This window comes from Phasianus colchicus, chromosome 39, assembly GCF_987193195.1.
Source record: "Phasianus colchicus chromosome 39, bPhaCol1.hap1.1, whole genome shotgun sequence".
NCBI classification, from domain to species: domain Eukaryota; kingdom Metazoa; phylum Chordata; class Aves; order Galliformes; family Phasianidae; genus Phasianus; species Phasianus colchicus.
The window spans coordinates 2,041,377-2,158,921 of NC_143474.1; the positions used below are offsets into that span (position 1 = coordinate 2,041,377).

Genomic DNA, 117,545 nt, shown 5'->3' on the forward strand with positions numbered 1-117,545 from the left:
TCCACGTGGCTCCGGATTGCCCAGCGGGACACGTGGCGGCATTGCCCCTTTAAGAGCGGCATTGCCCCCTTAAGAAGACGTGGCGTTTTCCGGCAGCATCGCCCCTTTAAGAAATTTTCGGTGGCCCCACCGCCTGGCGGCATCGCCCCTTTAAGAAGGCGGAGCGTCGCCCGTTTTAAGAGCGGGCCCCACCTGAGAGCGGCCTTAAAAGGGCAACGAGACGCAACGCCGCCATTTTGGTCTTTTCTGTCTTTTTTATTATTATTATTATTCCGATTCCGATAAAGAAAACGAAAAAAAAAAAAAAGGGGGAAAAACAACAACAAAAAAAAACAAAAAGAAAAAAAGAACAAAAAACCCCCCTCCCCAAAATTTCCCCCTCCCCCCTCCCCCACCCAACCCCTCCCCCAACTCCCCCCCCCCCCATAAAAAAAAAAAAAAGTAATAATAACGAAACGAAAACAAAAAAACCCCGAAATTTCTCGTCGTCCAATGGCGTTGTCCCAACCCAGAGGCGGAGATTGGTGATTGGTGGAGAAGGGCGGGAGGGGGCGGGGCTTGGAGGGAGGGGCGGAGCCACGTTACCTGCAAAGAAGGGGGGGGGCGTTTAAGCCACGCCCGCAGCGCAAACCACGCCCCCTTTGGGTCACGTGACAGCATTCAGGCCACGCTCTTGGCTGACCACGCCCCCTCCGTTAGGCCACGCCCCTCGTCGAGGCCACGCCCCCTTGCAAGCACAACAATTCGCCCCTCCCCCCCCTCCCCGCGTCACTTCCGGTTCCGCCCTCAGCCAAACTCTGCCCCACTTCCGGACAACCCCAACCCCGCTGCCACTTCCGGTCACGTTCTTAATCTGACCACGCGCAACTTCCGGCGGTCTCGCCACCGGAAGTTAACCCGCCTTAACTTCCGGTCCCGATCCCGCCCCACTTCCACACCCCCCCCTTCGTTTAGCTTCCGCCCCAAACCCCGCCCTCCTCCCTCACTTCCGCCATAAACCCCTCCCCCTCCTCCACTTCCGCCCCAATCCCCGCCCCCCTCTACCACTTCCGGCCCAAACCCATCCATCCTCCCCCACTTCCACCCCAAACCGCACCCCTGCCACCCACTTCCGGCCCAAAGCCCGCCCCTTCCGGCCCCACTTCCGGCCCCGCCCACTCACATGGTCTGAGGGCTGAAGAGGCCGGACAGCGTCAGGCACTGCGACGCCAGATTGAGCGCTGGGGACAGGGCTGGGGGGGGGGACAGACGGACGGACGGACGGACGGACAGACGGACGCGTTGGGATCCCAGATGGGACACAGGGGCACAGAGGGACCCCGCAGATCCCATAGGAACCCCATAGATCCCATAGGGACCCCATAAATCCCATAGGAACCCACAGATCCCATAAGGACCCCATAGACCCCATAGGGACCCCGCAGATCCCATAGGAACCCCACAGATCCCATAGGGACCCCACAGATCCCATAAGGACCCCATAGATCCCATAGGGACCCCACAGATCCCATAAGGACCCCATAGACCCCATAGGGACCCCGCAGATCCCATAGGGACCCCATAGATCCCATAGGGACCCCGCAGATCCCAGAAGGACCCCACAGATCCTATAGGGACCCCACAGATCCCATAAGGACCCCATAGATCCCATAGGGACCCCATAGACCCCATAGGGACCCCACAGATCCCATGGGGACCCCGCAGATCCCATAGAGACCCCCTAGATCCCATTGGGACACATAGGGACCCACAGATCCCATAGGGACCCCATAGATCCTATAGGGACCACCCCATAACCACCCCATATCCCCCCACAACCACCCCATATCCCCCCACACCCTCCCATAACGACCCCATATCCCCCCATGTCCCCCATACCCACCCCACATCCCCCCATCTCCCCCCATAACCACCCCATATCTGCCCACATCCCCCCCATATCCCCCCCCATCCCCCCATTTCCCCCCACAACCACCCCATATCCCCCCATATCACCCCATAACCACCCCATATCTGCCCACATCCCCCACATCCCCCCATACCCCCCCATATCCCCCATAACCACCCCACACCCGCCCATAACGACCCCATATCCCCCCATATCACCCCATACCCACCCCATATCCCCCCACACCCCCCATAAGGACCCCATAACGACCCCATATCCCCCATAACCACCCCCCCCCCCCATAAGGACCCCATAACCACCCCACATCCCCCCATAACGACCCCATATCCCCCATAACCACCCCCCCCCCATAAGGACCCCATATCCCCCATAACCACCCCACACCCCCCATAAGGACCCCATATCCCCCCACACCCCCCCATGACGACCCCATATCCCCCCATATCCCCCATATCCCCCCACACCCCCCCATAACGACCCCATAACCCCCCATATCACCCCATACCCACCCCATATCCCCCCACACCCCCCATAAGGACCCCATAACGACTCCATATCCCCCATAACCACCCCACCCCCCCCATAAGGACCCCATAACGACCCCATATCCCCCATAACCACCCCACACCCCCCATAAGGACCCCATATCCCCCATAACCACCCCACCCCCCCCCATAAGGACCCCATAAGGACCCCATATCCCCCATAACCACCCCACACCCCCCATAAGGACCCCACACCCCCCATAAGGACCCCATAACGACTCCATATCCCCCATACCCACCCCACACCCCCCCACATCCCCCCATAACGACCCCATATCCCCCATAACCACCCCACACCCCCCCATAAGGACCCCATATCCCCCATAACCACCCCACACCCCCCATAAGGACCCCATAACCACCCCACACCCCCCCATAACGACCCCATATCCCCCCATATCACCCCACATCCCCCCACATCCCCCCATAACGACCCCATATCCCCCATAACCACCCCACACCCCCCATAACGACCCCATATCCCCCATAACCACCCCACACCCCCCCATAACGACCCCATATCCCCCCATATCCCCCATAACCACCCCACACCCCCCATAAGGACCCCATAACCACCCCACACCCCCCCATAACGACCCCATATCCCCCCATATCCCCCCACACCCCCCATAAGGACCCCATAACGACTCCATATCCCCCATAACCACCCCACACCCCCCATAAGGACCCCATAACCACCCCACACCCCCCCATAACGACCCCATATCCCCCCATATCCCCCATAACCACCCCACACCCCCCATAAGGACCCCATAACCACCCCACACCCCCCCATAACGACCCCATATCCCCCCATATCCCCCCACACCCCCCATAAGGACCCCATAACCCCCCATATCACCCCATACCCACCCCATATCCCCCCACACCCCCCATAAGGACCCCATAACGACTCCATATCCCCCATAACCACCCCACACCCCCCCACATCCCCCCATAACGACCCCATATCCCCCATAACCACCCCACACCCCCCCATAACGACCCCATATCCCCCATAACCACCCCACACCCCCCATAAGGACCCCAAAACCCCTATATCCCCCCACACCCCCCATAAGGACCCCATATCCCCCCATACCCCCCCATATCCCCCATATCCCCCCACACCCCCCATAAGGACCCCATAACCACCCCACACCCCCCATAAGGACCCCACAACCCCCCCACCTGTGAGGGCGGCAGGGTTGAGCGCCCCCAGTGGCAGCGCCCCGTTCAGCTGCAGGGCTGTGGGCGCAGCGCCGGGCAGCTGCAGCCCCGAACCTGGGGACGGGAGAGGGAAGTGTGGGGCGCTGCGCCCCATGGCTGCCCCATAGCGACCCCATGGCTGCCCCATAGCGACCCCATAGCTGCCCCATAGCCGCCCCATAGTGACCCCATGGCTGCCCCATAGAGACCCCATAGCGACCCCATGGCTGCCCCATAGCTGCCCCATGGCTGCCCCATAGCCGCCCCATGGCTGCCCCATAGCTGCCCCATAGCCGCCCCATGGCTGCCCCATAGCGACCCCATGACTGCCCCATAGCTGCCCCATGGCTGCCCCATAGCGACCCCATGGCTGCCCCATAGCGACCCCGTGGCAGCCCCATAGCGACCCCATGGCTGCCCCATAGCCGCCCCATGGCTGCCCCATAGAGACCCCATGGCTGCCCCATAGCGACCCCATGGCTGCCCCATAGCGACCCCGTGGCAGCCCCATAGCGACCCCATGACTGCCCCATAGCTGCCCCATGGCTGCCCCATAGCCGCCCCATGGCTGCCCCATAGAGACCCCATGGCTGCCCCATAGAGATCCCATAGCTGCCCCATAGCGACCCCATGGCTGCCCCATAGAGACCCCATGGCTGCCCCATAGAGACCCCATAGCCACCCCATAGCCGCCCCATGGCTGCCCCATGGCTGCCCCATAGTGACCCCATGGCTGCCCCACAGCGACCCCATAGCTGCCCCATAGAGACCCCATAGTGACCCCATGGCTTCCCTATAGAGACCCCATAGCGACCCCATAGCTGCCCCATAGCCGCCCCATGGCTGCCCCATAGCTGCCCCATGGCTGCCCCATAGCTGCCCCATAGAGACCCCATAGCTGCCCCATGGCCGCCCCATGGCTGCCCCATAGCTGCCCCATGGCCGCCCCATGGCTGCCCCATAGAGACCCCATAGTGACCCCATGGCTTCCCCATAGAGACCCCATAGCGACCCCATAGCTGCCCCATAGCCGCCCCATGGCTGCCCCATAGCTGCCCCATGGCTGCCCCATAGAGACCCCATAGCTGCCCCATGGCCGCCCCATGGCTGCCCCATAGCTGCCCCATGGCCGCCCCATGGCTGCCCCATAGCTGCCCCATGGCTGCCCCATAGAGACCCCATAGCTGCCCCATAGCTGCCCCATAGCGACCCCATGGCTGCCCCATAGCTGCCCCATGGCTGCCCCATAGAGACCCCATAGCTGCCCCATGGCTGCCCCATAGCGACCCCATGACTGCCCCATAGCTGCCCCATAGCTGCCCCATAGCCACCCCATAGCAACCCCATAGCTGCCCCATAGAGACCCCATAGCGACCCCATGGCTGCCCCATAGAGACCCCATGGCTGCCCCATAGCTGCCCCATGGCTGCCTCATAGCTGCCCCATAGCGACCCCATGGCTGCCCCATAGAGACCCCACAGAGACCCCATGGCTGCCCTATAGTGACCCCATGGCTGCCCCATAGAGACCCCATGGTGGCCCCATAGAGACCCCATAGCGACCCCATGGCTGCCCCATAGCTGCCCCATAGAAACCCAAAGACCCCATGGCTGCCCCATGGAGACCCCATAGCTGCCCCATAGCGACCCATAGCGACCCCATAGCTGCCCCACACCCCCCCGACCCCATATCCCCCGATACCCACCCCACACCGACCCCATACCCACCCCATACCCCCCCCTGCCCCCATATGCCCCCATATCCCCCCATACCGACCCCATACTCCCCCCTGCCCCCATACCCCCCCCGACCCCATATCCCCCATACTGACCCCATATCCCCCCATACCCACCCCATACCCCCCCCTGCCCCCATATCCCCCCATATCCACCCTCACCAACCCCATACCCACCCCATACCAACCCCCTGCCCCCATATCCCCCCATATCCCCCCATATCCCCCCATACCCACCCCATACCCACCTGCCCCCATATCCCCCCATATCCCCCCATATGCCCCCATACCGACCCCATATCCCCCCCCCCGACCCCACAACCCCCCATATCCCCCCATACCGACCCCATACCGACCCCATACCCCCCCCTCCCCCATAAGCCCCCATATGCCCCCATACTGACCCCATACTGACCCCATACCCACCCCATACCCCCTGTGACCCCATATGCCCCCATACCGACCCCATACCCACCCCATATCCCCCCCCCTGCCCCCATATCCCCCCATACCGACCCCATACTGACCCCATACCCACCCCCTGCCCCCTTATCCCCCCATACCCACCCCATACCCACCCCATACCCACCCCATACCCCCCCCTCCCCCATAAGCCCCCATATCCCCCCATACTGACCCCATACCCACCCCATACCCACCCCCTGCCCCCATATCCCCCCATACTGACCCCATATCCCCCCATACCCACCCCATACCCACCCCCTGACCCCATACTGACCCCATACCCACCCCACAGCCCCTCCTGACCCCATATTCCTCCCCCAACCCCATACCCCCCCCCACCAACCCCATACCCACCCCATATGCCCCCCCCTGCCCCCATATCCACCCATATCCCTCCATACCCACCCCATACCCACCCCCTGCCCCCATAACCCCCCATAGCCCCCCATAACCCCCCCCCCGACCCCATATAACTCCACACTGACCCCACAACCCCCCATATCCCCCCATACCGACCCCATATAACCCCCCACTGACCCCACAGTCCCCGCCCACCCCCCCGTACCCCATATAACCCCATACTGCGCCATACTGACCCCATATCTCCCCATACCCCCCCCCCTGACCCCATATGCCCCCATACCCACCCCATACCCACCCCCTGCCCCCATAGCCCCCCATACCGATCCCATACCCACCCCATACCCATCCCATACCCACCCCCTGCCCCCATATCCCCCCATACCGACCCCATGTAACCCCACACTGACCCCATACCCCCCCCCTGCCCCCATAACCCCCCATATCCCCCCATACCGACCCCATACCCACCCCATACCCCCCCTGCCCCCATATCCCCCCATATCCCCCCACACCGACCCCATACTGACCCCATACCGACCTGATACCGACCCCATACCCCCCCCTCCCCCATAAGCCCCCATATCCCCCCATACCGACCCCATACTGACCCCATACCCACCCCACACCCCCCTTGACCCCACAACCCCCCATATCCCCCCATACTGACCCCATACCCACCCCCTGCCCCCATAACCCCCCATAACCCCCCATACCCACCCCATACCCCCCCCTCCCCCATAAGCCCCCAAAGGCCCCCATAACCCCTCCCCGACCCCATATAACCCCCCCCAACCCCATACCCACCCCCTGCCCCCATAGCCCCCCATACTGACCCCATAACCCCCCATAACACCCCACACCCCACACTGACCCCACACCCCCCCCACCCCGCCGTACCCCAAACCCTGGCGCTGCCGCCGTCGTCGCCGTCGCCGCCCTCGGGGAAGCTGACGTCCGTGCTTCCGTCCGCCCGCTCCGACACCTGGCCCACCCGCATGGGCCGCCCGGCCAGCTCGAAGCCGTGCAGCTGCTCCAGGGCGCGACGCGCGCACTCGGCCTCTGCGAACTGAGCCGGGTATTATGGGATGGAGGGCGTTATGGGGTCATATGGGGGGCTATGGGGTGGGTATGGGGTGCCTATGGGGCTCTATGTGGCTCTATGGGGCTCTATGGGTGGCTATGGGTGGCTATGGGGCTCTATGGGTGGCTATGGGGCTCTATGGGTGGCTATAGGGCTCTATGGGGCTCTATGGGTGGCTATGGGGCTCTATGGGTGGCTATGGGGCTCTATGGGTGGCTATGGGGCTCTATGGGGCTCTATGGGTGGCTATGGGGCTCTATGGGTGGCTATGGGGCTCTATGGGGCTCTATGGGGCTCTATGGGGCTCTATGGGTGGCTATGGGGCTCTATGGGGCTCTATGGGTGGCTATGGGGCTCTATGGGTGGCTATGGGGCTCTATGGGGCTCTATGGGTGGCTATGGGGCTCTATGGGGCTCTATGGGTGGCTATGGGGCTCTATGGGTGGCTATGGGGCTCTATGGGGCTCTATGGGTGGCTATGGGGCGCCCCACAGCTCGAAGCCGTGCAGCTGCTCCAGGGCGCGACGCGCGCACTCGGCCTCTGCGAACTGAGCGGGGTATTATGGGATGGAGGGCGTTATGGGGTCATATGGGGGGGTATGGGGCTCTATGGGTGGCTATGGGGCTCTATGGGTGGCTATGGGGCTCTATGGGGCTCTATGGGGCTCTATGGGTGGCTATGGGGCTCTATGGGTGGCTATGGGTGGCTATGGGTGGCTATGGGTCTCTATGGGGCTCTATGGGTGGCTATGGGGCTCTATGGGTGGCTATGGGGCTCTATGGGGCTCTATGGGTGGCTATGGGGCTCTATGGGGCTCTATGGGTGGCTATGGGGCTCTATGGGTGGCTATGGGGCTCTATGGGGCTCTATGGGTGGCTATGGGGCGCCCCACAGCTCGAAGCCGTGCAGCTGCTCCAGGGCGCGACGCGCGCACTCGGCCTCTGCGAACTGAGCGGGGTATTATGGGATGGAGGGCGTTATGGGGTCATATGGGGGGGTATGGGGCTCTATGGGTGGCTATGGGGCTCTATGGGTGGCTATGGGGCTCTATGGGGCTCTATGGGGCTCTATGGGTGGCTATGGGGCTCTATGGGTGGCTATGGGTGGCTATGGGTGGCTATGGGTCTCTATGGGGCTCTATGGGTGGCTATGGGGCTCTATGGGTGGCTATGGGGCTCTATGGGGCTCTATGGGTGGCTATGGGGCTCTATGGGGCTCTATGGGTGGCTATGGGGCTCTATGGGTGGCTATGGGGCTCTATGGGGCTCTATGGGTGGCTATGGGGCTCTATGGGTGGCTATGGGTGGCTATGGGTGGCTATGGGTCTCTATGGGGCTCTATGGGTGGCTATGGGGCTCTATGGGTGGCTATGGGGCTCTATGGGGCTCTATGGGTGGCTATGGGGCTCTATGGGGCTCTATGGGTGGCTATGGGGCTCTATGGGTGGCTATGGGGCTCTATGGGGCTCTATGGGTGGCTATGGGGCGCCCCACAGCTCGAAGCCGTGCAGCTGCTCCAGGGCGCGACGCGCGCACTCGGCCTCTGCGAACTGAGCGGGGTATTATGGGATGGAGGGCGTTATGGGGTCATATGGGGGGGTATGGGGCTCTATGGGTGGCTATGGGGCTCTATGGGTGGCTATGGGGCTCTATGGGGCTCTATGGGGCTCTATGGGTGGCTATGGGGCTCTATGGGTGGCTATGGGTGGCTATGGGTGGCTATGGGTCTCTATGGGGCTCTATGGGTGGCTATGGGGCTCTATGGGTGGCTATGGGGCTCTATGGGGCTCTATGGGTGGCTATGGGGCTCTATGGGGCTCTATGGGTGGCTATGGGGCGCCCCACAGCTCGAAGCCGTGCAGCTGCTCCAGGGCGCGACGCGCGCACTCGGCCTCTGCGAACTGAGCCGGGTATTATGGGATGGAGGGCGTTATGGGGTCATATGGGGGGCTATGGGGGGATATGGGTGGCTATGTGGCTCTATGGGGCTCTATGGGGCTCTATGGGTGGCTATGGGGCTCTATGGGTGGCTATGGGGCTCTATGGGGCTCTATGGGGCTCTATGGGGCTCTATGGGTGGCTATGGGGCTCTATGGGTGGCTATGGGGCTCTATGGGGCTCTATGGGTGGCTATGGGGCGCCCCACAGCTCGAAGCCGTGCAGCTGCTCCAGGGCGCGCCGCGCGCACTCGGCCTCTGCGAACTGAGCGGGGTATTATGGGATGGAGGGCGTTATGGGGTCATATGGGGGGCTATGGGGGGATATGGGTGGCTATGGGGCTCTATGGGGCTCTATGGGGCTCTATGGGTGGCTATGGGGCTCTATGGGGCTCTATGGGTGGCTATGGGGCTCTATGGGTGGCTATGGGGCTCTATGGGTGGCTATGGGGCTCTATGGGTGGCTATGGGGCGCCCCACAGCTCGAAGCCGTGCAGCTGCTCCAGGGCGCGACGCGCGCACTCGGCCTCTGCGAACTGAGCCGGGTATTATGGGATGGAGGGCGTTATGGGGTCATATGGGGGGCTATGGGGGGATATGGGGGGGTTATGGGGTGATATGAGGTGATATGGGACGTCTATGAGGCTCTATGAGGGGATATGGGGGGATATGAGGGGCTATGGGGGCATATGGGGGGATATGGGGTGGTTATGGGGCTCTATGGGGCTCTATGGGTGGCTATGGGGCTCTATGGGTGGCTATGGGGCTCTATGGGTGGCTATGGGGCTCTATGGGGCTCTATGGGGCTCTATGGGGCTCTATGGGTGGCTATGAGGCTCTATGGGGCTCTATGGGTGGCTATGGGGCTCTATGGGGCTCTATGGGTGGCTATGGGGCTCTATGGGGCTCTATGGGTGGCTATGGGTGGCTATGGGGCTCTATGGGGCTCTATGGGTGGCTATGGGGCTCTATGGGGCTCTATGGGTGGCTATGGGGCGCCCCACAGCTCGAAGCCGTGCAGCTGCTCCAGGGCGCGACGCGCGCACTCGGCCTCTGCGAACTGAGCCGGGTATTATGGGATGGAGGGCGTTATGGGGTCATATGGGGGGCTATGGGGCTCTATGGGGCTCTATGGGGCTCTATGGGTGGCTATGGGGCTCTATGGGTGGCTATGGGGCTCTATGGGGCTCTATGGGTGGCTATGGGGCTCTATGGGTGGCTATGGGGCTCTATGGGGCTCTATGGGTGGCTATGGAGCTCTATGGGGCTCTATGGGTGGCTATGGGGCTCTATGGGGCTCTATGGGTGGCTATGGGGCTCTATGGGTGGCTATGGGGCTCTATGGGGCTCTATGGGTGGCTATGGGGCGCCCCACAGCTCGAAGCCGTGCAGCTGCTCCAGGGCGCGACGCGCGCACTCGGCCTCTGCGAACTGAGCCGGGTATTATGGGATGGAGGGCGTTATGGGGTCATATGGGGGGCTATGGGGCTCTATGGGGCTCTATGGGGCTCTATGGGTGGCTATGGGGCTCTATGGGTGGCTATGGGGCTCTATGGGGCTCTATGGGTGGCTATGGGGCTCTATGGGTGGCTATGGGGCTCTATGGGGCTCTATGGGTGGCTATGGAGCTCTATGGGGCTCTATGGGTGGCTATGGGGCTCTATGGGGCTCTATGGGTGGCTATGAGGCTCTATGGGGCTCTATGGGGCTCTATGGGGCTCTATGGGGCTCTATGGGGCTCTATGGGTGGCTATGGGGCTCTATGGGTGGCTATGGGGCGCCCCACAGCTCGAAGCCGTGCAGCTGCTCCAGGGCGCGACGCGCGCACTCGGCCTCTGCGAACTGAGCGGGGTATTATGGGATGGAGGGGCTTATGGGGTCATATGGGGGGGTATGGGGGGATATGGGGTGGCCATAAGGACCTATTGGGGGATATGGGGTGGCTATGGGGTGATATGAGGCTCTATGGGGGGATATGGGGTGGGCAAGGGGGGATATGGGGAGATATGGGGGCATATGGGGGGATATGAGAAGATATGGGGTGGTTATGGGGGGATATGGGGGGATATGGGGTGGTTATGGGCGGATATGGGGGGATATGGGGGGATATGGGGTGCCTATGAGGCTCAATGGGGGGATATGGGGTGGCTATGAGGCTCTATGGGTGGTTATGGGGCTCTATGGGGCTCTATGAGTGGCTATGGGGCTGCCATGGGGCAGCTATGGGGTTCTCTATAGGGCAGCTATGGGGTCTCTATGGGGCGGCTATGGGGCAGCTGTGGGTTGCTGTGGGGCAGCTATGGGGCCGCTATGGGGCAGCCATGGGGCAGCTATGGGATCTCTATGGGGCAGCCATGGGGCAGCCATGGGGCAGCTATGGGGCAGCTATGGGTCGCTATGGGGCAGCTATGGGGCGGCTATGGGGCAGCTGTGGGGCAGCTGAGGGGTCTCTATGGGGTGGCTATGGGGCGCTATGGGGCGGCTATGGGATCTGTATGGGGCAGCTATGGGGTCTCTATGGGGCAGCTATGGGGTCTCTATGGGGCAGCCATGGGGCAGCTATGGGTCGCTATGGGTCGCTATGGGTCGCTATGGGTCGCTATGGGGCGCTGTGGGGCGCTGTGGGGCAGCTATGGGTCGCTATGGGGCTATGGGGCGCTGTGGGGCACGCACGGTGATGAAGCCGTATCCCTTGGACTGCCCGGTGTCGGGGTCGTGCATCAGCACGATGTTGTCGATCTGTGGGGACAAACGCCGCTGCCCCACACGTCCCGCCCCACACCTCAGCCCCACATCCAGCCCCACACCTCAGCCCCACATCCCAGCCCCACATCCCAGCCCCACACGTCCTGCCCCACACCTCAGCCCCACATCCAGCCCCACATCCCAGCCCCACATCTCAGCCCCACATCCAGCCCCACATCCCAGCCCCACATCCCAGCCCCACATCCCAGCCCCACATGTCCCAGCCCCACATCTCAGCCCCACATCCCAGCCCCACATCTCAGCCCCACATGTCCCAGCTCCACACGTCCCACCCCACATCTCAGCCCCACATCCCGCCCCACATCCAGCCCCACATCCCAGCCCCACACGTCCCGCCCCACATCTCAGCCCCACATCCCAGCCCCACATGTCCCAGCCCCACATCCAGCCCCACATCCCAGCCCCACATCTCAGCCCCACATCCAGCCCCACATCCCAGCCCCACATCTCAGCCCCACATCCCAGCCCCACATCTCAGCCCCACATCCCGCCCCACATCCCAGCCCCACATGTCCCAGCCCCACATCCAGCCCCATATCCCCCCATTCCCCCCCATAATCACCCCATACCCCCCCATATCCCCCATTCCCACCCCATATCCCCCCATATCCCCCCATACCCACCCCACCCCCACCCCACCCCACACCCCCCAGCCCCCACCTTCCCAAAGGGCTCAAAGATGCCCCTGAGCCCCCCCACATCCCCCCATACCCCCCCATAATCACCCCATATCCCCCCATATCCACCCCATATCCCTCCCTACCCACCCCATATCCCCCCATATCCCCCCATTACCACCCCAAATCCCACCCCATACCCCCCCATTCCACCCCATACCCACCCCATATCCCACCCCATACCCCCCCATACCCACCCCAAACCCCCCCAAATCCCACCCCATATTCCCCCATACCCCCCCATATCCCTCCACACCCACCCCATATCCCCCATATCCCCCCATACCTCCCCACATCCCCCCATATCCACCCCATACCCCCCCATTCCCACCCCATACCCACCCCACCCCCACCCCACACCCCCAGCCCCACCCCACAGCCCCCACCTTCCCGAAGGGCTCAAAGATGCCCCTGAGCCCCCCCACATCCCCCCATTCCCACCCCACATCCCCCATATCCCCCCATAATCACCCCATATCCACCCCATTCCCACCCCATATCCCCCCATATCCCACCCCACATCCCCCATATCCCCCCATTCCCACCCCATATCCCCCCATACCCCCCCATATCCCCCCATAGCCACCCCATATCCCCCCATATCCACCCCATATCCCCCCATTCCCACCCCATACCCACCCCATATCCCACCCCATATCCCCCCATATTCCCCCATACCCCCCCATATCCCCCCATATCCACCCCATACCCACCCCATACCCCCCCAAATCCCACCCCACACCCACCCCCCACCCCCCAGCCCCCACCTTCCCGAAGGGCTCAAAGATGCCCCTGAGCCCCCCCACATCCCCCCATACCCACCCCATACCTCCCCACATCCCCCCATAATCACCCCATATCCCCCCATATCCCACCCCACATCCCCCATATCCCCCCATACCCCCCCATAATCACCCCATATCCACCCCATATCCCCCCATTCCCACCCCACATCCCCCATATCCCCCCATTCCCACCCCATATGCCCCCATACCCCCCCATAATCACCCCATATCCCTCCCTACCCACCCCATACCCACCCCATACCCCCCCAAATCCCACCCCATATCCCCCCCTACCCCCCCCACCCACCCCATACCCCCCCATTCCCACCCCATACCCCCCCATATCCCCCCATACCCACCCCATACCCCCCCAAATCCCACCCCATATCCCCCCCTACCCCCCCCACCCACCCCATACCCCCCCATTCCCACCCCACATCCCCCATATCCCCCCATATCCCCCCATTCCACCCCATACCCACCCCATTCCCACCCCATATCCCCCCACATCCCCCCATTTCCACCCCATATCCACCCCATACCCCCCCAAAATCCCACCCCACACCCCCCAGCCCCCACCTTCCCGAAGGGCTCAAAGATGCCCCTGAGCCCCCCCACATCCCCCCATTCCCACCCCATATCCCCCCATATCCCCCCATATCCACCCCATAACCACCCCATATCCCCCATATCCCCCCATACCTCCCCACATCCCCCCATAATCACCCCATAACCCCCCATACCCACCCCATACCCACCCCATATCCCCCATATCCCACCCCATACCCCCCCATATCCCCCCATACCCACCCCATACCCCCCAAATCCCACCCCCCACCCCCCAGCCCCCACCTTCCCGAAGGGCTCAAAGATGCCCCTGAGCATCTCGGTGGTGATGTTGCAGTGCAGGGCCCCAACGTAGAGCCGCATGGGGCCGCCGCCCCCCTTCTGCAGGGAGTTGGCCATGGCTGCCAGCCGGTTCTTCTCCGCCTGTAGGGGAAGTGGGGACCCCATAAATCCCATACAGATCCCATAAATCCCATATATAGCCATAGGGAGCCATAGGGAGCCATTGGGAGCCATTGGGAGCCATAGGGACACATAGGGACCCATAGGGACCCCATAGAGTTGGCCATGGCTGCCAGCCGGTTCTTCTCCGCCTGTAGGGGAAGTGGGGACCCCATAAATCCCATACAGATCCCATAAATCCCATATATAGCCATAGGGAGCCATAGGGAGCCATTGGGAGCCATTGGGAGCCATAGGGACACATAGGGACCCATAGGGACCCCATAGAGTTGGCCATGGCTGCCAGCCGGTTCTTCTCCGCCTGTAGGGGAAGTGGGGACCCCATAAATCCCATACAGATCCCATAAATCCCATATATAGCCATAGGGAGCCATAGGGAGCCATTGGGAGCCATTGGGAGCCATAGGGACACATAGGGACCCATAGGGACCCCATAGAGTTGGCCATGGCTGCCAGCCGGTTCTTCTCCGCCTGCCGGGGAAGTGGGGACCCCATAAATCCCATACAGATCCCAGAAATCCCATATACAGCCATAGGGAGCCATAGGGAGCCATAGGGAGCCATAGGGACCCATAGGAACACATAGGGACACATAGGGACCCCATAGAGTTGGCCATGGCTGCCAGCCGGTTCTTCTCCGCCTGCCGGGGAAGCGGGGACCCCATAAATCCCATACAGATCCCATAAATCCCATATGTAGTCATAGGGAGCCATTGGGACCCATAGGGAGCCATTGGGAGCCATAGGGACCCATAGGGACACATAGGGACACATAGGGACACATTGGGACCCATAGGGACCCCATAGAGTTGGCCATGGCTGCCAGCCGGTTCTTCTCCGCCTGCCGGGGAAGTGGGGACCCCATAAATCCCATACAGATCCCAGAAATCCCATATATAGTCATAGGGAGCCATAGGGAGCCATTGGGACACATAGGGACACATAGGGACCCATAGGGACCCCATAGAGTTGGCCATGGCTGCCAGCCGGTTCTTCTCCGCCTGCCGGGGAAGTGGGGACCCCATAAATCCCATACAGATCCCAGAAATCCCATATATAGTCATAGGGAGCCATAGGGAGCCATTGGGACACATAGGGACACATAGGGACCCATAGGGACCCCATAGAGTTGGCCATGGCTGCCAGCCGGTTCTTCTCCGCCTGCCGGGGAAGTGGGGACCCCATAAATCCCATACAGATCCCACTAATCCCATATATAGTCATAGGGAGCCATAGGGAGCCATAGGGAGCCATAGGGACACATAGGGACACATAGGGACCCACAGGGAGCCATAGGGACACATTGGGACACATAGGGACACATAGGGACCCCATAGAGTTGGCCATGGCTGCCAGCCGGTTCTTCTCCGCCTGCCGGGGAAGTGGGGACCCCATAAATCCCATACAGATCCCACTAATCCCATATATAGCCATAGGGAGCCATAGGGAGCCATTGGGAGCCATTGGGAGCCATAGGGACACAAAGGGACCCATAGGGACCCCATAGAGTTGGCCATGGCTGCCAGCCGGTTCTTCTCCGCCTGCCGGGGAAGTGGGGACCCCATAAATCCCATACAGATCCCAGAAATCCCATATACAGCCATAGGGAGCCATTGGGAGCCATAGGGACCCATAGGGACACATAGGGACACATAGGGACACATTGGGACCCATAGGGACCCCATAGAGTTGGCCATGGCTGCCAGCCGGTTCTTCTCCGCCTGCCGGGGAAGCGGGGACCCCATAAATCCCATACAGATCCCATAAATCCCATATATAGCCATAGGGAGCCATTGGGAGCCATAGGGACACATAGGGACACATAGGGACACATGGGGACACATAGGGACCCATAGGGACACATAGGGACCCATAGGGACACATGGGGACACATAGGGACACATGGGGACCCCATAGAGTTCTTCTCTGCCTGCGGGGGAAGTGGGGACTCCAGAAATCCCATAGGGACCCCACAAATCCCATAAATCCCATAGAGATACACAGGAAGCCATAGGGACACATGGGAACACATAGAGGCACACAGGGAGCCATAGGGACCCCATATCCCCCATAGCCACCCCATAGCCACCCCATATCCCCCCATAACCACCCCATATCCCCCCATAACCACCCCATAACCACCCCATATCCCCCCATATCCCCCCCTAGGACCCCATAGCACCCTATGGAGCCCCACAGCGCCCCCTACCTGCGATGCCTGGACGATGATGGGGACGCCCAGCAGGCGCTGCCCGCTCAGCCCCAAATCCCCCCATAACCACCCCATATCCCCCATAACCGCCCCATATCCCCCCCTAGGACCCCATAGAGCCCCATAGCCACCCCATATCACCCCACCTGCGATGCCTGTACGATGATGGGGACGCCCAGCAGGCGCTGCCCGCTCAGCCCGATGGCCACCCCATAACCACCCCATATCCCCCCCTAGGACCCCATATCACCCCATAGCCACCCCATATCCCCCATAACCACCCCATATCCCCCCCTAGGACCCCATAGCACCCTATGGAGCCCCACAGCGCCCCCTACCTGCGATGCCTGTATGATGATGGGGACGCCCAGCAGGCGCTGCCCGCTCAGCCCGATGGCCACCCCATAACCACCCCATATCCCCCCAAATCCCCCCATAACCACCCCATATCCCCCCCTAGGACCCCATAGCACCCTATGGAGCCCCATAGCGCCCCCTACCTGTGACGCCTGCACGATGATGGGGACGCCCAGCAGGCGCTGCCCGCTCAGCCCGATGGCCAGCGGCACGGCGTGCATCTCGCAGAACTCCACGTAGGCGATGCCCTTGGAGCGCCGCGAGTTGCGGTCCGAGATGATGCGCACGTCCCGCACCTGGGGGGCAGATCGGTGTGGGGTGCTGCGCCCCATAGGGACAGCGTCTGCCCCATAGAGAGATGATCTGCCCCATAGAGAGACAATCCGCCCCATAGGGACAGCGTCTGCCCCATAGAGAGATGATCTGCCCCATAGGGACAGCGTCTGCCCCATAGCAAAGTCATCTGCCTCATAACAAAGTCATCTGCCCCATAGAGAGCTCATCTGCCCCATAGATTCCGAGATGATGCGCACGTCCCGCACCTGGGGGGCAGATCGGTATGGGGGTGCTGTGCCCCATAGATGGGTGCTGTGCCCCATAGAGAGACAATCTGCCCCATAGATTCCGAGATGATGCGCACGTCCCGCACCTGGGGGGCAGATCGGTATGGGGGTGCTGTGCCCCATAGATGGGTGCTGTGCCCCATAGGTGGGTGCTGTGCCCCATAGAGAGATGACCTGCCCCATAGGGACAGCGTCTGCCCCATAGAGAGACAATCTGCCCCATAGATTCCGAGATGATGCGCACGTCACGCACCTGGGGGGCAGATGGGCTGCGTGTGGGGTGCTGCGCCCCATAGATGGGTGCTGTGCCCCATAGATGGGTGCTGTGCCCCATAGAGAGATGATCTGCCCCATAGGGACAGCATCTGCCCCATAGCAAAGTCATCTGCCCCATAGATTCCGAGATGATGCGCACGTCACGCACCTGGGGGGCAGATGGGCTGCGTGTGGGGTGCTGCGCCCCATAGCTGGGTGCTGCGCCCCATAGAGAGATGATCTGCCCCATAGGGACAGCATCTGCCCCATAGCAAAGTCATCTGCCCCATAGATTCCGAGATGATGCGCACGTCCCGCACCTGGGGGCACAGCTGTGTGTGGGGTGCTGCACCCCATAGGTGGGTGCTGTGCCCCATAAGGACAGCGTCTGCCCCATAGAGAGATGATCTGCCCCATAGGGACAGCGTCTGCCCCATAGAGGGACAATCTGCCCCATAGATTCTGAGATGATGCGCACGTCCCACACCTGGGGGGCAGATCGGTATGGGGGTGCTGTGCCCCATAGATGGGTGCTGTGCCCCATAGAGAGATGATCTGCCCCATAGGGAGACAATCTGCCCCATAGCAAAGTCATCTGCCCCATAGATTCCGAGATGATGCGCACGACCCGCACCTGGGGGCACAGCTGTGTGTGGGGTGCTGCGCCCCATAGAGAGACAATCTGCCCCATAGAGAGATGATCTGCCCCATAGAGAGACAATCTTGACCCTGTGACCTCTGACCCCACCATGACCTGTGACCCCACCGCGACCCCCCACAATCTCTGCCGCCCCCATGACCCCACAACCACCCACGACCCCTCTGTGACCCCTCCTGACCTTCGACCCCATTTGACCCCGTGACCTCTGACCTCACCGTGACCTCTGACCCCACTGTGACCCCTGACCCCGCTGCAACCCCACCCTGACCCCAAACACCCCCACGACCCTACAACCCACCCACGCCCCCGAGACCTTTGACCCCACATGACCCTTGACCCCATGTGTCCTTTGACCCCTGCATGACCTTTGACCCCCGTGTGACCCCCCCGACTTCCGACCCCACCGTGACCTCCGACCCTGCCGCGACCCCAGCCTGACCCCAACCCCCCGTGACCCCATAATCCCCATGACCCCTCCGTGACCTTTGACCCCTGCATGACCTTTGACCCCCATGTGACCCCCAACTTCCGACCCCGCCGTGACCCCACCTTGACCCCAACCCCCCCACAGCCCCCGTGACCCCAGAACCCCCCACGACCCCTCCGTGACCTTTGACCCCCGCGTGACCTCTGACCCCCCCGGCGTGCCCTTTGACCCCTGACCTTTCCGACGGCGGAGAAGAAATCCTCCAGGTCCCTGGGCCGGATCCTGGCTGCCAGCTGCATGCAGAACACCGTGCGGGCGTCGCGCTCCTCCGGGCTCAGCGCTCCCACCGCCTCCCTGCCCCACAAGTGACCCACAGCTGACCCACAAGTGACCCACAAGTGGCCCCAGAGCTGCCCCACAAGTGACCCACAAGTGGCCCCATAAGTGGCCCCACAACTGACCCCAAAAGGGACCCCAAAAGGGACCTGTAAGTGACCCACAAGTGGCCGCACAAGTGACCCCAGAGCTGCCCCACAAGTGGCCTCAGAGCTGCCCCACAAGTGACCCACAGCTGACCCACAAGTGACCCACAAGTGGCCCCAGAGCTGCCCCACAAGTGACCCCAGAAGGGACCCGCAAGGGACCCCACAAGTGACCCCATAGCTGCCCCATAAGTGACCCACAAGTGACCCACAAGTGACCCCAGAGCTGCCCCACAAGTGACCCACAGCTGACCCACAAGTGACCCACAAGTGGCCCCAGAGCTGCCCCACAAGTGACCCACAGCTGACCCACAAGTGGCCCCATAAGTGGCCCCATAAGTGGCCCCACAACTGACCCCAAAAGGGACCCCAGAGCTGCCCCACAAGTGACCTCAGAGCTGCCCCACAAGTGACCCACAAGTGGCCCCACAAGTGGCCCCAGAGCTGCCCCACAAGTGACCCACAGCTGACCCACAGCTGACCCCAGAAGTGGCCCCATAAGTGGCCCCACAACTGACCCCAAAAGGGACCCCAGAGCTGCCCCACAAGTGACCCACAGCTGCCCCACAAGCGACCTCAGAGCTGCCCCACAACTGACCCATATCTGACCCCATAAGTGGCCCCATAGCTGCCCCACAAGTGACCCACAGCTGCCCCACAAGTGGCCCCACAAGTGACCTCAGAGCTGCCCCACAAGTGACCCCAGAAGGGACCTGCAAGGGACCCCACAAGTGACCCCATAGCTGCCCCATAAGTGACCCACAAGTGACCCACAAGTGGCCCCAGAGCTGCCCCATAAGTGACCCGTAAGTGACCCACAAGTGACCCACAAGTGGCCCCAGAGCTGCCCCACAAGTGGCCCCACAAGCGACCTCAGAGCTGCCCCACAAGTGACCCACAAGTGGCCCCACAAGCGACCTCAGAGCTGCCCCACAACTGACCCACAGCTGACCCACAAGTGGCCCCAGAGCTGCCCCACAAGTGACCCACAAGTGACCCACAAGTGGCCCCAGAGCTGCCCCACAAGTGACCCACAGCTGACCCACAAGTGGCCCCACAAGTGGCCCCAGAGCTGCCCCACAAGTGACCCCAAAACGGACCCCTAAAGGGACCCATAGCTGCCCCACAAATGACCCACAAGTGACCCCATAAGAGACCCCACAAGTGGCCCCAGAGCTGCCCCACAAGTGACTCCAAAAGGGACCCCGCAAGTGACCCATAGCTGCCCCACAACTGCCCAAGTTACCCCAAAAGGGACCCATAAGTCGCCCCACAGCTGCCCCAAAAGTGGCCCCACAAGTGACCCCATAAAAGACCCCAAAAGTGACCCCATAAGTGACCCCAAAAAGGGACCCACAGCTGCCCCATACGTCACCCCATAGCTGCCCCACAAGTGACCCCGCAAGTGACCCCGTAAGTGACCCCAAAAGGGACCCATAGCTGCCCCATAGCTGCCCCACAAGTGACCCAGAGCTGCCCCATAAGTGACCACATAGAGCCCCACAGCCACCCCATATCCGCCCCATAGCACCCCATAACCACCCCATATCCCCCCATATTTCCCCATAACCGCCCCACATCTCCCTATAACTGCCCCATATCCCCCCCCAGCACCCCATATCCCCCCATAGCACCCCCCCCACCCCATAGCCACCCCATAACCAACCCATAGCACCCCCCCCACCCCATAGCACCCCATAGCACCCCATAACCGCCCCATAACCGCCCCATAGCCACCCCATAACCACCCCATAGCCACCCCATAGCACCCCATAACCGCCCCATAGCACCCGTCCCCACCCCATAGCACCCCATAGCACCCCCCCCACCCCATAACCACCCCATAACCACCCCATAGCACCCCATAGTACCCGTCCCCACCCCATAGCCACCCCATAGCAGCCCCCCCCCCACCCCATAGCCACCCCATAGCACCCCACATACCCCCATAGCTCCCCATAGCACCCGTCCCCACCCCATAACCACCCCATAGCACCCGTCCCCACCCCATAGCACCCCATAGCCACCCCATAACCACCCCATAGCACCGCATAGCACCCCATAGCCCCCCATAGCCACCCCATAGCACCCCCCCCACCCCATAACCACCCCATAGCACCCGTCCCCACCCCATAGCACCCCATAGCCCCCCATAGCCACCCCATAGCACCCCCCCACCCCATAGCCACCCCATAGCACCCCATAGCACCCCCCCCCACCCCATAGCAGCCCATAACCACCCCATATCCCCCATAACCGCCCCATAGCGCCCCATAACCGCCCCATATCCCCCACCCAGCACCCCATATCCCCCCATAGCTCCCTATAGCACCCGTCCCCACCCCATAACCACCCCATAGCACCCCATAACCACCCCATAGCACCCCCCCACACCCCATAGCACCCCATAGCACCCCCCCCACCCCATATCCCCCCATAGCTCCCCATAGCACCCGTCCCCACCCCATAGCACCCCATAGCACCCGTCCCCACCCCATAACCACCCCATAGCACCCCATAACCACCCCATAGCACCCCATAGCACCCCATAGCACCCCACAGCCCCCTCACCTGACGGGACTCTTCTCTCTGTACAGAGGACTTTTGCTGTGCCCGAAGCGCCGCCTGCCCCACAAAAAAACCCCAAATCAGTGGGGCGGCCCCATACACAGACCCCATAGGGCCGCCCCGGCCCCACAGCCCCCAACAGCACCCAGTAGGACCCCCCAAAGACCCCATATTCCCCCATAGGGCCCCATATCTCCCCATAGGAGCCCATAAGACCCCAGAACTCCCCATAGGACCTGATAAGACCCCATAGGACCCCATAAGACCCCATAGGACCTGATATGACCCCATAGGATCCCATGAGACCCCATAGAACCCTGTAGGACCTGATATGACCCCATAGGACCCCATAAGACTCCATAGGACCCCATAGGACCTGATATGACCCTATAGGATCCCATGAGACCCCATAGAACCCCACAGGACCTGATAAGACCCCATAGGACCCCATAAGACCCCATAGAACCCCATAGGACCTGATATGACCCCACAGGACCCCATAGAACCTGATATGACCCCATAGGACCCCATGGGACCTGATAGGACCCCATAGGACCCTGTAAGACCCCATAGAACCCCACAGAACCTGATATGACCCCATAGGACCCCATAGGACCCCATAAGACCCCATAGGACCTGATATGACCCCATAGGACCCGATATGACCCCATAGGACCCCATAGGACCTGATAAGACCCCATAAGACCCCATATGACCTGATATGACCCCATAAGACCCCATAGGACCCCACAGAACCTGATATGACCCCATAGGACCTGATATGACCCCATAAGACCCCACAAGACCCCACAGGACCTGATATGACCCCATAGGACCCCATAAGACCCCATAGAACCCATAGGACCTGATATGACCCCATAGGACCCTGTAAGACCCCATAGGACCCCACAGAACCTGATATGACCCCATAGGACCCCATAAAACCCCACAAGACCCCATAGGACCCCATAAGGACCCCATAGGACCCCATAGGACCCCATAAGGACCCCATAAGGACCCCATAGGACCCCACATCCCCCATAGGACCCCATAAGGACCCCATAAGACCCCATAGGACCCCATAGGACCCCACATCCCCCATAGGACCCCACAGGACCTCCTGTCGTTGCGCCGCCGGTCGTGGCTGCGGGATCGGCGCCCCACATCCCCCATAGGACCCCCATATCCCCCCATAGGACCCCATGCGACCCCATAGGACCCCATAAGGACCCCATAGGACCCCACAAGACCCCATAGGACCCCATAGGACCTCCTGTCGTCGCGCCGCCAGTCGCGGCTGCGGGATCGGCGCCCCACATCCCCCATAACTCCCCATAGGACCCCATAAGGACCCCATAGGACCCCATAAGGACCCCATAAGACCCCATAGGACCCCATAGGACCTCCTGTCGTCGCGCCGCCGGTCGCGGCTGCGGGATCGGCGCCCCACATCCCCCATAGGACCCCATAGGACCCCCATATCTCCCCATAGGACCCCATAGGACCGGATATGACCCCATAGGACCCTGTAAGACCCCATAGGACCTGATATGACCCCATAGGACCCCATAGGACCCTGTAAGACCCCATAGGACCTGATATGACCCCATAGGACCCCATAAGACCCCATAGGACCCCACAAGACTCCACAGGACCCCATAGGACCCCATAGGACCCCACAAGACCCCATAGGGCCCCATAAGGACCCCATAAGGACCCCACAGGACCCCATAGGACCCCACAGGACCCCCCAGGACCTCCTGTCGTCGCGCCGCCGGTCGCGGCTGCGGGATCGGCGCCCCACATCCCCCATAGGACCCCATAAGGACCCCATAAGACCCCACAAGACCCCATAAGACCCCATAGGACCCCATAAGGACCCCATAGGACCCCACAGGACCCCCCAGGACCTCCTGTCGTCGCGCCGCTGGTCGCGGCTGCGGGATCGGCGCCCCACATCCCCCATAGGACCCCAAAAGGACCCCATAGGACCGCATAGGACCCCATAGGACCCCACAGGACCCCATAAGACCCCACAAGACCCCATAGGACCCCATAGGACCCCACAAGACCCCATAGGACCCCATAGGACCCCATAAGACCCCACAAGACCCCATAAGGACCCTATAAGGACCCCGTAAGGACCCCATAGGACCCCACAAGACCCCATAGGACACCCCAGGACCCCCCAGGACCTCCTGTCGTCGCGCCGCCGGTCGCGGCTGCGGGATCGGCGCCCCACATCCCCCATAACTCCCCATAGGACCCCATAAGGACCCCACAAGACCCCACACGCCCCCATAAGGACCCCATAGGACCCCACAGGACCCCCCAGGACCTCCTGTCGTCGCGCCGCCGGTCGCGGCTGCGGGATCGGCGCCCCACATCCCCCATAACTCCCCATAGGACCCCATAAGGACCCCACAAGACCCCACACGCCCCCATAAGGACCCCATAGGACCCCCCAGGACCTCCTGTCGTCGCGCCGCCGGTCGCGGCTGCGGGATCGGCGCCCCACATCCCCCATAACTCCCCATAGGACCCCATAAGGACCCCATAGGACCCCATAGGACCCCACAAGACCCCATAGGACCCCACAAGACCCCACAGGACCCCACAGGACCCCCCAGGACCTCCTGTCGTCGCGCCGCCGGTCGCGGCTGCGGGATCGGCGCCGTTCCCGGCTGCGGTGGCGGCTGCGGTGGCGGCTGCGGGACCGGCGGCGGCGCTCCCGGCTGCGGCTGCGGGGCGTTTGGGGTCAGAACGGGGGTGTGGGGGCAGGAAGGGGGGATTTGGGGGCAGGAAGGGGGTTTGGGGTCAGAACGGGGGTGTGGGGGCAGGAAGGGGGGATTTGGGGGCAGGAAGGGGGTTTGGGGTCAGAACGGGGGTGTGGGGGCAGGAAGGGGGTTTGGGGTCAGAACGGGGGATGTGGGGTCAGAACAGGGGGTGTGGGGGCAGAGAGGGGGGAGTTGGGGGTCAGGAAAGGGGATTATAGGGTCAGAGTGAGGAATTATGGGGTCAGAGAGGGGGGTGTGGGGTCAGAGAGGGGGGTGTGGGGGCAGGAAGGGGGATTATAGGGTCAGAGTGGGGAATTATGGGGTCAGAGAGGGGGGTGTGGGGGCAGGAAGGGGGTTTGGGGTCAGAGAGGGGGACGTGGGGTCAGAGAGGGGGGGGTTGGGGGTAAGAATGGGGCGTTTGGGGTCAGAATGGGGGGTGTGGGGGCAGGAAGGGGGGTTTGGGGTCAGAGTGGGGGATATGGGGTCAGAGAGGGGGGAGCTGGGGGCAGAACGGGGGGTGTGGGGGCAGAATGGGGGGTGTGGGGGCAGGAAGGGGGGAGTTGGGGGCAGGAAGGGGGAGTTTGGGGTCAGAACGGGGGGTGTGGGGTCAGAGAGGGGGGATTTGGGGGCAGGAAGGGGGATTATAGGGTCAGAGTGGGGAATTATGGGGTCAGAGAGGGGGGTGTGGGGGCAGAATGGGGGGTGTCGGGGCAGGAAGGGGGTTTGGGGTCAGAGAGGGGGGGGTTGGGGGTAAGAATGGGGCGTTTGGGGTCAGAATGGGAGGTGTGGGGGCAGAAAGGGGGTTTGGGGTCAGAGAGGGGGATATGGGGTCAGAGAGGGGGATTATGGGGGCAGGAAGGGGGGGGTTGGGGGTAAGAATGGGGCGTTTGGGGTCAGAACGGGGGGTGTGGGGTCAGAGAGGGGGGATTTGGGGGCAGGAAGGGGGATTATAGGGTCAGAGTGGGGAATTATGGGGTCAGAGTGGGGAATTATGGGGTCAGAGAGGGGGGTGTGGGGGCAGGAAGGGGGGTGTGGGGTCAGAGTGGGGGAGTTTGGGGTCAGAGAGGGGGGTTTGGGGTCAGAGAGGGGGCAGTTGGGGGCAGGAAGGGGGGTGTGGGGGCAGGAAGGGGGCGTTTGGGGTCAGAACGAGGGATTTGGGGTCAGGAAGGGGGGAGTTGGGGGCAGGAAGGGGGGTTTGGGGGCAGGAAGGGGGTTTGGGGTCAGAGAGGGGGATTATGGGGGCAGGAAGGGGGGGGTTGGGGGCAGGAAGGGGGAGTTTGGGGTCAGGAAGGGGGGTTTGGGGGCAGAGTGGGGAATTATGGGGTCAGAGAAGGGGGTGTGGGGTCAGAGAGGGGGGTGTGGGGGCAGGAAAGGGGGTTTGGGGTCAGAGTGGGGGATATGGGGTCAGAGAGGGGGGGTTGGGGGTAAGAATGGGGCGTTTGGGGTCAGAATGGGGGGTTTGGGGTCAGGAAGGGGGGAGTTGGGGGCAGGAAGGGGGAGTTTGGGGGCAGGAAGGGGGGATTTGGGGTCAGAGTGGGGGAGTTTGGGGTCAGAGTGGGGGTGTGGGGTCCAAGAGGGGGATTTGGGGGCAGGAAGGAGGGATTTGGGGTCAGAGAGGGGGATATGGGGTCAGAAAGGGGGGTTTGGGGTCAGAAAGGGGGCATTCGGGGTCAGAGAGGGGGGAGTTGGGGGCAGGAAGGGGGATTATGGGGTCAGAGGGGGGGGTGTGGGGTCAGAGTGGGGGGAGTTTGGGGTCAGGAAGGGGAACATGGGGTCAGAGAGGGGGATTTGGGGTCTGGAGACAGGATTTTGGGTCCAGAAATGGGGATTTTGGGGTCGGGAAATGAGGATTTGGGGGCCAAAAATGAGGATTTTGGGGCCAGAAGTGGGGATCTGGGGTGAGAAGGGAGGATTTTGGGGTCTGCAAAGGGGGATTTGGGGTGAGAAGGGAGGATTTTGGGGCCAGAAATGGGGATTTGGGGCCAGAAGTGGGGATTTTGGGGTCTGCAAAGGGGGATTTGGGGTGAGAAGGGAGGATTTTGGGGCCAGAAGTGGGGATTTGGGGGCCAGAAATGGGGATTTTGGGGCCAGAAGTGGGGATCTGGGGTGAGAAGTGGGGATTTTGGGGTCTGCAAAGGGGGATTTGGGGTGAGAAGGGAGGATTTTGGGGCCAGAAGTGGGGATTTTGGGGCCAAAAATGGGGATTTTGGGGCCAGAAAGGAGGATTTTGGGGCCAGAAATGGGGATTTTGGGGCCAGAAGGGAGGATTTTGGGGTCTGCAAAGGGGGATTTGGGGTGAGAAGGGAGGATTTTGGGGCCAGAAGTGGGGATTTTGGGGCCAGAAATGGGGATTTTGGGGCCAGAAGTGGGGATCTGGGGTAAGAAGGGAGGATTTTGGGGTCTGCAAAGGGGGATTTGGGGTGAGAAGGGAGGATTTTGGGGCCAGAAGGGAGGATTTTGGGGCCAGAAGTGGGGATTTTGGGGTCGGCCCCACCTGTGTCTGTGCTCACGGCTGCGGCTGCGGCTCCGCTTCCGGCGGCTGCTGCTAAAATTGGGGGATTTCACCCCAAAATCAGCCCCCAAAATCCCATCAAATCGCCCCCCAAACCCACAAAAAAACCCAAATCCCCTTCGTTTGCCCCAAAACCCCACAATTTTGTCCCCAGATCCCACGAATCTGACACAAAATCCCACAAGTCTGACACAGGTCTCACCAAAAAGAGCCAGAAATCCCAAAAGTTTGCACCCAAATCCCATCAAATCCCCCAAATCCCACAAAATAACCCCAAAATCCCATCAGGTTGCCCCAGAGCCCCATAAGTTTGCCCCTAAATCCCCCAAAATAACCCCCAAAATCCTTTAATTTGCTGCAAAATAGCACAAAATAACCCCAAAATCCCATTAATTCACCCCAAATCCTATAAATCTGCTCCCAAATCCCATAAAATCCCAAAACCCCACAAAGCAACACCAAAATCCCATTAATTCACCCCAAATCCCCCACTTTTCCCCCCTAAATTGCTTATTTTCCCCACAAATCCTCCATTTCCTCCCCCCAAAATCCTTTTTTCCCCCAAACTTCTCCTTTTTCTCCCCATTTCTCCCTCAAAAACCCCATTTTTCCCAAATCTCCACCCCAAAATCCCCATTTTTCCCCCATTTCCCCCCCAAAAATCCCCACTTTTCCCCCAAACCCCCATTTTTTCCCCCATTTCCCCCCCCAGAATCCCCATTTTTCCCCCAAACTCCCCATTTTTACCCCAAATCCCCACCTTTTCCCCCCAAAATCCCCCCCCAAAATCCCCACTTTTCCTCAATTTCCACCCCAAACCCCCCACTTTTACCCCAAATCCCCTTTTTTCCCCCATTTCCCCCCAAAATCCCCATTTTCCCCCCCAAATCCTCCTCAAAATCCTCATTTTCCCCCATTTTTCCCCCCAATCTCCCATTTTCCCCTAAAATACACCCCAAAATCCCCATTTTTCCCCCAATCCCCCCTTTTCCCCCCAAAATCCCCATTTTCCCCCATTTTTCCCCCAAATCCCCATTTTTTCACCCATTTTCACCCCAAATCCCCAATTTTTGCCCCAAGTCCCCCCCAAATCCCCATTTTTCCACCCAAAATCCCCCCAAAATGCCCATTTTTCCCCAAAAATCTCCCCCAAATCCCCATTTTTTTCCCCCAATCCCCCACTTCCCTCCCAACCCCCCATTTTTACCCCAAATCCCCCTTTTTCACCCCAAAATCCCCACTTTTCCCCCCTTTTACCCAAAATCCCCATTTTTCCCACCAAAAATCCCAATTTTCCTCACATTATTCCCCAAAATCCCCATTTTTCCCCCCAAATCCCCCATTTTTCCCCCCAAAAAACCCCAATTTCCCCCCATTTTCCCCCCAAATCCCACTTTTTTCCAAAATCGCCCTTTTTTCCCCCATTTTCCCCCAAAATCCCCATTTTTCTCCCCCAAAATCCCCATTTTTCCCCCACTTCCCTCCCAAACACCCGTTTTCCCCCCAAAAATCCCCATTTTCCCCAATTTTTCCCCCCAAAACCCCCATTTTTCCCCCAAAAAACCCCAATTTCCCCCCATTTTCCCCCAATATTCCATTTTTTCCCAAAATCGCCCTTTTTTCCCCCATTTTTCCCCCAAAATCTCCATTTTTCTCCCCCAAAATGCCCATTTCCCCCCATTGTTCCCCCAACCCCTCATTTTTCCCCCATTTTTCCCCCAAAATCCCATTTTTTCCCAAAATCGCCCTTTTTTGCCCCATTTTCCCCCCAAATCTCCCTTTTTTCCCCAAAACCCCCATTTTTCCCCCACTTCCCTCCCAACCCCCCCTTTTCCCCCCCAAAATCCCCATTTTTCCCCATTTTTCCCCCAAAAAAACCCCAATTTCCCCCCATTTCCCCCCAAAACCCCACTTTTTCCCAAAATCGCCCTTTTTTGCCCCGTTTTTCCCCAAAATCGCCCACTTTCCCCCCAATCCCCACCTGCTGCTCCCCCCGCTCTCCTTTTTGGGCTCCTTGCTCTGCTCCTCCGGCGGCGGCTGCGGGGTCAAAGGTCACAGGTCAAAGGTCAGCCCCCCCCCCTCCCCAAAATCGCCTTTTTTTACCCCAAAAAACTTCCGGCCCCAAAACAGCCTTTTTTAGCCCCAAAACGGCACCTGAGGGGGCGGAGCTTCCGTTGGTGGCTTCGAAGGTCCGGGCTGCGCCTGCGGGGGACCCAAAATCCCACAGATTCACCCCAAAACCCCTCAGATCACAAAAGGACCCCAAAACGGCCCCAAAATCCCACAAATTCACCCCAAAATCTCTCGGATCACAAAATGGCCCCAAATGACCCCAAAATGGCACAAAACGGCCCCAAAATCCCATAAATTCACCCCGAAATCTCTCAGATCCCAAAATGGCCCCAAATGACCCCAAAATGGCCCCAAATGACCCCAAAATCCCACAGATTCACCCCAAAATCCCTCGGATCACAAAAGGACCCCAAAACGACCCCAAAATCCCACAAATTCACCCCAAAATCTCCCGGATCACAAAATGGCCCCAAATGACCCCAAAATGGCACAAAACGGCCCCAAAATCCCATAAATTCACCCCAAAATCTCCCGGATCCCAAAATGGCCCCAAATGACCCCAAAATGACCCCAAAATAAACCCAAAATCCCACAGATTCACCCCAAAATCCCTCGGATCCCAAACTGGCCCCAAATGACCCCAAAATGTCCCCAAATGACCCCAAATGGCCCCAAAATCCCACAAATTCACCCCAGAATCCCTCGGATCCCAAAATGGCCCCAAAATCTCCTGGATCCCATAATGGTCCCCAAAGGCCCCAAAACGACACAAAACATCCCCAAAATCCCATAAATTCAACCCAAAATCTCTCGGATCCCAAAATGACCCCAAACGACCCCAAAATCCCACAAATTCACCCCAAAATCTCTCGGATCCCAAAATGGCCCCAAATGACCCCAAAATGGCCCCAAAATGACACAAAACGGCCCCAAAATCCCACAGATTCACCCCAAAATGGTCCCAAATGACCCCCCAGCCCCACAGAAGAACATCTCCTGTCCCACAGAGGAACATCTCTAGCCCCATAACCCCCCCACACACCCCATAACCCCCCCCCGACCCCATAGAGACCCCCCTGACCCCATAGAGACCCCCACCCGCCCCATAGGGATGCCCCCCACCCCATAGAGACCCCCAGCCCCATAAAGACCCCCCCCCACCCCATAGGGACCCCCAACCCCACACAGGGACCCCCCGACCCCATAAAGATCCTCCAACCCTCACCCCACAGACACCCCCAGCCCCATAGGAACCCTCCCCCCACCCCATAGGGACGCCCCCCACCCCATAGAGACCCCCACCACCCCACAGGGACCCCCCAGCCCCATAAAGACTCCCCTACACCCCATAGGGACCCCCCCGACCCTATAGAGACCCCCACCACCCCATAGGGACCCCCCCGACCCCATAGGGACCCCCAACCCCCCAAGAGGACGCCCCCCCACCCCATAGGGACCCCCCAGCCCCATAGAACCCCCATAGGGACCCCCCAGCCCCATAGAACCCCCCTTGACCCTATAAAGCCCTCCCCACCCCATAGGAACCCCCCCGACCCCATAGAGACCCCCACCACCCCACAGGGACCCCCCAGCCCCATAAAGACTCCCCAACCCCCCCATAGGACGCCCCCCGACCCCATAGGGACCCCCCAGCCCCATAGAACCCCCTTGACCCCATAAACCCCCCCGGACCCCGCAGCTCACCTCCTCCTTCTTGTAGGGCGCCTCCAGCATGGCCTCGATCACGATATCGAAATCGTCCGACGTCATGGCGTCCGTCTGCGGGGACAGACACACGGACACCGTGCAGACCCCACAGCCGCCCCATAACCACCCCATAGCCACCCCATAGGGATCCCATACAGATCCTACAGAGAACCCATAGCCACCCCATAGAGTCCCCATACAGACCCCATAGGGATCCTATAGATACCCCATAGAGACCCCATAAAGACCCCATAGGGAGCCCAAAGACCCCACAGAGTCCCCATAGGGACCCCATAAGGATCCCATGCAGATCCTATAAAGACCCCACAGCCACCCCATAAATTCCCCATAGAGACCCCATAAGAATCCTACAGAGACCCCATAGAGACCCCATAGGGAACCCAAAGACCACACAGAGTCCCCATAAGGACACCATAAGGATCCCATACAGATCCTATAGAGACCCCATAGCCACCCCATAGAATCCCCATACAAACCCCATAGCCACCCCATAGGGAACCCATAAGAATCCCATAGAGACCCCACAGACACCCCATACAGACCCCATAGCCACCCCATAGAAAGCCATAGGGAGCCCATAGGAATCCTATAGAAACCCCGCAGAGACCCCATAGGGATCCTATAGGGACCCCACAAAGACCCCATAACCACCCCATACAGACCCCATAGCCACCCCATAGCGAGCCCAAAGACCCCACAGAGTCCCCACAGAGACCCCATAAGGATCCCATACAGATCCTATAGAGACCCCACAGCCACCCCATAAAGTCCCCATACAAACCCCATAGGAATCCTATAGAGACCCCACAGAGACCCCATAGCCACCCCATAGGGAGCCCAAAGACCCCACAGAGTCCCCATAGGGACCCCATAGGGATCCCACACAGATCCCATAGAGACCCCACAGCCACCCCATAAATTCCCCATACAGACCCCATAAGAATCCTACAAAGACCCCATAGAGACCCCATAGAGACCCCATAGCCACCCCATAGGGACCCCATAAGAATCCTATAGAGATCCTATAGAGACCCCATACAGACTCCATAGTCACCCCATAGGGAGCCCAAAGACCCCACAGAGTCCCCATAGGGACCCCATAAGGATCCCATACAGATCCTATAAAGAACCCATAGCCACCCCATAGAGTCCCCATACACACCCCACAAGGAGCCTATAGAGACCCCATAGTGACCCCACAGAGACCTCATACAGATCCTATAGAGACCCCACAGCCACCCCATAGAATCCCCATACAGACCCCATAAGAATCCTATAGGGATCCCATAGAGACCCCATAGCCACCCCATAGCGAGCCCAAAGACCCCACAGAGTCCCCATAGGGACCCCATAAGGATCCCATGCAGATCCTATAGAGACCCCACAGCCACCCCATAAAGTCCCCATACACACCCCATAGGGAACCTATAGAGACCCCACAAAAAATACAGACCCCACAGCCACCCCATAGGGATCCTATAGAAACCCCACAGAGAACCCATACAGACCCCATAACCACCCCATAGCCACCCCACAGCCACCCCATACAGACCCCATACGGACCCCATAGGGGTCCTACAGGGATCCCACAGAAACCCCACAGAGACCCCATAGGGATCCCATAGAAACCCCACACAAACCCCATACAGACCCTATAAAGGCCCCATAGAGACCCCATAGAGACCCCATAGCCACCCCAAAGCCATCCCATACAGACCCCATAGGAATCCCATACAGATCCTATAGAAACCCCACACAGACCCCATAGAGACCCCACACAGACCCCATAGCAATCCCATACAAATCCTATAGAGACCCCACACAGACCCCATAGCCACCCCCACATAGAGACCCCCACCACCCCATAACCCCCATTAAACCCCATTAAAAACCCCATAAGCCCCCATTAAAACCCATTAAAACCCCCACAAACCCCATTAAAAACCCCATAAACCCCCATTAAACCCCATAAGTCCCCATTAAACCCCATAAGCCCCAATTAAACCCCATTAAAACCCCATAAGCCCCATTAAAAACCCCATTAAACCCCCATAAGCCCCCATCAAACCCCATTAAACCCCCATAAACCCCCATCAAACCCCATAAGCCCCATTAAAACCCCATATGGACCCCATAAGCCCCCATTACAAACCCCATAAGACCCCATTAAACCCCCATAAGACCCCATTAAACCCTATTAAAACCCCCATAAACCCCCATTAAACCCCATGAAAAACCCCATAAGCCCCCATCAAACCCCATAAGCCCCCATTAAACCCCATTAACGCCCATAAGCCCCCCTAAAACCCCATAAGACCCCATTAAACCCCCATAAGCCCCCATTAAACCCCATATGGACCCCATAAACCCCCATTAAACCCTATTAAACCCCATAAGCCCCCATAAAACCCCATAAGCCCCCATTAAACCCCATAAAACCCTATAAAACCGCATAAAAACCCCCATAAGCCCCCATCAAACCCCATAAGCCCCCATTAAACCCCATATGAACCCCATAAGCCCCCATTACAAACCCCATAAGCCCCCATTAAACCCCATAAAACCTTATAAAACCCCATTAAACCCCATAAAAACCCCCATAAGCCCCCATTAAACCCCATTAAACCCCCATAAGCCCCCATTACAAACCCCATAAGCCCCCATTAAACCCCCATAAGACCCCATTAAACCCCATAAGACCCCATAGAAACCCCATAAGCCCCCATCAAACCCTATTAAACCCCATAAGCCCCCATTAAACCCCATTAAACCCCATAAAACCCCCCATAAGCCCCCATTAAACTCCATTAAACCCTATAAAACCCCATAAAACCCCATTAAAACCCCCATAAGCCCCCATTAAACCCCATAAGCCCCCCTAAAACCCCATAAGCCCCCCTAAAACCCCATATGGACCCCATAAGCCCCCATTACAAACCCCATAAGACCCCATTAAACCCCCATAAGACCCTATTAAACCCGATAAGACCCCATAAAAACCCCCATAAGCCCCCATCAAACCCCATAAGCCCCCCTAAAACCCCATATGGACCCCATAAGCCCCCATTACAAACCCCATAAGCCCCCATTATAACCCCATAAGCCCCCATAAGCCACCATTACAAACCCCATAAGCCCCCATCAAACCCCATAAACCCCCATTAAACCCTATTAAACCCCATAAAACCCCATATAAACCCCCATAAGCCCCCATCAAACCCCATAAGCCCCCCTAAAACCCCATAACCCCCCATAAGCCCCCATTAAACCCCATAAGCCCCATTAAAAGCCCCATAAGCCCCCATTAAAAGCCCATTAAACCCCATAAGCCCCCATTAAACCCCATTAAACCCCATAAAAACCCCATAAGCCAACATCAAACCCCATAAGCCCCCATTACAACCCCATATGGACCCCATTACAACCCCCATAAGACCCCATTAAACCCCCATAAGACCCCATTAAACCCCGTAGAACCCTATAAAGCCCCATAAAAACCCATTAAGCCCCCATTAAAAGCCCCATAAGCCCCCATTAAACCCCATGAAAAACCCCATAAGCCCCCATTAAAACCCCCATAAGCCCCCATTAAACCCCATAAGCCCCCCTAAAACCCCATAAGCCCCCATGAAAAACCCCATAAGCCCCCATTAAACCCCCATAAGCCCCCATTAAGCCCCCATAAGACCCGATAAAACCCCATAAAACCCCATAAAAACCCCATAAGCCCCCATCAAACCCCATAAGCCCCCATTACAAACCCCATAAGCCCCCATTAAACCCCATTAAATCCCATAAAACCCCCTAGAAACCCCATAAGCCCCCATCAAACCCCATAAGCCCCCATTACAAACCCCATTAAACCCCATAAGCCCCCCTAAAACCCCATTAAACCCCCATAAGCCCCAATTAAACCCCATATGGATCCCATAAACCCCCATTAAACCCTATTAAACCCCATAAGCCCCCCTAAAACCCCATAAGCCCCCATTACAAACCCCATAAGCCCCCATTAAACCCCCATAAGCCCCCATTAAGCCCCCATAAGACCCGATAAAACCCCATAAAACCCCATAAAAACCCCATAAGCCCCCATCAAACCCCCTAAGCCCCCATTACAAACCCCATAAGCCCCCATTACAAACCCCATAAGACCCCATTAAACCCCATAAGCCCCCATCAAACCCCATATGGACCCCATAAGCCCCCCTAAAACCCCATAAGCCCCCATAAGCCCCCATTAAACCCCCATAAGCCCCCATTAAACCCCATAAAACCCCATAAAAACCCCATTATAACCCCATAAGCCCCCATTAAACCCCATTAAACCCTATAAAACCCCATAAAAACCCCATAAACCCCGTTGCTGCCGCCCCTCACCTCGCTCCCCGCCTTCCCCCCCGCCTCCATCTCCACCGGGGGGGCGGCAGCCGCGGGCTCTGCTCCTATGGGGACGAACCGCCAATTAACCCCTCATTAATTAACCCCTCATTAATCCCCCCCCCCCCCCCCCCCCAATTAATTCATTCGCAGCCCCCCCCACTTTTAGCCCCGCCCCCTCCGTGACGTCACGGCGCCCGCAACCCCTCCGCGACCCCGCTAAGCCACGCCCCCTCGCTAAGCCACGCCCACGAGGCCACGCCCCTCTCCTCCCTCCTGGCCCCGCCCCTTAACCCCGCTCCCCTCCCCCCCGCCGCCGCCGCGCATGCGCGCTACCCCCGAGCCCCCAAACTCCCATTTTCCCCCCTTTTCTCGCCTTTTTTCCGCCCCGATCCCCACCCGGCCCTCCCCCGGTGACGTCACGCCCCTCTCGGTGACGTCACTCCGCCCCTCCAACCTCACCGGGGCCCTCTCCGGCGGCGGCGGAGTCGGCGGCGGCGGCGGCGGTGGACGCGGCCCTCCAAGATGGCGGCGGCCCCACCGGAAGCAGTGCGCCTGCGCGACGCTCGCCCCGCCTCCCGAGCCTTGCCGTTGGTCGGCGCGCCGCACGGAGCCCTTCGATTGGTCGGCGCGGAGCGGAGCGCTGATTGGGCGCAGGGAGAGGCGTGGCCCCATTGGCCGCCCGCCCGCCGTCGCCGTGACGACGCGGTCCCGCCTCTTCCGGGAGAGGCGTTGCCATGGAAACGCGGCCTACTTGCGGGGGGTGAAGCCTCAGGGAGCGGAAAGCGGGGGAATGGGCCAAAAAAAACGGGACGAAGCGGCACGAAATGGGAAAATCCAATAAAAGGCGTGGGGAAATGGGCGCGAGCGTGGAAAATTTTCCTTAAAAGCGGGAAAACTGTGGCAAAAAGGGGTTTACTGAGTAAACGTGCGCACCGCAGGGACGTTGGGGGCAAACGGGGAGAAAACTGGGAGAAAGGAGTTGAAAAATGGCACCGCGGGGGCAAAATACCCCCACAATGGCTGCCCCCAATCTGAGATGGCCGCCCCAACCAAAGATGGCCGCACCCAAAAGAAGAGGACGCCCTTTAACACAAGATGGCCACCCCCAGCCCACCCAGGAAGTCCGCCCCCAACCCAGCGTGACCCCGCCCTGAGATGGCCTTTAACCCAAGATGACGGCCCCCAACCCACCGTGACCCCAACCCAAGATGTCTGCCCCCAACCCAAGATGGCCACCCCCAATCCAAGATGGCTGCCCCCATCCCTGCCTCAAATCGAAGATGGCTGCCCCCAATCCAAATGGCTGCCCTCAGTCCAAGATGGCCACCCCCAATTCAGTGTGACCCCAACCCAAGATGGCTGCCCCCCCATCCCACACTGACTCAAATCCAAGATGGCTGCTCCCCACCCAAGATGTCCGCCCCCAACCCAAGATGGCCACCCCCAATTCGGTGTGACCCCAACCCAAGATGGCCACCCCCAACCCAAGATGGCTGCCCCCATCCCACACTGACTCAAATCCAAGATGTCTGACCCAAATCCAAGATGGCCACCCCCAACCCAGTGTGACCCCGACCCAAGGTGGCGGCCCTCAATCCAAGATGGCTGCCCCCATCCGATTCTCACTCAAATCCAACATGGCTGCACCCCGTTCAGTGTGACCCCAACCCAAGATGCCCGCCTCCAATCCAAGATGGCTGCCCTCAATCCAAGATGGCCGCCCCAATTCAGTGTGACCCCAACCCAAGATGTCCCCCCCCCCCCCAACCCAAGATGGCCGCCCCCATCCCACCCTGCCTCAAATCCAAGATGGCTGCCCCCACCCAAGATCTCCGCCCCCCCAATCCAACGAATCCTCCCGGAAGCCAAGATGTCCGCCACCGGAAGCGCCATTGCTGAGTCTTTATTGCTCACAGTCCGATGGTGTAGGAGCGGCCGGCGGGGTTGTGCAGGGCGGAGCAGGCCGGCTCGGTCACGGCCCACTCGTACCAAACCTTCTGCGGCGCCGCACGGCGCCAGAACGACAGCACCACCGTCTGCCCTGCCTGCACCGCCATTGGCTGCTGCAAGGAGAGGGGGCGGGGCTCAGCGACCAGGCGGCCAATCGGGGAGGGTGTCCCAAGACTCCATCAATGGGTGGTTCCAAGATGGCTGCCCACCCAACCACCAATGATGGATCCGAGATGGCTGCCCGCGGCCAAGATGCATCCAAGATGGCTGCCCACAGCCAAGATGGCTGCCCACCCACTCACCAATGGATAGAACCAAGATGCTGCCACAACCAAGATGGCCGCCCACCCAACCACTAATGGATGGATCCAAGATGGCTGCCCACCCACCAATGATGGATCCGAGATGGCTGCCCGCAATTAACATGGCTGTCCACCCGCCAATGATGGATCCAAGATGGCTGCCCACAGCCAAGATGGCCACCCACCCACCCACCAATGGATGAATCCAAGATGGCTGCCCACAGTTAAGATGGCTGCCAGCCAGCAATGGATGGATCCAAGATGGCTGCCACCAACAGAACACATGGGATCCAAGATGGCTGCCACCAATGGGACACAAGCGGGCCCAAGATGGCTGCCTCACACCAAGATGGCCACCCGACCGAAACCAATGGATGGATTCAAGATGGCCGCCCCCATTGAACCCAATGGACGGATCCAAGATGGCTGCCCCAATTGAACCCAATGGATGAATCCAAGATGGCCACCCCCATTGAACCCAATGGATGGATCCAAGATGGCCACCCCCATTGAACCCAATGGACGGATCCAAGATGGCTGCCCCATTGAACCCAATGGACGGATCCAAGATGGCCGCCCCCAGGCATACCTTTAAAGGGAAGAAGATGGGGAACCAGGAGAACATCCCAGGCGAATGCGTCTCTGGGCGGATACCTGCGGGGCCACGCCCACCGTTAGCCCCGCCCCTTCCTCTCACTCTCATTGGCTGCCGCCAAGCCACGCCCATCAATCCCAAGCCCCACCCCTAAATCCCTACCCACACCCTTATTGCCCATACTGGAAGCCCCGCCCCCTCCTCCCCACCTCTGCCCTCCCATTGGCTAAAACCACCCCAAACCACGCCTCCTTACCCATCAAGCCACGCCCCCAATCCCAAGCCCCACCCCTTAACCCCTCACACCCCATAATTGACTGCATCTAAAGCCCCGCCCCCTTCTTCGACTTCCGCTTTCCCATTGGCTGCGACCACCTCAAGCCCCACCCCTTAACCCCTACTCCCCTTCATTGACCACACCGGAAGCCCCGCCCCCTTCCTCCCCCTCCCCCCACCCATTGGTGGCCACCTCAAGCCCCGCCCCCTCATCCTCCAAGCCACACCCCCTTCAACCCCATTTACTGAGCAAACCGGAAGCCCCGCCCCTCACCCCCCCTCCGCCCTCCAATTGGCTGCAACCACACCAAACCACGCCCCCTCCCCCTCCAAGCCCCGCCTCCCCTCCTAAACCCCTCTTACTGCCCACACCGGAAGCCCCGCCCCTCCTCCCTGCCCCGCCCCCAATTGGCTGCAACTACCCCAAACCACGCCCCCTGACCCTCCAAGCCCCGCCTTCCCTCCTTAACCCCTCTTACTGCCCACACCAGAAGCCCCGCCCCCTCCTCCCCCCTCCGCCCTCCCATTGGCTGCAACCACCCCAAACCACGCCCCCACACCCTACAAGCCCCGCCCCCTCCCCCTCCACGCTCTCATTGGCTGCAACCACCCCAAACCACGCCCCCTCACCCTCCAAGCCCCGCCTTCCCTCCTTAACCCCTCTTACTGCCCACACCGGAAGCCCTGCCCCCTTCCACCCCCTCCCCCCTCCCATTGGCTGCAACCACCCCAAACCACGCCCCCATACCCCCCAAGCCCCGCCTCCACTCCTAAACCCCTCTTACTGCCCACACCGGAAGCCCCGCCCCCTCCTCCCCTCGCCGCCCTCCGATTGGCCGGCCGCCCCCCAGCCCTGCCCGGCGATTGGCGGCGGCGCCGTACTGAGGGTGACGTCGCCATAGAGGGTTGTCTCGAAGTAGCCGGCGAAGCCGTGCAGCGCCGTGGTGACGCCGACCGGGAACAACAGCATCCGGTACCGGCTGTTGTCCTCCGACGGGTCTGACACCGGAAGGGGAGGGGCTACGCTTAGGCCACGCCCCCCCCCAAGAACCCACAACCCCCCTCAAAGCCATGGTGACGTCATCGTGGGGGAGGAGCCAACGGGAGGCCACGCCCACGGCGCGATGGGATTGGGCGGGGGGTGTTAGGGGGAGGGGCTTAAAGAAAGCCACGCCTACCGCGGCATCATAAGGGGGAGGGGCTTAAATGAAGCCACGCCCACCGTGAAGTCATAATGGGGGTTTGAAGCGAAGCCCCGCCCACTGTGACGTCACCACAAGGGGGCGGGGCTTAAACGAAGCCACGCCCGCTGCGGTGTCATAATAAGGGGGGGGGCTGATGTGAGGCCACGCCCATCATGGCGCCATCAAAGGGGGAGGGGATAACGTGAAGCCACGCCCACTGTGACGTCACCAAATGGGAGGGGCTACCACGATGCCCCGCCCACTGTGACGTCATCTTTTGGGGGGGAAAAGGGGGGCTGTGGGATTTTCGCCTCCGCCCCTTTAAGAGCTCGGCTCCTTTTGCCCCGCCCACCGGAAGTCCCCCCCAGGAAGCCCCTCCCACCGGAAGCGCCACCCGGAAGTCCCTCCCCCCCAAACCGGAAGTCCCGCCTCCCCCACCTGGCTTGGGGTGCCGGAAGGTGAAGCAGGGCTGCGGCGCCGCCAGCTGGTGGAAGTTGTGCAGCCGCACCACGTAGGGCGTCTCGAACTGCGCCTGTGGGGCCGCCCCATAAGTGCCCCATAGCTGCCCCATAAGTGCCCCATAGCCGCCCCATAGATACCCCATAGCTGCCCCATAAGTGCCCCATAGCCGCCCCGTAAGTGCCCCATAGCTGCCCCATAAGTGCCCCATAGCTGCCCCATAAGTGCCCCATAGCTGCCCCATAAGTGCCCCATAGCCGCCCCATAGATACCCCATAGCCGCCCCATAAGTGCCCCATAGATACCCTGTAGCTGCCCCATAGCTGCCACTTAGCCGCCCCATAAGTGTCCCATAGCTGCCCCATAAGTGCCCCATAGCTGCCCCATAGCCGCCCCATAGCTGCCCCATAAGTGCCCCACAGCTGCCCCATAGATACCCCATAGCCGCCCCATAAGTGTCCCATAGCTGCCCCATAGCTGCCCCATAAGTGCCCCATAGCTGCCCCATAGCCGCCCCATAGCTGCCCCATAAGTGCCCCACAGCTGCCCCATAGATACCCCATAGCCGCCCCATAAGTGCCCCATAGCTGCCCCATAGCTGCCCCATAAGTGCCCCATAGCCACCCCATAAGTGCCCCACAGCTGCCCCATAGCCGCCCCATAAGTGCCCCATAGCCACCCCATAGATACCCCATGGCTGCCCCATAAGTGCCCCATAGATACCCCATAGCTGCCCCATAGCCGCCCCATAGCTGCCCCATAAGTGCCCCATAGCCGCCCCATAGCTGCCCCATAAGTGCCCCATAGCCGCCCCATAGCTGCCCCATAGCCGCCCCATAAGTGCCCCATAGCCGCCCCATAGCTGCCCCACAAGTGCCTCCAACCCCACACCCAGCCCCACAAGTCCCCCTAGCCCCACAAGTGCCCTGACCCACACCCAGCCCCACAAGCTCCCACCAACCCCACAAGTTCCCCCAGCCCCACAAGCGCCCCCCAGCCCCACAAGCTCCCCCAGCCCCACAAGTTCCCCCAGCCCCACAAGCGCCCCCCAGCCCCACAAGTGCCCCCAGCCCCACAAGTGCCTCCAACCCCACAAGCTCCCCCCAGCCCCACAAGCAGCCCCACAAGTGCCTCAACCCCACAAGTGCCTCCAGCCCCACAAGCTCCCCCAGCCCCACAAGCTCCCCCAGCCCCACAAGTGCCCCCAGCCCCACAATTGCCTCCAACCCCACAAGTGCCCCCAAGCCCCACAAATTCCCCCAGCTCCACACCCAGCCCCACAAGTGCCTCCAACCCCATAAGCGCCCAGCCCAACAAGCGCCCCCCAGCCCCACAAGCTCCCCCAGCCCCACAAGTGCCCCCCAGCCCCATAAAGTGCCCCATAGCCCCATAAAGTGCCCCCCAGCCCCACAAGCAGCCCCACAAGTGCCTCCAACCCCACAAGTCCCCCCAGCCCCACAAGTGCCCCCCAGCCCCACAACTGCCTCCAGCCCCATAAGTGGCCCCCACCCGCACAAGTGCCCCCAGCCCCAGAAGTGCCTCCAACCCCACACCCAGCCCCACAAGCTCCCCCAGCCCCACAAGCTCCCCCAGCCCCACAAGTGCCTCCAACCCCACAAGCAGCCCCATAAGTGCCTCCAACCCCACACCCAGCCCCACAAGTTCCCCCAGCCCCACAAGCGCCCCCAGCCCCACAAGCGCCCCCAGCCCCACAAGCGCCCCCAGCCCCACAAGTTCCCCCAGCCCCACAAGCGCCCCCCAGCCCCACAAGCGCCCCCAGCCCCACAAGCGCCCCCAGCCCCACAAGTTCCCCCAGCCCCACAGGCGCCCCCAGCCCCACAGGCGGTACCTCGGGATGCCGGTCCCTCTCCCTGCAGCCCCGCACCTCGTTGTACAGCTTGGAGGAGGAGAGCGGGGCCAGGAACGACGTGTAGGAGCAGGGGATGCTCACCCCCCCATCTGTGGGGCAGCCCCATAAGTCACCCCATAAGTCACCCCATAAGTCGCCCCATAAGTCACACCATAACTGCCCCAGAAGTCACCCCATAACTGCCCCACAAAAGACCCCAAAAGTGATCCCATAATTGACCCCATAACCGACCCACACATTTGTAGGGGATGCTCACCCCCCCATCTGTGGGGCAGCCCCATAGCTCACCCCATAATTCACCCCATAAGTCACCCCATAACTCACCCCATAACTGCCCCAGAAGTGACCCCAAAAGTGCCCCATAAAAGACCCCAAAAGCGATCCCATAATTGACCCCATAACCGACCCACACATTTGTAGGGGATGCACAGCCCCCCATCTGTGGGGCGGCCCCATAAGTACCCCCAGCCTCACCCCTATGGGTCCCCACCTCCCTCATCCCCCAAACCCCAAACCCCAGACCCCAACCCCAAACCCCTACGACTCCCCCACCCCAAAATCCCACCCCCCAAAACCCCAAACCCCACCCATATGAGTTCCCCCACCCCAAACCCCAGACCCCAAACCCCAAATCCCACCCCTATGGGTCCCCCACCCCCCTCATCCCCCAAATCCCAACCCCCAAACCCCAAAGGCTTCCCACCCCCAAATCCCACCCCCCAAAACCCCCCAAACCCCAAACCCCAACCCCAATCCCCACCCCTACGGGTCCCCCACCCCCAAATCCCACCCCCAACCCCCAGACCCCAAACCCCTATGGCTTCCCACCCCCAAATCCCACCCCCCACCCCAAACCCCAGACCCCAAACCCGACCCTATGGGTCTCCATCACCTCCCACCTCAAAACCCCAAACCCCAGACCCCAACCCCCATCCCTATGGGTCCCCCACCCCCAAACCCCCCAAACCCCCCAAACCCCAAACCCCTATGGCTTCCCACTCCCAGACCCCAAAACCCTATGGCTTCCCATCCCCAAATCCCACCCCCAGACCCCAAACCCCAGACCCCCATCCTATAGGTCCCCATCCCCTCCCACCCCCAGACCCCAAACCCCTATGGCTTCCCACCCCCAAATCCCACCGCCCAGACCCCCAAACCCCTCCATATCCCCCAAACCCCCCAAACCCCAAACCCCTACGGCTTCCCACCCCCAAACCCCACCCCACAGACCCCCCAAACACCCCCAGACCCCAAACCCCTATGGCTTCCCACCCCCAAATCCCACCGCCCAGACCCCCAAACCCCTCCATATCCCCCAAACCCCCCAAACCCCAAACCCCTACGGCTTCCCACCCCCAAACCCCACCCCACAGACCCCCCAAACACCCCCAGACCCCAAACCCCTATGGCTTCCCACCCCCCACCCCAAATCCCACCCCTATGGGTCCCCATCTCCTCCCACCTCAAAACCCCAAACCCCAGACCCCAACCCCCACCCCTACGGGTCCCCCACCCCCAAATCCCACCCCCAGACCCCAAGCCCCAGACCCCCATCCTATAGGTCCCCATCCCCTCCCACCCCCAGACCCCAAACCCCTATGGCTTCCCACCCCAAATCCCACCCCCCAAACCCCAAACCCCTCCATATCCCTTAAACCCCAAACCCCTATGGCTTCCCACCCCCAGACCCCAAACCCCAGACCCCCATGCTATAGGTCCCCATCCCCTCCCACCCCCAAACCCCAAACCCCTATGGCTTCCCACCCCCAAAACCCACCCCCCACCCCAAACCCCAGACCCCAAACCCCACCCTATGGGTCCCCATCCCCTCCCACCCCCAGACCCCAAACCCCTACAGCTTCCCAACCCCAAACCCCAAACCCCTATGGCTTCCCACCCCCAAAACCCACCCCCCACCCCAAACCCCAGCCCCCATCCTATAGGTCCCCATCCCCTCCCACCCCCAAACCCAAAACCCCTATGGCTTCCCAACCCCAAATCCCACCCCCTACTCCAAACCCCAAATCCCACCCCCCAGACCCCAGACCCCAGACCCCAAATCCCACCCCTATGGGTCCCCATCCCCTCCCACGCTGCAACCCCAAACCCCAGACCCCCATCCTATAGGTCCCCATCCCCTTCCACCCCCAGACCCCAGACCCCAAATCCCACCCTATGGGTCCCCATCCCCTCCCACCCCCAGACCCCAAACCCCTATGGCTTCCCACCCCCAAATCCCACTCCCTACCCCAAACCCCAAACCCCAGACCCCAAACCCCACCCTATGGGTCCCCATCCCCTCCCACCCCCAAACCCCAAACCCCTATGGCTTCCCAACCCCAAAGCCCAACCCCCAACCCCCAAACCCCTATGGCTTCCCACCCCCAAATCCCACCCCCCAGACCCCCAAAACCCCCCAAACCCCAAACCCCTATGGCTCCCCAAACCCCCACCCCCAAACCCCTACGGCTTCCCTCCCCCAAACCCCAAACCCCTATGGCTTCCCACCCCCAAATCCCATCCCCAGACCCCAAACCCCAGACCCCAAATCCCACCCCCACCCCAAAGCCCGACCCCAAATCCCACCCTTGAGGCAGGGCTGCGCCCCATCCAGACACTCAGGCGCCAGCTCGTTGTCCCCGAACGACCCCAAACCCCAAACCCCCCCAGACCCCAAATCCCACCCTATGGGTCCCCATCCCCTCCCACCTCCAAACCCCAAACCCCAGACCCCAACCCCCATCCCTACGGGTCCCCCACCCCCAAATCCCACCCCCAACCCCCAAACCCTCCAAACCCCAAACCCCTATGGCTTCCCACCCCCAAATCCCACCCGAACGACCCCAAATCCCACCCCTCTGGGTCCCCATCCCCTCCCACCCCGAAACCCCAAACCCCTATGGCTTCCCAACCTCAAACCACAAACCCCTATGGCTTCCCACCCCCAAAACCCACCCCCCACCCCAAACCCCAGACCCCAAACCCCACCCTATGGGTCCCCATCCCCTCCCACCCCCAGACCCCAAACCCCTACAGCTTCCCAACCCCAAACCCCAAACCCCTATGGCTTCCCACCCCCAAAACCCACCCCCCACCCCAAACCCCAGCCCCCATCCTATAGGTCCCCATCCCCTCCCACCCCCAAACCCAAAACCCCTATGGCTTCCCAACCCCAAATCCCACCCCCTACTCCAAACCCCAAATCCCACCCCCCAGACCCCAGACCCCAGACCCCAAATCCCACCCCTATGGGTCCCCATCCCCTCCCACGCTGCAACCCCAAACCCCAGACCCCCATCCTATAGGTCCCCATCCCCTTCCACCCCCAGACCCCAGACCCCAAATCCCACCCTATGGGTCCCCATCCCCTCCCACCCCCAGACCCCAAACCCCTATGGCTTCCCACCCCCAAATCCCACTCCCTACCCCAAACCCCAAACCCCAGACCCCAAACCCCACCCTATGGGTCCCCATCCCCTCCCACCCCCAAACCCCAAACCCCTATGGCTTCCCAACCCCAAAGCCCAACCCCCAACCCCCAAACCCCTATGGCTTCCCACCCCCAAATCCCACCCCCCAGACCCCCAAAACCCCCCAAACCCCAAACCCCTATGGCTCCCCAAACCCCCACCCCCAAACCCCTACGGCTTCCCTCCCCCAAACCCCAAACCCCTATGGCTTCCCACCCCCAAATCCCATCCCCAGACCCCAAACCCCAGACCCCAAATCCCACCCCCACCCCAAAGCCCGACCCCAAATCCCACCCTTGAGGCAGGGCTGCGCCCCATCCAGACACTCAGGCGCCAGCTCGTTGTCCCCGAACGACCCCAAACCCCAAACCCCCCCAGACCCCAAATCCCACCCTATGGGTCCCCATCCCCTCCCACCTCCAAACCCCAAACCCCAGACCCCAACCCCCATCCCTACGGGTCCCCCACCCCCAAATCCCACCCCCAACCCCCAAACCCTCCAAACCCCAAACCCCTATGGCTTCCCACCCCCAAATCCCACCCGAACGACCCCAAATCCCACCCCTCTGGGTCCCCATCCCCTCCCACCCCGAAACCCCAAACCCCTATGGCTTCCCAACCTCAAACCACAAACCCCTATGGCTTCCCACCCCCAAATCCCACCCCGTACCGCAAACCCCAAACCCCAGACCCCAAATCCCACCCCCACCCAAAGCCTGACCCCAAATCCCACCCTTGAGGCAGGGCTGCGCCCCATCCAGACACTCGGGCGCCAGCTCGTTGTCCCCGAACGACCCCAGACCCCAAACCCCCCCAGACCCCAAACCCCTATGGCTTCCCACCCCCAAATCCCATCCCCAGACCCCAAACCCCAGACCCCAAATCCCACCCCCACCCCAAAGCCCGACCCCAAATCCCACCCTTGAGGCAGGGCTGCGCCCCATCCAGACACTCGGGCGCCAGCTCGTTGTCCCCGAACGACCCCAGACCCCAAACCCCCCCAGACCCCAAACCCCTATGGCTTCCCACCCCCAAATCCCATCCCCAGACCCCAAACCCCAGACCCCAAATCCCACCCCCACCCCAAAGCCCGACCCCAAATCCCACCCTTGAGGCAGGGCTGCGCCCCATCCAGACACTCAGGCGCCAGCTCGTTGTCCCCGAACGACCCCAAACCCCAAACCCCCCCAGACCCCAAATCCCACCCTATGGGTCCCCATCCCCTCCCACCTCCAAACCCCAAACCCCAGACCCCAACCCCCATCCCTACGGGTCCCCCACCCCCAAATCCCACCCCCAACCCCCAAACCCTCCAAACCCCAAACCCCTATGGCTTCCCACCCCCAAATCCCACCCGAACGACCCCAAATCCCACCCCTCTGGGTCCCCATCCCCTCCCACCCCGAAACCCCAAACCCCTATGGCTTCCCAACCTCAAACCACAAACCCCTATGGCTTCCCACCCCCAAATCCCACCCCGTACCGCAAACCCCAAACCCCAGACCCCAAATCCCACCCCCACCCAAAGCCTGACCCCAAATCCCACCCTTGAGGCAGGGCTGCGCCCCATCCAGACACTCGGGCGCCAGCTCGTTGTCCCCGAACGACCCCAGACCCCAAACCCCCCCAGACCCCAAACCCCTATGGCTTCCCACCCCCAAATCCCATCCCCAGACCCCAAACCCCAGACCCCAAATCCCACCCCCACCCCAAAGCCCGACCCCAAATCCCACCCTTGAGGCAGGGCTGCGCCCCATCCAGACACTCGGGCGCCAGCTCGTTGTCCCCGAACGACCCCAGCAGCTCCGACACCAGCAGGTCCGCCGCCTCTGGGGGGCGCCACTCCCGCATGTCGCGCGGCACCACGGCCACCTGCGAGCCCCACTCCTCGTACTGCCAGCTCTCCAGCCTGGGGGCAGGGGGGTTATGGGGTCGTAGGGGGGGTTGTGGGGTCTTAGGGGGGAGTTATGGGGTCATTACAGGTCATACAGAATGGGTATGGGGTCCCTATGGGGTGGCAGCACCGCCACCTGCGAGCCCCACTCCTCGTACTGCCAGCTCTCCAGCCTGGGGGTTATGGGGTCGTAGGGGGGGTTGTGGGGTCTTAGGGGGGCTTATGGGGTCGTAGGGGGGGTTATGGGGTCGTAGGGGGGATTATGGGGTCGTAGGGGGGGTTATGGGGTCGTCAGAGGTCATACGGAATGGGGATGGGGGCTCTATGGCGCTCTATGGAGCTCTATGGGTATCAGTGGGTCCCTATAGGTCTCTATGGGTCCCTATGGGTCTCTATGGGTCTCCATGGGGCTCTGTGGGTCCCTATGGGGCTCTATGGGCATCACTGGGTTCTTATGGGTCCCTATGAGTCTCTGTGGGTCTCTATGGGGTGTGATGGGGTCCCTATGGGTCCCTATGGGGTGGCAGCACCGCCACCTGCAAGCCCCACTCCTCGTACTGCCAGCTCTCCAGCCTGCGGGTTATGGGGTCATAGGGGGGGTTATGGGGTCGTCAGAGGTCATACGGAATGGGGATGGGATCCCTATGGGTCCCTATGGGTCCCTATGGGGTGGCAGCACCGCCACCTGCGAGCCCCACTCCTCGTACTGCCAGCTCTCCAGCCTGCGGGTTATGGGGTCGTAGGGGGGGTTATGGGGTCGTAGGGGGGGTTATGGGGTCGTCAGAGGTCATACGGAATGGGGAAGGGGTCCCTATGGGTCCCTATGGGGTGGCAGCACCGCCACCTGCGAGCCCCACTCCTCGTACTGCCAGCTCTCCAGCCTGGGGGCAGGGGGTTATGGGGTCGTAGGGGGGTTATGGGGTCTTAGGGGGGGTTATGGGGTCGTAGGGGGGGTTATGGGGTCTTAGGGGGGGTTATGGGGCCGTAGGGGGGGTTATGGGGTCATTACAGGTCATACGGAATGGGGATGGGGTCCCTATGGGGTGGCAGCACCGCCACCTGCAAGCCCCACTCCTCGTACTGCCAGCTCTCCAGCCTGGGGGCAGGGGGTTATGGGGTCGTAGGGGGGGTTATGGGGTCGTAGGAGGGGTTATGGGGTCATAGGGGGGGTTATGGGGTCGTCAGAGGTCATGCGGAATGGGGATGGGGGCTCTATGGGTCTCTATGGGGTCCCTATGGGTCTCTGTCAGTCTCTGTGGCTTCCATGGGTCTCCATGGGTCTCCATGGGTCCCTATGGGGCTCTATGGGTCTCTGTGGGACCCTAGAAGTCCCTATGGGTCCCTACGAGGCTCTATTGGTCTCTATGGGTCTCTATGCATCCCCATAGATCTCTATGGGTGTCTATAGGTCTCTATGAGTCGCTATGCGTCTCTATGCATCCCTATGGGTCTCCATGGGGCTCCGTGGGTCCCTATGGGTCTCTATGGGGTGTTATGGGATCCCTATGGGTCCCTATGGGGTGGCAGCACCGCCACCTGCGAGCCCCACTCCTTGTACTGCCACTCCTCTGTGAGATCTATGGGTCTGTATGTGTCCCCATGTGTCCCCACGGGTCCCTGTGTGTCCCTATGTGTCCCTGTGTGTCCCTGTGTCCCCATGGGTCCCTGTGGGATCTATGGCTCTCTATGGGTCTCAATGCGTCTCTATGGGTCCCTATGTGTCCCTGTGGGTCCCTGTGGGATCTATGGGTCTGTATGTGTCCCCATGTGTCCCCATGGGTCCCTGTGTGTCCCTATGGGTCTCTATGTGTCCCTGTGTGTCCCTATGGGTCTCTATGTGTCTCTATGGGTCCCTATGTGTCCCTGTGGGTCTCAATGTGTCCCTATGGGATCTATGGGTCCGTATGTGTCTCTGTAGGTCCCCATGTGTCCCCATGTGTCCCCATGTGTCCCTGTGTGTCCCTATGGGTCTCAATGTGTCCCTATGTGTCCCTATGTGTCCCTATGTGTCTCTGTGGGATCTGTGGGTCTGTATGTGTCTCTATGGGTCCCTGTGGGTCTCAATGTGTCCCTATGTGTCCCTATGGGTCCCTATGGGATCTATGGGTCTGTATGTGTCTCTATAGGTCCCCATGTGTCCCCATGTGTCCCTGTGTGTCCCTGTGGGTCTCAATGTGTCCCTATGGGATCTATGGGTCCGTATGTGTCTCTATAGGTCCCCATGTGTCCCCATGTCCCCCCCTGTCCCCCCGTGTCCCCGTGCCCCGCTGCTTTGCCGGCTGCACTCACGTGACGACGGCGTTGGGGTTTTTCTCCACGGCGAAGACGCGGATGCGGCGCTGCGCCATGCGGGCGGCCCTCAGCGCCGCGTTCACCAGCGGGCCGCGCCCGGCGCCCAGCACCAGCACCACCCTGCGGGCGGCCGCGTCAGCCCCACGGCTGCCCCACAGCCGCCCCATAGCCGCCCCATCGCTGCCCCATAGCCACCCCATAGATGCCCCACAGCTGCCCCATAGATGCCCCATAGCTGCCCCATAGCCGCCCCATAGATGCCCCATAGCCGCCCCATCACTGCCCCATAGATGCCCCATCACTGCCCCATAGACATCCCATAGCCGCCCCATGGCTGCCCCATAGCCACCCCATCGCTGCCCCATAGATGCCCCATGGCTGCCCCATAGCCGCCCTATGGCTGTCCCATAGCTGCCCCATGGCTGCCCAACGGCTCCCCCATAGATACCCCATGGCTGCCCCATAGCCACCCCATCACTGCCCCATAGATACCCCATGTCTGTCCCATAGCCACCCCATCACTACCCCATAGATACCCCATGGCTGCCCCATAGCCACCCCATAGATGCCCCATGGCTGCCCCATAGCCACCCCATGGCTGCCCCATAGGGACCCCATGGCTGTCCCATAGCTGCCCCATAGCCGCCCCATAGATGCCCCATGGCTGCCCCATAGAGATCCCATAGCCGCCCCATGGCTGCTCCATAGCTGCCCCATGACCGCCCTATGGCTGTCCCATAGCTGCCCCATAGCCACCCAAAGATGCCCCACAGCTGCCCCATAGATGCCCCATGGCCGCCCCATAGATACCCCATAGCTGCCCCACAGCTCCCCCATAGAGATCCCATAGCTGCCCCATAGCCGCCCCACGGCTGCCCCATAGCCGCCCCACAGCTGCCCCATGGCTGTCCCATAGGTGCCCCATGGTTGCCCCATAGCCGCCCCATGGCTGTCCCATGGCCGCCCCATAGACACCCCATAGCAGTTATGGGGTCCCTATAGGACACTATGGGGCAGCTATGGGGCAGCTACGGGTCGCTATGGGGCAGCCCCACAAGCACTCACTGCACGTTGGTTTCCTTCTCCTCGTCGGGCACGCGGTCCAGCAGACATTTATAGATGGCCTTATATGGGCAAAAAGGGGGCGTGGCCGCGTCAGAGAGGTGGGCGTGGCCACGCCGGCTCACAGGAAGTCCCGCCCACCAAAGCCGGAAGCCCCCGCCCACCTGCTGGTATTGGCTGTATTTGATTGGATCCTTCTCGAAGACTTCGTAGGTCTGAGACTCCAGGTTGTCCATCAGGGGCTGCGCCGGAAAGGGGGCGGGGTCAGAGCGAGCCACGCCCCTTCATTAACATAACCCCACCCATACCCTGTCTTTTAGCCAATGGGAAGCCCCGGTTTCAGCACCATCCATGAAGCCACGCCCCCGGTGGCAAACCAGCCTGTTAAGCCACGCCCACGGTATCCAAGCCACGCCCCTTTCCAGTTCCATTGGCAGGAATCTGCACTAAGCCCCGCCCCCTGCATTAAGCTCCGCCCCCTGCTTTAAACCCCGCCCCCTCCATTACCCCCAATGCATTCGCTTCTCCACTCCCTCCACTTAGGCTCCGCCTCCTTAAGCCCCTCCCACTTCCTGCCTCGGCCCTTTAAGCCCCTCCCACTTCCTGCCCCGCCCACTTCCGGTCCTCCCACCTGCAGGGGTCGCTGCAGCTAATCCTAATATCAACTTTAAGCCCCTCCCACTTCCCGACCCGCCCCTTTAGGCCCCTCCCACATCCCGCCCAGCCCTTTTAGGCCCCTCCCACTTCCTGTCCCGCCCACTTCCGGTCCTCCCACCTGCAGGGGGCGCTGCAGAGAATCCTCATATCCCACTTTAGACCCCTCCCAACCCCTTCCTCGCCCCTTTAAGCCCACCCACTTCCTGCCCCGCCCCCTTAGGCCCCTCCCACTTCCAGCCACGCCCCTTCCGGTCCTCCCACCTGCAGGGGGCGCTGCAGGAAATCCTCATATCCCACTTTAGACCTTTCCCACTTTCTGCCCCGCCCCTTTAAGCCCCTCCCACTTCCTGCCCCGACCCTTTAAGCCCCTCCCACTTCCTGCCCCGCCCACTTCCTGTCCTCCCACCTGCAGGGGGCACTGCAGATAATCCTAATATCAACATTAAGCCCCTCCCACTTCCTGCCCCGCCCCCTTAAGCCCCTCCCACTTCCTGCCCCACCCCTTTAAGCACCTCCCTCTCCCCGCCCCCTTAGGCCCCTCCCACTCCCCGCCCCTTCCGGTCCACCCACCTGCAGGGGGCGCTGCAGAGAATCCTCATATCCCACTTTAGACCCCTCCCACTTCCCGCCCCGCCCATTTAAGCCCCTCCCACTTCCTGCCCCGCCCCTTCCGGTCCTCCCACCTGCAGAGGGCGCTGCAGAGAATCCTCATATCCCACTTCAGACCCCTCCCATCCCCTTCCTCGCCCATTTAAGCCACTCCCACTTCCTGCCCCGCCCCCTTAGGCCCCTCCCACTTCCTGCCCCGCCCCTTCCGGTCCTCCCACCTGCAGGGGGCACTGCAGATAATCCTCGTAGCCGCGGGCGAAGAGCTCATAGGCGGAGGGCGGGGGCCGGTTCTGCCCCACGTGCTCCAGGTACTGCAGGTAGGCGCTCAGCGGCTTGGGCTCGTGGTGTGGGGCGCCCCACAGCACCACCTGCACCTCCAGCTGTCAGGGGGAAACCACTGCTGCCCCATAGCGGCCCCAGAGCGACCCCACAGCCGCTATGTAGTAGCCCCACAGCGGCCCCAAAGCTGCCCCATAACCACCCCGTAGCAGCCCCATAGCCGCCCTGTAGCCGCCCCGTAGCCACCGCGTAGCAGCCCCATAGCAACCCCATAGCAATCCTATAGTGGCCCCATAACCACCCTATAGCAACCCCGTAGCGACCCCATAACTTCCCCATAGCAGTCCTATAGTGGCCCAATAACCACCCCACAGCGACCCCATAACCACCCCACAGCTGTCCCATAGCAGCCCCATAGCGGCCCCATAGCCACTCCACAGCCACCCCATAGTGGCCCCATAACCACCCCATAGCTGCCCCATAGCGACCCCATAGTGGCCCATAGATTCCAGCCCCACAACCCCCCACTCCCAGCCCCATAGCCTCCATTCCAGCCCCACAACCCCCTGACTCCAGCCCCATAACCTCCATTCCAGCCCCACAACCTCCCAACTCCCAGCCCCACAGCCTCCATTCCAGCCCCACAACCCCCATTCCAGCCCCACAGCCTCCATTCCAGCCCCACAACCCCCCATTCCAGCCCCACAAGCCTCCATTCCAGCCCCACAGCCCCCCATTCCAGCCCCACAAGCCCCCACTCCAGCCCCACAAGCCCCCACTCCCAGCCCCACAACCCCCCACTCCCACCCCATAGACAGCATCCCACTCCCACTCCCAGCCCCACACCCCCACTCCTGCCCCACAGAACAGCACCCCACCCCCCTCCCAACCCCACAACCCCCCCCTCCAGCCCCATAACTCCCGTTCCCGCCCCACACACCTTCAGCAAGCGGCCCAGCAGCCGCTGGTGGGGCCGGGATAAGACAGGGAAGCCTTTCTTATTGGTGAGGAAGATGCTGGTGGGCAAGATGGCCGCCCGCAGCGGCTCCCCCAACCAGCGGTCGATGGCTTCCGCCGATGGCAAATCAGGGCCCACCTCCAGCGCTGGGCGGGGACAAAAAAGAAGCCACACCCACTTTCAGATCGAAGCTCCGCCCCCCCCACCCCATTCCCACCCCCATAGCGCCCTATGGAAGGGTTAGGCCCCGCCCCCTTAGCTACAACCACGTGGCTCCACCCCCAATCGGGAAAGAGAACAATTAAGCCCCACCCCCTTGAGATGAAGCCACGCCCACTTCACAATTGCTCCGCCCCCACCCCCGTTCCCACCCCCATTGCGCCCTATGGAAGGGTTAGGCCCCGCCCCCTTAGCTACAACCACGTGGCTCCACCCCCAATCGGGAAAGAGAACAATTAGGCCCCGCCCCCTTGAGACGAAGCCACGCCCACTCCATCATTGCCCCGCCCATCTTTCCTATAATCTCATAAGTTTCCCCATTGAACAGCTAAGCTCCGCCCCCATAGGCCGTGGCCCCGCCCACACATAGCCCCGCCCCCAGACACCACCCCACCATATATGGAATTAGGCCCCGCCCCCTTCAGAGCTAGCCACGCCCACTTCACCATTGCCCCGCCCCCACCCCCCACCTCTCATATACTCCCCATAGAACGGATAAACCCCGCCCCCATGAGTCTTAGCCCCGCCCCCCGAAGAAGTAGCCACGCCCACTTCACCAGCGCCCCCTTCCATCCATGACCCCGCCCCCTTCCTGTTGTCACCCCACTCCTTCCTGTTGTGACCCCGCCCCCTTCCTGTTGCACCTCCACCTCCTCCCACCCAAGCCCTGACCCACTTCCTTTACTGGCCCCGCCCCTTCTTGTTGTGGCCCCACCCCTTCCTGTTGCATTTCTACCTCCTCCCATCCATGGCCCCACCCCCTTTCTTCATTGGCCCCACCCCTTCCTGCTGTGATCCCACCACTTCCTGTTTCACTTCCACCTCCTCCCCTCTATGGCCCCACCTCCTTCTTCCACTGGCCCTGCCCCTTCCTGCTTTGACCCCGCCCCTTCCTGTGGCACTTCCACCTCCTCCCATCCTTGGCCACACCTCCTTCCTTCATTGCCCCGCCCCTTCCACCCACGGCCCCGCCGTTTCCTGTTTTGACCCCACCACTTCCTGTTTCACTTCCACCTCCTCCCACCCAAGCCCTGACCCACTTCCTTTGTTGGCCCCGCCCCTTCCTGCCGAGGCCCCGCCCCTTCCTTTCACTCACCCAGCCCGACCCTCTTGTTGTAGTCGCACAGAGTCCGGAAGTTGTTCCACCTGCAAAACCCCCCAAAATCCTCATTTTCTCCCCCAAACCTCGTTACGCCCTCACCCCCCTCCCCAATTAACTAATTAACTAACGACCCACCAGTGCCACGTCCGCTCCTCCTGCCGCCCGTCGCCCTCGTTAACCAGCTGCTCGTTAACGATGGCGTCCTCACGCCCGTCCTCGGGGGCCAGCAGCGGCACGCGCACCCACACCTGCGCCAATTAACGCCAATTAACGCCAATTAATGACCATCAGATACCAATTAAGCCCCAGCCGGCCCTTCAGCCCCCAATTAAAACCCGACTGAACCTTAATTAAACCCCATTAAGACTTAATTAAACCCAATTATGGCCCATTAAGGTACTACGAAACCTGACTAAGCCTTAATTAAACGCTAATGAGACTCATTAAGCGCCATTAACACCCATCAAGGCCCTAGCAAACCTCATTAAATACTGTTAAACTCTAATTAAACTCTAATTAAACTCTCAGATTCAACCAAACCCCATTAGCACCCATTAAGACTTAATTGAACCACATTAAAACTCATTGAGCTTCAACTAAACCTAATTAAGGCACGTTAAACCTTATTAAGACTTAATTAAACCTCATTAAGACCCCACCAAACCCCATTAAGCCTGAATTAAGACTTAATTAAGCCTAATTAATCCCCCTACTCACCCATTAAACCCCATTAACACCCATCAAGCTTCAACTAAACCTAATTAAGACACATTAAACCCTATTAAGACTCAATTAAACCTCACTAAGCCCCCCACCAAACCCCGTTAAGTCTCAATTAAGCCTTAATTGACCCTAATTAACCCCCATACTCACCGCAGCCCCAAATTTCAGACCCGCAGACCCATTAAGCCCCAATTAACCCCCATTAACCCCCACTTAAACCCCATTTAACCCCACCAAAACCCCATTAACCCCCCCCAAAGCCACGCTAAGCCCCAATTAAGCCTTAATTAACCCTAATTAAGCCCCGTACTCACAGCAGCCCCGTGCGGAGCCCCCTGCAGACCCATTAAGCCCCAATTAACCCCCATTAACCCCCACTAAAACCCCATCTAACCCCACCAAAACCCCATTAAACCCCACTAAAACCCCACTAAGCCCCAATTAAGCCTTAATTAACCCTAATTAAGCCCCGTACTCACAGCAGCCACGTATTTCACCTCTGCAGGCTCATTAAGCCCCACTTAAATCCCATTTAACCCCACTAAACCCCCATTAAGCCCCATGAAACCCCACCAAAACCCCATGAAACCCCCCCAAAGCCCCACTAAGCCCCAATTAAGCCTTAATTAACCCTAATTAAGCCCCGTACTCACGGCAACCCCGTGCGGAGCCCCCTGCAGACCCATTAAGCCCCAATTAACCCCCATTAAACCCCACTTAAACCCCATTTAACCCCATGAAACCCCACCAAAACCCCATTAAACCCCCCCCAAAGCCCCACTAAGCCCTAATTAAGCCTTAATTAACCCTAATTAAGCCCCGTACTCACAGCAGCCCCGTGTGGAGCCCCCTGCAGACCCATTAAGCCCCAATTAACCCCCATTAACCCCCACTTAAACCCCATTAAGCCCCATGAAACCCCACCGAAACCCCATTAAACCCCCCCAAAGCCACGCTAAGCCCCAATTAAGCCTTAATTAACCCTAATTAACCCCGTACTCACCGCAGCCCCGTGCGGAGCCCCCTGCAGATGCGCACACAGCCCCCTGGCCAGGTTGGGGCAGTGGGGCCCCCTGAGGGCCAGCAGCACGGCTGGGACCCCCAGGTAGGCTGCGAAGTCCAGCTCCTGCTGCAGGGCCTGCCCCAAAAAACAGCATTCAGCCCCAAAATCCCCACAATTCAGCCCAAAAAACCCACAATTCAGCCCCAAAATCCCAGAGTCAGCATCAAATCCCACCATTCGGCCCCAAAAAACAGCATTCAGCCCCAAAATCCCCACAATTCAGCCCAAAAACCCCACAGTCGGCCCCAAAATCCCACAATTCGGCCCCAAAAAATGGCATTCAGCCCAAAAATCCCCACAATTCAGCCCAAAAATCCCACAGTCAGCCCCAAAATCCCACAATTCGGCCCCAAAAAATGGCATTCAGCCCCAAAATCCCCACAATTCAGCCCCAAAATCCCCACAATTCAGCCCCAAAATCCCCACAATTCAGCCCCAAAATCCCCACAATTCGGCCCCAAAATCCCACAATTCGGCCCCAAAATCCCACAATTCGGCCCCAAAATCCCACAATTCGGCCCCAAAATCCCACAGTCAGCCCCAAAAAACGGCATTCAGCCCCAAAATCCCCACAATTCAGCCCCAAAATCCCACAGTCAGCATCAAATCCCAACATTCAGCCAGAAAAACCCACAATTTGGCCCCAAAATCCCACAATTCGGCCCCAAAATCCCCACAATCAGCATCAAATCCCACCATTCAGCCCCAAAATCCCACATTTTGGACCAAAATCCCCACAATTCGGCCTCAAAATCCCACAGTCAGCATCAAATCCCAACATTCAGCCCCAAAATCCCACAATTCAGCCCCAAAATCCCACAATTCCGACCCAAAATCCCCACAATTCGGCCCCAAAATCCCCACAATTCGGCCCCAAAATCCCCACAATTCGGCCCCAAAATCCCACCATTCAGCCCGAAAAACCCACAATTTGGGCCCAAAATCCCCACAATTCAGCCCAAAAATCCCACAGTCAGCATCAAATCCCAACATTCAGCCAGAAAAACCCACAATTTGGCCCCAAAATCCCCACAATTCAGCCCAAAAATCCCACAGTCAGCATCAAATCCCAACATTCAGCCCCAAAAACCCACAATTCAGCCCCAAAATCCCACAATTCCGACCCCAAATCCCCACAATTCGGCCCCAAAATCCCCACAATTCGGCCCCAAAATCCCACCATTCAGCCCCAAAATCCCACCATTCAGCCCCAAAATCCCACCATTCAGCCCCAAAATCCCACCATTCAGCCCCAAAATCCCACCATTCGGGCCCCAAAACCCCACAGTCAGCATCAAATCCCACCATTCAGCCCCAAAATCCCACATTTTGGACCAAAATCCCCACAATCCAGCCCCAAAAACCCCACAACTCTGACCCGAAATCCCACAATTTGGACCCAAAATCCCCACAATCAGCATTGAATCCCACGATTCCGACCCAAAACCCCACAATTCAGACCAAATTCCCCACAACTCAGCCCCCAAACCCCCACAATCAGCATCAAATCCCACAATTCCAACCCCAAAACCCCACAATTCCGACCCAGAAAACCCCACAATCAGCATCAAATCCCACAATTCCAACCCCAAAACCCCACAATTCCGACTCAGAAAACCCCACAATCAGCATCAAATCCCACCCCCCCAGCCCCCCATTTCCCCCCCAAGCCCCCCATTTCTCCCCCTAAACCCCCATTCTTCCCCCAAACCCCCATTCTCCCCCCAAATCCCCCCATTCTTCCCCCAAATCCCCCCTTTTCACCCCCCAAATCCCCCATTATTCCCCCAAATCCCCCTTTCCCCCCCCAAATCCCCCCTTCCCCCCCCAGCCCCCCATTTCCCCCCCAAACCGCCCGTTTCTCACCCCAAAAGCCCCCTTTCCCCCCGCAACCCCCCCATTTCCCCCCAAGCCCCCAATTTCTCCCCTAAACCCCCATTCTTCCCCCCAGCCCCCCATTTCCCCCCCAAGTCCCCCATTTCTCCCCCTAAACCCCCATTCTCCCCCCAAATCCCCCATTCTTCCCCCCAAACCCCGCCATATCCCCCCCTGCCCCCCATATCCCCCCCAAGGCCCCCATTCTTCCCCTAAACCCCCATTCTTCCCCCCAAATCCCCCATTCTTCCCCCCCAAACCCCATTTTCTCCCCCCAAATCCCCCTTTCTCCCCCCAAACCCCCATTTCCCCCCCCAGCCCCCCATTCTTCCCCCCAAATCCCCCCATTCTTCCCCCCAATCCCCCCATTCTTCCCCCAAATCCCCCATTCTTCCCCCCAAATCCCCCATTTCTCCCCCCAAATCCCCCATTCTTCCCCCCCCAAAGCCCCTTTTCTCCCCCCAAAGCCCCCTTTTCTCCCCCCAAACCCCCCCTTTCCCCCCCCAGCCCCCCATTCTTCCCCCCAAACCCCCCCATTTCCCCCAAGCCCCCATTCTTCCCCCCAAATCCCCCCATTCTTCCCCCAAATCCCCCATTCTTCCCCCCAAACCCCCCATTCTTCCCCCCAAACCCCCCCTTTCCCCCCCCAGCCCCCCATTTCACCCCAAACCTCCCCTTTCTCCCCCCAAGCCCCCGATTTCTCCCCCAAACCCCCATTCCCCCCCCAGCCCCCCATTCTTCCCCCCAAACCCCAATTTCTCCCCCCAAATCCCCCTTTCGCCCCCCAAACCCCAATTTCTCCCCCCAAATCCCCCTTTCGCCCCCCAAACCCCCATTTCTCCCCCCAAATCCCCCATTTTCCCCACTGACGCCCCCCATTTCTCCCCCCAAACCCCCCCTTCCCCCCCCACCCCCCCTCACCGCCTCGGAGTTCCTCCTCACGGCCTCCAGGGGGGAATCGGGGCGGATCCACGGGGACACCTTGCCCACTATCAGGGTGTTCCAGTCTGGGGGAAAACAACGGGATTTGGGGCTCCTCGGGGGGGGTCTTACCCATAAATACCCACAGAATCCACAAAAGACCCCATAGATCCCCACTGAATCCCATATGACACCATAGAGACCCCATAAGACCCCGTGGATCCCCCCAGAGACCCCACGGAGGTCCCTAAGACCCCATACATCCCCACAGAGCCCCACAAGACCCCACAAAGACCCCACAAATCCACACAAAACCCCATAGAGCCCCATAAAACCCCACAGAGCGCCCCAGAAACCCGTAAGACCCCACGGAGCCCCACAGACACCCCATAGAGCCCCATAAGACCCCACAGAGACCCCATAGAGCCCCACAGAGACCCCATAGAGCCCCACAGAGACCCCATAAGACCCCATAGAGCCCCACAGAGACCCCATAGAGCCCCCATAAGACCACACAGAGCCCCAATAGATCCCCATAAAACCCCACAGAGCCCCACAGAGACCCCATAGAGCCCCATAAGACCCCATAGAGCCCCTCAGAGACCCCATAAGACCCCATAGAGCCCCACAGAGACCCAAAAAATCCCATAAAACCCCACAGAGCCCCATAAAACCCCACAGAGACCCCACAGAGCCCCATAAGACCCCACAGAGCCCCATAAGACCCCACAGAAACCCCATAGAGCCCCACAGAGCCCCTCAGAGACCCCATAAGACCCCATAGAGCCCCACAGAGACCCACAGAGACCCATAAGACCTCACAGAGCCCCAATACATCCCCATAAAACCCCATAGAGCCCCACAGAGACCCCATAAATCGCCCAAAGACCCCATAGAGTCCCACAGAGACCCCATAGATCCCCATAAGACCCCACAAAGACCCCATAGAGCCCCATAAGATCCCACAGAGCCCCAATAGATCCCCATAAGACCCCATAGAGCCCCCACGGAGACCCACAGAGACCCCACAGAGCCCCATAAAACCCCACAGAGCCTCAGTAGATCCCCATAATACCCCATAAAACCCCATAAGACCCCATAGAGCACCATAAAACCCCACAGAGCCCTCATAGAGCCCCATAAAATCCCACAGAGCCCCATAAAACCCCACAGAGCCCCAATACATCCCCATAAGACCCCATAGAGCCCCACAGAGACCCATAAGACCCCATAGAGCCCCCATAGAGCCCCACAGAGACCCATAAGACCCCATAGAGCCCCATAAAACCCCACAGAGCCCCATAAGACCCCACAGAGCTCTCATAGAGCCCCATAAGACCCCATAGAGCCCTATAAGATCCCACAGAGCCCCAATAGATCCCCATAAGACCCCATAGAGCCCCACAGAGACCCCATAAGACCCCATAGAGCCCCCATAGAGCCCCATAAGACCCCACAGAGCTCTCATAGAGCCCTATAAGATCCCACAGAGCCCCCATAGAGCCCCATAAGACCCCACAGAGCCCTATAAGATCCCACAGAGCCCCAATAGATCCCCATAAAACCCCATAAAGCCCCACAGAGACCCCATAGAGACCCCACAGAGCCCCCATAGAGCCCCATAAGACCCCACAGAGCCCTATAAGATCCCACAGAGCCCCAATAGATCCCCATAAAACCCCATAGAGCCCCACAGAGACCCCATAAGACCCCACAGAGACCCCACAGAGCCCTCATAGAGCCCCATAAGACCCCATAGAGCCCCATAAGACCCCACAGAGCCCTCATAGAGCCCCATAAGATCCCACAGAGCCCCATAAGACCCCACAGAGCCCCAATAGATCCCCATAAGACCCCATAGAGCTCCATAAGACCCCACAGAGCCCCATAAGACCCCACGGAGCCCCGGCCGCACCCCTCCCGGCCAGCAGCAGGTCGGAGCGGGTCTGAGGGCCGGGCCGCTCCTTGGCGGGCAGCAACCGAAACTCGCGGCGGTGACGGGGATGGAAAAGCGGAGCGCAGAGGAAATCGAACCTAAAAACGACGCGGAGAGAGAGAAAAAAATATATAAAAAATAAATTTAAAAAAAAGGGGCCAAACGGGGAAAAATTCCTCACAGTAAAATAAAACCCTCCTCACCCCTGCCGGGCAACCGCCCCCAAAGCCGCCGCCACCTCCGGCACGCAGCCCAACTCCCGCCCGCTCGACACCCGCGCGGTGCCCGCAGCGCCCGGCCCCGCCGCCGCCATGCTGCCTCCTTCCTCCTCCCTCACGGAGCGGCGGCCAATCAGCGCGCGAGGCGCCTCAGAGAGGGGGTGGGACGAAGCGCGCGTGAGGCCAATCGGAGAAGGGTAAGGTCGGGAGGGCCAATCGGCGCGCGGGGTCTGTCAGGAGGGGGTGGGATGAGTGTGAGGAGGTGGCCAATCAGCGCTCGCGATAACGGAGAGAAAGGGGTGGGGCAAAGACGGAGCGCCGGCCAATCAGAAAGCGCGCTGCCTCGTGGAGGGGACGAAGCGGGCTCGCTGCTTCAGCCTATCAACGCGCGTGTTGCAACAGACGGGTCGGAACAGGTGGCTTGGACCAATCACGCGGCGTGTTACCTACGACGGGGAGAGATGGACAGGTGCTTGGGCCAGTCAGAACGCGACTTGCCGCTGAGGGACGCAGGATGGACGGGAGCTCGGACCAATCAGAGAGCGAGTTGCCTCAGCGGGAGGTGGGACAGAAGAGAGCGGGCAGCGTGAGGAGAAAGGCGAGAAAATCGGAGGCGAAAAAGGGGGAATTTGGGGGGAAAAAAAACCAAAAACGGACATTTTGGCTTTATGCGCTGTTTTTGGGGGGAGAAAAAGGTGCCGTATGGGGTAAAATGTGGAGGTTTGGGAGGAAAATGTGGCGTTTTGGGGTAAAATGTGGTGATTTGGGGGAAATTGTGGCGTTTTGAGGTAAAATTTTGGGGTTCCGGGGGGAAGTGTAGTATTTGGGGGGGGGAAACGCGGTGCTTTGGGGGAAATTGTGGCATTTGGGAGCGAAACGTGGGGTTTGTAGAGAAACCGCGGCGTTTTGCTGCACGACGTTGGCTTTTATTGAGGAAAAAGGGACAATTTGGAAATCAAACGCGGGGTTTGGGGCCAAAAGGTGGCATAATCGTGGTTTTTCTTAGCAAAAAAAGGCACTGCTGGGGGTAAAATGTGGCAGCGACCGTCACCATGGCAACCGCCGTCATGGCGACCGCAGAGGCTGCCATCACCACCCCCCCCCCCCATCCTCATCCTGTCCCCGCAGCGTCCAATGGGAGGAGCGAATGGGGAAAGTGGGCGGGACCAAACGATGGGAGGAGCCAATGGGGAAAGTGGGCGGGCGGAAGCTATGGGAGGAGCCGAAGGTGGGATTCCACCAATGGGAGGAGCGAATGGGGAAAGTAGGTGGGCCCAAACGATTGGAGGAGCCAATGGGAAGGATTCCACCAATGGGAGGAGCCAATGGGGAAAGTGGGTGGGCCAAAACGGTGGGATGGGCCAACGGTTGGAGTGGGCAGAAGCAGCCTATGGAAGGAGCCAATGAGGGAAAGTGGGCGGGTCCTTGGGATGGAAACCACAGGGAAACCAACCAATAGGAGGAGCCACTGGGGGGAAGTGGGCGGGACCAAACGATGGGAAGAGCCAAGGGGGAAAGTGGGTGGGGGGAAGCTATGGGAGCAGCCAATGGACGGAATCCAACCAATGGGAGGAGCCAATGGGGAAAGTGGGCGGGCCTAAACGATGGGAGGAGCCAATGGGCAGGATCCCACTAATGCGAGGAGCCCATGGGAAAAGTGGGCGGGTCTAAGCGAAGGGAGGAGCCAATGGGAGGAGCCAGTGAGCAGAATGGGCGGGCCCAAGCGACGGGAGGAGCCAACGGGGCGGGGGGGAGAATGGGCGGAGCCAGAGAAGGGGAGTGGGCGGGCTCAACCGATGGCAGGAGCCAATGGGACGCCTCCACCAGCGTGAGGAGCCAATGGGAGGAGCCGATGGGGGGCTGGGAGCCCTATGGCTGTCCTTGCTGTTCCCCATTGATGTCCCCATTGTCCCCAAGGTGCTGCAGCGCCCACTGGCGGTGCCGGATTTCGTCCTGTAGCCGTCGGTACTCCTCGGCCGTGGCCACCAAATGGGGTCCGATGGCCACCATGGTCCCCAGCGCCTCCCGTAGGGCTGCCAGCTCCGATTGGGTGTTCGTGAGAGCGGCCTGCAGGTGGGACCTGGGGGGGAAGGGGGTGGGAAGAGCGTCTGGGGGGGCTCTATAGGGCACTTATGGGGTAGTTATGGGGCTCTATGAGACTCTACGAGGCTCCATGGGGTGTCTATGGGGCTCCATGGGGTGTCTATGGGGGTCTATGGGGCTCTATGGGATGACTATGGGGCTCCATGGGGTGTCTATGTGGGTCTATGTGGCTCTATGGAATGTCTATGGGGCTCTATGGTGTCTATGAAGCTCTATGGGGCTCTATGGGATGACTATGGGGCTCTATGGGGTGTCTATGGGGCTCTATGGGGCACTGTGAGACTCTATGGGGTGCCTACGAGGCTCTATGGGGCACTGTGAGACTCTATGAGGCTCTGTGGGGTGTCTATGGGGCTCTATGGGGCACTGTGAGACTCTATGAGGTTCTATGGGGTGTCTATGGGGTTTCTATGGGGTTCTATGGGGTTTCTATGGGGCTCTATGGGGTTCTGTGGGGTTTCTATGGGGTGTCTATGGGGCTCTATGGGGCACTGTGAGACTCTATGTGGCTCTATGGGGTCTCTATGTGTCCCTATGGGTCCCTGTAGGTCCCTATTTGTCTCTATGGATCCTTTATGTCTCTATGGGTTCTTATGGGTCCCTATGGGTCCCTATGGATCCCTATGGGGTCCCTATGTGTCCTTATGGGTCTCTATGGGTCCCTATGGGTATCTATGGGGTCTCTATGGGTCCCTATGGATCCAGTGCCTCCCTATGGGTCCCTATGGATACCTATGGGGTCCCTATGGGTCCCTATGGGTCCCTGTGGGTCCCTATGGGTCTCTATGGATCCAGTGCCTCCCTATGGGTCCCTATGGATTCCTATGGGGTCCCTATGAGTCCCTATGGGTCCCTGTGGGTCTCTATGGATCCAGTGCCTCCCTATGGGTCCCTATGGATTCCTATGGGGTCCCTATGGGTCCCTATGGGTCCCTGTGGGTCCCTATGGGTCTCTATTGGTCTGTATGGATCCAGTGACTCCCTATGGGTCCCTATGGATCCCTATGGGTCCCTATGGATCCCTATGGGGTCTCTATGAGTCCCTATGGGTCTCTGTGGGTCCCCATGGGTCCCTGTGGGTCCCTATGGGTCTCTACGGGTCTCTATGGGTCTCTACGGGTCCAGTGCCTCGCTATGGGTCCCCATGGGTCTCTACAGGTCTCTATGGGTTCCTATGGGTACCTATGGGTACCTATGGGTCCCTATGGGTCCCCATGGGTCTCTATAGTGTCCCTATGGGTTCCTATGGGTCCCCATGGGTCTCTATAGTGTCCCTATTGGTCTCTCTGGGTTCCTATGGGTCCCTATGGGTTCCTATGGGTCCCTATGGGGTCTCTATGGGTCCCCATGGGTCTCTGCAGGTCTCTATGGGTCCCTATGGGTTCCTATGGGTACCTATGGGTTCCTATGGGTCCCTATGGGTCCCCATGGGTCTCTATAGTGTCCCTATGGGTTCCTATGGGTCCCCATGGGTCTCTATAGTGTCCCTATTGGTCTCTCTGGGTCTCTCTGGGTCCCTATGGGTTCCTATGGGTCCCTATGGGGTCTCTATGGGTCCCCATGGGTCTCTGCAGGTCTCTATGGGTCCCTATGGGTTCATATGGGTATCCATGGCTCCCTATGTGTCCCCATGGGTCTCTATAGTTCCCTGTGGGTCCCTATACGTCTCTATGGGGTCTCTATACGTCCCCATGGGGTCTCTATGGGTCTCTATGGGTCTCTGTGGGTCCCTGTGGGTCCCTGTGTGCCCCCACCTGATCCTGCTGTGGGCCTCCAGATGCTCCGGGCTGTACGTCTCCACCAGCAGCGTCAGCTCCTCCAACCTACAGGGCAGCAACAGCCCATAATAGTCAGCGTGACGTCATCGCGGCGACGGTGACGTCATCGCAGTGACGTCATCGCGGCGACGTCACCGGGATCGGGGAAGGGCCAATGGGGGGGGGGCTCTGCTTGTGGGAGGAGCGGAGGGAGGGATCCGACCAATGGGAGGAATTAATGGGTGGGACCTAACAGGGGAGGAACCAATTAGAGGAGTTGGAGGACCCAAACTATGGGAGGAGCTGCTGTGGGGATCCAACCAATGGGAGAAGCCAGTGAGGGGAGTGGGCGGGTCCAACCGATGGGATGAGCCAATCTGGGGACTCCACTTGTGGGAGGAGCCATGGGGAGAACCCCACCAATAGGAGAAGCCATTGAGGGCAGTGGGCGGGTCCAACCGATGGGATGAGCCAATTGGGGGACTCTACTAGTGGGAGGAACCAAAGGGGGATCCAACCAATGGGAGAAGCCATTGAGGGCAGTGGGCGGGCCCAACCGATGGGAAGAACCAATGGGCGGAGTGGGCGGGACCAAACAACGTGATCAGCCAATGAGAGAAGTGGGCGTGGGATAGAAACCCGTGAGACTCTATGAGGCTCTATGGGGTCCCTATGGGCTTCTATGAAGCTCTATGGGGTGTCTATGGGTCCCTATAGGGTTCTATGGGGTCCCTATGGGGCTCTATGGAGTTTCTATGGGGCACTGTGAGACTCTATGAGCTTCTATGGGGTGTCTATGGGTCCCTATGGGGCTCTATGGGGTTCTATGGGGCTCTGTGAGGTGTCTATGGGGCTCTACGAGGTTCTATGGAGTGTCTATGGGGTCCCTATGGGGCTCTATGGGGCTCTATGGGGTGTCTATGGGGCTCTATGGGGCTCTATGGGGTCCCTATGGGGCTCTATGGGGTGTCTATGGGGCGTCTATGGGGCTCTATAGGGTTCTATGGGGTGTCTATGGGGTCCCTATGGGGTCCCTATGGGGCTCTATGGGGTGTCTATGGGGCGTCTATGGGGCTCTATAGGGTTCTATAGGGTGTCTGTGGGGTTCTATGGGATGCCTATGGGGCTCTATGGGTCCCTATGGGGTCCCTATGGGGTTCTGTGAGGTTCTATGGGGTCTTTTGGGGCTCTATGGGGTGTCTATGGGGCTCTATGGGTCCCTATGGGGTCCCTATGGGGTTCTGTGAGGTTCTATGGGGTCTTTTGGGGCTCTATGGGGTGTCTATGGGGCTCTATGGGGTTCCTGTGGGGCTCTATGGGGTTCTATGGGGTGTCTGTGGGGCTCTATGGGGCACTGTGAGACTCTATGAGGTTCTATGGGGTCCCTATGGGGTTCTATGTGTCCCTATGGGTCCCTATGGGGTCCCTATGGGGTTCTATGGGTCCCTTTGGGGTCCCTATGGGGTCCCTATGGGGCTCTATGGGGTTCTATGTGTCCCTATGGGTCCCTATGGGTCCCTATGGGGCTCTATGGGGTTCTATGGGTCCCTTTGGGGTCCCTATGGGGTCCCTATGGGGCTCTATGATCTCCTACGGGAAGAGCCAAAGCGCCGAGCGGGCGGGATCAACGAACGGGACGAACCAATGGGAGGGTGAAGGGGTCGGAATCCCACCAATGGGAGGAGGCGGTGGGCGGGACCAGGCGGCCGTCACTCACCGAGCCTTGAGCAACATGGCGGCGCCCTTGGCCTGCAGGTAGCGGCCCCTGCGCAGCTCCAGCTCCGCCTGCCGGGCCTGCAGGGCCTTCAGCGCCCGCAGCAGCGACAGGCAGCGCTGCTCAGCCTGGGGGCGCAGGGGGGGAGGTTATGGGGTGGCCCCATAGGAAAACCCCATAGGGTGAGTTTATGGGGTGGCCCCATAGGAAAACCCCATAGGATGAGCTTCTGGGGTGACCCCATAGGAAAACCCCATAGAGTGAGCTCCTGGGGTCACCCCATAGGAAAACCCCATAGGGTGAGTTTATGGGGTGACCCTAAAGGAAAACCCCATAGGGATATGGGGTTATGAACCCATAACCCCATTCCCCACCCATAAGCCCATTCCCCCCCCATAACCCCAATTCCCCCATTCCCCCCCCAAACCCATTCCCCCCCAATTCCCCCATTCCCCCCCCATAACCCCAATTCCCCCATTCCCCCCCCAAACCCATTCCCCCCCAATTCCCCCATTCCCCCCCCATAACCCCAATTCCCCCATTCCCCCCCCAAACCCATTCCCCCCCAATTCCCCCATTACCCCCCCATAACCCCAATTCCCCCATTCCCCCCCCATAACCCCATAACTCCCCCAAACCCCATAACCCCCCCCATATCCCCCCCAACCCCATAACCCCCCATAACCCCCCCCAATAACCCCATGACCCCATTACCCCCCCAATAACCCCATAACCCCATAACCCCCCATAACCCCATAACCCCCCATAACCCCATTACCCCCCCATAACCCCATTACCCTATTCCCCCCCCAACCCCATTCCCCCCCCAATAACCCCATACCCCCCCCAACCCCATAACCCCAATAACCCCATTCCCCCCCCATAACCCCATTCCCCCCCAATTCCCCCATTACCGCCCCATAACCCCATAACCCCCCCAAACCCCATAACCCCCCATAACCCCCCCCATAACCCCATTCCCCCCCCATAACCCCAATTCCCCCATTCCCCCCCATAACCCCATAACCCCCCAATAACCCCATAACCCCATAGCCCCCCATAACCCCATAACCCCCCCATAACCCCATAACCCCAATTACCCCATTCCCCCCCCAATAACCCCATACCCCCCATAACCCCATACCCCCCCCATAACCCCATAACCCCCCATAACCCCATAACGCCCCCATAACCCCATAACCCCCCATAACCCCATAACCCCCCCAATAACCCCATAACCCCAATTCCCCCATTCCCCCCCCCTTAACCCCATACCCCCCCCAAAACCCCTAACCCCATAACCCCCCATAACCCCATTCCCCCCCCATAACCCCAATTACCCCATTCCCCCCCCCAATAACCCCATACCCCCCATAACCCCATTCCCTCCCCATAACCCCATAACTCCCCCAAACCCCATAACCCCCCCATAACCCCATAACCCCATTCCCCCCCATAACCCCATTCCCCCCCCATAACCCCAATTACCCCATTCCCCCCCCCAATAACCCCATACCCCCCATAACCCCATACCCCCCCATAACCCCATAACCCCCCCATAACCCCCCATAACCCCAATTCCCCCATTCCCCCCCCATAACCCCATACCCCCCCCAAACCCCATTATCCCATAACCCGCCATACCCCCCCCCATAACCCCATTCCCCCCCATAACCCCATAACCCCATAACCCCCCACGCCCCCACCTTGGCGCAGCCCCTGCAGTTCCTGTCCAGCAGCACCGTCAGCTCCCACCTCCTCTCCCTCAGCCTCTTCGTCCTGCGCTGCTCCTCCCACAGCGGCTCCCCGGCCTCCTCCCCATTCACCCCACAGCCGGCCCCACAGCCGGCCCCACAGCCGGCCCCATAGCCGTAGTGCCGCAGCTCCGCCGCCTTCAGCCCCAGCTGGGCCTCCAGCAGGGCCAGCAATGGCCGCCGCAGCGCCGGTGCGGGCTGGGGGAGGAGGCGGGGCTTAGGTGAGGAGGCGGGGCTTTGGGGGAGAAGGTGGGGCTTAGGTGAGGTGGGCGGGGCTTGAAGTGGAGGCGGGGCTTAGGAGAGGTGGGCGGGGCTTCGGGGAAGAAGGCGGGCCTTTAAGGTGGGCGGGGCTTTAGGGTAGGGGCGGGGCTTAGGGATAGGGGTTGTAGCTTAGGGGTAGGGGCGGGGCTTAGTGGAGGAGGCGGGGCTTGAGGGAGGGGGCGGGGCTTCGGGGAAGAAGGCGGGGCTTTAAGGTGGGCGGGGCTTTAGGGTAGGTGGGCGGGGCGTAGGGGGAGGGGGCATGGCTTACGGGAGAAGGAGGGGCTTAGGGGGAGGAGGCAGGGCTTAGGGGCGGGGCTTGGAGATGAGGCGGGGCTTAGGGTGGAGGCGGGGCTTAGGGGCAGGGCTTGGAGAGGAGGCGGAGTGTAGTGGGAGGGGGCATGGAGAGGAGGCGGGGCTTAGGGGAGGAGGTGGGGCTTGGGAGGAGGCGGAGCTTAAGGGTGGGGCGGGGCTTAGGGGGAGGAGGCCGGGCTTTAGGGGAGCTGGGCGGGGCTTGGGGAGGAGCGGGGCTTATGGGGAGGAGGCAGGGGTTAGGGGAGGAGGCGGAGCTTAGGGGGAGGAGGTGGGGCTTAGGAGAGGTGGGCGGGGCTTTAGGGGTAAAGGCGGGGCTTAGGGATAGGGGTGGGGCTTAGGGTTAGTAGGCGGTGCTTAGGGGAGGAGGTGGGGCATAGGGGGAGGAGGCGGGGCTTAAAGGGGAAGGGGCGGGGCTTTAGGGGAGGTGGGTGGGGCGTAGGGGAGGGGCGTGGCTTATGGGAGGAGGCGTGGCTTAGGGGAGGTGGGCGGGGCTTAGGGGAGGTGGGCGGGGCTTAGGGGAGGTGCTTTAGAGGGGAGGAGGAGCTTACAAGGAGGGGGTGGGGCTGTAGAAGGAGGCGGGGCTTAGAGGTAGGGGCGGAGCTTAGAAGAAACGGGCGGGGCTAAGGAGAAATGGGCGGGCCATAGGAAGGTGGGTGGAGCAAAGGGGAAGGATGGGGCTTTGAAAAGGGGGCGGGGCTTAAGGAAGGGGGCGGGTCAGAAGGAAGAGGGGGCTGGGAAGGAGGCGGGGCTTATGGAAGTGGGCGGGGCTTATGTAAATGCAGGGTGGGGGCGGGCTAAACCGGAGGAGGCGGGGCTTACCGGGGAGTGGGGCATCAGCTCAGCCAATCCCGGCATAGCGCGGCGCAGCTCAGCCAATGAGAGCGCTTCTTCCACAGCAGCCAGATGCTGAGGGGGAGGAAAGGGTGTAAAAGGACCCCAAAGAAGGGGGGGAAAAATTTGGGGGAAAAAAGGGCAGAAATGGGAAAAATTGCTGGAAAACGAAGGGAATCGTATGGAATAAGCGGATAATTTGGGGAGAAATGGCAAAACCTGCCAAAAACAAAGGAAAAAAAGCACAGAATTGGTGAAATCAGGGGAAATAATGGCCAAAATGGGGGATTCTGCCCCAAATTTCGGGGGAAAAAAGACCAGAAATGGGAAAAACTGCTGTAAGCAGGAGGGCAGAGTGCAAAAAAAGGCTGATTTCGAGAAAAGTGGTGAAGTCTCAGCAAAAAAAGTGGGAATAATGGCAGAAATGGGAAATTCCGAGCCAAAATTTGGGGAAAAAACGCCCAGAAATGGGAAATTCTGCCGTGAATGGAATAAAAATTAATGTTAATTAGGGGAGAAACTGCAAAACCTCCCCGAAACCAGGGGAAAAAACGTCAAAAATGGGCAATTCTGCCCCAAAAAATGGGAAAAAGGAAAAGAAGCCCCAAAAACGGCCGAATTCAGCCCAAAAATTTGGGGTTAAACCCCCCCCAAATTCACCTGGTTGGTCCCGGGGGGGCGGGGCTTCCGCAGCAGCTCCTGTAGCCCCGCCCACAGCGCCTTTTGAGCCAACCAGGCGGCGCGGCTCCGCGCAAGCCCCGCCTCCGCCTGCCGCAAGTCCCGCCTCTGCGCTGCGATTGGTCCTTTCTCCTCCAGCGCCGCAGCCAATTGGCTGAGGCCAGGCTGGAGGCGGAGCTTGTCCAAAAGGGGGCGGGGCCAATGTGGAGCTGTAGGGAGAGGCCGCTGTTAATTACCCCCCACACAATCAGCCCCATTATTAGGGGTCTCCCAAATTAGGGCTTAATTAACTCCCTAATTAACTCATAATTAGCAGACGCCCCTAATCAGCCCCATAATTTAGAGTCCCCCTAATCAACGCCATTAACCCCTAATTAATGACCCAGCAAAGGCGACCCCAGCATTAACGCAGCGCTGATCAACCTCTTCGTGGGTGCGGCGAGTTAATTAACCGCTAATTAACGCCATAATTAACGCCATTCAGCTCTGAAGCGGCGATTCGCCCCAATTAACCCTTAATTAACCCCGCTTTAACACCGAAACCTAATTAACCGAGCCGAATTTCCCCCAATTAACGGCGCCAACACCAACGACTCACACGTCAGCGCCACTTCCGGTTCCATGGCGCCACTTCCGGTCCCAAATCGACGCTTTTTACCCCCAAATTTTTTCCCTTTCTTTTTTCCTCCCAAAATCGCCCCAAAACCGCCGTTTCCGCGCGCTTTCCGCGGAGCCACGCCCCTTCCGCTCACGGCAGCCAATGGGATGATACTATGGGCGGGGAGGCGCATGCGCACTACTCGAGCCGCCTCCGTTCCGTTAATGCGAGAGCACTAACCAATCAGAATGAAGCATTTCCGATTTATGGCGGAAGTGATGTCACTTCAAGATGGCGGCCGCAACAAGGAGTCATCCGGGTCGCCGCCTCCGTGTCGCCAACTTAACCGCAAAAGTGGAGGCCGCCATCTCCACGCGTTCCCAGTTTCGCCGAATTGAGTAACCGGAAGACGCGGTGGAAACACCGGAAGTTGAGCTACGACGCTAGAATTCTGACATGCCCGCAACCGGAAGTGCCTGTCAGGACGCCGCCATTTTGCCACCACCCAACCGGAAGTGGCTGCCGGGAGGCCGCCATTTTGCCGCCGGCAGGGCGTAATCCCCGAATTAACGAAAAAAAAAAACGGATCTCGAGATGCGATTTTTTTATTATTATTATTCTCGTCGTTCTCAGCCCAACGTTTCCTTCCATGGTCGCTTCGGGGCCGCGGGCGCCGCGGGAGCAGCGGGAGGAGCCAACGGGTTCTGCGCGAACGTCTGCCGGAGCGGCCCTGCGGCAGGAAGTGACGTATGAGCTGCGCCGGAAGTACGGCCGGATGTGGGACGGGGAAGGGGCGGGGTTTTAAACACGTCACTTCCGGCTCACCCTTGGCCGCCAATTTCAGGTGGTTCCGCCGCTGCCATTCGCGTCTCTCGGCGTTTTGTGAGGCGCGGGCCTCCGCCAGACCTACGGCGACCCACAGACAGCGCCGTCACCCACCAAGGGGACCCGCAGGGACCCACAGAGGCAATTGGGACCCATAGAAACCCCATAGAGACCCCATAGAGCCTAGGAATGCCCCATAGAGAACAATAGGGATCCATAGAAACAAAGAGGGACCCATAGAGACCCATAGGAACCCCATAAGGATTCACAGAGACCCATAGAGACCTATAGGGAAAAATAGAGAACCATAGGAACCCATAAACACCCATAGCAGTCCATAGAGACCCCATAGAGACCCTATAGAACCCCATAGGGACCCATAGGGATGCATGCAGACAATATAGGACCCCATAGAGACCCATGGGACCCCATAGAGACCCATAGGGACCCATAAACATCCATAGGGGTCCATAGAGACCCCATAGAGACCCTATAGAACCCCATAGGGACCCATAGGGATGCATGCAGACAATATAGGACCCCATAGAGACCCATGGGACCCCATAGAGACCCATAGGGACCCATAAACATCCATAGGGGTCCATAGAGACCCCATAGAGACCCTATAGAACCCCATAGGGACCCATAGGGATGCATGCAGACAATATAGGAACCCATAGAAACCCATAGGACCCCATAGAGACCCATAAACACCCATAGAAGTCCATAGAGACCCCATAGAGACCCTATAGAACCCCATAGGGACCCATAAGGATGCATACAGACAATATAGGATCCCATAGAGACCTATGGGACCCCATAGGGACCCATAGGGATGCATACAGACAATATAGGACCCCATAGAGACCCATGGGACCCCATAGAGACCCATAGGTACCCATAAACTCCCATAGGGGTCCATAGAGACCCCATAGAGACCCTATAGAACCCCATAGGGACCCATAGGGATGCATGCAGACAATATAGGATCCCATAGAGACCCATGGGACCCCATAGGGACCCATAAACACCCATAGGGACCCATAGAGACCCCATAGAGACCCTATAGAACCCCATAGGGACCCATAGGGATGCATACAGACAATATAGGAACCCATAGAGACCCATGGGACCCCATAGGGATGCATACAGACAATATAGGAACCCATAGAGACCCATGGGACCCCATAGGGACCCATAAACACCCCTAGGGACCCATAGAGACACCAGAGGGACCCATAGAGACCCTATAGAACCCCATAGAGCCCCACACAACGCTACACCCCCCCCCCCAGCCCCCCCAAATCTCTCACTCTTCCTCATCTTCTGCAAGAACCCCTCTTTGGTGTCGGACCCCGAAAGATTCGGGGGGGGATTTGGGGGCGGAGCCGGGATGCGGAGGGCGGAACGGACGGCGGGGAGACGGAGCAGCAGCGTCTGCAATAGGCTGAAGGTGTTGGACGTCAGCCAATAGACGAAGATGGCCTGCGGGAGGGGGCGGGGTCAGCGGGGAGGAAGCCACGCCCACCGAGGGATTGAAGCCACGCCCCATCTCTTAAGCCACGCCCATAAAAACTGTAGCCACGCCCATGGGCTCTAAACCACGCCCCCATACCATAAGCCACGCCCACGGCCAGAAAGCCCCGCCCCCGTGCCGTAGGCCCCGCCCACAATGCACTTAGCCACACCCCCAAATCCTGAGCCACGCCCACAAAAGGGCTTAGCCCCACTACTATGATGAAGCCACGCCCCCGCCCCATAAGCCACGCCTACGGTCTGAAAGCCACGCCCCCCACAACACAGGCCACGCCCACAATGCCCTTAGACACACCCCCAAATCCTGAGCCACACCCACAAAGGGCTTAACCTTGCTCCTATAACAAAGCCACGCCCCCGCCCCATAAGCCACGCCCCTCTGCCACAGGCCACGCCCACAATGCCCGTAGCCACACCCCCTAATCCTAAGACAATCCCACAAGGACTTAGCCACGCCCCTGTGGGATAAGCCACGCCCCCACCGCCTAAACAACGCCCCCATACTCTAAGCCCCGCCCACAAAGCTCAAAGCCACGCCCCAAGGCTCTAAGCCACGCCCTCCGACCTTTTAGCCCCGCCCATTGCATAAGCCACGCCCCTAAGCCATGAAGCCCCGCCCCCAAATTTAACCCCGCCCTTCTTCATGAGCTCGGCCAGACCCCTTAGCCCCGCCCACTCCCCCCCCAAGCCCCGCCCCTTTCCACAAGCCCCGCCCTTTTCCGTTACATCCCAACGAGCCCTTGTGGCCACGCCCCCTTCACCAGACCACGCCCCCTTCCCCCTGAAGCCCCTCCCCTTCCTTTAAGATCCGATGGACTCGAAACCCCGCCCACTCTCTTCAGTCCCCGCCCCTTTCCCCCTGACGCCCCGCCCACTCTCTTCAGTCCCCGCCCCTTTCCCCCTGAAGCCCCGCCCCCCACCTTTCCCCACCCCTACCCCTATGCCCGGACCCCGCCCCCTCCCTTAACCCCGCCCCTTTTCCTTTTAGCCCCGCCCCTTCCGGCCTTGCCGGGCCCTGATTGGCTCACCGCCGGGAAGTGCACGGTCATGGGCAGGAAGATGAGGGGCAGCACCCGCAGCACCGCCCGCACCGCCCCCGCCTGGGGGCTGCTCACGCCTGACTCCGCCCCCGCCTGCAACGAGAAACGCCATTGGTCAGAGCAGGCCCCGCCCCCCTCCCTCTTTACGCCACCCGCCTACAACGAGCCACGCCATTGGTGGAGCTGCTTCTCCCCATAGAGTCCCATTATGTGGGTGTAGTTCCATCCCCAGCCACACGGTGGCGCTGCTCAGCTCCCCGTAGCGCCCCATTATATGGCTGTGATTCCACCCCCAAACACACGGTGGCGCTGCAAACCCCCCATATTCCTATAGCCCTGTATGGGAGCTGTAATTCCACCCCCAAACACACGGTGGCGCTGCTAAGTCTCCTGTATTCCCATAGAGCCCCATAGCGCCTGATATGTAGCTGTAATTTCACCCCCAGCCACACGGAGGCGCTGCTGTGCTCCCCATATCTCCATAGAGCCCCATTATATGACTGTAATTCCACCCCCAGCCACACGGAGGCGCTGCTGAGCCCCATATTCCCATATCCCCCATTGGAGCTGTAATTCCACCTCCAACCACACGGCGGCGCTGCAGCCCCCACATATTTCTATAGTTGTCTATGGGAGCTGTAATTCCACCCCCAACCACACAGAGGCGCTGCTGTGCTCCCCATATCCCCATAGAGCCGTATTATATGGCTGTGATTCCACCCCCAGCCACACGGAGGCGCTGCTGTGCTCCCCATATCCCCATAGAACCCCATTATATGGCTGTAATTCCACCCCCATCCACACGGTGGCGCTGCAAACCCCCCATATTCCTATAGCCCTGTATGGGAGCTGTAATTCCACCCCCAACCACACAGAGGCGCTGCTGTGCTCCCCATATCCCCATAGAGCCGCATTATACGGCTGTAATTCCACCCCCCAGCCACACGGTGGCGCTGCAAACCCCCCTCATATTCCTATAGCCCTGTATGGGAGCTGTAATTCCACCACCATCCACATGGAGGCGCTGCAGAGCCCCACACTTCTATAGCTCTCTATGGGAGCTGTAATTCCACCCCCAGCCACACAGAGGCGCTGCTCTGCTCCCCATATCCCCATAGACCCGCATTATATGGCTGTAATTCCACCTCCAACCACACGGAGGCGCTGCTGCGCTCCCCATATCCCCATAGAACCCCATTATATGGCTGTAATTCCACCCCCCATCCACACGGTGGCGCTGCCGAGCCGCCGCACTCAGTCCTCCCAGCTTGTACCTCCAGGACCATCCACATGGTGGCGCTGGTGAGCAGCGGCAGCGCGTAGGTCGGGTCTGGGCTGCTCAAATCTGTGATCCACGCCACTCCGCCCGCTTGGAGCCCCGGCACCGGAACGGCCGCCATCTGCTGCAGCGCCAGGAAGAACGAGACGAACACGGGGGTCTGACCCCCAAACGCGGGGTCACGACCTCTGACCTTTGACCTCTCACCTCTCCTGACCCGTAGATACCCCATGGAGAGACCGTAGCCCATAGAGACCCCATTGATACCCCATAGATGCCCCATAGCTGCTCTATAGGCACCCCATAGCTGCCCCATAGCTGCTCTATAGGCACCCCATAGCTGCCCCATAGCTGCCCCATAACCACACCACAACTCCCCCATCCCCACCCCATGGCTGCCCCATAAACACCCCTCAAATCCCCCATAGCTGCCCCATAACTGCCCCATAGATACCCCATAGAGACCCCATAGCTGCCCCATAGAGACCCTATAGCTGCCCCACAGCGGCCCCATAGACAGCCCACAACTGCCCTATGGCTGCCCCATAGCCACCCCATAGCTGCCCCATAGCCGCCCCCCAGCCGCCCCATAGCCGCCCTCCAGTTGCCCCATAACTGCCCCACAGCGGCCTGAAAACCACCCCATAGCCGCCCTATAGCCGCCCTCCAGCTGCCCCATAGCTGCCCTCCAGCCACCCCCCAGCCGCCCCACAGCTGCCCCATAGCTGCCCTCCAGCCACCCCCCAGCCGCCCCACAGCTGCCCCATAGCTGCCCCACTAGCCGCCTCCCAGCTGCCCCATAGCCGCCCCATAGCCGTCCCCCAGCTGCCCCATAGCCACCCCATAGCTGCCCCACTAGCCGCCTCCCAACTGCCCCACAGCTGCCCCATAGCCGCCCTCCAGTTGCCCCATAGCCACCCCATAGCTGCCCCATTGCCGCCCTCCAGTTGCCCCATGGCCACCCCATAGCTGCCCCATAGCCGCCCTCCAGTTGCCCCATAGCCACCCCATAGCTGCCCCATTGCCGCCCTCCAGTTGCCCCATGGCCACCCCATAGCTGCCCCATAGCCACCCTCCAGTTGCCCCAGAGCTGCCCCACAGCTGCCCGAAAGCCACCCCATAGCTGCCCCACAAGCCGCCTCCCAACTGCCCCACAGCCGCCCCATAGCTGCCCCATACCCGCCCCACAGCCGCCCCATACCCGCCCCACAGCTGCCCCACAGCCGCCCCCCAGCTGCCCCATATCCGCCCCCTACCCACCTGCACCACGGGGACAAGGAAGCCCCTGAGCGGGTTCACGTTGTGGCGCTGCTGGTAGGCGGCCAGCTGTGCGTAGGCCTGCGTCACTGCGGGGCGACGCACCACTGAGCCCCACGCATCCGCCCCATAGATCCGCCCCATAGATCCACTCCATAGATTCGTGCCATAGAACCAGCCCCATAGATCCAGCCCCATAGATCCGCCCCACAGATCCTGCCCCATAGATCCAGCCTCATATATCCGCCCCATAGATCCACCCCATAGATCCCACCCCATAGATCCGCCCCGTAGATCCACCCCATAGATCCGCCACATAGATCCTGCCCATAGATCCTGCCCCATAGATCCACCCCATAGACCCAGCCCCATAGATTCATGCAGCTCCGCCCCCTATTCCCTTTAGCCCCTCCCCTTTAGCTCCGCCCCCTTCCTCTTAGCCCCGCCCACCTTTGTGCAGCTCCGCCCCCTGTTCCCTTCAGCCCCGCCCCTCCCATTCGCCCCGCCCCCTCCATTCACCTTGCCCCTCTTTAGCCCCTCCCCTCCCCCTCGCCCCGCCCACCATTAGCCCCGCCCCATCCCACTCGCCCCGCCCACCTTTGTGAGGCTCCCCCTTTCCCTTTAGCCCCGCCCCTCCCTCTTAGCCCCGCCCACTGTTTCCTTTAGCCCCGCCTTTCCCCCTTTAGCCCCTCCCACCCTTGTGCGGCTCTGCCCCCCTTTAGCCCCGCCCACCTTTGTGCGGCTCCGCCCTCTTTTGCCCCGCCCACCCGTTAGACCCGCCCTCTCCCATTCGCCCCGCCCACCTTTGTGCGGCTCCGCCCCCTCCAGCCCCTCCCCTTTAGCCCCGCCCCCTCCCCTTCGCCCCGCCCACCTTTGTGCGGCTCCGCCCCCTTTTTCCCCGCCCTCCCCTTCGCCCCGCCCACCTCCGTGCAGCCCCGCCCCCCTTTAGCCCCGCCCCATCCCACTTCGCCCCGCCCACCTTTGTGCGGCTCCGCCCCCTTCAGCCCCCCCTCCCCTTTAGCCCCTCCCACCTTTGTGCGGCTCCGCTCCCCTTTAGCCCCGCCCCCTCCCCCTCTTAGCCCCGCCCACCTTTGTGCGGCTCCGCCCCCCTCCTGGCGGCCTGCAGCTGCTGCGCCAGGCGCTGGATGTGGGGCAGATGTGGGGCGGTGCGGGCGGCCTCGCGCTGGGCGCGGAGCAGCAGCGGCAGCAGCGCCAGGCGGACAAACAGCGTCCCTGGGGGGGGGGACCCCATAGAAACACCTGGAGACCCCATAGAGGGACCCATAGGGACCCCATAGAGACCTCATAGAGACCCCATAGAGGGACCCCATAAGGGGACCCATAGAGACCCCATAGGGACCCCATAGACAGACCCCATAGCAGCGCCAGGCGGACAAACAGCGTCCCTGGGGGGGGGGAACCCCATAGAAACACCTGGAGACCCCATAGAGGGACCCATAGGGACCCCATAGAGGGACCCCATAGGGACCCCATAGAGGGACCCCATAAGGGGACCCATAGAGGGACCCCATAGGGACCCCATAGAGACCCCATAGCAGCGCCAGGCGGACAAACAGCGTCCCTGGGGGGGGGGAACCCCATAGAAACACCTGGAGACCCCATAGAGACCCCATAGAGGGACCCCATAGGGACCCCATAGACAGACCCCATAGGGACCCCATAGAGACCCCATAGCAGCGCCAGGCGGACAAACAGCGTCCCTGGGGGGGGGAACCCCATAGAAACGCCTGGAGACCCCATAAGGGACCCCATAGAGGGACCCCATAAGGGGACCCATAGGGACCCCATAGAGGGACCCCATAAGGGGACCCATAGAGACCCCATAGAGGGACCCCATAGAGACCCCATAGGGACCCCATAGAGGGACCCCATAGAGACCCCATAGAGACCCCATAGCAGCGCCAGGCGGACAAACAGCGTCCCTGGGGGGGGGGGAACCCCATAGAAACGCGTGGAGACCCCATAGGGACCCCATAGAGGGACCCCATAGGGACCCCATAGAGACCCCATAGAGGGACCCCATAGCAGCGCCAGGCGGACAAACAGCGTCCCTGGGGGGGGGGAACCCCATAGAAACGCGTGGAGACCCCATAGAGGGACCCATAGGGACCCCATAGAGGGACCCCATAGGGACCCCATAGAGGGACCCATAGGGACCCCATAGAGGGACCCCATAAGGGGACCCATAGAGGGACCCCATAGGGACCCCATAGAGACCCCATAGCAGCGCCAGGCGGACAAACAGCGTCCCTGGGGGGGGGAACCCCATAGAAACGCCTGGAGACCCCATAGAGGGACCCATAGGGACCCCATAGAGACCTCATAGAGACCCCATAGGGACCCCATAGAGGGACCCCATAGGGACCCATAGAGGGACCCCATAAGGGGACCCATAGAGGGACCCCATAGGGACCCCATAGGGACCCCATAGCAGCGCCAGGCGGACAAACAGCGTCCCTGGGGGGGGGGAACCCCATAGAAACGCGTGGAGACCCCATAGAGACCCCATAGAGTGACCCCATAGGGACCCCATAGAGGGACCCCATAGAGGGACCCCATAGAGACCCCATAGAGGGACCCCATAAGGGGACCCATAGAGACCCCATAGGGACCCCATAGAGGGACCCCATAGAGGGACCCCATAGGGACCCCATACAGACCCCATAGAGGGACCCCATAGGGACCACATAGAGACCCCATAGAGACCCCATAGAGGGACCCCATAGAGGGACCCCATAGAGGGACCCCATAGGGACCCCATACAGACCCCATAGAGGGACCCCATAGGGACCACATAGAGACCCCATAGAGACCCCATAGAGGGACCCCATAGAGACCCCATAGAGACCCCATAGAGGGATCCCATAGAGGGACCCATAGAGACCCCATAGAGACCCCATAGAGGAACCCCATAAGGGGACCCATAGAGACCCCATAGAGGGACCCCATAGAGGGACACCATAGCAGCGCCAGGCGGACAAACAGCGTCCCTGGGGGGGGGGGGAACCCCATAGAAACACCTGGAGACCCCATAGAGGGACCCCATAGGGACCCCATAGGGACCCCATACAGGGACCCCATAGAAAACCCATAGGGACCCCATATAGAGACCCCACAGTAACCCCATAAGGACCCCATCTGTGGGACCCCATAGGAACCCCATAGAAACCCCATAGAGGGACCCCATAGAGGGACCCCATAGAGGGACACCATAGAGGGACCCCATAGAGCGACCCCATAGAAAACCCATAGAGACCCCATAGAGCGACCCCATAGAGGGACATCACAGGAACCCCATAGAAACCCCATAAAGAGACCCCATATAAGGACCCCATAGAGACCCCATAGAGACACCCCAGAGACACCATAGAAACCCCATAGAAACCCCATAGGGACCCCATAGAGGGACCCCATAGAGGGACACCACAGAAACCCCATAGAAACCCCATAGGGACCCCATATAGGGACCCCATAGAAGGACCCCATAGAGAGACCCCATAGAGGGACACCACAGAAACCCCATAGAAAACCCATAGAAAACCCATAGGGACCCCATAGAGGGACCCCATAGACAGACCCCATAGAGACCCCATAGAGGGACCCCATAGAGAGACACCACAGAAACCCCATAGAAAATCCATAGGGACCCCATAGCAGCGCCAGGCGGACAAACAGCGTCCCTGGGGGGGGGGAACCCCATAGAAACACCTGGAGACCCCATAGAGGGACCCATAGGGACCCCATAGAGGAACCCATAGGAACCCCATAGAGACCCCATAGAGCGACACCATACAGGGACCCCATAGAAAACCCATAGGGACCCCATAGAGAAACCCCATAGACAGACCCCATAGGGACCCCATAGAGGAACACCACAGTAACCCCATAGAAAACCCATAGGGACCCCATAAGGACCCCATCTCTGGGACCCCATAGGAACCCAATAGAAACCCCATAGAGAAACCCCATAGAGGGACCCCACACACAGACCTCATAGGGACCCCATAGAGGAACCCCACATAAAGACCCCATAGAAACCCCATAGGGACCCCATAAAGACAACATAGAAACCCCATAGGGAAACACACGGACTCTCTCACCCCATAGAACTCCCACCCCATAAAATCCCCATAGGGACCCCGTAAAATCCCCTATAACCCCCCCCCACCCCATAGAGACCCCATATCCCCCCCACCCCATAAACCCGACCCCATAGACACCCCATATCCCCCCCCACCCCACAAAATCCCGTATAAGTCCCCCCCCAACCCCATGGAGACCCCATATCCCCTCCACCCCATAAAATCCCCTATAACCCCCCCCCAACCCCATAGAGACCCCATAACCCCCCCACCCCATAAACCCGACCCCAAAGAGACCCCATCACCCCCCCACCCCACAAAATCCCCTATAAGCCCCACCCTGACCCCATAGAGACCACATAGAACCCCCCACTGCATAAACCTGACCCCATAGACACCCCATATACCCCCCCACCCCATAAAATCCCCTATAAGCCCCCCCCTGACCCCATAGAGACCCCATATCCCCCCCCACCCCATAAAATCCCCTATAACTCCCCCCCACCCCACAAAATCCCCCATAACCCCCCCCACCCCATAATCCCAACCCCATAGAGACCCCATAACCCCCCCACCCCATAAACCCGACCCCATAGACACCCCATATCCCCCCCACCCCACAAAATCCCCTTTAAGTCCCCCCCCAACCTCATAGAGACCCCATATCCCCCCCACCCCATAAACCCGACCCCATAGACACCCCATAACCCCCCCCACCCCATAAAATCCCCTATAACTCCCCCCCACCCCACAAAATCCCCTTTAAGTCCCCCCCCAACCCCATAGAGACCCCATATCCCCCCGCACCCCACAAAATCCCCTATAAGCCCCCCCCCCAACCCCATAGAGACCCCATATCCCCCCCCACCCCACAAAATCCCCTATAAGCCCCACCCTGACCCCATAGAGACCCCATATCCCCCCCCACCCCACAAAATCCCCTATAAGCCCCACCCTGACCCCATAGAGACCCCATATCCCCCCCCACCCCACAAAATCCCCTTTAAGTCCCCCCCCAACCCCATAGAGACCCCATATCCCCCCCACCCCATAAACCCGACCCCATAGAGACCCCATAACCCCCCCCACCCCATAAAATCCCCTATAACTCCCCCCCACCCCATAAACCCGACCCCATAGAAACCCCATATCCCCCCCACCCCATAAAATCCCCATAGGGACCCCCCCACCCCACAAAATCCCCTATAACCCCCCCCACCCCATAAAATCCCCTATAAACCCCCCCCACCCCACAAAATCCCCTATAACCCCCCCCACCCCATAAAATCCCCTATAAGCCCCCCCCTGACCCCATAGAGACCCCATATCCCCCCCCACCCCATAAAATCCCCTATAACTCCCCCCCACCCCACAAAATCCCCCATAACCCCCCCCACCCCATAATCCCAACCCCATAGAGACCCCATAACCCCCCCACCCCATAAACCCGACCCCATAGACACCCCATATCCCCCCCCACCCCATAAAATCCCCTATAACCCCCCCCACCCCATAAACCCGACCCCATAGAGACCCCATATGCCCCCCCCACCCCACAAAATCCCCTACAAGCCCCACCCTGACCCCATAGAGACCCCATAACCACCCCCACCCCCCAAAATCCCCTATAAGCCCCCACCCTGACCCCATAGAGACCCCATATCCCCCCCCACCCCATAAAATCCCCTATAAGCCCCCCCCCGACCCCATAGAGACCCCATAACCCCCCCACCCCACACCCCCCCTTACCCACAGCGATGGCGGCCCCCCAAGGGAGGCCGAGCTCCGCGTGCAGGAACTGCAGGAGGTGCTGCACCAACCCCACGGGGCTCAGCGCCCCCAGCCCCACGTCCTCCAGCCCCACAAGTAGCGGCTCCTGCCCCACAAGTGGGCTCTGCCCCATAAGTGGAGCCTCCTGCCCCATAAGTGGGCTTTCCTGCCCTATAAGCGGGGTTTGCTGTGCTGTAAGTGGGTTCTGCTGCCCCATAAGCGTCTTCTCCTGCCCCATAAGTGGGCTCTGCTGCCCCATAAGTGAAGCCTCCTGCCCCATAAGTGGAGCCTCCTGCCCCATAAGTGGGCTTTCCTGCCCCATAAGTGAAGCTTCCTGCCCCATAAGTGGGGTTTCCTGTGCTGTAAGTGGCCTTTCCTGCCCTATAAGCGTCTTCTCCTGCCCCATAAGTGGGCTCTGCTGCCCCATAAGTGGGGCTTCCTGCCCCATAAGTGGGTTCTGCTGCCCTATAAGGGTTTTCTCCTGCCCCATAAGTGGGTTCTGCTGCCCCATAAGTGGGTTCTGCTGCTCCATGGGGGCCGTTGGGGTCGCGGCGGCTGCCTATGGGATGACAAAATTTATGGGGTCCATAAAGGGTCGCCTGCCCCATAGCTGCCCCATAACCCCACACACAGCCCCACAACCGCCCCATAACCCCACACCACCCCATAGCTGCCCCATAACCCCACACACAGCCCCACAACCGCCCCATAACCCCACACACGCCCCTATAACCGCCCCATAGCTGCCCCATAACCCCACACAGCCCCACAGCCACCCCACAACCCCACATCACCCCATAACCACCCCATATCGCCCTGTATCACCCCATATCGCCCCATAACCACCCTATAACCACCCCATATCGCCCTGTATCACCCCATATCACCCCATATCGCCCCATAACCACCCCATATCGTCCTGTATTGCCCCATATCGGCCTCACACCGCCCCATATCCCCCCATATCACCCTGTATCACCCCATGTCGCCCCATATCGGCCCCACACCACCCCATATCACCCCATACCGCCCCATAACCACCCCATATCACCCCATAGCGGCCCCATATCACCCTGTACCACCCCATGTCGCCCCAGATCACCCCATAACCACCCCATATCACCCCATATCGCCCCATAACTGCCCCATATCACCCTATATCGCCCCATATCGGCCCCACACTGCCCCATATCACCCTATGTCACCCCATAGCGGCCCCATATCACCGTGTATCACCCCATATCACCCTATAACTTCCCCACACCATCCCATAACCACCCCATGTCACCCCATAGCGGCCCCACACTGCCCCATATCACCCCATATCGCCCCATAACTACCCCATATCCCCCCATATTACCCTGTATCACCCCATGTCACCCCATATCACCCCATACCGCCCCATAACCACCCCATATCACCCCATAGCGGCCCCATATCACCCCCTATCACCCGATGTCACCCCATATCGGCCCCACCCCGCCCCATATCGGCCCCACACCACCCCATATCACCCTGTATCACCCCATGTCGCCCCATATCGGCCCCACCCCGCCCCATATCACCCCATGTCCACCCCACACAACCCCATATCACCCCATATCGGCCCCATATCGCCCTCTATCACCCCATATCGCCCCATATCGGCCCACCTTCGTGCCCAGGCCGCGCCGCCCATTGTGACCTCGGGCCCAAAGCGGCGCCCTGAGTTCCTGCAAGGGGGGGGGGGGGAGTGGAACAGAGCCGAGATGACGTCACGGAGGGGAGCCTGCGTGACGTCACACCCCCCCGTGACGTCACACCCCCCGTGACGTCACAGCCCCCACCTGGGCCCGCAAAGCGCGGAGCAGCGGCCGCAGCCGCGGGGACACCGCCGCCATCATGACCGCCGGAAACGGCGTAACCGGAAGAAGGCGGAAGCTATCGACCGGAAGTGACGCGCGGCGCGGGCGGAAGCGCCCACCCAGCCGCCGCCATTTTGTCAGGCGCTGAGGTAAGCGCGGGCGGGCGGCGGCGGCGCCGGGGTTTTTCCGCTTCGCCTCCATCCGCCCCGAATCCCACCGCCCCAAATCCTTCCGCCCCCAACCCCCCCCTTCCTATACAGCCCCACTGACCCCAAATCCGGGCCCCCATCCCTCCGTGCTTCCCGACGGCCCCGAATCTCCCCCCCATCCCCCTCCCACCCCAAAACAAAACAAAACAAAAACACCGTTTCGGGTCTGCGCTCCTCCCCCCCCCCCCCCCCAACCCCTTGTGCGGATTTTGGGGCGGATTTTCCCGTTTTCAGGGGTTTTAATTTGGTTGCGGTTTGCATTCAGGCAATGGCGCAGCCGCCCCCGGGGGTCCTCGGCGCGCCGGAAGTGACGTGCGGAGAAAAAGGGCCGCCACCGGAAGTGGTAGAACCCGGATGGAGGGGACTGGCGGAAAAAGGGAATGGGGGCAGCCAACCAATGGGAGGAGGCGGCGGGGAAAGTGGGCGGGTCCAAGCGGTAGGAGGAGCCAATGGGGAGAGTGGGAGGGTCCTCGCGGTGGGAGGAGCCAATGAGGAAAGTGGGGGAGGCCAAGCGATGGGAGGAGCCATTGGGGTGACCCCGCCAATGGGAGGAGCCAGTGGGGAAAGTGGGCGGGCCCAAGAGGTGGGAGGAACCAATGGGGAAAGTGGGCGGGTCCTCGGGGTGGGCGGAGCCACCGTGGGGACCCCGCCAATGGGAGGCGCTACAGGGGGGGCTCTGCCAATGGGAGGAGCCAATGGGGAAAGTGGGCGGGCCCAAGCGATGGCAGGAGCCAATGGGGAGAGTGGGCGGATCCTTGAGGTGGGCGGAGCCAGTGTGGGGACCCCACCAATGGGAAGCGCTGCTGGGGGCGGCCCACCAGTGGGAGGAGCCAATGGGGAAAGTCGATGGATCCTTGAGGTGGGCGGAGCCAGTGTGGGGACCCCACCAATGGGAAACGCTGCTGGGCAAAGTGGGCGGGATCAGGAGGGGGGTGGAGCCACTGTGGGGATCCCACCAATGGGAGTTGCCACTGGGCAAAGTGGGCGGGATCAGGAGGTGGGCGGAGCCACCGTGGGTATCCCACCAATGGGAGGAGCTACAGGGGTGACCCCACCAATGGGAGGCGGCAGTGGGCATAGTGGGCGGGATCAGGAGGTGGGCGGAGCCACCGTGGGTATCCCACCAATGGGAAGCGCTGCCGGGGGCGGCCCACCAATGGGAGGAGCCAATGGGGAAAGTGGGCGGGTCCTTGGGGTGGGCGGAACCACCATAGGGACCCCACCAATGGGAAGCTCTGCTGGGGGCGGCCCACCAATGGGAGGAGTCTGTGGTGGAAGTGGGCGGGACCAGCCGACAGGAGCAGCCAATGAGGGGAGCGGGCGGGTTTTCGAGGTGGGCGGAGCCACGGTGGGGAACCCACCAATGGGAAGCGGCGTTGTGCAAAGCGGGCGGGCCGAAACTCTTCCGGGAGCCAATGAGAGCGACGGGGGCGTCGTTAATGAGCCGGACGTTAACGAGGCCGGTGCTAACGAGGCTGCGCTGTGGGCGGAGTTGGAGGCGGAGCTTCGGAGGTGTCCCGGAGGCCCCGCCCCCCCCGCCCTCTGGGCTCTGGTGGCTCAGCCTGCGGCTCCCAGCCGGAAGTGCCGCTTCGTGGACGGGGCTGCGCTGCTGAGAGGCGACGGAAAGGGGGTGAGCGCTAATTAGCGGGGGGTAATTAGCGAGGGGGGGGTTGGGGGAGGCTTTGGGGTGGTTATAAGGGGGGGTGGAGGGGGTATGGGGGGGAATTGGGGGGTTATCAGGGGGTATGAGGTGGTTATTGGGGGGTATTAGGGAGTTATTAGGGGGTATGAGGTCATTAATTGGGGGAATTTGGAGATTATTAGGGTTATTAGGTGGTTATTAGTGTTATTAGGGGGTATGAGGTGGTTATTAGGGGGCATTGGGTGGTTATTACGGGGTATTAGGTGGTTATTAGGAGGTATTAGGTGGTTATTAGGGGCTATTAGGGGGTTATTAGGGGGTATTAGGTCATTAATTAGGGGAATTTGGGGATTATTAGGGTTATTAGGTGGTCATTAGGGGGTATGAGGTGGGTATTAGGGAATATTAGGGGGTTTTTAGGCGTATTAGGTGGTTATTAGGGGGTATTAGATCATTAATTGGGGGAATTTTGGGGATTATTAGCGTTATTAGGTGGTCATTAGGGTTATTAGGAGCTATTAGGTGGTTATTAGGGGGTATTAGGTGGTTATTAGGGGGTATTAAGTCATTAATTGGGGGAATTCGGGGATTACTAGTGTTATTAGGTGGTTATTAGGCGGTTATTAGGGGGTATTAGGGGGTTATTAGGGGGTATTAGGTCATTAATTGGGGGAATTGGGTGGTTATTAGGGGGTATGAGGTGGTTATTAGGGGGTATTAAGTCATTAATTGGGGGAATTTGGGGATTATTAGGGTTATTAGGTGGTTATTAGGGTTATTAGGAGCTATTAGGTGGTTATTAGGGGGTATTAGGGGGTTATTAGGGGGTATTAGGTCATTAATTGGGGGAATTGGGGGGTTATTAGGGGGTATGAGGTGGTTATTAGGGGGTATTAGGGAGTTATTAGGGGGTATTAGGTCATTAATTATGGGAATTTGGGGATTATTAGGGTTATTAGGTGGTTATTAGTGTTATTAGGAGGTATGAGGTGGTTATTAGGGGGCATTGGGTGGTTATTAGGGGGTATTAGGTCATTAATTGGGGGAATTAGGGGGTTATTAGGGGGTATTAGGCGGTTGTTAGGGAGTATGAGGTCATTAATTGGGGGAGTTTGGGGATTATTAGGGTTATTAGGTGGCTATTAGGGGCTATGAGGTGGTTATTAGGGGGTATTAGGTGGTTATTAGGGGGTTATTAGGGGGTATTAGGTCATTACTTGGGGGAATTAGGTACTTATTAGGCGCATTAAGTGGTTATTGGGGGAATGTGGGGATTATTAGGGTTATTAGGTGGTTATTAGGGTTATTAGGAGGTATTAGGTGGTTATTAGGGGGCATTAGGTCATTAATTGGGGGAATGGGGGTGGTTATTAGGGGTTATTAGGTCATTAATTGGGTGGTCACGTGAGGCTATTAGGTGGTTATTAGGGGAATGGGTCAGTAATTAGGGGGAAATTGAGAGTAATTAGAGAGTAATTGGGGGTAATTAGGGGAGAACTGAGAGTAATTAGAGTGGAATTGGCAGTAATTAGGGTGGGATTGGTGGTAATTAAGGAGAAATTGGTGGTAATTAGGGATAAATTGATGGTAATTAGAAGGGAATTGGCAGTAATTAGAGGGGAACTGAGAGTAATTAGATGGAAACGGGGTAATTAAAGCAGAACTGAGAATAATTAGAGGAAAATTAGGATAATTAGGGGTAATTGGGGGTAACTAGAGGGGAAGCAGAGTGATTACAGGGAAATTGAGAGTAATTAGAGAGTAATTGGGGTTAATTAGTGGGGAATTGGCAGTAATTAGAGAGGAACTGAGGATAATTACAAATAGAGGGTAATTACGGGTTAATTGAGAGTAATTAGAAGGGAACTGAGGATAACTAGAAAGGAATTGAGAGTAATTAGCGGAAAATTGAGGGTAATTAGCGATAATTGGGGTTAATTAGAGAGTAATTAGAGGCAATTAGGGGGGAACTGGAGCTAATTAGCGCGGAACTAAGGGCAATTAGTGCGGCATTGCGGCTCATTAGAGCATATTAATGGCTAATTGGGGCCCACTGTGGGTAAACAGCGGCCGATGGGGGGACGCCGAGGTCTCTTAAACCCCAATTAGCCGCAACCGAAGGTTAATTAGCGCTTAATTAGGGCCCGCAGGCTGCGGGGCGGACACTGCGCGTGCTGGAGAAATGCGGCAGGAATTTACTGCACTTCCGGCCCCCCCCCGCCTGGCAGCGCCTGCGCTGCCCCAGCCCGGCCCTGCGCCCCGACCCCCCCGTCATCCAGGTTCGTTAGCGCTAATTAGCACTAATTAACGCCGCCTCACCCCGGCCCTCCTGTTGGCCTGGGCCTGGGGATGCGCCTGGCCACGCCCCCTCTTCCCCCAGGCCACGCCCCCCTCTTCCCCCAGGCCACGCCCCCCTTTTCCCCCAATCCACGCCCCCCTTTTCCCCCAATCCACGCCCCCCCCTTTTCCCCCAATCCACGCCCCCCTTCTCCCCCGGGCCACGCCCCCCCTCTTTCCCCAGGCCACGCCCCCTCTCCGCCCCCAGGCCACGCCCCCCACTTCCCCCATTCCACGCCCCTCCGCCTTCCTCCCCCAGGCCACGCCTCCCCTTTCTCCCCCAGGCCACGCCCCCCCTCCGGCCCAGGCCACGCCCCCCTTCTTCCCAAGGCCTCGCCCCCCACTTCCCCAAGGCCACGCCCCCCTTCTCCCCCATTCCACGCCCCCCCCTTCTCCCCCAGGCCACGCCCCCCTTCTCCCCCAGGCCACGCCCCCCTTTCCACAGGCCACGCCCCCCCTTTTCCCGGCCACGCCCCCCCTTTCCCAGGCCACACCCCCCCCCTTCGGCCCAGACCACGCCCCCCTTCTCCTCCTTATTCAGGCCTTGTCGTTCTCCTGTAGACCACGCCCCCTTTCTTTCTGGCCACGCCCACTATGTAGGCCATGCCCCCTTTCAGGCCACGCCCACTATGCTGTAGGCCACGCCCTCCTCTCTTCCAGGCCACGCCCCACAGAGACCCCATATGGCCTTCTAGAGCCCCATAGAGACCCCATAGAGCCCCATTGAGACCCCATAGAGCCCCATGAATCCCCATATGGCCTTCTAGAGCCCCATAGAGACCCCATAGAGCCCCCTAAAGCCCCATATGGCCTTCTAGAGCCCCATAGAGACCCCATAGAGCCCCATAGAGCCCCATAGAGCCCCATATGGCCTTCTAGAGCCCCATAGAGACCCCATAGAGCCCCATAGAGACCCCATAGAGCCCCATAGAGCCCCATATGGCCTTCTAGAGCCCCATAGAGACCCCATAGAGCCCCATAAAGACCCCATAGAGCCCCATGAAGCCCCATATGGCCTTCTAGAGCCCCATAGAGACCCCATAGAGCCCCATTGAGACCCCATAGAGCCCCATAGAGCCCCATATGGCCTTCTAGAGCCCCATAGAGACCCCATAGAGCCCCATAAAGACCCCATAGAGCCCCATGAAGCCCCATATGGCCTTCTAGAGCCCCATAGAGACCCCATAGAGATCCCATATGGCCTCATAGAGCCCCGTAGAGACCCCATAGGGCCTTACAGAGCCCCATAGAGCCTCATAGAGCCCCATAGAGACCCCATAGAGCCCCATGAATCCCCATATGGCCTTCTAGAGCCCCATAGAGCCCCATAGAGACCCCATAGAGCCCCATAGAGCCCCATATGGCCTTCTAGAGCCCCATAGAGACCCCATAGAGACCCCATAGAGCCCCATAGAGCCCCCTAGAGACCCCATAGAGCCCTAACCCCCCCCTGGGTGCCCCCCAGGTGCTGTCCCAGCTGGGTTACACGCAGGGGGGTCCCCAAGGTCGCAGTTTCCCCCCCGGCGCCCAGCCCGACCCACAGCGGGTGGCGGCTGTGACTGCGGAGCTGCTGCTGCTCAGAACCGAGCTGGAGCTGCTGCTGGCTGTGAGATGGGGGGTTTGGGGGGGTATGGGGTGGTTAGGGGGGATATGGGGTGGGTAGGGGGGGATATGGGGTGGTTGTGGTGGATATGGGGTGGTTAGGGGGTCCTTAGGGGGGATATGGGGTGGTTATGGGGTCCTTAAGGGGGTTATGGGGTGGTTATGGGGGGATATGGGGTGGTTAGGGGGTCCTTAGGGGGGATATGGGGTGGTTATGGGGTCCTTAAGGGGGTTATGGGGTGGTTATGGGGGGATATGGGGTGGTTAGGGGGTCTTCAGGGGGGATATGGGGTGGTTGTGGGGGATATGGGGTGGGTAGGGGGGGATATGGGGTGGTTATGGGGTCCTTAGGGGGGATATGGGGTGGTTATGGGGGGATATGGGGTGGTTGTGGGGGGATATGGGGTGGTTATGGGGTGGTTAGGGGGGTTATAGGGTGGTTATGGGGGGATATGGGGTGTTTAGGGGGTCCTTAGGGATCATTATGAGGGGATATGGGGTGGTTATGGGGGGATATGGGGTGGTTATGGGGTGGTTAGGGGGGTTATGGGGTGGTTAGGGGGGATATGGGGTGGTTATGGGGTGGTTATGGGGGGATATGGGGTGGTTAGGGGGGATATGGGGTGGGTAGGGGGGGATATGGGGTGGTTAGGGGGTCCTTAGGGGGGTTATGGGGTGGTTATGGGAGGATATGGGGGGGTTATAGAGGGTAATGGGGTGGTTATGGGGTGGAATAGGGGGATATGGGGGGGGTTAGGGGGGATATGGGGTGGTTAGGAGGTCCTTAGGGGGGATATGGGGTGGTTATGGGGGGATATGGGGTGGTTAGGGGGTCTTTAGGGGGGATATGGGGGGTTATGGGGGGATATGGGGTGGTTATGGGGTCCTTAGGAGGGTTATGGGGTCATTATGGGAGGTTATGGGTTTATTGTGGGGTTTATGGGGTGATTATGGGGTGGTTATGGGGTCCTTAAGGGATCTATGGGGTGGTTATGGGGTTCTTAGGGGGCCATGAGGAGTTATGGGGTCACTTTGGGGTCCCTACTGGTCCGTACTGGTCCATACTGGTTCTTACTGGTCCGTACTGGTCCATGCTGGTCCGTACTGGTCTATACTGGTTCCTACTGGTTCTTACTGGTCCATACTGGTGCGCGCCCGCAGAACAAACACCCCAACCCCCACCTCATCACCCCCGTCCTGGAGGGAACCCGCGAGGTGAGCACTGCTCCGTACTGGTCTGTACTGGTCTGTACTGGGCCATACTGGGTCATACTGGTTCGTACCGGTCTATACTGGTGCGTACTGGTGCGTACTGGTCCATTCTGCTCCATACTGGTCCATACTGGTCTGTAATGGTTCATTCTGGTCCATAATGGTCTGTACTCATCTATACTGGTCCGTACCAGTCCGTTGTGGTCCGTACTGGTCTGTACTGGTCCATACTGGTCTGTACTGGTCTATACTGGTACATACTGGTCTGTACTGGTCCATACTGGGCCATACTGGTCAGTTCTGGTCCGTACTGGTCCATACTGGTCCGTACTGGTCCGTAGTGGTCCATTCTGCTCCATACTGGTCCATACTGGTCCGTACTGGTCCATTCTGGTCCATACTGGTTTGCACAGGTCTATACTGGCCTGTACTGGTTCGTGGTGGTTTATGGTGGCCTATACTGGTCCATACTGGTCCGTACTGGTCCATTCTGGTCCATACTGGTTTGCACAGGTCTATACTGGCCTGTACTGGTTCGTGGTGGTTTATGGTGGCCTATACTGGTCCATACTGGTTTACAGCAGTCAATACCTGCTCATACTGGTTTGTATCGGTTTGTGGTGGGCTGTACTGGTTTATACTGGTCTGTACTGGTTTATATTAGCGCTTACTGGCCCATACTGGTTTATACTGGCCTATACTGGTTTATACTGGGTCACATTGATCTATGTTAGTCCATACTGGTCCATATTGGTTTATGTTAGTTCATACTGGTCCGTACTGGTTTATACTGGTTCATACTGGTTTATACTGGCCCACATTGATCTACGTTAGTCCATACTGGTCCATACTGGTTTACGTTAGTTCATACTGGTCCACACTGGTTTATACTGGCCTATACTGGTCCATGCTGGTTTATACGGGCCTATACTGGTTTATACTGGTTTACGTTAGCTCATACTGGTCCATACTGGTTTATGCTAATCTATACTGGTCCATATTGGTTTATATGGGCCTATACTGGTTTATACTGGTTTATGTTATTTCATACTGGTCCATGCTGGTTTATACTGGTCCATACTGGTTTATGCTGGTTTTCTCTGCCCCAGGAGCCCAAGGAGCTGCTGGAGTCGGATGGGGACAGAGAGGAAGGTGGGGATCTGTGGGGTGGGGGATCCATGGGGTTTTTATGGGGTGGGGGGGATCTATGGGGCTGGGTGGGATCTGTGGGGTTTCTATGGGGCTGGGTGGGATCTATAGGGCTTCTATGGGGCCAGGTGGGATCTGTGGGGTTTCTATGGGGCTGGCGGGGATCTATGGGGCCGGGTGGGATCTGTGGGGCTTCTATGGGGCTGGGTGGGATCTGTGGGGCTTCTATGGGGCCGGGTGGGATCTACAGGGTTTCTATGGGGCCGGGTGGGATCTACGGGGTTTCTATGGGGCTGGGTGGGATCTATGGGGTTTCTATGGGGTTTCTATGGGGCTTCTATGGGGCCGGGTGGGATCTACGGGGTTTCTATGGGGCTGGGTGGGATCTATGGGGTTTCTATGGGGTTTCTATGGGGCTTCTATGGGGCTGGGTGGGATCTATGGGGCTTCTATGGGGCTCTGTGGGGTTTTGTGGGGTTTCTATGGGGCTGGGAGGAGACTATGAGGTTCTATGGGATTTCTATGGGGCTGGCTGAGGTCTATGGGGTTTTGTGGGGTTTCTATGGGGCTGGGAGGGATCTATGGGGTTTCTGGGGTTCTATGGGGTTTCTATGGGGCAGGGGAGCATCCTATGGGGCTGGAGGGTGCTATAGGGCACTGGGTTGACCCTATATGTCCCCACAGGAGCGGCCCCACATGCGACCCCCACGGTGGGGGGGAAAGGTATGGCGCTTGTGGGGTTTCTATGGGGCGCTTGTGGGGTTTCTATGGGGTGCTGTGGGGTCCCTATGGGGTCTCTGTGGGTTTCTATGGGGTATCTGTGGGGTTTTACGCAGTCTTACGATGTGGTGCTATGGGGCGCTGTGGGGTTTCTATGGGGTCCCTATGGGGTTCCTATGGATCTTTATAGGGTCTCTATGGGGTCCTTATGGGAGTCGTTATAGGATCTTTATGGGGCCACTATGGGTCTCTATGGGTTCCTTAGAGGTCCCTATGGGGTCTCTATGGGTTTCTATGGGGTCCCTATGGGGTCTCTATGGGTTCCTTAGGGGTCCCTATGGGGTCTCTATGGGTTTCTATGGGGTCCCTATGGGGTCTCTATGGGTTCCTTAGGAGTCCCTATGGGGTCTCTATGGGTTTCTATGGGGTCCCTATGGGGTCTCTATGGGTCGTTAAAGGATCTTTATGGGGTCCCTACGGGTCTTATGGGTCCCTATGGGTCTCTGTGGGGGTCTCTATGGGTCTTTTGGGGTCCTTATGGGGTCTTATGGGTCGCTGTGTGTCTCCACGGCGTCCCTATGGGCCTTATGGGGTCGTTATGGGGTCGCTATGGGGCAGCCCCCCAGGCTCGCGCTCGCCGTGGCTGTGGCCCTGCACGTCCTGCACCTTCCTCAACGTGGCTCCCGCTGTGCTCTGCGCCGTCTGTGAGCGCCCGCGCCTGGCCCCACGGCCTCCCCCTGCCCCACAGGTAACCCCCGCCCCATAAAAAACCCCATAGAGCCCCGTACGTCCCCCCCAGCCCATAAAAACCCCATAAAATCCCATACATCCACTTCCGCCCCATAAAAAACCCCATAGAGCCCCGTAGATCTCCCCCGCCCCATAAAAAACCCCATAGATCCCTGTACATCCCTCCCACCCCATAAAAATCCCATAGAATCCCATATATCCACCTCTGCCCCATAAAAACCCCATAGAGCCCCGTACATCCCCCCCACCCCATAAAACCCCCGTAGAATCCCATGCATCCCCGCCCACCCCATAAAAACCCCATAGAACTCCGTAGACCCTTCCCAGCCCCATAGATCGCCCCCCACCCCATAAAAAACCGCAGAGACCCCCGTACGTCCCCCCTGCCCCATAAAAATCCCATAAATGCCCATACATCCCCCCACCCCCATAAAAACCCCATAGAATCCCATGCATTCCTGCCCACCCCATCAAAACCCCATAGAACTCTATAGACCCTTCCCAGCCCTAAACATCACCCCCCACCCCATAAAAATCCCGTAGATCCCCATACATCTCTCCCACCCCATAAAAACCCTATAGAATCCCATACATTCTCCTCCGCCCCATAAAAACCCCATAGAATCCTATGCATCCCCGCCCACCCTGTAAAAACCCCATAGAACTCCATAGACCGTTCCCAGCCCCATAGGTGCCCCTCACCCCATAAAAATCCCATAGAACCCCATAGATCCTCCCCAACCCCATAAAAACCCCACAGATCCCCACAGATCCCCCCCACCCCATAAAAACCCCACAGATCCCCACAGATCCTCCCCAGCCCCATAAAAACCCCATAGAACCTTATGGCTCCCCCTGCCCCATAGATTCCCCCAAATTTCCCCCATTTCCCCCAACCGACCCCGCAGAACGGAGCCCCGCAGCGCCATATCGCGACGTACGGGGACGTATCGCGACACGGCGACCCGTCAGAACCTGGAGACCTGTCACGACGTGACGACATATCGCGATATGCGGATATATCGCGACATATGGGCTCGATATCGCGACCTCAGGGTTCGTCAGGGCACGAAGAGCCACCAGGACGCGGGAATCTATCACAATACGGGGGTATATTGCGACACGAGGGCCCGTCGCGACACAAAGACCCATCGGGACGTGCGAATCTATCGCGATATGGGGATATATCGCGATACGAGGACGCGGAGCAGCGGCGGCAGGAGAAGCTGCGGAGAGATGGGATGAGGACGGTGCAGATGGTGCGGGTAAGGACCCCAAAATGACCCCAAAATCGGCCCCAAATGACCCAAAATCGGCCCCAAATGACCCAAAATGGCCGCAAACCCAAAATGGCCTCAAATGACCCCAAAAGGGCCTCAAACAGACCCTAAAAAAGGCCCCAAAACGGATCCTAAATGGACCCTAAATGGCCCCAAAAAGGTCTGAAATAAACCCCAAAACGACCCCAAAATGGCCTCGAATGACCCCGCCCCCTTTTTCTCTGGCCCCGCCCCCTTTTTTCTCTGGCCCCGCCCCCTTTTCCTTGTGGCCCCGCCCCCCAGGAGGCGGAGTCCCAGTCGGTGCCGGTGGAGGCGGTGCTCGGATTGGCTCAGGCCGCCGGGGGCGGGGCCAAAGGGGCGCTGCTTCGAGCCAGGGCGGCGCTGGGGGCGGAGCTGCGCCTTTTGATGACGTCATCGGGGAGCGACGCTTCCGGCCCCGCCCTAAAGGAAGCCGCCGTCGCCTGGATCAGGGCGCGCGGAAGTCCCGCCCTCGCCTTGCAAGGCATGATGGGAGAGAGGAGGAGGAAGGTGGGTGAAGCCTCGAAGGGTGGGTGGGCTCTGATTGGCTGCTGGGCCGGAAGGGGTGGGGCTTACGGCGGCAGAAGGGGGTGGGGCTTAAAACAGTGGGATCTGATTGGCTGCAAGGTTAGTAAAAGGTGGGGACTAAGGGGGGTCGGATCTCATTGGCTGATGGGCTGCAAAGGTGACAGCTGATTGGTTGATGGATCAGAAAGGGTAGTGCCTATGGGGGTGGGACCTGATTGGCTGCGGGCCCGGAAAAGGCGGTGCCCATGGGCTGGGATCTGATTGGCTGCGGGTCCCAAGGAGCTGGGGCGGGAATTTGTTTCCCGGAGGGGCCGCGGGTCGGCCTTACTGGTTTCTACTGGTCCATACTGGTTTCTACTGGTTCATACTGGTTCATACTGGTCCGTACTGGTCGCAGCTCCGCACCCTGCTCTCCCTGGGCTTCCCCCGCTCGGAGGCCGAGCCCGCCCTGCATCACGTGGGTTGGTCCCTGCGCCGGGCTTTACCGGAAGTGCAGCGCCGGAAGCTCCGCCCCTTCCTGTCCCGCCTTTGGGAGCCGGAAGAGCCGCCGCTGGATTTCGGCTGCGGGGATCAGCAGGTGCGGCTCTGCGCTGCGGCCTACTGGGATCTACTGGGATCTACTGGGACGAACTGGGGCGGCCCTCGGTGCGGCTTTTCCTTGCTGGTTCAGCTGGGAGCGCTGCCGTGGCCACAGCTGGGGCGGTTATGGGGTATTGGGGGTCTCTATAGGGTCACTATGGGATTCCTGTGGGCCTCTATGGGATTCCTGTGGGGCTCTGTGGGTTCCTATGGGGCCTCGGTGGGTCTCTATGGGTCTCTGGGGGTATCTATGGGTGCTTATGGGGTCTGTGGGTCTCTATGAGTCCTTAAGGGGTTTCTGTGTGTCCCTATGGGGTCCCTATGGGGTCTGTGGGTCCCTATGGGGTCCCTATGGGGTTTGTGGGTCCCTATGGGGTTTGTGGGTCCCTATGGGGTTTCTGTTTGTTCCTATGGGGTCCCTACAGGGTCTGTGGGTTCCTATGGGGTCCCTATGGGGTCTGTGGGTCCGTATGGGGTTTCTGTTTGTCCCTATGGGGTCCCTACGGGGTCTGTGGGTCTCTATGGGTCCCTGTGGGGTTTCTATGTGTCGCTATGGGGTCCTTATGGGTCTCTGTAGGGCTCTCTGGGTCTCTGTGGGGCTCTATGGGGTTCCTGTGGGTCTTTATGGGCCTCTATGTGTCTTTATAGGGTTTCTATGAGTCCCTATCGAGTCTGCGTGTTCCTACGGGGTCCCTATGGGGTCTATGGGGTTCCTATGGGGTCTGTGGGTCTCTATGGGTCCCTGTGGAGTTCCTTTGGGGTCCCAACGGATTGCTATGGGTCCAGTGGCTCCCTGTGGGTCCTTATGGGTCTCTATGGGGTCCCAGTGGATCGCTATGGGTCCAGTGACTCCCTGTGGGTCTTTATGGGGTCCCTATGGGGTCCCAACGGATTGCTATGGGTGCAGTGGCTCCCTGTGGGTCCCTATGGGGTCCCTATGGGTCTCTATGGGTCCCAATGGATCCCTATTGATCCTTATACCTCCAGTGGGTCCCTATGGGTTTCCATGGGGTCCCAATGGATCGCTATGGGTCTAGTGGCTCCCTGTGGGTCCCTATGGGTCTCCATGGGGTCCCAACGGATTGCTATGGGTTCAGTGACTCCCTGGGTCTCTGTGGGGTCCCAGTGGATCGCTATGGGTCCAGTGACTCCCTATGGGGTCCCTATGGATCCCTATGGATCCTTATGCATCTTTATGGCTCCGGTGGGTTCCCATAGGTCGTTATGGGTCTGTATGGATCTTTATAGGGTCTCTGTGGGGTCCCAGTGGATCGCTATGGGTCCAGTGACTCCCTGTGGGTCTTTATGGGGTTCCTATGGGTCTCTATGGGGTCCCAACTGATTGCTATGGGTCCAGTGGTTCCCTGTGGGTCCCTATGGATTCCTATGGATCCTTATGCATCTTTATGGCTCCGGTGGGTTCCCATGGGTCTTTATGGGTCTCTATGCGTCTTTATAGGGTCCCTGTGGGGTCCCTGTGGTTCCCTATGGCCCTGCAATGATTCCTACGGGGTTTTTGCTGCTTCTTCCCCCAGGCTCTGGCCCGCAGGGCTCTGGCCACGCTGTCCCTGCCCAGCTGGGGCCGCGCCACGCTGTTTGTGGCCATGGGCCGGGAATTGGGGCTGAGCCCCGGCTCGGCCGCGGCGCCGGGTTTGAAGGCGCTGCTGGAAGCCGTGCGGAGCTGCGCAGACCGGGCCCAGATCCGACGGCGCCTGCGCTGCGACTGCGCCGTGTGCGGATGGGCGCTGCCCAGGGAGCAGGTGGGGGCAGCACGGGGGCAGCACGGGGCTACGGGGGGTGCTGTGGGGCTGGGAGGGGTGGATGTGGGGCTGGGAGGATGGTATGGGGGTTGGTATGGGGATGGGAGGGTTGTTATGGGGCTGGGAGGATGGCATGGGGCTGGGAGGGTTGCTGTGGGGGTGGGAGGGTTGTTATGGGGCTGGGAGGATGGTATGGGGGTTGCTATGGGGGTGGGAGGGGATAGGAGGGTTGCTATGGGGATGGGAGGGTTGTTATGGGGGTGGGAGGATGCTATGGGGGTTGCTATGGGGGTGGGAGGGGATAGGAGGGTTGCTATGGGGATGGGAGGGTTGTTATGGGGGTGGGAGGATGCTATGGGGGTTGCTATGGGGGTGGGAGGGGATAGGAGGGTTGCTATGGGGATGGGAGGGTTGTTATGGGGGTGGGAGGATGCTATGGGGGTTGCTATGGGGATGGGAGGATGCTATGGGGGTTGCTATGGGGATGGGAGGGGATGGGAGGGTTGTTATGGGGCTGGGAGGATGGTACGGGGGTTGCTATGGGGATGGGAGGGGATGGGAGGGTTGTTATGGGGCTGGGAGGATGATATGGGGGTTGCTATGGGGATGGGAGGGTTGTTATGGGGCTGGGAGGATGATATGGGGGTTGCTATGGGGATGGGAGGGTTGGTATGGGGATGGGAGGACGCTATGGGGGGTGCTGTGGGGATGGGAGGGTTGTTATGGGGGTGGGGGGATGGTATGGGGGGTGCTGTGGGGATGGGAGGGGATGGGAGGGTTGTTATGGGGCTGGGAGGATGCTGTGGGGTTGCTGTGGGGATGGGAGGGTTGTTATGGGGGGGGGAGGATGCTATGGGGGTTGTTATGGGGTTGGGAGGATGCTATGGGGGGTGCTATGGGGATGGGAGGGGTGGGAGGGTTGCTATGGGGATGGGAGAGGATGCTATGGGGGTTGGTATGGGAGGGTTGTTATGGGGATGGGAGGGTTGTTATGGGGTTGGGAGGATGGTATGGGGGTTGCTATGGGGATGGGAGAGGATGCTATGGGGGTTGCTATTGGAGGGTTGCTATGGGGATGGGAGGATGCTATGGGGGTTGCTATGGCAACGGGGGGATGGTATGGGGGTTGCTATGGGGATGGAGGTTGCTATGGCAACCGGGGGGTTGCTATGGGGATGGGAAGGGTTGCTATGGCAACTTGGGCCGGGCCAATCAGAGCGCCGGGGGTTGCTATGGGAACGGGCCGGGCCAATCAGAGCGTCGCGAGTTGCTATGGGAACGGGAGGCGGGAACGGGAGGCGGGAGTTGCTATGGAAACGAACCCGGCCAATCAGAGCGGCGCAAATCGCTGTGGGAACGCGGAAAGGCGGGAGTTGCCATGGGAACCGCCCCCTAACGGCGGGAGTTGCTATGGCAACGGGAGGGGCGGAAAGGCGGGAGTTGCCATAGCGACGGCGCCATTTTGAGCCGCCATTTTGTGTCCGTGTGGAGACCCGCCGGCGCCATTTTGAGCCCGGAGAGCCGCGCTTTGAGGCGTTAAAAGCTTATCGCAGGCTTGCGCGAAGCTTTAAAGCGGCGTTTTGAGGCCGTTTTGGGTGTTTTTTTTGATACAGATGAGGTGGTTGACGGGCTGCGAGTGCGCCCTGTGCCCCGAGTGCTTCAGGCAGCATTTCACCATCGGGGTGAAGGAGAAGGCCGTGGCTGACCTGGTTTGCCCGGCCTGCGGGCGGCCCGACCTGCGGGATGAGGCGGCGCGGCTCTGCTACTTTTCCACCTTGGATGTGCAGGTAAATGGGGGGGGCATAAAGGGGGTTGTGAGGGGCTTTGTGGGGTTTCTGTGGGGATCTGTAGGAATTTATGCGTTCCTATGGGTCTCTGGGGTTTTTGTGGGGGTCTGTAGGGTTTTATGGGTTCTCTGTGGGTTCCTATGGGGTTTCTGTAGAGTTCTATAGGGGTTTATGGGTGTTTATTAGTTACTATGGGTCCCTGTGGGGTTTTTATAGGGATTTGTAGGGTTTTATGTGTCTTTATGTGGTTTTTGTAGAGATCTACAGAGATTTATGGGCGTTTGTTAGTTTTTAGGGACTCTGTGGGGTCCCTGTTGGGATCTATAGGGCTTTATGGGTCCTTATGGGGTCCCTATGGGGATCTGTAGGGCTTTATGGGTCCTTATGGGGTCCCTATGGGGATCTGTAGGGCTTTATGGGTCCTTATGGGGTCCCTATGGGGATCTGTAGGGCTTTATGGGTCCTTATGGGGTCCCTATGGGGATCTGTAGGGCTTTATGGGTCCTTATGGGGTCCCTATGGGGATCTGTAAGGCTTTATGGATCCTTATGGGGTCCCTATGGGGATCTATAGGGCTTTATGGGTCCTTATGGGGTCCCTATGGGGATCTGTAGGGCTTTATGGGTCCTTATGGGGTTCCTATGGGGATCAGTAGGGCTTTATGGGTCCTTATGGGGTCCCTATGGGGATCTATAGGGCTTTGTGGGTCCTTATGGGGTCCCTATGGGGCTCTATAGGGCTTTGTGGGTCCTTATGGGGTCCCTATGGGGATCTGTAGGGCTTTATGGGTCCTTATGAGTCTTTAGGGTCCCTGGGGGGGTCTCTGTGGGAATCTATAGGACTTTATGGGTCCCTATGAGTCTCTATGGACCCCTGTGGGGTCTGTATGGAATCTATAGGGTTCTGTGGGTCCCTATAGGATCCTTATGGGTCTCTACGGATTTCTATGGGGTTTTTGTGGGTGCTTATGGATCCTTATGGGGTTGGAGGTGTCTATGGGGTTTCTGTGGGTGCTTATGGATCCTTATGGGGTTGGAGGTGTCTATGGGGTTTTTGTGGGTGCTTATGGATCCTTATGGGGTTGGAGGTGTCTATGGGGTTTTTGTGGGTGCTTATGGATCCTTATGGGGTTGGAGGTGTCTATGGGGTTTTTGTGGGTGCTTATGGATCCTTATGGGGTTGGAGGTGTCTATGGGGTTTCTGTGGGTGCTCGTGGATCCTTATGGGGTTGGAGGTATCTATGGGGTTTGTGTGGGTGCCCGTGGATCCTTATGGGGTTGGAGGTGTCTATGGGGTTTCTGTGGGTGCCCATGGATCCTTATGGGGTTGGAGGTGTCTATGGGGTTTCTGTGGGTGCTCGTGGATCCTTATGGGGTTGGAGGTGTCTATGGGGTTTGTGTGGGTGCTCGTGGATCCTTATGGGGTTGGAGGTGTCTATGGGGTTTCTGTGGGTGCTCGTGGATCCTTATGGGGTTGGAGGTGTCTATGGGGTTTGCGTGGGTGTTTTTGGATCCTTATGGGGTTGGAGGTGTCTATGGGGTTTGCGTGGGTGCTCGTGGATCCTTATGGGGTTGGAGGTGTCTATGGGGTTTCTGTGGGTGTTTATGGATCCTTATGGGGTTGGAGGTGTCTATGGGGTTTCTGTGGGTGCCCATGGATCCTTATGGGGTTGGAGGTGTCTATGGGGTTTCTGTGGGTGCTCGTGGATCCTTATGGGGTTGGAGGTGTCTATGGGGTTTGTGTGGGTGCCCGTGGATCCTTATAGGATTGGAGGTGTCTATGGGGTTTCTGTGGGTGCTCATGGATCCTTATGGGGCTGGAGGTGGTCCCTATGGGTCGCTATGGGTCGCTGTGGGTCTGAGCCCCGTTTGCCCCCAGCTGCGGCAGGAGTTGGACCCCCAAACCTACCAGCTGTTCACCCAGAAGCTGACGGAGCGGGAGCTGCTGAGGGACCCCCAGTTCTTGTGGTGCCCGCAGGTGGGGAATTGTGGGGCCCTATGGGGCTGGGGGGGGACTCCTATGGGGTGGGAGGGATTGTGGGGTCCTATGGGGCCGGGGGGAATTGTGGGGCCCTATGGGGCCTGGGGGGGGACTCCTATGGGGTGGGAGGGATTGTGGGGCCCTATGGGGCCGGGGGCGGACTCCTATGGGGTCCTATGGGGCCGGGGGGAATTGTGGGGCCCTATGGGGCCTGGGGGAGGACTCCTATGGGGTGGGAGGGATTGTGGGGCCCTATGGGGCCGGGGGCGGACTCCTATGGGGCCCTATGGGGCCGGGGGGAATTGTGGGGCCCTATGGGGCCTGGGGGGGGACTCCTATGGGGTGGAGGGATTGTGGGGCCCTATGGGGCCGGGGGCGGACTCCTATGGGGTCCTATGGGGCCGGGGGGAATTGTGGGGCCCTATGGGGCCGGGGGGGGACTCCTATGGGGTGGGAGGGATTGTGGGGCCCTATGGGGCCAGGGGCGGACTCCTATGGGGTCCTATGGGGCCGTGGGGAATTGTGGGGCCCTATGGGGCCTGGGGGGGGACTCCTATGGGGTGGGAGGGATTGTGGGGCCCTATGGGGCTGGGGGCGGACTCCTATGGGGTCCTATGGGGCCGGGGGGAATTGTGGGGCCCTATGGGGCCTGGGGGGGGACTCCTATGGGGTGGGAGGGATTGTGGGGCCCTATGGGGCTGGGGGCGGACTCCTATGGGGTCCTATGGGGCCGGGGGGAATTGTGGGGCCCTATGGGGCCTGGGGGGGGACTCCTATGGGGTGGGAGGGATTGTGGGGCCCTATGGGGCTGGGGGCGGACTCCTATGGGGTCCTATGGGGCCGGGGGGAATTGTGGGGCCCTATGGAGCCGGGGGGGGACTCCTATGGGGTGGGAGGGATTGTGGGGCCCTATGGGGCTGGGGGCGGACTCCTATGGGGTCCTATGGGGCCGGGGGGAATTGTGGGGCCCTATGGGATTTATGGGGTTCCTATTGGTTTGGGAGGGCTCTCTGGGGTTTCTATGGGGCCAGGGGGGATCTATGGGGTTGTGTAGGGTTAGAAGTGGTCTATGGGGCTCTATGGGGTTCCTGTGGGGCTGGGGCGGCTCTATGGTGTTCCTATGGGACCGAGGGGGCTCTATGGGGGTTCCTATGGGATTGGGGGGGGGCTCTATGTGTCTGAGAGGGCTCTGTGGGGTTCCTATGGGGCTGGGAGGGCTCTATGGGGCCGGGAGGGCTTTATGGGGTTCCTGTGGGTTTGGGAGGACTCTATGGGGTTGTGTAGGGTTGGGAGTGATCTATGGAGCTCTATGGGGTTCCTATGGTTCTGGGAGGGCTCTATGGGGTTGTGTAGGGTTGGAAGTGATCTATGGGGCTCTATGGGGTTCCTATGGGGCCGGGGGACTCTATGGGATTCCTATGGTTCTGGGAGGGCTCTATGGGGTTGTGTAGGGTTGGGAGTGACCTATGGGGCTCTATGCTTTTCTATGGGGCCGGCAGGGCTCTATGGGGCGCCGTGTGGGGCCGGAGGTGCTGACCCCCCCCTCTGCCCCACAAGTGCTCCTTCGGGTTCATCTTCGAGGCGGAGCGCGGCCCGGCCCAGTGCCCCCAGTGCCAGCAGAGCTGCTGCCCGCGCTGCCTGCGGCCCGTGAGCTGGGGGTTGTGGGGTGGTTGTGGGGTGGTATGGGGTGGTTGTGGGGTGGTTGTGGGGTGGTATGGGGTGGTTATGGGGTGTTATGAGGTGGTTATGGGGTGCTATGGGGGGGTTGTGGGGTGTTATGAGGTGGTTATGGGGTGGTGTGGGGGGGTTGTGGGGGGTTATGGGGTGGTGTGGGGGGGTTGTGGGGGGTTATGGGGTGCTGTGGGGGGGTTATGGGGTGTTGGGGGGGGTTGTGGGTTGGTTATGGGGTGCTGGGGGGGGTTATGGGGTGCTGGGGGGGGTTATGGGGTGCTGGGGGGGTTGTGGGGTGCTATGGGGTGGTTGTGGGGTGGTATGGGGTGGTTATGGGGTGTTATGAGGTGGTTAGGGGGTGCTATGGGGGGGTTGTGGGGTGCTATGGGGTGGTTGTGGGGTGGTATGGGGTGGTTATGGGGTGTTATGAGGTGGTTATGGGGTGCTATGGGGGGGTTGTGGGGTGCTATGAGGTGGTTATGGGGTGCTATGGGGGGGTTGTGGGGTGTTACGGGGTGGTTATGGGGTGTTATGGGGGGGTTGTGGGGTGTTATGAGGTGGTTATGGGGTGCTATGGGGGGGTTGTGGGGTGTTACGGGGTGGTTATGGGGTGTTATGGGGGGGTTGTGGGGTGTTACGAGGTGGTTATGGGGGGGTTGTGGGGTGTTACGGGGTGGTTATGGGGTGCTGTGGGTGGTATGGGGTGGTTATGAGGGGGTTGTGGGGTGCTATGGGGGGGTTATGGGGTGCTATGGGGGGGTTGTGGGGTGGTATGGGGTGGTTATGCGGTGCTGGGGGGGGTTATGGGGTGTTATGGGGGCTATAGGGGAGTTGTGGGATGCAATGGGGGGGTTGTGGGGTGTTATGGGGTGGTTATGGGGTGCTGGGGGGGGTTGTGGGGTGGTATGGGGGGGTTGTGGGGTGTTATGGGGTGGTTATGGGGTGCTGGGGGGGGTTGTGGGGTGGTATGGGGGGGTTGTGGGGTGTTATGGGGTGTTATGGGGTGCTGGGGGGGGTTGTGGGGTGCTATGGGGGGGTTGTGGGGTGGTTATGGGGTGGTTATGGGGTGCTACCGTGGGGTTATGGGGTGCTCTGGGGTGCTATGGGGGGATTATGGGGTGCTATGGGGGGGTTATGGGGTGCTGGGGGGTGATCTGGGGGGTTGTAGGGTGCTGTGGGGTGGTTGTGGGGTGCTGGGGGGGCTTTTGGGTGGTTATGGGGTGCTGGGGGGTAGTTATGGGGTGCCTTGATGAGGTTATGGGGTATTACAGGGTGGTTATGGGGTGCTGTGGGGTGGTTGTGGGGGGGTTGTGGGGTGCTATGGGGTGCTATAGGAGAGTTGTGGGGTGCTGTGGGGGGGTTATGGGGTGCTATGGGGCAGTTATGGGCTGGCTATGGGCCAGCTATGGGGTCACTATGGGGTATCTATGGGGTCACTATGAGGCAGCTATGGGGCGCTGTGGGGCGCTATGGGGCGCTATGGGGCGCTATGGGGCGCTGTGGGGCTGTGTCCCGGCAGTGGCACCCTGAGCACGGCTCGCTGTCCTGCGCCGAGTTCGGGCTGTGGCTGCGGGAGCGCGACCCACAGCTGGAGCACGTGGGGCTGGACGCCTTCCTCAGGGATCACGGCATCGGTACCCGGCCTGGGGGCAGCTATGGGGCGCTATGGGGCTGCTGTGGGGTCGCCATGGGGTCCCTGTGGGTCTTTATGGGGCCGCCCTATCTTCCCTATCTGCCTCCCTGTGACCCCAAACCACCCATGTTTCCGCCATGTTCCCCCATACCCCCCCGTGACCCCATATCCCCCCATATCTGTCCCCTATGACCCCATATCCCCCCAGTATCCCCCCATACCCCCCCCCATGACCCCATACCCCCACGTATCCCCCCCTACGACCCCATATCCCCCTCTACGGCCCCATATCCCCCCCATACCCCCTCCTACATCCCCATACCCCCCCCACAACCCCATCTCCCCCCCATGACCCCATATCCCCCCATATCCCTGTCTCTCCCCCCCCATGACCTCATACCCCCCTCATGACCCCATATCCCCCCTATCTCCCCCCCATGACCCCATATCCCCCCATATCTCTGTCTCTCCGCCCCCATGACCCCATATCCCCCCATATCCCCGTCTCTCCCCCCCCATGACCCCATATCCCCCCCATGACCCCATATCCCCCCTATCTTCCCCCCATGACCCCATATCCCCCCATATCCCTGTCTCTCCCCCCCCATGACCCCATATACCCCCTATCTCCCCCTCATGACTCCATATCCCCAAATATTCCCCCTATCTTTCCCCCATGACCCCATATCTCCCCCATGACCCCATATCCCCCCATATCCTTGTCTCTCCCCCCCCATGACCCCATATCCCCCTTATCTCCCCCCCAACGACCCCATACCCCCCCATACCCCCCCCCACGACCCCATACCCCCCCATATCCCCCCCACGACCCCATATCCCCCCCCCTATGACCCCATACCCCTCCATACCCCCCCCTACGACCCCATACCCACGACCCCATACCCCCACATATCCCCCCCCGACCCCATATGCCCCCCCGACCCCATACCCCCCCCACGACCCCATACCCCCCCCCTATGACCCCATACCCCCCCATACCCTCCCCCCACGACCCCATACCCCCCCATACCCCCCCCACAACCCCATACCCCCCCATATCCCCCCCCACGACCCCATACCCCCCCCACGACCCCATACCCCCCCATATCCCCCCCAACGACCCCATACCCCCCCATACCCCCCCCCACGACCCCATACCCCCCCATATCCCCCCCCACGACCCCATATCCCCCCCATGACCCCATACCCCCCTTATCTCCCCCCCACAACCCCATATCCCCCCATATCCCTGTTTCTCCCTCCCCACGACCCCATAACCCCCCCACGATCCCATACCCCCCTATCTCCCCCTCATGACCCCATATCCCCCCATATCCCCGTCTCTCCTCCCCCACGACCCCATATCCCCCCCACAACCCCATATCCCCCCATATCCCCCCCCCACGACCCCATATCCCCCCCCCATGACCCCATAAGCCCCCCCCGACCCCATAACGCTGAGCGCACAACCGCTCCCGCACAGCGTGCCCGCGCTGCTCGCAGTGGTTCGCGCTGGCGCGGGGCGGCTGCCTGCACTTCCAGTGCTCGCAGTGCTCCCACCACTTCTGCGGGGGCTGCGGCGCCGCCTTCCACCCCCGGGAGGTGAGCGCTGGGGGGGCTGGGGGGGCTATGGGGTGGGTATGGGGGGTTATGGGGTTCTATGGGGTGGGTATGGGGTTCTATGGGGGGTATGGGGTGGGTATGGGGTGGTTATGGGGGGTACAGGGTGGGTATGGGGTGGGTATGGGGGGTATGGGGGTTATGGGGGGTACAGGGCGGGTATGGGGTGGGTATGGGGGGTTATGGGGGGCTATGGGGGGTTATGGGGTTCTATGGGGTCGGTATGGGGTGGTTACGAGGGGTTATGCGGGGCTATGGGGTGGGTATGGGGGGTACAGGGTGGGTATGGGGTGGTTATGGGGTTCTATGGGGTCGGTAGGGGGTGGGTATGCGGGATATGGGGTGGGTATGGGGGATATGGGGTGGTTATGGGGGGTTATGGGGTGGGTATGGCGTGGGTATGGGGTGGGTATGGGGGCTTATGGGGTTCTATGGGATCAGTATGGGGTGGTTATGGGGGGTTATGCGGGGCTATGGGGTGGGTATGGGGGGTACAGGGTGGGTATGGGGTGGGTATGGGGGATATGGGGGGTTATGGGGTGGGTATGGGGTGGTTATGGGGGGATATGGGGTGGTTATGGGGGGTTATGGGGAGCTATGGGGTGGATATGGTGTTCTATGGGGTGGGTATGGGGTGGGTATGGGGTTCTATGGGGGGATATGGGGTGGGTATGGGGTGGGTATGGGGTTCTATGGGGTGGGTATGGGGTGGTTACGAGGGGTTATGGGGGGCTATGGGGTGTGTATGGGGTTCTATGGGGTCGGTATGGGGTTCTATGGGGTCGGTATGGGGTGGGTAGGGGGTGGGTATGGGGGATATGGGATGGTTATGGGGGGTATGGGGTGGTTACGGGGGGTTATGGGGGGCTATGGGGTGGGTATGGGGTGGTTATGGGGTGGGTATGGGGGATATGGGGCCGGTATGGGGGGGTTATGGGGTGGGTATGGGGTGGTTATGGGGGGGTATGGGGTGGTTACGAGGGGTTATGGGGGGCTATGGGGTGGGTATGGGGTTCTATGGGGTGGGTATGGGGTGGGTATGGGGGGTATGGGGTGGTTACGAGGGGTTATGGGGTTCTATGGGGTCGGTATGGGGTGGGTATGGGGGGCTATGGGGGGTATGGGGTGGTTATGGGGGGTTATGGGGGGCTATGGGGTGGATATGGGGTTCTATGGGGTGGGTATGGGGTGGTTATGGGGTGGTTATGGGGGGTACAGGGTGGGTATGGGGTGGTTATGGGGTTCTATGGGGGGATATGGGGTGGGTATGGGGTGGATATGGGGTTCTATGGGGTGGCTATGGGGTGGGTATGGGGGGGTATGGGGTGGTTACGAGGGGTTATGGGGTTCTATGGGGTCGGTATGGGGTGGGTATGGGGGGCTATGGGGCGTATGGGGTGGTTACGGGGGGGTTATGGGGGGCTATGGGGTGGGTATGGGGTTCTATGGGGTCGGTATGGCGTGGGTATGGGGTGGGTATGGGATGGGTATGGGGTGGTTAGGGGGGATATGGGGTGGTTATGGGGGGTACGGGGTGGGTATGGGGTGGTTATGGGGGGTTATGGGGGGTTATGGGGTGGGTGTGGGGTGGTTATGGGGGGTACAGGGTGGGTATGGGGTTCTATGGGGTGGGTATGGGGGACTATGGGGGGTACGGGGTGGGTATGGGGGGATATGGGGTTCTATGGGGGTTATGGGGTGGGTATGGGGGGTACGGGGTGGGTATGTGGCAGTTATGGGGTTGTATGGGGTGTATGGGGTGGGTATGGGGTTCTACAGGGGGTAACGGGGTGGGTATGGGGCGGTTATGGGGGTTATGCACTGGGTATGGGGTGGGTATGGGGTTCTATGGGGGGATATGGGGTGGTTTTGGGGGGTATGGGGTGGGTATGGGTCCCTATGGGGTCCCTGTGCGGTCCCTATGGTTCCTATGGGTCTTTATGGGGTCCCTATGGGGTTCCTGTGGGTCCCTATGGGGTTCCTGTGGGTCCCTATGGGTCCCTATGGGGCCCCTATGGGTCCCTGTGGTTTCTAGGGGTCCCTATGGGGTCCCTGTGGTGCTTATGGGTCCCTATGGGGTCCCTGTGGTCCCTATGGGGTCCCTATGGGTCCTTATGGGGTCCCTATGGGTCCCTGTGGTCCCTATGGGTCCCTATGGGTCCCTATGGGTCCCTGTGGTCCCTATGGTTCCTATGGGGTCCCTATGGGTCCCTGTGGTCCCTATGGGTCCCTATGGGTCCCTATGGAGTCCCTATGGGGTCCCTATGGGTCCCTATGGGTCCCTGTGGTCCCTGTGGTCCCTATGGTTCCTATGGGTCCCTATGGGTCCCTGTGGTCCCTGTGGTCCCTATGGGTCCCTGTGGTCCCTATGGGTCCCTATGGGTCCCTGTGGGTCCCTGTGGTTGCCATGGGGCCCCGCTGAGCGCCGTTGCCCCGGCAGCGCTGCCCGCTGCCGCGCTGCCCCCTGCGGCCGTCCCTGCACGCCCACCACCCGCGGCACTGCGCCTTCCATCTGCGCGACTGGGAGCCGCGCCGCCTGCAGCGCCTCCTGCAGGTCGGGGGGAGCGGCGGCGGGGGGGGGGATGGCGCCCCCTGGAGGTTGGGAGGACCAACGGGGGGGATAGAGCGGCTATGGGGGGGTTGGGGACGGATGGGCGCCCCCTGGAGGTTGGGAGGACCAACGGGGGGGGATAGAGTGGCTATGGGGGGGTTAGGAGGGATGGGCGCCCCCTGGAGGTTGGGAGGACCAACGAGGGGGGGGATAGAGCGGCTATGGGGGGGGTTAGGAGGGATGGGCGCCCCCTGGAGGTTGGGAGGACCAACGGGGAGGGATAGAGCGACCATGGGGGGGTTAGGAGGGATGGGCGCCCCCTGGAGGTTGGGAGGACTAATGAGAGGGATAGAGCGGTTGGAGGGGGGGGTTGGGGGGGGTTGGGGTGGGATTGGCGCCCCCTGGAGGTTGGGAGGACCAACAAGGGGGGGATAGAGTGGCTATGGGAGGTTGGGGGGATTGGGGCCCCCTGGAGGTTGGGAGGACTAATGGGAGGAATAGAGCGGTTGTGGGAGGAGGGATAGAGCGGCTGGGGTGGGATGGGCGCCCCCTGGAGGTTGGGAGGACTAATGGGAGGGATAGAGCGGCTGGAGGGGGGGGTTGGGGTGGGATTGGCGCCCCCTGGAAGTTGGGAGGACCAACGGGGGGGGATAGAGCGGCTATGGGGGTGTCAGGAGGGATGGGCGCCCCCTGGAGGTTGGGAAAACTAATGGGAGGGATAGAGCGGCTATGGGGGGAGGGATAGAGCGGCTGGGGTGGGATGGGCGCCCCCTGGAGGTTGGGAGGACCAACGGTAGGGATAGAGCATCTATAGGGAACGGGATTGGCGCCCCCTGGAGGTTGGGAGGACCAACGAGGGGGGGGATAGAGCGGCCATGGGGGGGTTGGGGAGAGATGGGCGCCCCCTGGAGGTTGGGAGGACCAACGAGGGGGTAGAGCGGCCATGGGGGGGTTAGGAGGGATGGGCGCCCCCTGGAGGTTGGAGGACTAACGGGAGGGATAGAGCGGCTATGGGGGGAGGGATAGAGCGGCTGGGGTGGGATGGGCGCCCCCTGGAGGTTGGGAGGACTAATGGGAGGGAAAGAGCGGCTATGGGGGGGTTAGGAGGGATGGGCGCCCCCTGGAGGTTGGGAGGACCAACGAGGGTGGGGATAGAGCGGCCGGGGGGGGGTTAGGAGGGATTGGCACCCCCTGGAGGTTGGGAGGAATAATGGGAGGGATAGAGCGGCCGGGGGGAGGGGGGAGGGGGGGGGATTGGGGCCCCCTGGAGGTTGGGAGGACTGGGGTTCCCTATAGGCTGGGAGGACTGGGGTCCCCTGTAGGTTGGGAGGACCAATAGGGGGGAATGGAGTGGCTCTATGGGGTGTTGGCGCCCCCCGTGGGTTTGGAGGACTTCCTGGAGGACCAACATGAGGAGATAGAGCGGCTCTATGGGGTGAGGGTGGGGGAGAGGCACCCCCTATGGGTTGGAGGACTTCCTGGAGGACCAACATGTGGAGATAGAGTGGCTCTATGGGGTGAGGGTGGGGGGGAGGCGCCCCCTATGGGTTGGAGGACTTCCTGGAGGACTTGGGAGGATAGAGTGGCTCCTAGGGTGGGGGGGGGGGGGGATGAGTACAGCGCCCCCTTGCGGTGGGAGGTGAGCCTGGAGGACCAATGGGACCCGTAAGGATAGAGCGGCTGTGGGAGGAGCGGTTCTGGCGCCCCCTGCGGGTTGGGAGGACCTCTCGGAGGACCAATGGAGCTCGCCTGCGATTGGTCACTCGTTGGCTCCTCCCCCAGGTGGGCGGAGTCCCGTATGACACCCAACCCCCATCTGGAGCCCAACCCCCACCCGGAGGTGAGCCTTGACCCCCCCCCCCTCCTGACTTTTAACCGCTGACCTTTTGACCTTTGAACCCTCCGTGTGACCCCACGCTGTGACCTGTTTCCCCCCTCCCCCTCCTTCCAGGTGGCTGCTGGCTGCAGGAGCTGAAGGAGACCCCCGGGGCCCCCCCACGTGATGCTGCCTGTGGGAGACCCACAGCTGTGGGGCAGGCTGGGCTGTGCCGGTATGGGCTTATGGGGGGGGGCACTTTGGGGTCTCTATGGGGGCACTTAGGGGTCCATATGAGTCTCTATGGGGCCTTACGGGGCACTTTGGGGTCTCTATGGGTCCCTATGGGGCACTGTAGGGTCCCGATGGGGCACTTGGAGGTCACTGTAGGGTTCTATGGGGCACTTTGGGGTCTCTATGGGGCACTGTGGGGTCTCTGTGGGTCCCTATGGGGCACTGTGGGGTCCCTGTGGGTCCCTATGGGGCAGTTCGAGGCACTTTGGGGTCTCTATGGGGCACTTTGGGGTCTCTATGGGTCCCTATGGGGCAGTTGGAGGCACTTTGGGGTCTCTATGGGGCACTTTGGGGTCTCTATGGGTCCCTATGGGGCAGTTGGAGGCACTTTGGGGTCTCTATGGGGCACTTTGGGGTCTCTATGGGTCCCTATGGGGCGTTTAGAGGTCACTCTGGGGTTCTATGGGGCACTTTGGGGTCTCTATGGGGGCACTTAGGGGTCCCTATGAGTCTCTATGGGGTCTCTATGGGGCACTTTGGGGTCTCTATGGGGCCCTATGGGGCACTGTGGGGTCTCTATGGGGCCCTATGGGGCACTGTGGGGTCCCTGTGGGTCCCTATGGGGCAGTTGGAGGCACTGTGGGGTTCTATGGGGCACTTAGGGGTCCCTGTGGGTCTCTATGGGGCCCTACGGGGCACTTTGGGGTCCCTATGGGGCACTTGGAGGTCACTGTAGGGTGTCTATGGGGCCCTGTGAGGCACTGTGGGGTTCTATGGGGCACTTAGGGGTCCCTATGAGTCTCTATGGGGCCCTACGGGGCACTGTGGGATCCCTATGGGGCACTTGGAGGTCACTGTAGGGTTCTATGGGGCACTTTGGGGTCTCTGTGGGTCCCTATGGGGCACTGTGGGATTCCTATGGGTCCCTATGGGGCACTGTGGGGTCCCTGTGGGTCCCTATGGGGCAGTTGGAGGCACTGTGGGGTTCTATGGGGCACTGTGGGGTCTCTATGGGGCACTTAGAGGTCACTGTAGGGTTCTTTGGGGTCTCTATGGGGCCCTATGGGGCACTTTGGGGTCTCTGTGGGTCCCTATGGGGCACCGTGGGGTCTCAGTGGGTCCCTATGGGGCACTTGGAGGCCACTGTAGGGTGTCTATGGGGCCCTGTGAGGCACTATGGGGTCTCTATGGGGCATTTTGGGGTCACTGTAGGGCTCTATGGGTCCCTATGGGGCAACTTTGGGGTCTCCATGCGATTCTGTGAGTCTCTGTGGCTCCCTATGGGATCTGTATGGTCCTTATGGGGTCTGAGTGGCTCCCTATGGGGTCTCTGTGGTCCTTATGGGGTCTCTATGCTCCCTATGGGGTCTCTATGCTCCCTATGGGGTCTCTATGCTCCCTATGGGGTCTCAATGGCTCCCTATGGGGTCTCTGTTTCCCTATGGAGCGCCGCCACGTCTCTATGGTCCCCACAACCCCCAACCTCCCACCTGACTCCTTTATCCCCCCCACTTCCGCTTTCTGGCTCCGCCCCTTCCGCTTCAGCGCTCACTACGCCGAATACCTGGTGCGGCTGATCAACGAGCGCGGTTTGGACCCGGCGACGCTGTACGGAGCGGCCGAACTTCGAGCGGCGGCTGAGCGCCACCTGCCGGCCGGGAGGCCGCCGCAAGGCGACAACGAAAACGACGCGGAGTACGCACTGCGCCTGCGCGAACTCCTAGCGCGGGAAGCGCCCGTGGAGCCCCGCCCATCGCGTCCAAGCCCCGCCCCTTAAAAAAAAACTCGCTTTTTAATAAAGTGCGCATGCGCCTTGAGTCACGTGTGTGCGTTGCGCGCTCCGATTGGGTGTCGCTGCGGCGGCGCGCGACGGGATTGGGTGAGAGGGGCGGTGGGCGGGGCTTGAGGGGATAAAAGGCGCGGCGCGGGGCGCGTGTGGGGAGAGCGCGGCGTCGGCGGAGCGGAGCGCGGGAGGAGCGGCTGGTCGCTAATTAACGGCTGGTTGCTAATTAACGGCTGGTTGCTAATTAACGGCTGCTTAGCGGCTAATTAGCGGCTAACTTGAGGTCGTTGAGGGGGTGAGAGGGCGGAAAGCGGAAGGGGCGGGCGGAAATCGGGCGCTTTTGGGGTGAATTCGAAGCGTTTTGGGGCCGGAGGAGTTTTTGGGGTGAATTCGGGGGGTTTTGGGCAAAAGCTGAAGGAGAAGCGGGGGGGATTTGCGACATTTTGGGGCTTTTCGGGCAAAATTCGGGGCGTTTCGGGACCTTTTTGAAGCGTTTTGGGGCCGCTGGACGTTTTGAGGTAAATTCGAGGGATTTGGGGCAAATTTGAGTTTTTTGGGGCGAATTTCGGCGTCCTGAGGGGCAGAGCGGGAAAATCTGAGGCGTTCGGGGCCGTTTGAGGCATTTTGGGGTCAAATCGATGGGATTTGGGGGCTGTTTGGGGGGCTTCGAGTTTTGGGGTGAAATCGCCGGTTTTTGGGACATTTTGTGTCAAAATTGCAATTTCTGTTGTAATTACTTAAATTCGCTCCATTTCGGGTCAATTTGAGCCATTTTGGGCTCCATTTTGTCCCATTTTGGGTCCGTTTGGGGGGCTTTAAGTTTTGGGTTAAAATCTCCGTTTTTTGGGTCGTTTTGGTAAAAGTTATAATTTTTGTCAGTAATTACTCGAGTTCGCTCAATTTTTGGTCTATTTTGGCCATTTTTGCATCGAATTTTTCCCATTTTTGAAGTGTTTTGGGGGCTTTAAGTTTTGGGTTAAAGTCGTCGTTTTTGGGGTCATTTCGGTGAAAATTATATTTTTTGTCAATAATTGCTCAAGTTTGCTCAATTTTGGGTCCATTTCCACGATTTTTGTGTCGAATTTGTCCCGTTTTGGGTCATTTTGGGGTCCGTTTCATTTTGGGTCAAAATCTCCATTTTTTGGGTCATTTTGTATCAAAATCGCCATTTTTGTTGCAATTCCCCAAATCTGCTCCATTTTGGGTCCATTTCAGCCATTTTTGGCTCCATTTTGTCCCATTTTGGGTCTGTTTTGGGGGCTTTAAGTTTTGGGTTAAAATCACCCTTTTTTGGGTCATTTTGTGTCAAAATTACGATTTTTGTTGTAATTGCAGGAATTTGCTCCATTTTGGGTCAATTTCAGCCATTTTTGGCTCCAATTTGTCCCATTTTGGGTCTGTTTTGGGGGCTTTAAATTTTGGGTTAAAATCGCCGTTTTTTGGGTCATTTTGTGTCAAAATCGCCATTTTTGTTCCCTTTCCCCAAATCTGCTCCATTTTGGGTCCATTTCAGCCATTTTTGGCTCCAATTTGTCCCATTTTGGGTCCATTTTGGGACCTTTAAATTTTGGGTTAAAATCTCCATTTTTTGGGTCATTTTGGTGGAAACCCGGCAATTTTGGGTCCAAAAGCCCCAAATTTGGGTCTAAAATCCCAGGTTTGGGTGAAAAAGTCCCGATTTTGGGTCAAAAAGCCCCAGTTTTGGGTCAAAAAGCCCCAGGTTTGGGTCAAAAAGCTCCAATTTTGGGTCAAAAAACCCCAATTTTGGGTCAAAAAGCTCCAATTTTGGGTCAAAAAGCCCCATTTTGTGGTCAAAAATCCCAGGTTTGGGTCAAAAAGGCCCAATTTTGGGTCTCCAGAGCCCCATTTTTGGGTCAAAAAAACCCAGTTTTGGGTCTAAACTCGGCAGTTTGGGGTCAAAAAGCCCCGATTTTGGGTCAAAAAGCCCCAATTTTGGGTCAAAAAACCCCGATTTTGGGTGAAAACCCAGCAGTTTTGGGTCAAAAAGCCCCAGTTTTGGGTTAAAAAAGCCCCGTTTGGGGTCTGCAAAGCCCCAATTTTGGGTCGAAAAACCCCGATTTTGGGTCAAAATCCGGCAGTTTTGGGGTCAGAAAATTCCAGTTTTGGGTTAAAATCCAGCAGTTTTGGGTCAAAAAGCCCCATTTTGGGTCAAAAAGCCCCATTTTGGGGTCAAAATCCCCATTTTTGGGTCAAAAAGCCCCACTTTGGGTTCGGAAGGCCCGATTTTGGGGGAAAAAACGGCATTTTGGGGTTGAAAATCGGCGGGTTTGGGTTAAAAAGTGCCGGTTTTGGGGTCTGGAAATCCCATTTTTGGGTTGAAAACCGGCAGTTTTGGGGCAAGAAATCCCAATTTTGGGTTGAGAAATCCCATTTTTGGGTCAAAAACTCCCAATTTCGGGGCAAGAAATCCCATTTTTGGGTCTGGAAGAGGTCCAGAAATCCCAATTTTAGGTCAAGAAATCCCATTTTTGGGTTAACGAATCCCATTTTTTGGTCCCCAAATCCCATTTTTGGGTCAAAAACTCCCATTTTTGGGTCTTGAAATCCCATTTTTTGGTCCCAATTCCCATTTTTGGGTCAAAAATTCCCATTTTGGGGTCCAAAAGTCCCACTTTTGAGTCTCAAATTCCCATTTTTGGGTCAAGAAATCCCATTTTTTGGTCCCCAAATCCCATTTTTGGGTCCAAAAGTCCCATTTTTGGGTCAAAAATTCCCATTTTTGTGTCTCAAAATCCCATTTTGGGGTCAAAAAGTCCCATTTTTGAGACTAAAAATCCCAATTTTGGGTCCAAAAGTCCCAATTTTGGGTCAAGAAATCCCATTTTCGGATTCCAGAGGAGGCCCACCAGCCCCATTCTTGAGTCCCCAAATCCCATTTTTGGGTCCCCAAATCCCAATTTTGGGTCCCCAAATCCCAATTTTGGGTCCAAAAGTCCCAATTTTGGGTCCCCAAATCCCAATTTTGGGTCCAAAACTCCCAATTTTGGGTCAAGAAATCCCATTTTCAGATTCCAGAAGAGGCCCACCAGCCCCATTTTTGAGTCCCCAAATCCCAATTTTGAGTCCCCAAATCCCACTTTTGGGTGCAGAAACCCCACTTTTGGGTCCCCAAATCCCACTTTGGGGTCTCACCCCCCACTTTTGGGTGGAAAAGCCCCGATTTTGGGAGAAAAGCTCCCATTTTTGGGTCTAGAAATCCCATTTTTTTCATCCCCAAATCCCATTTTTGGGTCTCAAAATCCCAATTTTGGGTCCAAAACTCCCAATTTTAGGTCAAGAAATCCCATTTTTGGGTCAAGAAATCCCATTTTTTGGTCCCCAAATCCCATTTTTGGGTCCAAAAGTCCCAATTTTGGGTCAAGAAATCCCATTTTTGGATTTCGGAAGGGGCCCACCAGCCCCATTTTTGGGTCCAAAAGTCCCATTTTTGGGTCAAGAAATCTCATTTTTTGGTCCCCAAATCCCATTTTTGGGTCTCAAATTCCCATTTTTGGCTCCAGAAATCCCAATTTTGGGTTCAAAACTCCCAATTTTGGGTCTAGAAATCCCGTTTTCGGATTCCAGAAGAGGCCCACCAGCCCCATTTTT

At 59.7% G+C, this 117,545-nt stretch overlaps 5 protein-coding genes and 1 long non-coding RNA gene across 13 annotated transcripts; 2 read left to right on the forward strand and 4 right to left on the reverse strand.

Annotated features, from left to right (window-relative positions):
• Positions 1-430: 430 nt before the first annotated feature.
• On the reverse strand, positions 431-36,065 carry RBM23 (RNA binding motif protein 23). Of its 5 annotated transcripts, none has more exons than XM_090130150.1 (16): positions 35,959-36,065; positions 35,497-35,561; positions 31,093-31,167; positions 29,470-29,517; positions 29,297-29,352; positions 27,298-27,345; positions 24,660-24,767; positions 22,030-22,083; positions 19,213-19,330; positions 17,214-17,366; positions 14,325-14,462; positions 11,918-11,983; positions 7,124-7,292; positions 3,646-3,738; positions 1,163-1,232; positions 431-585 (listed from the first exon to the last, which is right to left on the reverse strand). In XM_090130150.1, the coding sequence occupies exons 2-16, from the start codon at positions 35,524-35,526 to the stop codon at positions 582-584; spliced, it is 1,230 nt and encodes a 409-aa protein (XP_089986276.1). In that variant the 5' UTR covers positions 35,527-35,561; positions 35,959-36,065; the 3' UTR covers positions 431-581. The 5 variants fall into 5 exon arrangements, with proteins under 5 accessions (XP_089986276.1, XP_089986275.1, XP_089986277.1 ...); XM_090130149.1 differs by having other exon boundaries at positions 27,298-27,348; XM_090130151.1 differs by having other exon boundaries at positions 27,298-27,348; positions 35,954-36,021.
• A 1,307-nt stretch (positions 36,066-37,372) lies between these two features.
• PRMT5 (protein arginine methyltransferase 5) lies at positions 37,373-61,541 on the reverse strand. Its single transcript, XM_090130153.1, has 17 exons — positions 61,399-61,541; positions 61,175-61,293; positions 59,260-59,345; positions 56,404-56,538; positions 54,813-54,925; positions 54,672-54,721; positions 53,339-53,502; positions 52,338-52,499; positions 51,018-51,095; positions 50,857-50,915; positions 49,789-49,911; positions 47,339-47,514; positions 42,115-42,224; positions 40,245-40,338; positions 39,505-39,621; positions 38,341-38,405; positions 37,373-37,562 (listed from the first exon to the last, which is right to left on the reverse strand). The coding sequence occupies exons 1-17, from the start codon at positions 61,506-61,508 to the stop codon at positions 37,410-37,412; spliced, it is 1,914 nt and encodes a 637-aa protein (XP_089986279.1). The 5' UTR covers positions 61,509-61,541; the 3' UTR covers positions 37,373-37,409.
• Positions 61,542-61,924: 383 nt separating this feature from the next.
• LOC149913319 (uncharacterized) lies at positions 61,925-66,156 on the forward strand. Its single transcript, XR_016461331.1, has 3 exons — positions 61,925-62,011; positions 63,331-63,486; positions 65,294-66,156. It is a non-coding gene; the product is annotated as an uncharacterized LOC149913319 (long non-coding RNA).
• On the reverse strand, positions 63,283-71,641 carry HAUS4 (HAUS augmin like complex subunit 4). 2 transcript variants are annotated; one of them, XM_090130164.1, is made up of 7 exons: positions 71,422-71,641; positions 70,806-71,032; positions 70,134-70,220; positions 68,694-68,939; positions 66,991-67,115; positions 65,271-65,339; positions 63,283-63,493 (listed from the first exon to the last, which is right to left on the reverse strand). In XM_090130164.1, the coding sequence occupies exons 1-7, from the start codon at positions 71,612-71,614 to the stop codon at positions 63,283-63,285; spliced, it is 1,158 nt and encodes a 385-aa protein (XP_089986290.1). In that variant the 5' UTR covers positions 71,615-71,641. The 2 variants fall into 2 exon arrangements, with proteins under 2 accessions (XP_089986290.1, XP_089986291.1); XM_090130165.1 differs by lacking the exon at positions 70,806-71,032.
• Positions 71,642-72,010: 369 nt separating this feature from the next.
• On the reverse strand, positions 72,011-85,141 carry OXA1L (OXA1L mitochondrial inner membrane insertase). Of its 3 annotated transcripts, none has more exons than XM_090130158.1 (11): positions 85,058-85,141; positions 84,884-84,943; positions 83,711-83,790; positions 83,211-83,668; positions 78,448-78,591; positions 77,362-77,447; positions 76,097-76,261; positions 74,811-74,915; positions 73,560-73,731; positions 72,247-72,327; positions 72,011-72,151 (listed from the first exon to the last, which is right to left on the reverse strand). In XM_090130158.1, the coding sequence occupies exons 1-11, from the start codon at positions 85,112-85,114 to the stop codon at positions 72,051-72,053; spliced, it is 1,509 nt and encodes a 502-aa protein (XP_089986284.1). In that variant the 5' UTR covers positions 85,115-85,141; the 3' UTR covers positions 72,011-72,050. The 3 variants fall into 3 exon arrangements, with proteins under 3 accessions (XP_089986284.1, XP_089986285.1, XP_089986286.1); XM_090130159.1 differs by having other exon boundaries at positions 83,211-83,373; positions 83,521-83,790; XM_090130160.1 differs by having other exon boundaries at positions 83,211-83,790; positions 85,058-85,129.
• On the forward strand, positions 85,112-113,962 carry RNF31 (ring finger protein 31). The gene is made up of 21 exons (XM_090130112.1): positions 85,112-85,224; positions 85,550-86,914; positions 89,068-89,205; positions 90,729-90,869; positions 92,027-92,080; positions 93,187-93,229; positions 93,911-94,169; positions 94,565-94,694; positions 95,605-95,961; positions 96,259-96,504; positions 96,920-97,099; positions 98,637-98,861; positions 100,475-100,648; positions 102,527-102,625; positions 104,186-104,275; positions 105,819-105,933; positions 107,416-107,534; positions 109,993-110,106; positions 111,886-111,943; positions 112,055-112,154; positions 113,699-113,962. The coding sequence occupies exons 2-21, from the start codon at positions 85,553-85,555 to the stop codon at positions 113,928-113,930; spliced, it is 4,236 nt and encodes a 1,411-aa protein (XP_089986238.1). The 5' UTR covers positions 85,112-85,224; positions 85,550-85,552; the 3' UTR covers positions 113,931-113,962.
• The last annotated feature ends 3,583 nt before the right edge of the window (positions 113,963-117,545 follow it).

Coding starts and splice junctions, on each gene's coding strand:
- PRMT5 (XM_090130153.1), bottom strand. CDS start 61,508: ATGGCGGCGGCGGGGCCGGGCGCTGCGGGCACCGCGCGGGTGTCGAGC. Junction 61,294..61,398: donor GGGGCGGTTGCCCGGCAGGG/GTGAGGAGGGTT, acceptor CGTCGTTTTTAG/GTTCGATTTCCTCTGCGCTC. Junction 42,225..47,338: donor GGCGCAGCCCTGCCTCAAGG/GTGGGATTTGGG, acceptor GCTGCCCCACAG/ATGGGGGGGTGAGCATCCCC.
- HAUS4 (XM_090130164.1), bottom strand. CDS start 71,614: ATGCGCCTCCCCGCCCATAGTATCATCCCATTGGCTGCCGTGAGCGGA. Junction 68,940..70,133: donor AGCTGATGCCCCACTCCCCG/GTAAGCCCCGCC, acceptor CTCCTCCCCCAG/CCCGCACCGGCGCTGCGGCG. Junction 67,116..68,693: donor ACTGCAGGGGCTGCGCCAAG/GTGGGGGCGTGG, acceptor CTGCGCCCCCAG/GCTGAGCAGCGCTGCCTGTC.
- RBM23 (XM_090130149.1), bottom strand. CDS start 35,526: ATGGAGGCGGGGGGGAAGGCGGGGAGCGAG. Junction 24,768..27,297: donor AGCCGTGAGCACAGACACAG/GTGGGGCCGACC, acceptor AACGCCCCGCAG/CCGCAGCCGGGAGCGCCGCC. Junction 19,331..22,029: donor AGAGAGAAGAGTCCCGTCAG/GTGAGGGGGCTG, acceptor CTTGTGGGGCAG/GGAGGCGGTGGGAGCGCTGA.
- RNF31 (XM_090130112.1), top strand. CDS start 85,553: ATGGCGCAGCCGCCCCCGGGGGTCCTCGGCGCGCCGGAAGTGACGTGC. Junction 94,170..94,564: donor TCCTTATGGGAGTCGTTATA/GGATCTTTATGG, acceptor GCTATGGGGCAG/CCCCCCAGGCTCGCGCTCGC. Junction 97,100..98,636: donor TCGGCTGCGGGGATCAGCAG/GTGCGGCTCTGC, acceptor TTCTTCCCCCAG/GCTCTGGCCCGCAGGGCTCT.
- OXA1L (XM_090130160.1), bottom strand. CDS start 85,114: ATGATGGCGGCGGTGTCCCCGCGGCTGCGGCCGCTGCTCCGCGCTTTG. Junction 83,791..84,883: donor GGCGCGGCCTGGGCACGAAG/GTGGGCCGATAT, acceptor GTCATCCCATAG/GCAGCCGCCGCGACCCCAAC. Junction 76,262..77,361: donor TCCTTGTCCCCGTGGTGCAG/GTGGGTAGGGGG, acceptor TTTGGGGGTCAG/ACCCCCGTGTTCGTCTCGTT.